The 144,179-nt window shown below is 38.2% G+C and overlaps 1 protein-coding gene across 1 annotated transcript; it reads left to right on the top strand.

The window, feature by feature from the left end:
• Window positions 1-5,958: 5,958 nt before the first annotated feature.
• MTNR1A (melatonin receptor 1A) lies at window positions 5,959-63,494 on the top strand (the record flags this gene model as incomplete). The annotated part of the gene is made up of 2 exons (XM_082482237.1): window positions 5,959-6,151; window positions 62,626-63,494. The coding sequence occupies 2 exons, from the start codon at window positions 5,959-5,961 to the stop codon at window positions 63,492-63,494; spliced, it is 1,062 nt and encodes a 353-aa protein (XP_082338363.1).
• Between the last annotated feature and the right edge of the window lie 80,685 nt (window positions 63,495-144,179).

The following is a 144,179-nucleotide window of genomic DNA, read 5'->3' on the forward strand; positions in this document are numbered from 1 at the left end:
CAGCTCGATCTGAAAGCAAAGAGTGTGCAGTAAGGCAGGGCTGAATGAAAAACTAAAGAGCTGGCACTTTTCCCATCAATCTCTTACATCATCTGCCCAACAATGGTACTCATAGACAGGATGCAATTTACACGGTTATTTTAGGACTTACAACATGTAGGTAGAAGATGCCGCAGATTGTAAGTGAGAAAAAAAACACTGAAATAAAAGACTTGTCACACAGATGCAGCAGGGAAAGAGAGCTGCTGATGACAAAATAAAATGTGGTGAAATTTCAGCACTCAGAATCATTCCTCTAAAAGCCAGAAGGAACTACAGTCAAGTTCATTTGTAGTGCAGCATCACAACCAATGGTCTGATGTAATGAAGAGCGGGTATCTGCTTCCTCATACAAATGTTAGATGTGCCAAAAAGGAATGAGGCACTGCTGGACCTGCTGCTCACAAACCAAGAAAACTTGTTTTGTAATAGCTCAGTTAGTGATGGCCTTAGCTGCAATGATCACAATGTTGTGGAATCTGGGATCCTGCTGAGCATGCTGAAGGTTAGTGCGAAGATAAAGGTTTTGGATTTTAGAAGAGCAAACTTCAGCTCACTCAAAACTCAGTTGGGAGGGATTCCGTGGGAAGCTTCCATGGAGGATAAAGGCATTAGTGAGTACCAGGAGTTTTTCAAGAACACTCTCCTGGAAGCACAAAACCAGTTCATCCCCTTTAAAGGTAAGGGAAGCAAATGGAGCAAGAGACCCCCTTGGCTTAACTGCGAGCTTCTGAGTCTGCTCAAAACCAAAAGAGAAACGTACCAGAGATGGAAAAACAGAGGAATACCCACTGAGAACTACAAGGGCATTGCCAGGGTGTGCAGAGATGCAGTTAGAAAAGCAAAAGCTCAGCTTGAATTGAAACTGCTCAGAGATGTCAAAAACTACAAGAAAGGGTTCTTCAGGTATGTAAGCAACAAGCAGAAACAGAAGGAAAGGGCCTCACCAGCAGAGATAAAGAAGTCATTATCCCACTCTACTCAGCATTGGTCAGGCCAAACCTGGAATCCTGTGTTCAGTTTTGGTCTCGTCTATACAAGAAAGATGTAGACAGGCTGAAGAGGGTCCAGAGAATGGCCACCAAGATGATCAAAGGACTGGGAAGTCTGATATATGAGGAAAGGCTGAGAGAACTGGGTTTGTTCAGCCTTGAGAAAAGAAGGCTTAGGGGCAAGACCTTATCACTACTTTCCAGTAATTAAAGGGTGGCTACCAAGAAGATGGAGACTCCCTTTTTACAAGGAGTCACATGGAAAAGATGAGGGGTGATGGGTACAAGTTACTCCTGGGGAGATTCCAACTGGACACATAAGGAAGATTTTTCGCAGTGAGAACGATCAGCCCTTGGAATAATCTCCCCAGGGGAGTGATGGATTCCCCACCATTGGACACTTTTAAGATTCAGCTGGACAGGGTGCTGGGCCATCTTGTCTAGACCAGGCTTTTGCCAAGAAAGGTTAGAGCAGATGAGACACTGGTCCAGGTTGCCCAGAGAAGATGTCACTGCCTCATCCCTGGAGGTGTTCAAGGCAAGATTGGATGGGGTTTTGAGCAACTTGGTCTAGTGGGAGATGTCCCTGCCTACGGCAGGGGGGTGGAACTCGATGATCTTCAAGGTCCCTTCCAACCTAAACCATTCTATGATCCTTGAGGTCTCTTCCAACCTGGTATTCTATGATCCTATGATTCCATGATATCTGCCACCACAGGATGAGATGCAACACACTTATTGACACACCAGTTTTACTGTTGAGGAAGTGGAATTGTCCCATGTGTTTACCCATAAGTGTATCAGCAAGAGCTGTGTACTGAACATCAGCTCTCAAGGCAAATTTGTGGGGGGAACTAAAGGACCATGTCAGCACTCAGAGAGAGCAGTCCAAGAGGCTCGCAAATGTAATGGTGAAAGTGGCTCAGAGCATCACAGTGAAGAGGAGCTATGAGTTTATTTTCTTCCTTGAGTGCCCAAGAACCATAAGCATCATAACTGTTCTTCAGGATAACGGGGAACTCTGAAGGTCCCCAAATAATATGCTTTACTATAAAGAACAGCAGCAGACAGAATCTGCACCCACGTAATGTAATGCTGAGCATTCAAATGAACAGCTGCTCCTACTCTCCACACTACTGCCTGCCACAGAAACACACTGCCACTTCATTTACCTCATCCTTTTCTCTCTCAATGCTAAGATACTTTCTACATATCACTCCTGAAATGCCTACTGGGATTGAGCGGAACAGTCTGCATTTATTTATTTCATGCAGCTCCTGGGCTTCTCTGCACAAGGAAAGGCACCAGAACATAAAGGATATCAGAAGCTGCTGCTTCACTGCCACAGGCATCACAGCTTACCTACTTTCTTGTCCCAGTACAGCCCCCCAGGGGCTTCCTCCAAGATTGTGTCCAAGTCAGCCCCTTCCCAGGTATGCTGTCATCAGCCTCCCCAGCTATTCCCTCTGATGGAGGAAAAACATGCAGTACCTTGGGGAAGACTTCTCCAGATGGAGTAAAATGTTCTGCCTTTTTCCCTCCCACTCCATTCTCTGCCAGGCACTTGTACCAGCACACTCTCAGTACTTGGTCCTGTTACTGACCATCATAGACTCCAGTCCCGCCTGCCAGGCAGCCTCCATTGTCTTACTCAGAGAACCGGCTGAATTGCTAAATTCTTCTCATGCTTTCTACATTTCCACCTATCTTTTCAGACGGTCAGTGTGGATCCATTACCTCCCCCAGCTCATCTGGTGTCCCATGCTGGGTAGCAGTAAGAGCTTCTCCACCAGGGAAGGCAAGCCAGGAGCCAAGGGAAACCACAGCACAGGCAGTACACTCATCAACCAGAGCACAGTCTCACAGGATATAAAGTAGCAAGCAGAGTCAGATGCTCATAACAGGCTCAATCAGCAGCCCCAGACCGGGAAAAGAGGTGAGTCAGGATCAGCACCCATCCAGAGAACCCAGGTAAGATCAACAAGAAACAGGACCAAAATCAACACTCCATCATCAGCCCAAGGTCAGCCAGGAAACAAGGGCAGAGACAGGACCGGCAACAGGCACACCCACAAGGTAACTCAAGCAAAAACAAATCAGCACTCTTCTAAGAAATCTTAAAGTTCTGTGGAAGCCAGACAAGTTCTGCGTTGTTCATGGAATAAAGTAAATTCACCAAAAGCTGATTTGGATCTCTGCTAACTTTGCTGATTACAATGAAGTCAATCCTGATTTAAATTATTACAATAGAGGGTGACTGGCCTCAGTGATTCCTTGTTCTCATGCCTTGATCACTTCTACCCTGCTTTTATGTAAAGTAGAATTTAACTTCACTTACTGAGGAAAGTGAGGAAAGAGAGCAGTCCTGGAGGATGTAACACACAGTACCAGACAAACTGCCGCTAAGACTGTCTGACTGACTCTGAATGCTGATCGGTGTGAATTAGCCTGATCTTGTCAGAGCTGCTCCTCTGCAGTTTTCACAGCCTGCCTATTTGGGTGGCATCTTAAAGTCTCTAACTCTCCAAAATGTGAGTAAACACCTGTAAAACATTAAAAGGCAGCATGTTTTCAAGGATGAAGTGTGTCTCTGTCAAGGGGAGAGAAGGACAGGCCAGGGGGGGAATGGGAAGGTAGTCCTCGCTGGAGCCTGACCTGTGTACTGATGCTCAGCTCCCACCCTTCAGGAAGCAAAGTTAGCATATGGAGCAATAGCATGAGGTTTCTCAGTGTATCGTGGCCCTTGGGTCACGCTTAGCTCTCAGGTATTTTGAGAGGACGTCTCCAGTTCCCCTTTTCAGGAATCATTCCATTCCCAAAGCGTTGCTCTCACCAGCACAAGAAGCCTTTGTGCCCAGCGTACACTCTTGTCACAAGACTAAAGTGGGACTGAGTGATGTCTCCCCTTTCCTGTGGGTCTAAATTGCAAACGTGTGGCAGAACATCCCAGCAATGAGACAAACCACAGCACTCTCCTCATGGACCAGACTCCCTTTCTTCGAAGCAAAATTCTGGGCTGATCATCATGGCCACTCTACCTTCTGGTTAAAAATATCTGACCTTGTGAAACTTCACAACTCTCTCTGGGCACCCCCTTCCTGTCCAATGAAACACCTGATGAGGTCTATTGAGGGCCAGGCAGTTCTGCTTGTCTCTGTGCGTGCCTGTCCTTGATCTGATGGCTCCCTGACACTGGCTCCCCTAATTTTAATCTTCTCCCACAGCTTGATAGCCTATTTGTTATGCACTTACGAGGACACACGCTCGTTTTTCACTCTCTGCAAGATCACCTGCAAGGGGGGGGCGGGGAGACGGACGAGGAGACGGGACAGGGTGTGCTCACCACCGCCACCTCCACCCTCTGCCCACGGCAAAAAAAAAAACCGCTCTCAAGCAGCCGCGGAAGGCTGCGCCGCTGCGCTCCGTGCTTCGCTGCCGGCGGTGGTGCAAGAAAACCCGCGGTGCATGGGGAGCTCGGGATTTCCCCGACACCCACCGCCTTCACAGCCCGGCCCAGGGGAGCCACCGGTGGTCATAACGGGTTTTAACCGCTCATAACGACGGCTTTGATTACTCATCACCACGGACTGCCATTACAAGTAGAACACTTGTAACCGGGCTGCGGTACTCGGCGGCGGCAGCAGGAGCCTCTCCCGCCCCGCGTAGAGCCGCGCAGAGCCTGCGCCGCCCCGGCAGGAGCCCCGCGCCCCCACTGTGCGCTCTTCCTCATCTCCTCCCCCCCCAAACCCCAGGTTTGGGGTGCCCCCAAGCCGCAGTACTCCGAGAGCTGTTTCGGACGGGATGGCGGTGTACGGGGGGGGGGGGGGGCACAGCCGGTCCCCGCCCTTTGCTTAGCGGAGCACAGCGGGAATTGCCATCTGCGCCGGCAGCCCCCAGCGCCCGGTTTGCCCAGATGTTTTAAACAGCTTTATACCACGCCAGGGAGAAGATTCGGTGCCGTTATTACAGCCGTTCGGGGGGTTGGGGGGGGCACCCCATGCACTCAGCCCGCTGCTCCTCACGGCTGGGCAATGGCTGTTCCCCCCGCGCTGCTGTTGGGGAACGGCGGAGCCGGACCCCGCCGGGCTCGTAGCTGCGGCTCGAAGGGAGGTGGGGGGGTTGGGAAGGAAGAGGGGGGTGCGGGGCGGTGTGCCCCCCTCCTCCCCCTCACCCCGTGCAGCGGCAGCACGTGGTGCTCCCGGGACACGGGTCCTCAGCCGCCCCCGCCCGCAGATAGGAGCTTTTTATAGCAGCACCGACCCGCTCCCCGATGTGGCGGGGGGGGTGGTGGTGGTGGGGGGGGATCTTCTGGCCTCGCTCACGTTACCAGGCGAGTGCGATGTTAAATAAAGACGGGGGAGGGAGTCCAGCGGGCGCCTAATTAAGAGACGGCGAGCTAAAAATAGCCCACATACCCGCAGACGGCAAAAACCCCACCGATCCCTCTCCCGCCTCCGCCTCCGCCGCTGAATGGAGCGGCCGGGCGCATGAATGGGGGGAAAGCGGGCGCATGAATGGGGGAGAGCGGGCGCATGAATGGGGGAGAGCGGGCGCATGAATGGGGGAAGGCGGGCGCGGGTGCGTAGGGGACCGCCGCGGGGGGGCGCTGTGGGGCCGCGCCGCCGGTGCCGCCGCCACCGGCGGGCGGCAGCTGGAAGCCCCGGCCGCGCACGTGCCGGCGCGGGGGCGGCCCGGTGTCACCTGGCGGCGGCGGCGGCGGCGGTGGCGGCGGGCGGAGCGGGGGAGGCTATAAAAGTGTCCCGCCGCGGCACATGCACACTTCGGGGAAACTTCTCAGCCGGAGCGGCGGAGGCCATGGGAGGAGCGCCCGTTCCCGCCAGCCCCGCTCCGCCCTAGGGCGGGCAGCTCCGCGGCGGAGGGCGGCTGGGACCCCCCCTCCCCCGCCCCGGCTCTGCCCACCGGCAGGATGAGAGTGAACGGGAGCGAGCTGAACGGCACCGTCCTCCCGCGGGACCCGCCGGCCGAGGACACCCCGCGCCGCCCGCCCTGGGTGACCTACACCTTGGCCTCCATCCTCATCTTCACCATCGTGGTGGACCTGCTGGGCAACCTCTTGGTCATCCTTTCCGTCTACCGCAACAAGAAGCTGCGGAACGCGGGTAAGGGGCGGCGGTGGGGGGGGGGGTGTCCGGAGGACGGGGGTTCCCGGGGCTGCGGGGCGAAGAGCCGTGGCCTCTTCGTCTGCCGGTAAAACTTTGCCCGGGCGCGCACCTCCCGGGCTGGGCGCGCTTTGCCACCATCCCCCGCCGGCGGTCACGGGCTGTGACAGATGCCAAGGGCTTCACCGTTCGTACCGAGTCGGTGATGGAGCGGGTAAGGGTATTTTTAGCGCCCGCCACCGAATCGCGGTGCTATTTTTAGCTCTCGACAGTTCCCACCTAGCAGAAAAGAACGGCAAGTAAGACTTAAGAGTGGAATTTCGGCATGGAAGTGGGGGATGCTGCTGTGGCAGCCAGTGTGTGCCTGTGCGTGCCGGGTGCTGTTCTTCTGATCGATTTTCTTTGAGTTACAGAGATGTCTCCAGTAACAAATACTACAGTTGGAGCTTCCAATCAAGCAAATATTGTTACAGGCATTGCAAGATTCAAAAAAAAAAAAAAAAACCAAAAAAAAACACCCCCACCCCACAACCCAAGACAGTAATTTCATTTTCTTTGTTCGCCTCCTACTTGCTATCTGGGTCTTTGGGGGAATGGGAAACAGCTGACAGAAAACAGATTTAGCCACATTCTTAAAAAATTAAGTCTAATTTTGACAGGATAGATTCTGTGATGGTCTATTGAGTAAATCCCTCTTAGTTCGTGGATTATTGGTCAGACAGGCAGGAACTTCTTCACATTCATTCTGCTTTATCATGTCAGACCAGCTGCTGCGCACGTGTACCAAATCTGTGCACTCAAACCCCTATGCATCTTTCATTGAAAAAAAAAATATGGGAGCATGTGAAGAGAGCTGCATTGTTAATGAAAGCAGAATTTCACTCCATGACGACTGAGATGCTGCTTTTATTTTTTCCACAACTGGCTGTCAGATTCTTTATTATTAAACTCCACCAAGTTCATTAGCTAGTTGTTTAAAATTCATCTGAGGGGGAACTGGAGCCTGGGCTTTGCTATAAGCTAGTCTAATAAAGGTGGCTAATATCAGACTCCAGCCAACAGTGGCATGCTTAACTTTTGAAGGTTAAATCGGGTAATTCAAATGGAGTGTATGTTTCGGATTTATTCAGCCATAGTGGAATGCCAACACAGAGAATCAAAACAAAGACTAACAGACTTCTTTTTTTATTTTTTCTCCCTGTGGTTGCCACTGATGTAAATTCTAAAAGCTATATTCTCTTTTTGGTTTCATTGACAGAAATTTCATTCAGTGGAGCTGGGGAGAATCAGACTCCAGAAGTCCAAGTCAGTGCATGACTACCCTTGTTCCCTGGGAGATAGTCTGGTGGAGGGAGAAAGGGTTGAGAGAGGCCTATTGCTGGGGTTACTCCAGGGGAAAGGGTGATATTCTGCTCCCTCTTAATTCCAAAATATCTACTTCAGCACTTCTGTGGGGAGTTTGCAATACAGACATGTCTGGTAATAAGTCTGAAATAAACGTGGTTCCCGTTTTCTGGAAAGATAGCTGAATCACTGAGCTCTATGCATGCGCATATTCTCTACTACAGATCTCACATAATCCTTCTTGAATCCTGACACGTGCTCACTTGCTCACTCTTACTGCATTTCTCCTTCTTGCCTTTTCTGTCATAGTGGCTGTTAAGAACTGCAGCAAACTGGCAACGGTTATCTCTTCCAGCTAGGAGAATAGAGCATTGCTCTGAACATAAATTATTTTAGACTGGACCATGAACTAGATCCTGGTTTACCCTCTGAAATTAAGGATTAATTGAAACAAGTAGATACTTGGTACAAGATGGGGAAATAGTTTATAGCCTGTTTTAGGAACAAATACGGTAACAGGTTTTTAGAGTTTTAAAGTTTTTTCTTCAAAGTAAAGAATTTTTTAATATATAGTTAAAAGAAAACTTTGGAAGGAACATAATAAAAGTCATAAAGCTATATAAAGTGTTTTCAACTAATCCTGCAAAAACCTATGCCTGGGCATAACTTTACTTATGTGAGCGCCACCATTAAACTTGGCATTGAATTAAGAAGGAGTTACACAGGCGAGTAAATCTATGACAAGGCATAAGTATTTAGAAAACCCTGGCCAAATATTTGTGAGTATGAAGAAGAAAGAGTTTCCCAAGTCTTGTTTACACTAATTCAGATTATTCAGGAAGATATTGCATTGAAAATAATCTGATTTATACATACAACTAATTTGTAACTTTTTAGTTATAAAGATGGTTACAACATTTTACATACCTGTAATAAGAAAGAAACTTCTGAATTTACAACAACCTATATTAATAAGTGTTTTGGTGGCACATTTATTGAGGAAAAAGGACACAGGATGAAAATTCCACCGGAAAAAGGTCAGGGAGGAACAGAAGATACCTCCTGAAGAAAATGTATCTCACTGAAGACTTTCTTCCTTCTTTGCAAGAGAGGACTAACAGAAATAAGGAGTATTTAACACTTTGCCAAAAAGGTGGATTTGGTGGGGGAAAACATCTTGCATCTCTGTCCCACTCTCTATTATATAAATATTATTGGAAGATAACTACCAATTGAAGCTGTGGACTTATGATTAAAAAAAGTGCATTGGGGAATAGTAGGAAAGCCTAGAAAAACCTTCTCAACAAATGGTGTAACCTTCCTGACAGTCAGAAGGTTAGTAAAAGACACACTGATCAAAGCAGAGAAGTCAGTATCTCAAAGAAGTTTGTCTCAGCAAGCGAGGAGTGTCTGATACTACAGACTCCTTCGTAGTCACAAGCATGGCTTCAGTAGATGCTCTTCTAGACACAGAAGCTGATGATGCAACTGGTAGGATCCTCTTTTATTTAATGTACTTGACTTGTAATAAGTTTCCTAGTTCTGGTCTGTTTTCTTTTTTTTTTTTTTTATGGTGACTTTGTAATCTAACAGGTGCCTGACACCAATTCAGTCCTGATGGGAACAGCTGCAATTTAATGCTGGCCTACACAAAGACTGAATTTGGTTTATGATGTCTGTGATCTTTTGACTTTGAAATAAAGTTCAAGGGAAACATTCAAGGCATAAGGATTTTAATGTCCATATCTTGATGGCACATTCATGCAGCTTGAACTTGACGTGCTTTCTTTAATAATTAATTTTAAAAAGAATGAGAATAGCTCACGTTAAAAAGAAGTTTAGTGTAAATCATCTTAATGTGTCTTGTTTTCCATCACTAATATTCATATATCAGAAGTGTCATTCAACAGTTCCACCCTGAAAGGATGAAATCACTAGCCTTAGGGAAGGTGGATCAAAGAACTACTAGTACTTGTTGCAACAAGTGAAGTTTTTACTTGAAACTGTCATCAGAAAACTGAAGAGATCATTTAAAGTGATTAATATTACACACAAATTCAGTGATTGCTAGTATCCTTATGCCTTTGCTGTTACCCACACCGAGAAAAACAATGCATCAAGAACAAGGTGAGGGAGCAGTTGTAAGTCTTTGACTATGGAGGTTAGTCTACTGCTGGTTACATTAAAAAGTCAGTTAACATGGACCTGTTATTTTGGTGACAGGGGGATTTGGGTACTTAGTGATTGCAGGACCGGGCCATTCTTCAGGTCAGTGAAGAAAGCTCTCGAGTGCTATTACACCTCTTGCTCTTCTTTCTCTTCTTTTTGAAACCGTTCTCTTGGCCTGGTGGGTTGCTTTTTCCTGGGTGCTTTATGTGCTGAGGTCCAAAGGTGCCCTGACTACCCCTCCAACAGAGCCCTGTGTTGCTCCCTCCAGCAGGCAAGAGGAGAGCCCCAGCAGTCTCGCCTTCACCCCTCTGTGCCTGTCCTGTCTGCTAGCATCTCACGCGACTTGGGATAACACAGGGACTGGTGCCAAGCTGGTAACTAGCTCCTGCCAGGTCAGGGCAGAAAGTTGCATTCACCCCCTTCTCACCCGTCTCCGTTCTGTGCTAGATGCATTTGGGTTTTTGTACTTTTTCCTAGTTTCCCATGTCCTTGGCTCAAATGTTTTGTGGCTAAAACTTTTTTTCTTACTAGTGAAGAAGGCAGAGAGGAAGTCTGACGTTGAGGCCCCAGGGCCCTAGAGAGCAGCAAGAGAGTTAACTTCACTAGGTCTGCACACATGCTTAAACTTAACTATGTGTGTTAACTCCTTTTATGAACGAGATGGCAATGAAAAAGGGAAAACCCAGTGTTCGTATGCTAAATCTGCCTCCAGCTGTATTAGGTCAAGACAGTTCTGCAAAGAGTTCTGCGGGTGCTCAAAAGAATAACAAATTCAAGAGTAATCCTTGGTCGAAATCTGTAAGATCAATCAAGTCACTTATGGAAGAATTAAGGAACACAGCTAATTATTTTTTTTTTTATACAATATTTGCAGAATAGTACAGACATTGCAGAATTGGGGGATGGAGTCTATCAGTAAGAATTTTATTTTGGTGTAAGAATCTAGTTGAAAAGTGTTCCTCTGCATTTTTCTAAAATACAAATTTTAAATATAAGAACAGAATTCTTTTGATAATCAGATTGGAGATCTCATCAGCCTTTTCAGAATATGATTGTTCTTGATGATGTTTTGTTTTTTAGTCTTAAAATGAAAATGTTAAATGCTCTATTAAAGACTGTTTTATCTAATAAATGAAACTCCTGTTGTGAATTCAGACTAATGGAATCATTGTTTTTGTCACAGGTGATCCGTGGACGACTTCTTGTGCCCCGAGAGAAAATGGGTAGCCTGACAAATATTTGACTCAAGGGAGATAACTTGTAGAAGATGAAGTTGTAGCACAAATTCAGGGTTCTGATGAAAACTGAGATGCTGATGGCAATGAACACTATTTCAGACATGAATAACTTCCAGTATTAAAAATGGTAAGCTGTTTGGGAGAAGGGAAAATGTCTAATGGAGATGTTGAACTTTGCCAATTGTTGAACAGAACTGATCATAAAAATAGTTTAAATAAAGCTCTTCTTCACACTGGTTTTGATTGAATAATTTACTGAATCAAAGGTTTACTTCAGAAGACTGTTTAAATGGCACTGTGCTGTCAGTGACCAAAGACAGAGATGAATATTTCAAATAATTAATACTCTATTCCTAAAAATATGTCTGTCAAACTCAGCTATTCATTCTTCCTGCAAGATTCTACATTCTGAAGTTTCTACAGGCACTGCTTTTTCTAGTTTACTGCTGCCAGTAGACAGTGGTTCTGAGACACTATGCTATTTGCTGTCTCTTTTTAAGTTATTTTTTGAGGGGTTCTCCCTTTTCTCATTAAGATTTTTCTTCATCTTTAATCTTTTCATTAGCAATTTCCAATCTGCTTCTACTTTTTTCTCTTCTTCTATTTCTTTTTACACTATCCACTTTTCTGTCATCTTATAACACAGATACTTCATGTCTTTCTAGCATAAGACATCATCAGCAAGTCTAGGTTAGTGACAGAAAATGCTACCAACAATAGACATCCAGTGCTGATGTGACAATGTCCGTTCTGGTTGTACAATGAGGTTTGCTTTCCTAGGGCAAGAAAAATGGTGCAGTGTCAATTCAATGCTATGCATCACAGTTTAATTTTGCAACCTCGATAAGGACCTTGTCACCCTTGCTGTTGGCAGTTTTTCTTCTACTCGCATCCATGAGCTGCCTCAAATTCCATGTTTACCACTCCTGAGAAACAATTACCAACCTCTCTTTCAGGAGGACAAGTGTTACTAAGAATTCTTCAGGATAACAGAACACAATTTGTTAACGGTTTAATGTTTTCTTATTTAATGAACAAATAAACATGTACTTAACACATGTAGTTAAGTAATGCTTAGGACAATAATACAAATATTGCTACTAAAGAAGTCGTCTTTCAAAATCTAGCCTTCCTGAAGTCACAAAGATGGGCAATATTACGGTTCAGTGGGATAATCAAGGTTCCTGCTTTACATGACAGAATAAAGGTTTGATTATCTTCTTACTTAGTTTTAAGAATGGATAAAATATATAAAAACCTTTAGCAATACACTTAAATTCAGATGATAAGCATGCTGTTAACTCCCTAATCTTTTCTTTTTCAAGTAGAGCAGAAACTAAGGTATAATCAGGAAGTCTGTTTACAGCTTTTAAATAGTGACTTCTGTAGTTTCTAAAGAGTTTCATGGTAATAACTGACAAGCAAGTGTCATGTCCTATAGTTTTGTTGTTGTTTGTTTTTTTTTAAATTAAGTTTGTTATAAAGAGAAGGCAAACTTATACCCCCTCCTTGAAGAGACACCTTGCACCAGAAGTAAAAGATTTTTCAGCTCATCCTTTTCGTTTTATAAATGATCTAATTTAGTACCAGGTCATATTGTTAGATATGCTTTTTGAAGAATAGTTATTGCCTTATTGATGGTCATACAAATGCAACTCTTTATTATCTCAGAGCCCTATGCTCAAGTTAGGGACTTGAATTAGGTTGTTAGGGGGGCGGGTTTGTGGGTTTTGTTTGTTTGTTTGTTTTTTTATTGTGTGGTACTCCTCATCTTTTCCATTGCTAGAGTTCTAAGGAAGTCCTTCAATGCTTCACTCAGACTCTGTAATCTCCACTAACTCCGAAGGTCCCCTGCTCTCTAAAACGAGAGAATACGAGAAGCTGATTTCAAACCTGGCTCTGTGTGACCGAGCACTGAAATACTCTATTCAAATACATACTAAGCAGCTGGAAGGTTTATGGATGGTTTCAGGTTAATTGTATTTTATTATTCTGTTCACACTCTTACAGAATATTTAGCTACCTTTTGGTGTGGAATTTGGGTAGCATATGTAATTTTTCCGTTTAGGCTTACAGAAACCCCATTCTTCATGATATGCATATGTGATTTTACACGTGATACTGAACTTATAAGGTCTATTTATGTCGTATCACCTTGACTTTGCTTTTGGGGTGCAGATGCAAGGTTAGCAAAACTAACTGGTCTTCAAGGAGAGATTACCAAGCAGAGGTGTTCTGTCCCTGTGCTGACAGAGGTCAGCTCCTGCCTTGGTGCTTGGTATTGTGTGAGGTCAGTCGGCAACTATTGCTAGTCTGCCATTTCAGCTGCACCTGAGTGTTAGCCCAGTGGGGTTGTAGCGCAACAGTCAGTACTATGTTATTCAGCCACACATGACAGCCAACTCTATAGCCATTGGCCAAAGTGATGAGTGGGCATGAGTACAGCGATCAGCCTTGAAAATTGGTATCCAGTCCCACCCTAGAGAAGCTTCAGCAGATACCTACTTTCATGCGTGTTTTGGGGAAGAAGCATGAATGTTCTTCTCCCCCCTGGTAGTAGCTATGGATTTCATTTGATTTGTTCCTGTTTGCCAGACTGAGTGATGAGCAGTTTTCTATTCCTTAGTCTTACTTGATCTTTAAGGACACTTTCCTCTCCCTGTCTGTGTTGGGCACAAAAGAAGTGACTTCATTTTCAGAGGTGAAAGAGTATTCTTAGCCCAATGCAGTTAGGGTATGGACATCTTTGTGTTAGAGACATTGAAAGGAAGGTACCTGTTCATGTGATTGTTCCTTATTAACAGCCACTATTTGCCACTTCAGTCAAACATCACAAAGTCACTCATAAAATTAAGAATTGCAATGCCTTTTTATCCTCCTTCAGCACTTTGGATATTTTTTTTCTTGAGTGACAGTATCCAGAGGCTTATTTTGAGATTGGATATTGTTGAAAAGGTGGAACTTACATATTGTGAAGAATTGAAGTCTGCATAAACATGAAGGAATCACTTCGGTTGCATTTTTGCTTCATTTTGGATGAAGAAATAATGGCCTATAAAAGAAAAAATACAGCTGTTTCTATTAACAGTTTATGTGTATTTTGCATTAATAAGTTCTGTCTTAATTACAGTAATTTCTTACATTGAAGGTATATCTCCAGATTATCTCTGGCTCTGTAATTCTGGGGTTTGCCTTCCCTTCTACCGGCGTGCTGTAATGCCCGCACCTAACATGCGGGTTCACATAATCGCAATTTGCTTTACAAAACCTAGGTTCTTCCCCACATTTCCATTATTCCATATTACATGTCCTCAGTTTCCCTAGATCTGTGTTACTGAATCAGTTCTCACTTAGAACAATGGATTGAAAGGGACCTTCTTGATAATCAAGTCTAATTTCCAGGTGTAGTAGGTGTTCATATAAATCTTTTCAGAATCACCCTTTACCTGAAGTTATAGGTTTTTTTCTCCTTATGTCAACTCAGGAAGGGTATTCTCACTCCCTAAATGTATTTGCTGACAGTTTTTATGCTTTTGCTATTGTACCAATGTTACTTAACATTACTTAACATCTCTCTAGTCTTGTAATGAGAGACGAGAATAAAAACATAATCTCTCGGCTGTCATTTTGCTAGTCCAAAAAAGATGGATATCAAATTCTAATAGTCTATTTACAAAATAACCTTTCCCCTTCTGTGAGAGAGAGCGCTCCCCCCAGGAGTATGCCTCATCTCTGGAAATAACTTCCCTAAAAGCAAAATCCTAGTTTTACTGAAATCAATAGCAAATTCTTGCCAAGGTCAGTGCCTGTCTCCTTTCACTTTTTCGACTGCCATGCTTGCCCGTCAGTAAGAAGGCTGCTATACTGCTAACAGCCTTAAACCCAAAGTGCGGTAAGCAGAGAAGTCTTTACCAAACTTTGGAGTCGGAGCAGGATTTTTGTTGGATCACTGGCATCCTTGCAATAAAGCTGATTACAGATCAGGGTCATTGCACTCTAAGTGCCTGATCTGTGTATCCTGCAGTGGGTGCATCATGGGAAACCGCATACAATTTTATATACAGTAGGTTTATAAACTATTAAGTTTGAGAATCGATGCTTCAAGAACACCCCTGGGAATAAAGAAAACACAGAAGACCATCTACTGCAATGCTGTTCTTTCTACGGTTTGGGGTTTTTATTGTTTAACAAATGGCTGTTATGGTGCTTGGGTCAAGGACGGTTTGCTTGTACTAGTTGTCTGGTCGGATCACGTCAGTTTATCCTTGATATTATCTTTGTCCTCTTCTGCTTTCTAGAAACCTGTAGTTCTTCAATATGTTCATTAAGCAGAATAAATTGCAGAATTAGGGTTTTGCTGCTATAGCCTCATTGTACAGATTGTCTGGTGGTTCTGTTGCCAAATACAACATCATCACATTTATGTATGATGTTCCTTTGGACATTTCTCTTATCAATCTGCCTATGTCCGACCACTGTCTTTTCAGCTCTCCTCTTGATTTTTTTTTTTTTGTCTAAAGATCTGTAGTGTTGAGAATCTCTGCAGTGCGTCATAAACCCATCTTATTCTTCCTTCCTGATGATGTAACACATTTCTAATACCTGTTGCTAGGGATTTTCATAGTATTGGCTATGTCTTGTTTTGAGGATATACAGAACCACATTTATATCAGAGCATAGGTAAATCCTACTGGTTTTTACTATGCTGTAGAAGGTACTCGTACCAAAAGTTGTTCCATTTTGTGGTATACGTTGGTTTATGAATTTACAGATATAGATGCATCTAGAAGCATTTCCTCTAACTATTAGGGTATTTTTGCAGAAAGTACCTTTCAATTTTCTTTTTTTTTTTTTTTATAATGCAGCATCCACTGGCACATTGTAAAATATTTTTGTATATTGCTTGTGAATATACACACTCTGTAAAATATTTTTGTATATTGCTTGTGAATATACACACTCTCTAAAAATGAGGATCTCTCATATATTCAGCATATCTGACAGGAAGAAAGGACAGTAATGTTTTATCTTTCCTCCACCTAGACATAGGTGGTGGGTTTAGTTCCTGGTACAAATTAGAACAGCTTCAATGTTTCTGTAATTCATGCTTATTGAAACAGCTTCCACAGGTATTTTTGCACCAGAGGGTCACATATACATAGCTTTCACTGGCCAAGCTCATTCTAACTATTCTGCTTGTAAGCGTCCAGGACTACAGACTTAACACAGTAATCCCAATCAGGCTGGATAAAACAGCTTTTGATCTCCTCTCTATACTGGTAAGTATGGAGAAGACAGCAGAACCAAGTTTGCATCTTAGCATATATTAAATACCTAATGTAGTGCTCAAAATGCAGTCAGATTTTCTTGCACTTTCTTTCAGCAAAGGTTTTTGAACATTGTTTTTAGCAAATAATTGGGCACTTCTTTTGCAGCTCTCTTAAAAATTTGTATAAATCCTACTCCTGGTTTTTGCAGCTCTTCCGATTCATTTTTTTCTTGCCCGTTCAGTGTGGCTCACTACTGGGAATCTCTGCAGTGCCTGATAAGATTGTCAAATCTGAACATTTTGTTTGCTGGAAACCTGCCTTGATTTTCATATTTTTTATGGCATAATACTTGTATTGTTCATAAATGCTCTCCTCCAGCAATATTTTGTATCTTCCTAACATACCCACTTCTGTTCAGTTATTTTTGGATGTTCCTAGGAATTTGTCCTGCTTCTGTTCATCATATTATTGGACTTGTTCTTTGGACAATCCATACCCACTGGGGATTATGCTGGAGATGGCATGAAGATGACCACTCCTGTATTGAAGAATAGCTTTGTACTATCCTTGTTAAATTGTTTGCTCCTGAAGTTGTTTTTTTTTCTTTTTTCCCCTGCATTTTTCTGTTGAGGGTAGATCTGTCAGGTTTTGTCTGAAAGGCTCTTGTTTTAGAGTTGTTATTGACTTGGGTCTCTCCCTTATGGGATCCATTGCATATTCTGTGAAAGCTGTTTTTTATGCACTCTGTAATAATAGAATACTGAGACGCTGCACTGTTCTTAGGGGCATTACTAATACTAGCATTTTAAAAGGAGGTTGAGTGCTGCTTTTGCAATTATTCCTGGTAAGAATATCTAATGCGTACTTAGTGACAACCTAGGGGGGATTATACAGTCGTACAAAGCTTGGACTTGCACCTTGTTAATACTGCTTGCAGCAATCATTATCTAAAACGTGCCCTAAAGATAAGGCTGAATCTGACAAGCATGTAAATGCGGAAGTATGAATGGAAAAAAGAAGCAGCGAATAAGCTAAGTTGAAGCAACCTAGCGGAAGTAGAACTTGCAATCTGCTTGTTGTCGGTGCTTGTTTTGTACTGGGGTATCCCATTTGTCACAGTAGTGATGCATCCGTTCGCTGTAAGCTTTTCTAGTGGGTCTTCTCTTACTTTTCTCAAGCTATTGCAGTGACAGGGCTTTGCTGCCAGAATGCTTACTGGAGTCTAGCTGCCTGACCACATCTTTCTTCTGCAGAGATAACTTCATAGACTACCACCAAAACAGTGAATTGATTTCTAAGATCTTTTGCTTATATTCAGGTATTCATATTATCTCCCGTCCCCATGTTTACTCAGAAAGCTTTCTTGATCAGATTCCAATTTGACAGAGGTTTCAGCTGTTTCTGTCTTCTGGATTGCTGACCGTTCCCTGTGATGACTGGACAGAATGTTTGCTTACTTTACTCAAAAACATGAAACTTGCTTGTCTTGCAAGTAAATCTTCAAATTGTGAATTTGCTTGTGTCGTTTTTTGGTCTACTCTCTTATACAGGTATTCCAATGAAGTAAATGGAATTTCCAGTAGTAACACTGGGTGGCAGCTCCAGTATATGTTTAATGTAAGCTAAAACCCATTCTGAAGTCTTATTTATTAACATTATTTTAAGAATTTATTTTGTAGGAGCATTTCTGCATATTCATGATAAGCACAAATGTAGTATGTGACCAAATACTTTTTCTAGATATAGTAAAAGGTGGACATTTTTAGTACATTGGAATGATACTGGAAATAAAAGATTGTCTAACGATCATCTGTAAATGAAAGTAGTATTATGCCTTCTGTATTGAGAAACTCTGAGCCTCTACTGAGGTAAGGGAAGAGTCGGATGAGCGGACAAGTTAGGAATGCAGTATCATTGGAAAAGTTAGATTAATGTCAGCTATAGTAGGGCACTAATTAGGCAGTAATCCTAAACCCAACCTTCCTCTCACAGGTGTAAGTGTGGAGTTAGTTATTAGAAGTAAGCTACTGCTTTCTTTGCATGTGTACCAACATGGTTACTCAGGGCTGGACTCTGTTGTACTGGACACTGTTCTCAGGATTAGAAGCCCCATCCCCCAACCCAGTGGCTACAGCTGCAGTAATTTCACTACTCATGGCGGACAGAAAGGGCCTCACTGAAAATTTTCCGTCATTCAAGGTGATTTTAGTCCACAGGGTGTCATTCCGCTAGCAACCTCAAAATGGTGCTGTTCTCTCTCGTGCTTTCTTGCTTTCTTTTATTTCTCTTACTCCTGGAAAAGAAATTGGACCTTCGAGAGTCCAGAACATTTTGGGTTGAGTTTTTTTTCAGTTCGTGTCATTTGATAAATACCCTGATTTTGATAAGTAGCCTGACTTATTTTCCCTGAAATTAATTTGCTGGTTATAATAATTATTCAACTTAGGGTTTAGCTCCAACTTGGAATTCTCCTCAGCTACCATGCAGAACAGTACAGCTACGTCAAGGATACCCTTGCACCACCTGTGAGAGATGGACGTGCATGGTACTAGACCCCATCGTAATCCTTGTCACAAGGAGGCTTTCCAGAAGGACCTGCTCTTGTGTTCAGAACATCTTAATTCCACCAGGCTTCTGACCATTTTGGATTGCAGTATTAAGGGGATCTATTTGATTCAGTTCTACCTGTTCATTAGCTGACAAGGGTAGTGAAACATTTTGCTGCTCAACACAAAAACTGCGTGTTATCCAGCATGCTCTAAAGTACTGAATAATAAATGCAAGTGGGCATTATTCATTTTGTCATTTTCTCTTGCCCTTTATTTCTCTGGAGTTTTCAAGCAGCTTTAGGTTGTTTTTCCAGGTCTTCAACAGCAAATGGCAGCAAACTCTCCAATGTTGTTATTTGTGCTCCTTCAGAGGATCAGACTTAAAAAAATCTTCTGTTGGAAGTTCTAACAAAAGGGCATCAATTGCCCTTTTCCTTATTGTCTTCCAGAACCGTCTTCCCAGTCCTCTGTAGACTTCATTGATTCTATATCCATACTCAAAGTTCAGAAGTGACCTTTCTCTTTCAGTCTGTGTCAATATATTGAATACGAAATTTCTGAGCACTTGTGTACATGTGACCTCTATTTCTTGTTCTCCCTGGGACTTTTGCTTTAATGACTACTCTCTTTTTTTTTTTTTTTTTGTCCTTCCATCTGTCATGTCTTTACTTCCATATTTATTCCTAGCCAAATCTTATAATTCATCACATTTCATTAGATCCCCTCATAGGTCTTGCTTTATGTCATGATTTTTAACCTGTCAGTGCAGAAAATAGCTAAATCCATTGGATTCTATTGCTTTTTGCAGTCCCTAGGCAGTTTTTTCTACATGCATTTTCTACATCAAACCCTACGTCATTTTATACTGTGACTACACTTAGGAAACAATTACTTTAAAGATTACACTTTAGCACTTCATATTTATTCTGCCTCTACATCAAATCCCAGTTTACAAATCATTCCGAAATACCAGGAATGTTCAGCTATGATGGTAAGTCTCTTCTGCACAGGTAGATAGGCTTGATGGCATTCCAGTTAATAACTACTACTAATAGTTCCTGAAAGAAAGTGCAGCAATAACATAACTTCAGTCAGAACAATTTCAAAAGATAAGAATTTTATAGTAAGTAGAGAAAAAATAAATTTGAACCATCTGAAATACAGTATTATTCTGCAAGTGCCTTACAAGGATTTATGGACGAGTGTTCTTCACTTCTTGCTGTTTCAATTTCTTGGTTGGATTATGGCCACTGAAAAAAAGTCTGCTTGGAGCTAAGCTGTTGAAACCAGTACCTAACGGTTTGTTAATTGTCCAGATAGATTACTTACTTTAATGACTCAGCATTGCCTCAAAATTTCATGATGTACTGGCACTGTTCTGAGAGGAGGGGCTGTGGAAAAAGGGATTAATATGAGTCTTGAAATTAGTCTCAGTTAAGTGGAGCAAACAGTAGAATAATTTTGAAGCTGAAACTCACAGGCACCTGAAATTCCCATTTGCTAGTTTGGTGAATCCAGAAAAAAAATCACTGCAAGTTTCGTTTGTCACCAATGAATTTTACTTATACAGCTAACTATTAATAGTTTGAGTCTAAACTATTTTCATTGATACACTGTAAAGCCCTTTGAGCAGTAATAGTGTAGACATTACGCAAACTATTGGCAGCAAAAAATAGGTGAAAGAAGTATGTAATGAAATAGAAGTAAGGCCTTTCTAAGTATGGAACAAAAACTTCCAACCATATGAGATTTTTCAAAATTCTAGTATTAGAAAAATCTGGACTCAGCTGTATTTAAAAGTAATGACTCTCTTTTAAGGACCTGTGTATTCCCTGGAGATGATTCTGTCCAAGCCTAATCAGGCACGAGGCCTTTGGCTTTGGAACTGAGGGTGCCACAGATGCCAAAGGATCTCACAGATATTCACTTTTCAGGGCTTTTGAATCATGGAATCACGGAATTTTCAGAGTTGGAAGGGACCTCTAGAGATCATCTAGCCCAACCCCCCTGCCAAAGCAGGATTGCCCAGAGCACATCACTCAGGACTGCATCCAGGCGGGTCTTGAAACTCTCCAGAGAAGGGGACTCCACCCCCTCCCTGGGCAGCCTGTGCCAGTGCTCTGTCACCTGAACCGTAAAGAAGTGTTTCCGTGTATTTGAACGGAACTTCCTGTGTTCTAACTTGTGCCCATTGCCCCTCGTCCTGTCACTGGGAACCATTGAAAAGAGCCTGGCTCCATCCTCCTTCAACCCACCCTTTAGATACTTGTACGCCATAATAAGGTCTCCCCTCAGCCTTCTCTTCTCCAGGCTAAAGAGTCCCAGCTCTCGCAGCCTTTCCTCATAAGGGAGATGCTCCAAGCCCTTAACCATCTTAGTTGCTCTTCACTGGACTTGCCCCAGCAGTTCCCTGTCCCTCTTGAACTGGGGAGCCCAAAACTGGACACAGTATTCCAGTTGTGGCCTCACGAGTGCAGAGTAGAGGGGGAGAATGACCTCCCTCCACCTACTGGCCACAAAACTGAAGTTTTGTTAGTCTGTAATATTTTGTAAATGAGACTTGGATTATGTAAAAAATTAGTCCAGAACAAGAAATATATTAGACCACATGCTGATTTAAGATACAGATGGAATAGGCAGTTAGGGATAGGAACGCTATAGGCAGAGTTAATTATATATTTGAAGAAGAAAAAGGACTAGGGTGACCTCTTTGATTCCCTTTCATACAAACTGAAATAGGAATGACTTTAAGATGAATTTTTTTTCAACTGAAGTAATGCTTCCAAGTAGTATTTTCCAAGAAAATTAAATATCGTCTGGAATTGACTGCAGTCTGTTTTATTTTGGCCCATATTGTTTAGATATTTGTTGATATTTCTTTGAGGCATATGCAATGGTAAGTAATTTCTCTTCAGCTGAGAATCTATTTCTTTCTTATGTTACTGCTGTTTGTCTCCTGTTACAGCAACGGTTCTAGTATTGTAAAAGCCCAGTTCCTAAGCCATTTTTGGACTTCAGTGTTTGAACAATACTTGCTTGTGTGTAGCATCCCAGTTCTATTGTTGAATTTATTTGTTCGAATGCTTTGTTATGTTCCCACGGACATTTCCTTGCTTCATTCTGGAACAGTCTTTTTTCTCAGCAGGGCAGTCAGTGATTCTTTATCTGAAAAATCTGTGCAGGGAATATAATCTTCCACAGCAACTCTGTGCCATATAGAGTCCTTGTACCAGACTATGAGCACAGCTTTTCTGTCTATTGGCTTGGTTCTCCATGGAGAGAACATATTTTTAATGTTTTTGATTTCTTTCACTATGTCCTCAATATTATTTGATCTAACTTGCTATTTTCTGTCACTGCTTTCTTCAGTGCCTCCTGATATTCTCTCTGAGTTTGTATCATGTCCTTAGCTATTGCATGGATACCTGTAATGTCTCTGAATTCTCTTAGTTCTTTTGTAAAAGTATTCCACTATTCCACAGCTGACTTTATCCCCAAAAGGTTATGAAAAAATGTGTAATACTGTGTATCTAGTGTGCCCAGTTTAGCTGATTCTTCTTTTTTTTTTGTTAATATCCACTTTCCTTATCCAGAATAGTTCATTTGTTTTCACCACCTATTTGATTATCTGATCTTAAATGTTTGTGGTTAAGTGCACAGACTTTTCATATTTCTTAATAGCTATGTTAGGATCTTCAAGATTAATAGAAATTGTAGCTGGGAGGGTGCCTTAGGGCAAATGTTAACATTTGTCGTAACAAATTCACACTACTTATGGTTCTTCCCTTTCTGGGTGTATTTCTGAGTCTATTGACCAAAATCCATTTTTCTGAAACTTGTGTATTTTAAAGGAGTATACGAATCATTACAAATGTGCAATGCTCAGGAATGCCCATAGCCCCTCAAAGAATTTCAGACACTGCACGATTAGATTTATTTCAGTGATGGATGCATTTGTTCAGAGCATGCCTAGTTTAGCATATTTAGGCTTAGCAAAAAGGAAGCTTTTCAGCTTCAGTGGCACTGTAGAACTTTTCAAGAAAAAGTATTAAGAACTGTCCTTATTCTGGACTGTTGCTTCCACTAAGGTCATCTCACCTGAGGCTTTTTGGATCCCTTCACATCTTACAAGCACAACGTCAGACTACCTTATCTGAGGGAAACCTATTACCTCTATTAAATGAGTATCCATAATAATGCAATACATTGGTTCAGTCCTTTTTCTAAAGCTTGAGAGATACATTCTGTAAATGCAGTGAAGGATACTAAGTTTCTCTGAATTCCAAGATTTATGTGCGATTTATTCTGTAGTACTTTAGAGCTGAGGCAGAAATTTGTGAATTTATCTTTGCGTAAGTCATCTATTCTGAATATGACAGATTGTGATTTTGTTTTCCACATTTGTGACCCATTACTTCAAAACTCGTGTCTGTATAGAGGCTCAGTTGTGTGGACTGTTTTGTGTATTCCGTATGTATAATGACATGTATTCATTTCTGACTTTCAAGTTTGGTAGTCTCCCTTCTCTTTTGGGAGTGGTCTATGAGTCTGTCAGTATGCAATTCAGTCTTGATCTTCCTGTACATTTTTAAAACCATTTTTGTGCAGTTTGTGAAATTCTGAAAACGTAGCTTGCATGTTACAAGAATGATAACTTCAAAAGAAAACACTTGAGATTTTCTCCAAATACCCTTCCTATAAATGTCATTCATTCACAAAAGTAAGTATTCAGAGAATATGTCCAATACACATTCAAAAAATTACCTTGAAATGAACTGTGTAATTAGATATTCTTTTATAATCCTGTACTGAGGCTATTTCCTACTTAAGTTTGCACAGCTGTCTTTGGATGAGATGATACAATTAAACATTAGAAGATGTTGGGTTTATTTTTTCTGGAATTGTTCCAAAACATACCATTTTGAGAGGTATCAGTTAGATGGCAAAGCTAGTGGAGTTCACAAGACTGTGATTCATCTGAGCTACTGGGTTCCACTACAGCATGGTCTTCTCAATATAACTGTAACTAAACTTTTGTTCCTGGATTAGAGGTATTGGATACTACCAGGTAGATTAAGTGGTCTCCCTTCAAAAAGTCTTTATTTCCAGCATTTCCATATAATGCCATTTAAAGCTCTTATCCCTATTTACCTCTCTTTTGATATAGGTACATCATGAAGATCATCGAATTAAACATACGAGTTAGTCACTAGCGATACAAAGTTCAAAAGCTCATGTGAATTCTTTTAGCTTTCTATCAGCTCCTTTAGCCATGCCATTTAGTTGACGTTTCTGCCTCATACTGCCTAGCTTCAGTGAAAATACAGCTTTTGGATATTTCCCCTCTTTGCGTCTCAAATGACAGTTCAAATAATGTCTAATATGCCCCAGAATGCATCTTCTCTCACTTCTTGCACCAGTGCCTAAACTTCACAATGTTTCTCACAGAGCTGGCCCTAAAATCTCTATTTTACCAGGTGAAACAAGTGTTGTTATCTCTTCCCCCACATCTCTATAGCTTTCCGTACTGTTGAAATCAGAATCTTCACAGAAGATACTGGACTCTGCTGAAAGCAGGAGATGGGCTCGAGTTGCGTTTTCCTCCTCGCTACGATTGCTCACATCAGAGAAGTTCGCATTGCTTTGAATTGTACATATGTGAAATCGGTGATCAGCCCCTCAGTTTGGCCAAAGAACACTTTGCTGTACTTGCTGTAGGCTTCCCGCCTACAGCGCTTCTTATTTACAGGCAGCTTTGTCTGTTTTCTCCTAAGACCAGCATGTCTGATGACCATGTTCAGAAGACTGCAGGTTATCTATAAACAGATTTATAGTAAGAAATTTAGGTCTCCTTTAGCTTGTGAATTTTTAAACTTCTAATAAAATTGTTTATGTCCTTGTAAGCAGGTTGAAAAACGAGTTGACAGTGACTATGTGTGTGTGAAAATTCTACTGACAGCTATAAAGCATAAAATGTAGGCACACCATAACTTTAAAGTCACGAAAAGAAAAGCTAGTAATCCTTGCTACTACAGTTATGGTCTTTGCCACATAAACTGCAGACATCAAAACTTTCTAGAAAGTTTCTGTTCTACTGACATTTATGTTTATCACATTGATGTTAATTTTAAGAGACAATGAGTGACTTTGACTTAAAAAAAAATCATCATAGAATTAACATGCTTTTAGTATTAAAAGTTTAGTCTGGGACTAGCAGCCAAATACTCTGTCTCATAAAAGCAACAGCAAAACAAACAGGCTCCTGAGAAATCTTGTCCCTGAAGAAACTAAATAGCAAAGCTGAGGTCACATAGAATAAACCAGAAATCAAGCTGCTAGGGTGACTCAGAGATTTAATACAGCTGAAAACTGTAAACAGATTTTCTAAAAAGTGTTGGAGTGGTCCCTCTGTTGATATGCAGTGGTTTAAATATTGAAACTATCATGACCATGAATTTGGAAGCAGTTTCTTTGTTTTCATTTCCGTAAGCCTTATCTACTAATTTGAAAAAGTATTTTCTAAAGCATAGGAAAAAGATGAAAGAGACTTATGTTTATGACAACAGAAATGAAATTGCATAGCAATAGGAATAATATTTACCAATTTCATGCTTATTTATACTGCCCCTGTCATGGATTGAGCTTCTATCTAGTAAACATTGCAAAGGCACCAAAAAAGAGATCCCTATTAAAAGGATTGCAATCAAGTAATTAGGAATCAGGTTTTTGCAGCAATTATTTATTATTTGAGGTCTGATCACAGCAGTATTCTGGAATTCTCTGCGGATCATTCATTCCAGATTTGTGTCACAGCTATAACTTGTATTAGAGTTGGGTAAGAGATGTGGAAGACTACAGGCCTGTTTAGTGTGCATATGTATGTATATAAACTGTGCGTATCATATACTATGGGAAATATATGTCCCTGTTACATGACATCTTTTATAATGCCCAGAGCAGCACCCTTTACAATAATAATTTCATTTTTAATTAGCACCTACATACCTTTGGCTGCAGATATTTAGATTTTCTGACCTCTCAGTATGTGAGAATACATTTACAGATATATTTGCCTTCGAACCTAATTTCAAATGGACTAAGTATCTCAAACTGTTGTTTTCACTTCAGTATCATATTTCACCTATTGGATGAAAATCTAGAGCCATCTGCCCCATTGAATTCAGCTATGCTGATTTTTTACCCCGAATTGAGAGTTTCACAGTAGATATTAGTAGCAGTGGCATTGCCCACATTTTGTTGTGTGAAAGTGGGGTGTCTGTGCCACTGCAGAATTTGGTAGTTTCTTCCTTAATCTGCTTTAAATCAAACAAACAGATTCTTAATTGATGTAAATGTTCTGAGGTCCTACAGCTGTGACAGTCAGTTGCAGATGATGTTACTTATACACAAACACACACACACAAAGCTATGGTATTTTCTTATTCAATACGACATCTGCCCACTCAAGTCAAAACAGAACTTGGTTAAAAACTATCAGGTAGATTAAGTGGCCTCCCTTCAAAAAGTCTTTATTTCCAGCATTTCCATATAATGCCATTTAAAAGTCCTTACACACTTTCAGTGTGCTTTACATCGTTTCAGAGGCTTCAGAGGGAACACTGGGATTGGCCAAGCAGTCCTCTAGACATCTTGGTTTAGAGCTGCGAGCTGTGTAGGGTGGATGAGAATTACCCATAGCCGGATACGCACATGCCAAAGTGCCAGAGGTAAAAGACAAAGTTGCGTAGCAGGAACTGGAGCTTTGCAATGTGAGTTATCCATGTGCATGCTCTGCATCCCCTATTACTCTCCCCACCCCCTTATCGAAGTCCCTGACACGCTAGGGCTCTGCTGCTCAGAAGAACTGAGAGGTATCTCCTCAACTGTGGAGTAGAGAGGGCAGCAGGACAGTTGAGGTCTACAGGAGTATTCTCGAGATAAACTTTCCAGCTGAGGGGTGTGCAGTGCCTGTACCTCCTGTACTGTTATGGGCCTGCATAGAGTTCTGAAGATCTGTAATTATTAGTCAGCATCTTCTTTTTCTGTCCCTGAGATGGAGGGATGTTTTGTGTTGTGGGAACTACTGACCGGGGAACAGTCCATTCTGTCCACTTCAGGAAAACCTGGGTGGGTGAGCAAGGCTTTACAGTTTGCTAAGGACCTTTTTAGATACTTGGTTCCTGCTGTCTTTCAAATATAGTCACCCTACAGGGGGCTCAGATGAAGTCTCTTTTTCTTTTTTCACATGACTTTTTTTTTTTTTTTTTTTGTACAAATGAAGAAGGTTCTCACTGCTGGAGTTCTTTTTTTGTTGCTGTTTGTTCAGACAGTGTTCTTTTTCAGTGCGGTTCCATTTCAACACAAACGTTTTAAGGATGTGAATGCCCCAGTCAAACAATGCTTATTCCTGAAGCTGACATGTTTAAATGCTTTGCAGATCTGGGGCTCAACTGCGCATGTCACCATTGGAATGCTTGGAAGTAAAAGCCGTTATAAAGATTTGTCTGGTTTTGTCTTGCTTCAACTGAATTTAGGATTCAAATGGTTTTGAGAGCAGAAAATATTCAGGATGCAAAAAATACTGCCACTGAATTTGCAACAAGTCCCAAGAATACTTCAGTTACGTCAGATAGTTCTGTCTTCATCTTATTGCAACACCTCCACAAAAGCAGAGCATGACTGATGTATTAAACATCTAGGGAAGGAAAAAAACTAGCTTCAGTGCCAGTTACACTTGAGAAGAAGAGACAAATGTATTTTATTTTCTATCCAGATGCTCAAGGCACTTTCTGCTCAGATGACTCGACTCTTCTTCTGGTAAACAAAGTATTCAAAACGAAGTTCCTAAGACACATTTTAAGCAATGGTAACTGGAAGATTTCTTATGTCACTGTATTTACGTGCCTAGTATGTCCATGTTCCAGTCACTCAAATCCACGGATTTATCTAAAATCAAAATCAGTTCCAACATACTGCATTCCCCTTTGGCTTATCCGCCGCTGCTTGAATTGTCACAAAAGTCCTATTAATAGAGGCAGCTGCTTTTCATCAAAATAAAGTTTGTGATGCTGTACTTTGAGCACTGCCAGGCCAAAGCCGTGCACATCAATTGCAACCCAAAGTTCAGAAGGAGCTTTCACTGCTAAATTTTCTGGGGTTTATATGTCTTTGTTGTTTTTGAGTTAATTTCCAGGTAATTTTATTTCATAATTGTAGCATCCACTTTACCCTATCTTTGAATGTTTTTGATTGTTGTTATTAATTGATTAATAACATCCTATTGATGTTATTAAGCAGCCAAGGTTTTTCTGGTTTCTAAAGGCAAATGGATGCCAAAGACAAATTTGACCATTTTCAGCAAGCAAATGATTTCACTGTTTTGTGCCAGTGATTCCTTTCACTGTCATGTCTTCTAAGGTAAATGGCACTGTTTGCCAATTTTTTCCTCCCAAAATTTCCAGGAGCATGACTGTCATAAAAGAACATCATCTCTTTTCAGAAAAGAGATGAGGTTACTACCTGGTGGACTGTCAAGCCAAATTTGCCTGACATGTATGCTTTGCCAATGGTATCATTAACACCCGTATGAAGCAGAAAGTGTTTTTAGACTCCATCTGTATTGCAGTTATCCAGAATGGAAAAATGTCTCAAATCAGTATTTTCAACAGTTTGGAAACTATATAGCCACAGTGGTTGCTGTCTGATTTCTCCCTGGCAGATTGTACTGGCTGAAAAGTGATCTATGACATTATAATGGCGCTTGGATTCTGAACGGGACATCTAAGCATGACCTTAAAACAAATAATTTAAGGTGCTTAGGAACTTGCAATATATATTGACATTTTTTTCTAGTTGGAAATTTTGATCTGTTCCACTCTGTCTTCCTTCAACCTCTTAGTCTTTTGTGCCCTCAGAATGAAATATTAGTAGCTCTCAACATAGTAGATCCGTCAGATTCTAGAGGGATGAGAGCAAATAGCTGTTGTAGGATTTTCAAGGGGTCATCCAGTCTGCCTCTTATCCTGCCTAACACAGGATCAGCTCTACCAAAGTGATCCTGAAAAAGTATCTCCTAGATCAATTCATTGTTGTATTTCAGAATCTGCTTGCTTATTTTTGCGCAGGAAGGTTATGGAGTAAAGACTGACTTTGCATCTCAGCATACAGTTAGCTACTTTCTCCTTTCCTTCAGGAAGTGTTGTTTCTCTTCCTACTTCTTATGGCATGTGCGATTGATGAAGAAAGCTTAAAAGTATTATCAACAGTCTCGGAGGGGCCTATCTTTGTCACATGTCTATGTCACATACAAAGATTAAACACACATAATCATTTTCCAATAACACATAATCATTTTTCCAAGAAAGTAATATGAGAAATATTCACTTGCTCTTTATCTTTGACCTAAGACTTTACAAGGAAAATTCTCAATAGGCTTCGACCAATTAGAAACCTACTTTGGATCACGTGAATCATCTTATTGAGGTTTATGACAAAAAATATCTGCGTATGTTGGAGTGTTTACAGTTTTGGAAGGCAAAATCTTTCATTTCAAACTGTATTGTATTCTTATGCTTCAAGATAGATTAGCATTTCGTAAAAGAAAAAAAGATTGTTTAATATTATTACATCTTTTTTGAGAATAATAAGGTTTTTATCTATAGTTTGGCTTAACCTTGAGTGTTAACAGTGAAGGTTCCATACTTGTCCATTGAAAACAGTTTTTGTCTTCTTGTTGAAGTTTTGGTGTTTATTTTCTTTCCCCTTAAAGTTGTTTCCAGCACCCTACTAATGTTAATGATCCATAACTATCAGAATTTTCAGAACCTCATCATGAAAGCTCAGTAAGTTTGATATCTTGCCAAATTCACCTTCAAATTCAGATTCTGTTTCTTTTTTTCTGTTTAGGTTTGTGGAACCTTTTTTAGTGTTTGTAATGATGACCAAGAAAAGCACTTTGGTCTGTTGATACTGGAGTAGTGATAACAGGATCCGGCCTTGGCTGGTTATACAAGTTACTGTCTAGAACAGTTCAGTCTGCTTTTTGCAGATGACATCTGAAAAATAACAAAAAAAAAGGAAGGAAAAATGTCTTTTGAATTGCTTTTCCTTCTGCTGATGATAGAAAGGGTAAATGTTTCTTCTGTTGCTGGTTTCTGAGAGATTTAATTAATCTGTTTTGTGCATAAACTAAACAAATTAATATCCCTAGAAGCAAAACTTAACTTTTCCACCTAACAAGCCCCATGTATTCATTACTGATTCTAGGACTGACAAAAGTCATCCAGCCTTTTCACATATGTCTTGCTGCCTTTCTTACATAAAGTCTTGGTTTCATCAGCCATGAATTTAAAGACACAAACTGACACTTCTTCTGGAAGAAAATCTGTATAGCAGTTCTTTGGTGGATAACTCTTACTATTATTTTGCTTCATCTCCTGAAATCTGATTTCAGGCACTCTGATTTGAAAAAGTTTTCCAACAAATTATGCAGTAATAACTCTTTATATCTAAGTGAACCTGAAATTATTTCAAAGACAGTATTATGATGATGAAGTCAATTATGTGTGACCCTTCATATTTGGGAAGGAGGAGTGAATGGTAATATTAGAACAATCAGGAATTACATAGCAAGTCACAATACCAGTGTAAAACTTGAAATGCTTGAATTGGACTAACGCATCAATCTTTAGTAAAAAACTCTGCAGTACAACCCCCAAATCAAATAAATCGTTCCTTTTGATACAGTTTTGTTGGGGTGTTTTCCTAAAGTCTTAACCTTAATCAGCTTCTGCTTTACAGTCAGTGGACAGCTCAGCCCATTATCTTTGCACCATTCAACCTGTCAGAATTCATTAGCTTGCCATCTACGGAGAACTCCCTCTGCAACCAATTGCTTGTTAATTCATCTACAGCAAACTCTGAGGGATTTTGTTAAAGAGCCATTTTAGGCAAAGTATTTGATTTATACTTCCTTTGGCACTATTTAGCCAAAGGTTCAACGAACGTCAGATTTTTACAGCTCAGCCAAGCTTGGTAAGATTTTTTGCTTCTCGAGATTTTGAAAGTAATCCATTAGCGGTGATTTTGGCAGTGGGTAAATGCCCCTGTAAAAATCTTGTGTGTTATTGCATTGAACTCTTTAGAACTTTTTTTCCCTGTAGGGCAATTATCTTCATTAAAGGATACTAAAAATAATAAGTTGCAGCATCTTTCAATTTGCAAGTTCTGTAAGAGACCTTAATTAAGTGATGTACATAAAGCTTTTTTTTTTTTTATGAGACGGGGCATTGAAAGTTTCTTCTCTTGGAATACAATTTCTTCATTTTTTGTTAAGCCTGATACACTTTGTAAGAACGTCTCTATTAGGATAACCAACATCCTCTTTAACTGAAAAATAGCTATTTGGTTTCATTCTTATAGCAGAATGGTAAATATTTTAAACAATAATGGGCTTCAATACTGTATTTAAATTTATTTATAAAATTTCCCTAAAAATTTTACACCTTTTCTTGTTGCCTTCATAGGCCATTCACAATAAAACAATCTGTCATATTCTTTCTCCTGAATGTATCCTCCTCCACAAATATTTTTTAGGCTAGAAAATATTTAGGCAATTGCCTGAACAGGGAAAATACAGTGTTGTGTCAAAGGACTAGTCACCAAGGAATCTACAGATTTGTGGCAGCTACAAGCTTTTGAAATTTAAGTTATATGTTTGGGAGATTAAAAAGCAGTGTAGAAATCTTATCTTACACTCTGTTCACTGTTTTTTTTCTTTGTTTGTTATTAATTCCAAACTCATATCTCTCAGGTAGAATTTGGCACACTTATTTTCTTGTATCTACTATTAATATCTTTATTGTTCTCTTTTTTGGAGTGTCATTCAAGTCGTCTGCTGTAGATTACCAAGCAAAGGACCTCAGTTACAAGTACAGTATCAGTGGCCTCTATAAAACTGATGTCAGCTGAGACAGGACCTTCCATCATGTTTTTCGCTATGTCTCAGAGGTTCATAAGAGTGCCATACAGATGGTTGATAATAATAAGCACTATTATGACTTTCCTGAGTGCCTTCTTTTTCTCATTAAACAAACATCTGGCTGCTATTTGCTCCATTCCACTAGTAACTATTTCTGGTTTTTAGTTCTGTTACTGGGATAACTACTCATTCTTATAAACATATGGCACGCCTGAATCACTTGAGAGGAAGAGGAAGGCCTCTTAATTATAACAGAGAAGGAGCAAAGTGAGAGGTTTCATTGAAAAGGTATGAAGTTTCATTTTTCCCCCCAGTGGAACCATTTTCCATTGTTAGACATACAAGTTGGAGAACAGGTACAGAGGGACAAAGGAGAGATACAACTTCTTGCTTCTCTTTACTTGTTATTTCTTTTCCTTTTTTCCTTGTAAAATTGATTAGAAAATAAAATAATTGAAGCTGGCACTTTTATTTTTCACCTCTGCAATCTTATGTGCAAACTTTAGAGACCAGGATAAAGAATTTTCAGAGCTTTTTCCTTTACAAAGAAACATTTCTGATTGCAAATATATATTTTTTAATATATCATTGGTTTTGACAATGTTCCTCTCAAATAATATGAAAATAATATTACTACTTCTTAAATAATATGAACATGTTATTTTTTTTTGCTCTTTACTGATGATCAGTTATATTTTATACTGATTTTTTCTTGTGCTTAAAAGCAGAACAGTAAAAGGAGAGGAGTAATAAGAGAAAAACATATTTCTTGATAATCTAGCTAGAAAAGCTGACAGGAGCCTCATGAAGTTTATCAAGGAGAAGTGCAAAGTCCTGCATGTAATTTTAGCTTACTACTGAATAGCCAAAAAAGATCCCTCTATTACCTTATGCCCTTCATCAGCCTGAGAACAGGGAGAGGGAAGGAACAGTGTATGTGTCCGTATGTTCTATGAACAAATGAACATGAATGTTTTTCCTTTTTGCCCTTCCTGAGAAGGGTCAGCTGGAGAGTTGGCTGGGTATGCAAAAGCAAGCTTGCTGTCTTTGATAGCACATCTTTAGGCAAAAAAAAAAAAAAAAAATCATTCAAAAAAAACCCCCAACCAAACTCCAAAAAAACCCAACAGGAGAAACAATGTTCAAAAGCTGCCATTAACACCAATTTGGAAAAGTTACAGAAATTTAGTTGTCATCTAAGGTAAGATTTGTGCCAAGGGATAATAAATTTGACTAAAATAATGGCTGGAGAAAACAGACTTCCAAGTGTAGACTCCTCTCATGAGATATGACAAGAAGCAGCAAAATCCAGGCTAAGTACCATTTACACACAAAGGCTTTTAGTTTAATGTAATTATACAATAGATTGTAAATTCTGTTAGAATGGATGCTCCATGCGGAAGATTAGAAACATTCCATTGTTTAGTCTGATTTCTCTTTAATAATATTTACCACTTACTGGGTGTATTCAGGGAACAGACTTTCAGGCCTATGAGAAAGTCTGGTCACTATAGTGACATTCGAAGCAGCAATTAATGGTTCTGACCATCTGTTCTCCAAAGCACCCTACACAGACAGGAGAATGCCATATGCAAAACATCTACTATAAGTTCCTAGATTACATGCCTGCTTTACTCTGTTGACTCTACAGGACTCAGATATGACAGATACAGATAGTAGTCCTTTGAATTGCTCTTCTCGATTTCTTGAATTTAGCTGCTCTAGCAAGTGGCAGTATCAATCCATGGCTCTACTGTATTACATTTATAGAACCTATAGAGGCAAGCTCTGATGGGGCAGTTCAGGCTCTGACTGCAGGTTAACAGATGTTGGCTATTCCCGGAAACCATTATTTCATAGTGCGGATGAGATTGATGCATGTGAAGGTGTAGAACTTTTCCAAAATTTAAATATCCACATTTTCAACATGAGTTCCAATCTTTATTTGCTATAATTGCTTCTAACTCAGTAGTATGATGTTACTTTAACTCATCTGAAACTTCTGAAGATATGTCTTTTCCCCAGTTTCTCATTTTAGTAAGGAGTTTAAAGCCCATTGATGTCAACAATAAAACTTTCCTTGATTTCAGTATAAGAATTGGGTCTGATATTAATTATTCCCTAGGAAATAATTTCAAAATAACCCATTAGGTCTAAATAAGACTTTAACATGCTCATAATTTAAATAAAAATCTTTATAAATTAACTAAAATATTGCAATTATTAAAAAATGCATTCAACTAGTTGTAATTTCCACTACCAGACACTAGAGGGGAAAAATGTTCCGTGTTTTTAGACCATTAACATGCAACCCAAACTGTAATGTATTCCATTTTATGCATCACTTCTCAGAATAAGAATGCAGCCGCTTATAATGAGATTTGTTAAAGAGTTTGTAGTTGTAGCAGGAAGTGATTAATTACACTGTAGTAATGTTGTTATTGAGTCAATGAATTAGCACTCAGGTCTGAGAGAACACGGGATTCATAACAGTATTCTTTACTAAGCAGTCAGCTGGTATTAAGATGTGATACAGTCTGATTTTTTAATCCTTACAGAAGCTGAAAAACCATTAAAATACAGTTCAAATTTTGTCCAGGTAATGATAGCTGGTTCATTTCATTCCTGTCTACAGATGAAATTCTCATGAACATTTTATTGGTGTATGTTCATTCACAGAAACTGCAGTTCATCTTTGCTAGGAAACATACCTTAATTTTCATGAGCACAAAGAATTCTTTTATATTTGTGATCGTCTTTCTCCAAGTGAGTCCCCTAGCTTTTTTCTTGAACCCCATACTCTCTATGTTCTGCTTTTCCACAAAAAAAAACCAAACCAAAACAAAAAAAACACCACAAGAAAAAGAGCATATTTGGCATACTTAGACCTTTTCAGAATCCAAATATTTTGGATATATATACCCAAATATATATCCAAATACATTTTATTTGAAATAATCTGGAGAATTTAGAAAATTCAGTGGTGTTTTCTCCCAGACAGGCACACAAACCAAAAATGTGTAACAGTCACGGGTAACAGGGAGCACAAAAGATGTGTGCAAGTGTACTCCTCAAACTAAGCCAAAAAACATCCTAACCCAGATGTTGGAATGTCTCCAGTACTAAAAAGCATATGGCATTATGGGACAGTGTTAAAAGCAGTGGGATATTATCTGCTCTCTTTCTCTATATACTGTAATTTAAAGTTGCATTATCTCAAGATTTCTGAGAACCATAAATTTTAGTCATTGTTGCTAGTCATTTCTTTGCTCGTTCCTTATAATTGCTGCAGTTTTATAAACTGTCCTTAGGCTTGTTTCTATTACAACTGCTTAATACAACCTGCTGTTCATACTGCTCAAAGACATGATTGAGATTCTGAAAGAAACTCCAAGAAACTAGATTTCTGCCTCCCACTGAACTTGAGTGAGACCTGGGCATCCACGTCCCTGAGACCCATTTTAGAACCTCAGTCCAAGGTTCTCCTGTGAAGACATTATTGCTTTGATTTCTTTGCTTAGATTGACCAAATCTCAGTGGTTGAGTTTCAGGAGAAGGTGTGGTAATACTCTATATAGGGCAGAGATGCATGTTAATCTGTTTTTCATATTGATAGATGCAAGCAACAGAGTGAAAGGGAGGAAAGATAAATAGAAGTGTCGGCCAGGAGAATTGCTCAACGTAATTGGTTGCCCGTTGTCTGCCTGCTACAGTACAGGGAGAGATGATGCTGTGCTATTTCTACTAAGTGACAAAAGATGAATTGACAAGTGAAGAATGATATGAACTTTCGTTCGATACTCATTTGGCAGGTGAGAAGACAAGGCTGCAACTACCTTCAGGGGCAGGGAGGGGAGAAAAAGATGATCATAACAAGCAAAAGACTGACACCTTTCCCCCAAATTATTTTGGTTTTGTTTTCTGTTTTTAAAAGAAATATAAACAGGAAAGAATGGCAACATTTTCAAAAGTCCCCAAATCCTTGATGAGTTTATATTATAAAGTATAAATGTATCTCTGAATACGAAGGAAAAGAGCATTGCAAACAGATCGGTTCGTTTAGTTATCTGGAAGAAAATAATTTTATATAGAGACAGCCAAATACACAGTTTAGACAGGATTCTATAGTTCATTTAAATAATTGGGAAGATTTATTATATTTATTTATGCTTTTACAAATGTGAGTTTATAGGGATTTTTCCGACAATTCTTTTAGCAACAAAATTCCAGTGCCTATCACAAAGTAAGGGCTTGATTATTAATCAAAATGTGTAACTAATTAGATAATCAAGGCACAACATATGTAGAAGTAATATATCTATAAAGGAATGATATATAAAAGGAAGCACTTCATATGTTTTGGACAGCTTCATACATAATGTATGGCAAACATGACTACTTAGCAAGGCTGAAATGTTCCAGACAATGATTTCCAGAAATGAGTAGTCAGATTACCTGAACACATATCCATGCAATAGCTGAAGCAGTTATTAAATGTCATCTTCAGTTTTAAACATGCATAAATCACTCCAGTTAATAATGAGACTGATGTATGCTCAACAAGGGGAAAATATATCCCTAATGAATAAGGCTTGTCACTGAGATTTCTGAATATGTTAAATAGCTTAATTTGGTCCTATTCTATCACATTGTTTTCTAACATTATTATTCAACAACTTTGGCTATACTATGAGTTATGATCAAATAAATACACCTAAAAAACCTAACAGAGTTCAGCTTGGTTTGTAATAGAGTCAGGCTTCTTCCATAAACTTGATATGGACTTGAACTCTGATATTCATAGAGGTTTCTATCACAGCTACCTGCATTTTATTTCTTGTGCTATATTTACACCAGAGACAATTTGGCATTATGTACCTGTATATAATACTATATACGTGTATGTAAGCATGATTATGTATATGTGTATAATTAAAGATTTAGATTTTTCTCGTGCAGTTGCATAATTACATATAGAAGTTGTAAAATCGTTAACCTAGAAGAGAACAAAGAGAGGTCCCTGTGGAAAAGATTGTATATATCTAGGAAAACCTTCATTTTGTTCTGTGACTTCTGATTTTTTGTGTCCTCCTATTTCCTAGAGAGTTTGTCAATTGCAAATACAGTGTTTTTCCAGTGTTGAAATCACAACCAATAAAGCTTTTGTTATTGTGCTCTAAACTATGTCAATTCTTAATCTCTACAAACATTTCTATGTAATCTAGAAGAAACAGGAAAATATATTTTGTTAATCTACTAACAAAGATTAAGTGCAATTCAAGCTGGATTAACCTGCATTCCACAAAATTGAACTCTGCTGTGCTCGGGGTTAGACCTCCTGTTTCATAGTACTGCAGATAATCCTTAATGGCACAAAATGTTACTGAGAGAATTAGTAGTACAGTAGCTGAGAATCTGTACAGAAACGTAAATGAAAGATCTGGGATAGTCTTAGTTTCTTCATGTTGCTATTGCAGTGTTCCTTTCTTTGCTGCTGCAGTAATGTGACATACATACTTTATATGGAAACACTGATTTCTCTGTCTATTTTAAATATTTTCTGCAAAGAAGTACTTCTACAAAGAAGGCTATTTCTGGATATTTTAGAAGAGTTTATTTTGAGTTTAGTCCATCTCATTTTTCCAAGAATGTCTCACTTTTGAGTAGATACGGCACAAACCCACTTGGTTGCCAAGATGCTAGAAGTTCATGCTTATCTTTTCAGTATTTTGGGGGCATGCTTCTTTAAGCCAACTCAGACAAGGTGCGACACTAATTTTCTAACAACTAAGAACATAAAAAAGAAAGATTCCATTCCTTTCTATAAATTATTTATTTTTCTTCTCCCTGTCTGTTCTGTAGCTTTTTTGAATATTCATCTTACTTTCTTAAGATACTTACAAATGACATACTTAAACGTAGGTGCCATCTGAGGTGCCGTATGGTATTTGAGACAGATGTCTGCACAGGGCTGGGACATACTAAACAGAACTTGCAGGGCAACCATCTCCTACAGCAACAGCAAGAGGCTAATTAGGGCACCCTAGGGTCTCACAAATGGCGTGAGGTCCCTGTGTTTAAGGAACTGAAGACCAACTCCTATCAGTTTTCTGAGTGTTCATTATCAAGGAGATAATGCTTTTTTGTTAAGTAACAGAAATTCACAGAATCATTTAAGTTGGAAGGGACCTCTTGAGGTCATCTAGTCTGACACTCTGCTCAAGCAGGGTCAGCTAAAGTAGGTTGCCTAGGACAGTGTCTAGTCAGGTTCTGAGTATCTCCACAACCTCTCTGCCAGTGATTGACCACCCTTACAGCAAGAAAGAGTTTTCTTATGTTCAGAGTGAATTTCATGTATTTAAATTTGTGCCTACTGCCTCTTGTCCTATCATGAGGCACCACTGAGAAGACACCAGCTCCCTCATCTTCATTCTGTCCCATCAGGTATTTATACACATTGATAAGTCCCCCCTTGAGCTTTCTCTTCTCCAGGCTGAGCAGTGCCTCTAGTCTGAGGGGGTCTGAGCTTCCTGAAGGCCAATTTTACTGGTAAAGACTGAGGTAAAGAAGGAACTGAGCACTTCATCCTTTGGCTTTTCATTTGCCACGAGTTCTCCTGCCCCATTTAGCAACAGTCTTCCTTTTGCTGTTTGTGTACTTGTAGAATCCTTTCCTGTTGCCTTTCACAGTCAACTTTTCTATCAGATTCAACTTTTTTTTTTTTTTAACCAGATTCAACTTTTCTATCTCTATCCCTGCATGACTGGACAGGAACTTTATACTCCTCCTAGGTGACCTGCCCCTGCTTCCACTTCTTGTACACTTCTTTTTTATGTCTGAGTTCAGTTAGTTTCTCTTTGCTTATCCATGCAGGTCTCTGCCACCACTGCTTGATTTCCTAATTGTTGGGACAGACCTTTCTTGAGCTTGGAGGAGATGATCCTTGAATATCAGCCACCTCTCCTGGACCACTCTTCTCTCCAGGCCATATCCTCTGAAAAGGTTGAAATCTAGGGCTGTGATCCTGCTTTTTGCCCAGTTCTTTCTCTTAGAATCCTGAATTCCACCATCTCACGGTCACTGCAGCCAAGGCTGCCTCCGAGTTTCAAGTTCCTCACAAGTTTTCTCTTGTTCATAAATATCAGGTCCAGTACAGCATCTTTCTTTTTTGAGTCCTCAATTGCCCGTGCCAGGAAGTTGTCTTCAGTGCACTCAAGGAACCTAGATTGCTTGAGCCCTGCTGTATTGTCCTTCTGGTAGATATCAGGGAGGTTGAAGGCTTCCATGAGGATCAGGGCCTGTGAATGTGAGGATTCTTCCAGTTGTTCAAAGGCCTCATCTAGTTTGAAGAAAACCTCATCTACTTCTTTCTGATCAGGAGGTCTGTAGCAGATACTGATTACAACAGCAGACCATGTTGTCTGCCCACTAATCTTCACCCATAAACTCTCAACTGACTCCTGGCATGTCCCAAGGCAGGTGTCCATGCATTCCAGCTGCTTTCTGTCACATAAAGGGCAGCTCCCTGCTCCTTGCCTTCAAAGCGTTTTTCTTGTGGCTTTATGATATCTAAAGATCTTACCTAAAAAAGGATTTCTTAACGTTTAGAACCCAAATTTGATCCTTCTGCTAGCAAGTGCATTTGTCAATAAATTTTACCTCATCTTGGTTTTCATTGTAGTCTGTACAGCAAAAGACTATCAATAGGTATAAAATATGAAAAAATTCCAGAAATTTTCTACCTTGCTTTCTTCATATAGATGGGAAAATATTTTTTCCTCTACTCTTTCTTGTACTGTCATTTTGGTTCAAACGCATCAACTTCGGGATAGTGTCTAATTTAACAGCTAGGACAGTTATACACAAGCTACTGGTAGAGTCAAATAATAATTGGTAGGTAATATTTGTAAAGCCACCTCAAGCTGCTAGATGGCCAATTCCAGTTAAAATTGATGGACAATGCAAGTCAAAACATTAAATGCAGCTTTCAAAATCTGAACTAAAGTTTTAAAAAACGGCTATGATTTAATTTTCTGCAACTTTGTATCACTGTTGCCTCTGCTGTCAAATCATTACTAAACCCACTCTATAAATTTTATATGTTGGTTGTGTAGCCAGCCTACACAATTGGTTCTGTATGTTCAAAATTAAAGCCTACATTATGCATATTGCTTGCACAGCTGGACAGTCCTTTCTGATGTCTATATCATATGTTAGGGCCATTTCAAATGCAGCCAAATTGCCTGCAGACTCTGTTTCAGCCAGTTCCCCACAGAGCAGTAAGAATCATAGTGAAGTCTGTGTCCTTACTAGCAAATATGTTGGAGAGTACTTCTTTTATAGAAGATGTCTTTCCACTGCATCTCACAGTGCAGGAAGCATGTTTGCTTACTCTTTGGAATAGCACACTAAGCACTGTCAAATATTACACACAACTTTCATAATACTCTAGTTTAAAATGTCATGGTAAAGATTCGGTGCTACCAAGGTTGCTGCTTGTACACATATTTCATCAGTTTTGGAATACTATTAAAGAGTTTGCCATAGTAATTTATTAAAAACCCAAGTACTTTGTAGATAAGTTCAATTATTACATTTTTGTGAGAGGGAAGACTAGTGACTCCTTGATCAACTAGTATTCAGCATATGATTTCTTATCAAAAATCAAAACCATCCAGTTATTTACTTCTGCACATTCACAAGTCATCCCTCCTGACTGCGATCATTTGAAGATGGAAAGCATTTAAACTAAAGGCGCAAGCATTATGAAGAGAGAGCACAGAGAGCTACACTGTGTTCAAGTCATGAAGTTACTACTTTATTAAAATATTTTTGTGGACCCATTCATGGATGCACATTTAAAATGCTAAATTACTGAATATTGGCTCAGAAGCAATTTATGCCTTCAACTTGGACACCCATCTGTTTTTCCAACAAAGTTTTTTTTTAGAGATGTCATCACTCCTTTATAGTTTACTTTCCTTTGAGCACTGAATTTTGAAAGCATGCTGGTGGTTATTAGTCTCACTTGAAATGAGTGGAGCTTGGAAGGTATGTAAATACTATGTGTAATTTATTGCATGAGAAAAGAAGTGCCTAGAAAAAGGTCTTCCCATATATTTTAATACACACTTGAAAGCTATCTAGGATTTTTTTTTTAATAATATTAAAAAATGTAAATTTAAACTTCATGAAGCAACAGAAATCTTCTTTATGGCAAAATTATTCACTGAATTAATGGCATCCTTGAATTAAACAAAACATTTCTAATGATGGGTCTGGCTGGCTCATTGCAGAGTTTTTCATAAGTAGTATGCTACTAGCTCTCAAAAAATTAGTGGGCAGAATTCTGCTGTCAAATATGCAAATTCAGACTGATTTTATCATTTTGTCTCACAAAAAACTTAAAACTAATTGAGGAGCCTGAAGAGTTAGTCTTCCTTGGATGTGATTAATTCCAGAGACATAGTTTGCATATAGATACACTCTGGACCTAAACCAAATCCTTTATCTGTACGCTTTCTAGCTTAATGGAGAAGGAAAGGGTTTAGAAGCTTAAGTAAAATTCCTCCAAACTCGATGCCTGGTTATATCAAATATTTAGGCATATTGCGGCTAATAGACATGTTTTGAGGACCCTGAACACCTTACCTCTACTGTGTATCTTTTCCCTCCATGCAGATCTTCTTACACCGAATCATTCTGATTTAGCTGACTACAAGGACTGTTTGTTATTTTCGGTGTATAACTCTTTGTTCCAGTTTGCAGTCATCTACCAAGAAAAGTATTATGGATTAGCAATAATGGCTAAGAAAATAAAGATTTTTTCCTAAATATTAATACAAGCTCGCTCTCTCTTTTTAAAAATTCTTTTAATTTAAATATACAGAGTAATATTTGAGCCAAAATAAAATGTTGCTAACAAACAGGATTCCAATTGTTGACATAATTACAATATCCTCTGAAATACTATAGTATTTTTATCTGCGTAGCAACTAAATAAAAATGATTATTTCACAGACCTGTAGCTCAAACAACTGGCCAGAAATTTCATATATGTTGAAGCTCCCAATAGCATGGGATTTGTGAGTACCAGAAATAAATAGACCTCTAAAAGCTCAATGTTTCATAAAATGAACATCTGTTGAGGTTATAGAACAGAAAGTTATTCCTATGATGAGACACTGTAACCTCTATGGTTGTATTTATTACACTAGGTAGCGTATGTCATTATGAATTGACAATTACACATGCTTCATTTTTGAGTTCTTTTCTGTTTGTGCATATTTTTCCTAAATGACCAAGGATGAAGAAATTTGGATATCTCATATCATGATGGATGAGGTTATTTAAAGAACATTCTCACCTAGTGTCTGCACACACAAAGAACAATACAGCTAAGAAACAGGCCATAGAACCAGTGGATTATTTACCTTCTTTTGACTTTCTGAAAATGCAAAATGCACGGATCTAAAAATTCTCCTGCTAACTGTTTGATATTTAAATGGATAAGTTAAACTTCCAAGGACGTGAACATAATTTTTAGTAAGAGTTTCTATTTTCGCCCAGGCATTATGCTGAAGGAATAGGATAGATTTCAATATAATAAAATTATATCACTTCTATTTTTTTGAAAGTCTATGGGAAAATAGTAATAATTGATTTCAGCCTTGGTAAAGACACATTGTCAGATGTACGTGGCTTTAAATTTGAGAAACTGCAAAATAGCTTTCTTCTTAGTGCCTGTAAACCTGCATGGTTTCCTCAAAGTTACTGTGATTATGTTGATTCACTCAAGCAGACCCCATTGGACCTGAAAGCTTTCCTCCAATGCAATTGTGAGAGAAGACACAGAAATGACATGTAACAGAATCACCTGTTTGTCTTGTATGTACCAGAAGGTGAACACATACCCAATAGCAGTACTCTTCCTGCAACGATCATCGCAGTTGCAATTCCCCTCTAACACGGACCCCTTTTTAGAGATGGTACCATGAATGCATATTAGCACAAACACTGGCGCTTTCACTTTTCATTTTCTTTTATGGCTGGTCTGTGCCATGAGAACACGGGTCTATAACTGGAAGATTCACTCAGGCTAGTGAATGTACTATATTAATTGTATTCATTCTTAAACACAACTGAGAGCAAATAAGTCAATTCTAGTCACAGGACAGTTAACTTTACAAGAGAAGATGTCAGGCTTGGCAGATTTGTTAACTTCAGTGACTGCACCAACATTACATAGTACCAACATACAAAGTACTTGCCAGTTAGAATAAAAAATGACCTGAAAGAGTGGAAGTAGGTTTAATGGTAAACTTCTGTTAGAGAACATACAGATTTTTTTACTCTTTCAAATATTTAATAATTGTAATAATTTTTATAGTAATTCTAGTACAACCTCCATAAGACATTGCCATATGTTTACAATGTTAAGATCACCAATATAGGATATTTATATTATAGTTTCTGAAGATTTCCAGCAACTACGTAAGAAATACTGTCACATTCACTTTAGCTTGACACGTGCCATTGGCAAAGGCACCCATTTTTTCTTTACTGCATGACATAAAAAATTCAGGACAAGAAGCTGTCCATCACTCAGTGGTGAGCACTGTGATATCCTTTCACATGTCTACTAGACTAGAGAATATGAAACATTTTTCTTCAGAGCCTGTCTTTCCCCATATACCATCCACCAGCAATTTATCAGTAAGAGAAAGAAAAGAAGCAAAGGAGGTCGTCCTAGTGTGATTAGGTTATCTCCAAATGCTTCAGTCCTTTTGTTTTTGGAGCAAAAATGTGCTCATCTTCTAGAGCTAACGTTTTCCACTACTTGTTTCTCAAACTAAGGGAAGAGGAAGGGGAGAAGAAATCAAAGAACAGAGAAGGAAGCAGAAGAATGAAAAAAGACAGCACCATTTTGGAAGCAATCCATTAATTTACTGTCTGTAGAAGTGATATATCTTCAATATCTTCTGCTGGCTCAGGTTAGGCTGGACACGACCATGCTGCAGCTCTCTAAAGATTACTGGAAGTCCAGAATTTGCTACAGCTCCATCTTATGAATGCCACCATTCTTTTGAAAAGACAAGTTTTACTTTTCTGACCTTTTAGCAAAATCTACAAGACACAAAGTTGACTCCACTAAATGTTAGGTTTTTTAAATTAACCTCTCAATCCAGCCTAGTAATCATGAGGTTTTTAAAAAATAATCCCTTTGCTCAGAAAATGAACTGTGAAAACTAGCAGAAGTTCTAAAGCAAGTGCTGACCTTACAGTATAGCAAGGCAAAGTACCATCCATCAGCAAACAGCATTAGTATCTAAAAGACACTTAAAATAAGCGCTTGATCAGCAATTTTTCTGGAACATGTCTTCCAGAGTGAGGGACAAATCCCCATCACCCATTTCTCTGGTATTCTGTGTGAGTTTTTTCCACATAGAATTTCAATTTATTTCTGCATACAAAGTTCAGCTTAGAAGGAAATATTTCTTTCTGTAAAAAGCACTATTTTATTTTCTTTAACCTTTGCCAGGAAAACCAAAGAGTTGAAAACCTTGAATTTGTTTCAAAGCTTTTTTTCAGCATTTTATGAGTGAATCTATTGCTGTGCTTTTATTCACTCTTAAACACATTTGAGTGAAAATAAATGAATTCCATTTGCAGAATATTTAACTCTACAAGGAAACAGGTTATGCCTGATTTGTTAGTTTTGGTGACTGCATCATAATGAATTAGTGTGTTGAAACTTAAAAAGATACTATGTTGAAATTTGAAAAATAGAGCTATTCAAGTCCCGTTGAAGTTTTTTGTAATCATGCTACTTTTTCTGAATTTGATTAAAAAAACTCTGAAGCTGTTGACTTTAGCAACATTTTAAATAGCCAACAGCTAATATTTTAATTCTATTGCTTTTCAGAATTTTCTTCCAGAAAAGCATTGCTTTGAAATCACTACAGTATATTATTTTTTCTTGGCATGAAGTGACTAAAATAAGAAAATGCAGCAATTACTGCTAATGGAAATTTGCAGGTGTCTTCCTTGAAGGGCTTGATTGTGTGCAATAAGAATGTGTGAGAAATATAAAATACAGGATGTATTCCTGGTGGTTTGAGAATTTCACTAGGCTTATGTCATTGGCTTTTTTGGGAATTTGGATTCCCACTCTTCATTTTTATGAAGCTTAAGAGTCTCAATGAGCAAAGTGCTATAGGGAACACTAAAAGATCACTATATAGTAACTCGTGTTCTCAGTGAGTCATTTTATGTATGAATGATAGGCTTATCACATTAAAAAATACTAATGTACTTATTTAATACTATAAACCATAGCCCAAATACTCTATATTTGTACAACTAACTGAAGTTACCGTGAGATTGATTTGTACTTTGAACTCATGGACAGCATGATTTTTAAATTTTAAATCTTGTACTAACTATAATCAAATTTACATTAAAATTTAAATTTTCATTATGAACTAGAGGCAACAGTGATTTCAAATAATCTTCCTTACTTAGGGAACCACAAATTCATGGCAGTCCCTGCTTCTTTTCCACAAGATTATTTCCAGCCTTGTATGGCCCATATTTATTTGTCATCGTTACATGTCTATATATGAATATAGATGTTCAGCTGTATCAATTATTGTTTGTAAACTCATTAGAAAGCACACTGATACAAGCAATACATACGATCAAAATATTACAAACTGTGTGTACACATTCACAGAAAACAATGTCAGCATGTTAAATGCATTAAACTACCATGCTGAGCTCTAGCTCCTGGATGCATTTAAGATAGGAAGATGCCCGTAGGGAACTGCATTTTAGAAAGCCTCTCCACAGGAGAAGAGGAAGAGCAGCCAGGTTCACTGTGAAAAGGCAGCCTCCAGTGCTTGGGTTCTAGCATTTCCCAACAGCAAAACAGATGTTGAACAAATGTTCATGCAATTAATTAGTATTACAATCCTGGTTGTTACCATAAACTGCAGAAATATAATTTCTATGTCGTTTAAGGATAACAGAATTTTACCATTCCTGGGTTATTAGAATCCTGTGCCTTTTAGCCTATTTTTGCTCACTCAGATATAGGTAGAACAGAGCTTCATTGTAAAAAAAAAAAAAGTTAATTTCTGTATGTTAAATGTTAATTATCTATATGAAGACAGCAATGGAAATAGTAATAAATCAAAAAGGTGTTTCTTCTTAACTGTATACTGTTAGATACAATAGCACATGTAACACTGGGAGTAGATTTTGTCCACAGAGTGATTGTAATAATATACAGATTTTGGAAAAGAGGAATACGGGAAAAAGTTGAGAAAAGAAGGAATACAAATGCTAGGCAAGAGTATAGTTTCATAGGACAAAGAGGAATTGCACAGTGAGGCAGGGGCAAAATCCTCCAATCCTGCCACTTCATGCTGGTCCCACTTGAGATTGCAAATAACTGATCAGCTACATTTCCTTCTAGAGATGTGGCAAGGGTAGATTCTCTAACCTGTATCAAAGAAAAATATATTTAGAGCAATTTGTGAATTTATGTGAAGGAAGTCAGATTTTTCTGTCTACGGCAAAGAGAACTAAGAGCTTGGTATGCAACATGGAGCTACAGCCTTAGTTCCATGAAACTTTATGCACAAGAACAGATGAAAGAAACCAAGCCAACCACTGCAAATTGGCACAAAATATAGAACTCTGGCGTATCCTTTGTCTGTGGAACACAATCAAATTTCCTCTTTGGTAGTATGAAGCTAACATCTGGTTTCCGTCTTCGCATTAGATGCTTGACTAATAAGAGCTGAACTTCAGTTATGCCTGCCTAAAGGTACTGAACAACTAGCATCCCAACAGCTTGCTTATTTCTTTTCCAAATAGGTCTTGGAGCAAAAGAATACCGCATCCCATAGGATAGGATGTACTCAAAGGGAACAGTAACTGAGGAACAGTGCCATATTATTTTCCCCTTTAACACCTGTTATTTAAATTTAATGTATTTACTCCAGAAGAACATGTTCCTCTGTGGCAGAATCTTTTCTCCCTTTACTAGGACTCTAATTCCCTTCCAGTGTTTTTTTCATTTGTCTCTGTATCCATTCATATGAAGGAGTTTTGCCATGTTGTCACATTTGCCATCTATTTTATCCCATATTCTTCCCACTTTAGGGACTTGTTCAGCAGCATGGAACAAGTTTTATTCTGAGCAATGCTTGCTTGTCAGTGCTGTTGTCTCCAAGTTGGCCTGATGTTCAGACAGTTAATCATGAGAGAAAAAGTTTGGTGACCAAGCTGAGGTGGATACTTTGTCAGCACTGCTGAACTTGCTCCTGCTTTGTACATCTACTGACTTTTATACATCTACTGAAAATCTCATATAACTTTCTTCTTATCCTGGAAGAAAGAGGTTGGATATGTTTGTTTATTTGTTTGACTTGGCAATTTGGCATAGGTTTTTAATTCTATGCCGACTTAAAAGAGACATTTTCAGGAACTGTCTCGAAGATGAAAAGTTTAACCACTGTTTTTCTTTTCCTTAAGTCTGGCTAAAGGTATGTGCTTGTGTTTCCTTTTTTTTTTTTTCACTCTGTGTGCTACAGCCTGTTAGTAAAGGTATATCTGGGTGAGGTTGATCCCCCAGAAGAAAGGGGAGATGACTCTCTCCCTCACAAGCAGGTGAGCAGGGTCAATAAAATCGAGCACTGGCCAAGAGGAAAACCAGGCGCAAGAAGGCATCAGGACGAAGAGAGCTTCCAACTACAGCAGGGATTGAGATAGCTGAGAAGAGAAAACTGCTCAGGCCTAAGAAATGGGGAGAAGAGGACCACAGGAGGCAATGAATGTCTTTGAACTGACTGAAATCAGTCCTTGAGGAAAGGACCTGCCTTGAAAGTACAAAAACGCCAGGAAGAAACTGGTTTATTTTTATTCTTCTGTCTTAAAAAGTTTTCTTCATCAAGTTCACTGTAAGAAGGTTAGTTGATCTATGAATTCAAGTCTATCAGGAAATTAATGTAATAACAGCAAATACTTCAATTACTGATCAGGGATTGCGACTGACACACACAAAGTTGAAGGAGTTTTTTTACATGTTACCAAACTAGTTCCTTCTGCATCATGGACTGACCAGTTTTACTCCATACAAATGAAGGCTGTTAGTCTGGGTTTACATATTTTTTGAAAGAGTGAAGCATTTTCGGATCTTTTGGGGAAGCTCTTCTGCTGTTACTTTACAAAATACATTAATCTGCTAAAGCAGACCTTTTTCTGCTCATACATGGAAACAGCTAAAGTGGCTCTCTGAGGAGCTCAAGCCATCTTTCACTTTCAAAACTAGTGAAGGAATCTTTTCACCTACAAAGCTAAACACAGATGTTTCTGAAACTAAAATAAGAAAATCTAGGAGGCTTTAGCTGAGATGTGGAAGACCCCTTTTCCCTCCTTTTTCTAGCATTCAGTCACCTGGAGACTATTTTACACGGATGATGTTTAACTCTTATTCCCTAATAGACCAAAATGAAGAAAACCAAAGGGACTATTCAGTGCTGCCTGAAGCTACGGCTGCCTTGCCACTTGCTTACCACTCATGTCCGGTTTTGCAAAACAGGATAAACGTGCTGTATCTTTGACATACACTGGTTGTACAGAACCTCTTCTTTCTGGCATCCTTTCAGCATAGAGGTTTTTTTATATATATTAATTGAGACAATTATCCCACATCTCTTTGAGAGCCTTCTTTATTTTTAGCTTCCTAAGTAGAAGTGTTGACTTGTGGTTTGTTAAGTTTTATTAAATAATTAAGTATGTTGGCACACTGAAAACCTGTACCTAAAAAAAGATAAAGAACTCAGGAGTAAGGTTCAGAGGGAGAACAGGCAAAGTTTTACTGAATATTTAAAAGGATACTATCTTTAGCTGTCTATATTTAGCTTTTCAGCTTGCTGAAAGCTTTTTTTGTAAGATTCTCTCTAACATTTAAACAAAGATAGAAAGGAGTATAAGAGAAAAAATAGGCATTAAAAAAAGTAAAGGAGCTGCAACAGCCAAGATATTATATACATAATATTATGAGATTAAGATTATATTGGTGGTATAGTTTTCCAAATCTATTTTATTTTCACACAGGGAAAGGGTTCACATTTTTTACACTGGAGGGATTCAACTTCATTTTACAAATTGTGTTTGGATTCTCAAGGTGAGCAGTTAGGATATTTCTGAGTCATAACAAAAATCAAGGGGTACAAATACTTCAGATGAGATATCATACCACAACTTTTAAATGAAATTAACATTTCATTTAAATATTAATTCATACTGAAATTACCATAATACAAAATCCAATACTTTTGACAGCAAGTATTGGTTTCAGCAATTTATTTCAGAGTAGTGAACAGATTTTCCTGGTGCTACAGGTTAAGTAAGAACCCTGAGTGAAAAGTTCTGAAGACATATATAGGTACTGATAGTCAACAGCATTTATATATTTCTTTCCTATTAGCTAGTGCCATAGCCTCATTGTCCTTTGAATAGATTTGTTGATAAACAGAGAGTTTACACTTAAACAACAGAAAAATGAATGCTTTCTGAGACATTCCACACCACTCTTCATTAAAGAAAAACCCAGAGAACAGCAAGTAACTAAAACAAGATAGAGAGGAATAATAATTCAATAATAAAATTATGAGATATATTCAATACACAGAGCCATTTATTTCCTGACTTACACTACTTCAACTTGTCTGAAGTCAGTGGTGTTAGCTAAATCATTGTTTTAGCCAATTGCTTCTAGTCAAAAGCCTGGTTCTAAGGATGCAGTAGTTTGGCAAATTCATCAGCATGCTAAATTATAAGTCTCCATGTAAGTGTGCTCTTAGTAAAGAACTTCATTTAATACTTTTAAGATAAAATTCACAAATCCAAATCTTATTTCATTTCTGGTAAACATTAAATATAAAAGTCACGTATTTGCTAATTAGCTAAGAGGATATTGAAAAAATTTGGAGTTGTATGTCAGTATTTACTAAAAAGAAGGAAAGTCCTTTAAGAGGTTGACCTCACTTATGTAAGCTCATCAGCGTACATTGTGGAAATACCTGGAGTCTTCTGTGATATCAACAGGCAATCACTCCTGACTATTTCTCTTACTCATTTATCTCAAATAATCATTGCTTGGAAATTTTATTCTGTGCTGTGTGAAAAATCCCATCATGCAGGGGGGGAAAAAAAGCAACAAGCAATAATCAAATTCCCCTCATTGTAGCTTCTAGAGCTTAGTCAAACTAGAGCCAATATCTGTGGAAGTTCTATCATTCGGTCTGATGGCAAAAAATAGATTATTCAGTTAAGGTTTAAATTGAGATATATTCATAAACTACAAGTATAACAGTATATCCAAGCCAAGAGTCCTGTTTCCATATTCCATCATAAAAAGGAACAATCAGTTGACCCGTAGGTCACGATGCCTAAACAGAGGACATTTGAAACACTTTGCACTATGAAAAGCTTAGGTAGGATTACAATTCTTGTTTTAAATATTATATTTAAAATTATTTAAACAATTTTAATGTTTTTAAACACCACCATGAATCCTCTTGCAGAATAACTAGCTGATGCACATGTGCATCAGTACTTCTCATATCATTATATACAGTAAAGCTATTGGTATGAATCTAGGCTAACTTTATTATTTGCCTCCAGTGAAGTGACAGTGGTTATTTTAGGCTGTCCAGAAAAAAAAAAAATGGTGAAAAAACCCTCATGTCTTTATTTGTCTGAAGAATAAAGGACTAATAACTTAAAAAATATTTTAAAAGCTCTATAAATTCTTTATAGTCAATTTGTCCCTGTTACTTTATCTTTACTGCCAGTTGCTTTTGTACTGAAGAAACTAAATTGCACAAAGATAAGCATCCTGAGAAGCCTTAAAATAGAAAATATTTTTGTGGTCATTCAAATGTCATAAATGTTAAAGTTTATCTTAAGATCTCTATAGACTATTGCTACTAGCAACAGGGACAGCATTTAAGAACTGAGAAATTGTTTTCTCCAAATCCATTTTAGTTCTGTTAAAGCACTAGAAATTACATCTTTAGGGGGAAAAAAAAATTAGGTACAGAGAAATTATATATTTCCCCCAACTATTTCATACAAATTAAAATATAAATTTTACTTCAGGTAGTGCAATCTCTTCATTCCTTCTCCTTTAATATAAAATCAACTGTAGCCTGAGGTTCTATCAGCAAGCTATTTTAAAATGCACATCCAGTATAAGCAAACAAACATTGTTTCTGAGTCAATTATACTATACAGGTGCTAAAATATGATAATTGATTACCTGTATGAATCAGGGCAATAATGAATAAACTGCCTACTTCTTTAATTTCTTATAAATCTATCCTGTATCATATATCAAAGTCCATGTTATTTTAAATAATACAAAGGAGGAAAATATACTAATGCTTCTAAGCTTTTGACACACTTCAGTTGTCAGGGCTATCATTTTAATTGCTTGCTGCAGCAACCCTGACATGCTCTAAGAAAGTTGTCTGAAACCTAAATTGTTGCTTTGTCATATTTTGAATTTCCTTGACACTCAGTGTAACCAGTTTAGGTTCAATTTGTGTTTCTTACCATATTTTCACCCCAGTGTGGCAGGTGCAGAACACTGCAGTTGGTGTGGGTGCTCACCAAATTACAAAGGTACACGCTAAGAAAGGATTTTGCTGGCAGCCTGCGGATATACACAGACACAGGAGGATAGTGTAGGTGTTACAATGTTGGACTAGAACAGTCTAATCTGGTCCAATAGCTGGAGTAAAGGGTTTATAAAACTGTTTGCAGAGGAAAGGAACTACACATGATGGAGTGTTCACTCTCTCTTAATCAAGAGTTGTTCTCCCATTTCCTTTTCATGAAGAGGAATAGGCAAACATTAAAGACGACAGATACTGAGATCCTTAGCCTTGCTGCCATGCATCTACAAGTTTCACTTCTTTGGCCTTCTTTTAGTTTCCAGTGCTAAATGCATTTCTGATGGTATAGAAGAGCAAGAGTTCTTGATACTATCAGTTACCTTCATCAACAAACCTCACTAATATTGCAATTAAAATAGCAGTTATTCTAGTGAATTCCCCATGTTACTTTATACCAATTTGTTTGCCCCCCCTGTGGTCTGGGACCATTCAACTTCTGCATTTTTGCTGTAGCACAACAGAGAAAATAAAGAAATGAAAGGGAGGCAGGGAGAACTGGAGACAGCTGGGTCCTTGGTAATGACACAATCGAATACCCCCTAAAAACCATCAAACTGCTAAGATGGGAGTGCAATATGAAAATCTTCTGCATCTTCTCACCTTTTTTAAGGAACTTAGGATAAACAAAGAGAGGAAAGGAGGGGAAAGAAGGGAGGAAAAATGCTTCTGTCAGAAACATAAAAGATTTTTGGTTGTTAGGTGGTAAGAAGAGAAAAGACCTGTGGTGATGGACTAAATAAGAGAAAGAAGAAAAGGAATAGACAAATAGAGAATGGATACAGGAAGGGAGGGTAAACACACACCTATTTAAATATATATAAGCGATATTTTTTATAGTGTTATTTTCCAGTTTCCTGGCAGATGTCCTACAATTGCTGCTTTGAAGAGAAAGAACTGGGAAGACTGTTTTAAGAACTCATTTCATTAACTTTGCTGTCTACTGTGGACTGTAGTTAAATGTGTAGTTAAATAGGGATGACCACCTATACTGTTATTAGTCATAATAGAAAGAAAATGGATTATTTTGTACCCTTGAGAGTTTTTTAACTTCTTTTTCTTCCCATGAATATTTCTATGGACAAATTCAGTCACAAAATCCTGTTACATAAAACTGTGACTTTCAAACAGATTCAGGAAAAGGATTTCATATTTGCAATATTATATACAGTATAGAAGTCATGTCAGTTTTGTGGTTGTAACTTCATTCTTCTGTTTTCTTCTATTTGTTTTCTCAAAATACATATTAGAACTTGGGAGGGAATAGGCTGTATCTTCCCATTTTCTAGCACCAATCCTGACTGATCTGTGAGACTTTGTACAAATATGAAACATAATTATATTTCACAAGCATCCATCTCTCTTTTCCTGCTTTGCCCCTTCATTTGTTTTAGTCTCTAAACTGTATTATTAGTTTTATTTATCTGAGCTGTGATATTACTGTGAGAGTACCATTTTTGTCCTTCCATTTATTTTCAGTCTCTAATGCAAATACAGTTGAAGGGGAAAAAATACTCTGATTGTGCTGCGATGTAGTTCAGTAGCATGATCCTCTGACATCAGCAGTATTGTTATTCTAATCAGTTTCGTACAGCTTGCTGAACTGTGATGACAACCCCAGTGTTCTGTAACATCTAGGCAACACCTTGTTGGAAAACAGGCTGTTCCAGAGGATTTTTTTTGCTCCCAAATGAATCATAGAAATTAGAGATAGAAAAGATCAAATCAGAAGTGGTAATATAATTCCCTTCTGTAAAAGTGGATAAGTTACTCAGGCAAACCTATTTGGTCTCTGAAATGTTGTCATCATGGTAAAAGGGGCTGATGTTCAAAGCAAATAGATGTCCTGACCTTGAAAACACACCAGCCCAGTAAACTGTAGAAAGAACAGTCCAGGTAGATACCAGAGACAAAACCAGAGTCGCGGAACTCAAGACATCCACCACTACGTCTGCCTGCCCTGGTTTCTAACTTCCACCTGCAAGACAGCAGGGTTTGTTGATTCACTCCAATGCCATTACAGGCCTTCTTGCTATTTTATGTCATGTCTTACTTCGCCCTTGGCTGGGTGGACAAACAAAACTTAAGAACGCTTTAAAGAGAATTACATCTGACTGGATTAGTTGTCATGACTTCGTATTTTGGTGAAAAACACCCATAGAACTGAAAAAGCACTTATTTACACTCTGAATGGGGCACATAACTACAGCAACATCCATTCTGAGTGTCATGAAATAAGCATACGGCACTTCAAACTTTTGTCAAACAGCAATTGAAGTGTTTATTTTATCAACATCTACTGGAGATTTGTCAATAAAGTGTTTAAAAAACCCGAATTTTTCACTTCAATTTCAGGACTACTTATTTAACAAGTCTCGCTTTCATATATTATTTCTATATTATAAAACTACAAAACTGTATGACAATGCCAGTTTAATACAATCTTTTTACCAAAGTAAATACTTATTAGGTAGATATTACTCTGATAAAATTTTGGAGGTTTTCATATAAGAACAGAAGTCTTGTTCAATTTTCTGCTGCTTCTAAAGCAAAGTATTTTGGATATGAACCTACTATGTAGAGTCTCAAAGCAAAACATTTCATGGCACTGCATAATGTAACATAAATATAAGTGTATCCTGAGGTTCACTAGTAGCTCCAACTGCCATTATTTAAAGTCCTTCTTAAAAATGCACTTAAAAAAGACCCAAACCCTGACCACCTCTAGATGTTTAGGTTGACTAAAGGTCTTCAGTCAGCTCCTGTCTACTCCAACATTAGATGCCTAAATGTGCAACAGTAGTTTAGACCTTTTCTTTACTGCTGCTTTGCTCAGGTGCTTTATATTTCATGTCACAGAAATTCATCCAGTGGATAGCACTACCCTTCTTGGCATATTCAGAAATACCTCAGTCTTGCCAGGACTGAGATATTCAATATCCCATGCCCCTACTAAATCTATTGCCTAGTACAAACGAAGTAGTCCTATCATGTGACAGGTCCAATACAAGGGACATTTTCGAAGCAGCCCTGACATGTCATACAAAAGTGCCAGAGGCAACATACATCCCCAAGTCTGTAGCACTCATCCAGCATATGGATTCAATTCCTTTCTCTGCCTGACAGTAAAACTAACATCACTTTCCTCTCATGACCGAACCACCAAGAATAGCACTGATAAATATTTTTAGACTGTAAGAAGAAGAGCAGTAGCTGTCTCACTCGCATGTGTACCACGGGACTGCAGAAAAAGATGGTAGGTGATAAAGTCACAGAAAACTGTGCGCCATTTGGAATATCTGCAAAACACCTTACTCACATCTACATACTGTTTGGCTAAAGTCAACTTGGACCCGACACCAAAATCCTCCATCCCTTTATTCCAAGTATTATATAATTCCTCACTGTCATTTTCTGCCAATTACTCTTTCATGCATCTAATTTTCTTGGCCAGAAGATGGCATAGGCATTTCAAATGAAATTGTAGCTGCAGCTTCACTGGAAGTTTCTGTATGGTAATTATTATAATCTAAATAGAGTATAACGTTTTCTTTTCAGAGTGCATCAGTATGATCTTTCATTTATGGTGTGCTGATTATGTCAAATTTTCTTCAACTTGCAGCATATTGGAATAAAGTATTACAATATGGATTATTCTGACAACATGGTCTTTAACAAATCTATTCTTCTATATCTCTCAAATACACTGTTATGTAGTTCTCCAGCTGTCCAGACTTATAACATTCAGTACCCTGAATTGCTATCAACTGCAGTTAAAAGTTGAGGTTACTTAAGTCATTGTGGTATCTGAACTTGTCTATGACACTCAGAATCTCTACCTTAGTAAGATTATAAATTAGTTCAAACTGTAAATATTTAATACTCTCTCCTTAGTGCTAACAAGCCACCTGCCTGACATCATTACAGCTGTAGGCAATTGCCATGTCTGTAATTACACAGCTGGTTTCATTACTGTCCCAACTAGATGATAGAGGGCCTGAAAATCCCTTCTATTCTGTGACAGAGGTGTACATTTGAATGAGGTTTTCAGAAAATCGCTGAATGATACAAGGTCTTTTTTCAGCTTAAAAGGAAACAGTAAGGTTTTTCTGTGGGTGCTTAAAGCTAAAAGGTTTATTGTGGGCTTTAAGCCATCCAAATTTCCCTGCATCACCACCTGCAGCATCAGGGTTAATTTGCTAATGAGAAGCAAAACCCACAGGCCCATCACGCTATTCAAATTTAATGTGCACGTGGACTTCTTGATTCAGGCCAGGTTTATAAATAGCGCCTTTAGTTTAAAAATAGGTTTTTCAGATCTAAGGGAGTTGATATTATGATCTGTAAAGTGAATGAAGCTCCCAGGAGAAACCGGAGCTTATGTAATATTTATTCCTACATTTCTATTCAGCTGTTTTGTGCCGTTTTGATGCTGAGCTGCCAGTACTGTTAAATTTCTTAAACCTTTCAAATCTTTCTTCAGTGAAGCTGGGACTGTCTGCGTGCTCGCTTGTCTAGTTAACCTTACTTGGCTTTGCTATTTTGCCTAAGAAACAGTGGCCCATTGAGCCCACCTACAAGGATTTTTATTTAATAATTTCTATTGCACTTGACCTTTGTGGAATCCCAAACTGTGCTGCCAGGTAGAACAACTTTCCAATATTAAATTGATCCTAGAAAGATTATGAACAGATCTTCCTTTTCTTGAAATGTTATTGCTGGTTAAGGTCCCAGGGAGAAGAATTACTGAGCCTGTAGAGCTAAGCTCTGTCTCCAGGTATGTGAACAAGGCTATTTTATTAAATTTGCATTAGGCACTCACAAAAACAGCTTTTATTCCTTGATTTTGTAGATGTTTGTGATGTTTTAAAAGTGAAATACCGGTGCTAATGGAACAACATTCAGGGCAAAAATGTTCTGGGAATATGAAACAAATCTAGTGTTAACATGTTATTGAGACACCATTTTGTGCACGGAAACAGCCATGAGAGAAGCAGAGGCATGACCAATAGGTAAGTCTAACAAAACGCCTTTCTAAGGAAGAAGTTCAGCTCTTAGTGGCAAAATGAAGCATAGCGTATTGAATATTATGCTTAGCCTTCTAATTTTACTGTCTTCATAAAATAACCCATTGCCTTATTTCATGTGATGACTTATATTCTACAATCAGAGACTTATTTGCTCCTACCATTCAGTTGTGAAGAGTTACTAGTTTTCTAAACCAGGTGTTTTGCCAGATATCTATCAATGTTGTTGCTTTTGCTAGATGTAAAAGTGTTACTATGATCACTCTCATGAGACCCCACCTGGAGTACTGCATCCAGCTCTGGAGTCCCCAACAGAAGAAGGACATGGACCTGCTGGAGCATGTCCAGAGGAGAGCCACGAAGATGATCTGAGGGCTGGAGCACCTCTCCTATGAGGAGAGGCTGAAAGAGTTGGGGCTGTTCAGCCTGGAGAATAGAAGGCTCCGGGGAGATCTTATTGCGGCCTTCCAGTACCTAAAGGGGCCGTACAGGAGAGCTGGGGAAGGACTTTTTACTAGGGCATGTAGCAATAGGATGAGGGGGAATGGCTTTAAGCTGGAAGAGGGCAGGTTCAGATTAAACATTAGGAAGATTTTCACTGTGTGGTAAGGGTGGTGCGGCACTGGCCCAGGTTGCCCAGAGAGGTTGTTGAGGCCCCATCCCTGGAGGTGTTCGAGGCCAGGCTGGAGGTGGCCTTGGGCAACCTGGTCTAGTGGGAGGTGTCCCTGCCTATGGCAGGGGTTTGGAACTCAGTGATCTTCGAGGTCCTTTCCAACCTAAACCATTCTATGATCCTTGAGGTCTCTTCCAACCTGGTATTCTATGATCCTATGATTCCATGATATCTGCCACCACAGGATGAGATGCAACACACTTATTGACACACCAGTTTTACTGTTGAGGAAGTGGAATTGTCCCATGTGTTTACCCATAAGTGTATCAGCAAGAGCTGTGTACTGAACATCAGCTCTCAAGGCAAATTTGTGGGGGGAACTAAAGGACCATGTCAGCACTCAGAGAGAGCAGTCCAAGAGGCTCGCAAATGTAATGGTGAAAGTGGCTCAGAGCATCACAGTGAAGAGGAGCTATGAGTTTCTTTTCTTCCTTGAGTGCCCAAGAACCATAAGCATCATAACTGTTCTTCAGGATAACGGGGGAACTCTGAAGGTCCCCAAATAATATGCTTTACTATAAAGAACAGCAGCAGACAGAATCTGCACCCACGTAATGTAATGCTGAGCATTCAAATGAACAGCTGCTCCTACTCTCCACACTACTGCCTGCCACAGAAACACACTGCCACTTCATTTACCTCATCCTTTTCTCTCTCAATGCTAAGATACTTTCTACATATCACCACATTTAAATTTCTTATTCCTGCTGCAGGCATCCATTGGCATGCACCTAACCTTAGTCTTGTTTCCAGATAGCAGCAAAAGGCCCCAGATTCACATTCTGAGCAAGGGTTGGATTAATAAGAAACATTTCAAAATGCGAGAAAAATCTGTAAGCTCTCCTTGAAGAAAATCAGCAGAAGTATTTGAGTGAACAGAAATTAGTGCTTTAAAATGTAAAGAAAAACTGTGGCACCATTAAATATATAAAAAAATATGGACATAACAATCTTAGCAATATTATATTTGAATACATTACAACTTCTAGAAAACCTGTTCTAAATTTGCAGCAAAGCATCCTGTTATTTAAGCCTAGTTAGGAAACAGTCAGAAATGACTTTCAGCATATCTGAAAATATCTGACAGACAAAAAAAAAAAAGACAGTAGATAAGAATGGCATGGACCTAGTAGTTAGAAATTAAGTTTGGTGTTCTAACTAGTCCAACATTGCAAATGTTTACACTATCCTTTTTTCTTAAAGATATACTTAACAAGTAAACATTAGAGGTCTGAGTTGATGGCCACTGAAACAAAAGCCTTGTATGTGACTTCAATGATAGCTGCAGGTACTGCTTAGTCCTACCTAAAAGCAAAAGCATCTCCAGTTAGCATAAAGACTATCCCTAATGATTTAAAGCATTGTTATTTTGTTCCACAGATAAGTCATTTCCCTTTTTAACAATATATGTTTTTGCCCAAGCTAAAAGTTTTGGAAGAGTTAAAATACTTCATAGTCTCAGCACTTGAGGAAAAAGCTCTGCAGACCACACATCCCTCAGTTCTCCTAATATTGCAGAAAGAATTTGTCCTTTTTGATCTGCTGGCAATGTGCTCAGCCCTCGAGTCTGAGTCTGTGGGAGGCATTCAGCACCACTTAAGACTAAGCAGCTGTAATTTTTTTCTATTAATATTCTGCACTTATTTAACTTGCTAGAAATTTCTGGAAACCTTCTAATTCCCATTAACTTCAGGACATTCTTAGCACTAAATCTAGAGGTATAATAACCCACATAGTAATTTGTCTATGTTATAGAGATAGAAGTTGCTACTAGTATTTGCATAACATAGACAAACACATCATGTAGTTATTATTTGGTGTTCTTATATTCATTTTGATATCATGACAATCCCATAAGCATTTTTTTATAGTTTCTCAAAGTTTTTACACTCAGTTTATGTTGTATTTTGCTCTTGGAAAAGTCAAATTGTCTGGGAGAGCACTTGTTTGTTTTCTGCTGCTTTAAAGCAGTTTTTTATTCAGCAGGTAGGTCTGATGTTGCTATGTGTTTGCTGAGCAAAAAGGCACCTTTTTCAGTAAGAGCAGTGAAAATATTTAATGAAATGTTGGTTTAGACTGCATCTAAAAGTGTAGCCTGCTAAAGGTGGTTACCTGTAGATTATCTTTCTTCTCATGTACATTTGTAGTACAACATCTGCTTAAGTTTATTAGAGTTTGACTTATGTCAAAGTCAAGAAATTCAACCTTTACCTTCTCAGTTCGGCCAACCGGTGTTAATGCACAGTAATGCATTCTGTAGTTACATAAATCATACATTTTTTTCACAGTAACATGATCTCACTCTCTAAAGAGAATGAATACTTTTTGTTCAAAAAAGAGTTATTCAAGATTTTGGTTTTATGGCTTTTTAAAGGGTTCGGTATGGAACTTCAGGCTTCATTTATAGCAATCTGTTCAAACCCAAGTATGAAGATGAAAATTAATTTTTCCCTATATTTTTTTTTATGGCATTCACCTCTACAACACCAAGTGTTCCACAAATTATGAGAGTTTGATTTCACAATATGCCATAAATATATGGGAATTTCACAGAATAACTAATAGTGGGTGGCTAAATCTAGGATCATATTTTCAAAGTGTGTATTTTATAACATGTGAATGTGCAACATCATTTCAGATCTGACTTCAGAATCTGAAACAATGAACCTCAAAATATGTAACAAACTAATCCCAAATGAATTTTTACTTTAATTTTCTATTCTGTCTTAAAGACAAAGTTTCTGTGTTCACAAGGAAAATGTGTCTGAACTCAAGTTTGAAGATAACCGTTCCTGAAAGGGAGGTTAAAAGTTCTCTCTGCAAGCAGGTATCTGTTTTCCAGGCAGTTTCTAGCCCAATGCTTTGGTCATCCAGCTGACATGCTAACCGTGAGCTGGCAGCCTGGAACTTGGTTTCCAAGCTCATGATTTTTTTAAAAAAAGACAGGCTCCCAGGATATCCTGCTAGCTTCCAACTTCCATATGAAGCAGCTTGTATTTCCAAGACTTTCACAGTTTGTCTCTCTCCTGCAGCCGAGAGGATAAGGTGATACAACCATGGAGCACCAGTTTGTGGAAGCCTGAAATTTGGCTGATTCAGAGACAGAGTGCTTATTCTTCCTAGACTCAGTTGTTCTCAAAGCACAGGGTTGCTAAAACTATTCAGAGAAAAGTGTATCACCTGTCTTCATTCAACAAAGGGAAAATCCCTACACGCTTTTAGCTTTGTTCTTATAGCCGAACATTTTGGCTCAAGTGTAAATCATGATAATATTAGCAATGTTAATGGAGAGCGTGTGGATGGAAGAGAGAGAAGTTTGGGATGGGCAGCCTCCAGCTAAGCAGAAAATTTATAAGCAAATGTAAATAGGATTCTTTTAAGTATTACATTTAAATAAGTGTCCCAGTTCTTCATCCTATCTGAAGTTTATATGGTGCCATTTCATCAAACCTTTCCCTTCTGGGCAGGGAAAAAAACACATCCAACGGCAACTTTTCATTCACTTTCCACGTCTCGATTCATAAGATAAATGCAGAGTTCTGTGTTTCATATAGTCTCTTTATCCATTCTTGTATTGCTTGCCACTATGTCAGGGGTAAATCCTGAAAGCAATGTTTTTTCCCTCCTTGTCTTCTGCTTAAATGAGCTCTTCTACTTGTGCTGAAGTGATCTGGAATTCTGCCAAAGCCTTCAGGATAAGCATATTTCAGCCTGGCAGTGAATTCCCGGGCAAAAGAAGAAACAAATACAGCCACCATGAAGAGAAAGTTATTTTTAAAACCAGATACAAAATCCATGAAAACTAGTGTAGCGATCTTTTAACTGAGGCCAGTTTGTCCCAGCTGCCATTATTACAAATATCAAATGTGGTACTTTGTGCATGTATCAAAATCTAAACAAAAGAGAATAAGTAGCATCCTGAGCCAGATAATTTCTATGCTTTTCTCTGTAGGTGTTTGCAGATTTAGTATTTCTACCTGGCCATTTAAAGCATAAGATTAGTGAGAGAATATGTATTTTAAGGTGTTTGAGAGAATATATTAAAAAAATATTGTTTTGAGAAATATAGTAGCTAAAATGCCCTATTGGTCCATAGATACTGTCACCTTTTCTTTTAACCTGTTTTTATGTATTTGTATTTTGTCTGCTCAAAATAAATGCATAAAACAGTTCATCAAGCCCACTTTGGATTAATAATGAAATTCTACATCATCTAAAACTAGCAATATATTTTCTTACAGGTTGCAATAGGAGCTTTGTATTGCATCTTCAGTGAATAATCTTATTCCAAAATATAATCTCGAACACACACACACACACACATTCCTATGTATACATACATATGTATGCATTTATATACCTACACACATGTCTGTAGAGATACATATTTATAGCTTTCTGTAGATATGGAAATGAATAACTAGAGCAATGCATGCAGTAGTTATTTTTTAAAAATGAATAAAAGCTATATCAATGTATCTTGTGACCTTCTCTGTCGAAACTAGAATGGCTGGAAGGCACTCAGATGAGTTATCATTTAAGCAACTAAAAAAAGAATATATAATCTCTGCTCAAAAGATTAATTCAAACATGTAGTTATTATGGGTGCCATTGTCTTTGAAGAAAAGAGAGGGGTTCTATCAACAATTAACACCATCTAAAATAAGCTCCCTTTTGTTTAAATTAAAAAATTAACCAAGAGAATGGATTATTGCTTAATTTTCCACTTGGGAGGCAGAGAAAAATGTAGCATCACTTGTCTCTGTGAACTGTCTTGATCACTGCCCAGCATCACTCTCTTTACTGAAAAGTATGTCTCTCAATTTAGGAAAGAAAACTAAGCTTATGTTCAGCTAGACTCTTAGAAATTTTTACTTAAAATTCCAAAGATACTAATTCCCAAAATATGAATTGCAATGGTTTAATGAAGTGCTAGCCAAGAGATTAATAAGAGTCACTTTAAAAGTCACGATAGTGAGCTTGAAATACAAAAGGAAAAAAAGGTTTTCATTTTGGGACTGGAAAAGTTAAGGGGTCGTGTAAAGAAATGGAATTAAGATAAATATGAAAGGTAAATGTTTTGAAATTTACTAGTAATCATATTATTTCTGCTAATTTTTCAAGACTATTAAAAATCAAGACAAGGCTTAAAGTTATGAATATTTTAATGTGATATAAATTCTGAGTCTGTATGATTAAAAGCATCCAAATAGGTGATAAAAATATTAGGTCATGGTGATTAAACTCAAAGACAGTTTTCTTTTAAAGGGGCATCTTTAAGTTAAGCTACTTCCTTTTAGATTAAAAATAAGTGTCTTATTTCTGATATGTGACAGTGAATTTTGATTTAGAAAGTTGAAACTAATTACATTTAAAGTGTTCCACTAAGGCTGGTCATTAATATATTGAGAGTGGAAGTGACAGAAAAGAGAAAAATTAAAACTAATACTTGCCTTTTTGTATTTATTTTACAGGAAATGTGTTTGTTGTAAGCCTGGCAGTTGCAGACTTGGTTGTAGCAATCTACCCATATCCACTGGTCCTCACATCTGTATTTCACAATGGATGGAATCTGGGATACCTTCACTGCCAGATTAGTGGCTTCTTGATGGGCCTAAGTGTCATCGGATCAATCTTCAATATTACAGGCATCGCTATCAATCGGTACTGCTATATCTGCCACAGTCTCAAATACGACAAGCTGTACAGCGACAAGAATTCATTGTGCTATGTTGCTCTTATCTGGGTCCTAACATTTGTTGCTATCGTGCCCAACCTGTTTGTGGGATCACTACAATATGACCCCAGAATTTACTCATGTACATTTGCACAATCCGTGAGCTCAGCATATACAATAGCAGTTGTGTTTTTCCATTTCCTGCTTCCCATAGCCATAGTTACTTTCTGTTACTTGAGAATATGGATCCTCGTTATTCAGGTAAGGCGAAGGGTTAAACCAGATAACAATCCCAGACTGAAACCACATGACTTCAGAAACTTTGTGACCATGTTTGTGGTATTTGTACTCTTTGCAGTCTGCTGGGCTCCTTTGAACTTTATAGGCCTTGCTGTGGCTGTCAACCCCGAAACTATAATCCCTAGGATTCCAGAGTGGTTGTTTGTATCAAGTTATTACATGGCATATTTCAACAGCTGCCTTAATGCTATCATATACGGACTCCTGAACCAGAACTTCAGAAGAGAATACAAGAGAATTATTGTCGCTTTTTGTACAGCAAAAGTTTTTTTCCAGGATAGTTCTAATGATGCGGGAGACAGGATGAAAAGTAAACCTTCTCCTTTGATCACGAACAACAATCAAGTGAAGGTGGACTCTGTCTGAAAATGGGCATCTTCTTATTGTCACTCAACAGCATCCAAATAAAGTATCTGTTTTGTGAGACTTACTATTAAATATTAGTGAAATATCTCTTCTACACTGAAAGCACTTTGATCAAATTCTTGCATGGTATTTGGCAACTCAAGTTACAGAGCCTTGACATACAGATCCTATTATACAACGGTATATCTCTCATATAACAGCACAATGATATCCTTGAGGGAATTACAAAATATATGCATGGATAATTTTTTTTTTCCTTAAATGGAGATAAACGACTAGAAAGAGATTGAAACAGAAGTATCCACATTGCCTGGCTCAATAAAAGAAATCTCAAAACTATTCCTACCACTTTCTGCCTGCTTCTTCTGGCCAGGTTATGGCCTCTGAGAACTCCTTTTAAAAGATTAAATCAGACTATTATGATATATATTAGGAAATGTGAAGTGAGAAATAAAGGCAATTGAAAATTCATTAGGTTTTTTGATAAGTACCTCTAACCTATATTGCTTTGCTCCTAACATGGACATGATTATTCATTTTTGGGAGATTAAACCTCATCAGCCCTCCTAGGAATGGCATTCCCAATTGACTTCTCAATTTTAAAATAGCTTTTAGAAGGAGAAATATACCTGACTGTTTATCTTCAAAGGTACAAGGGTAGGAGGACAAACAGCAAGGAAAGAAAAGAGCCATGATTCATCAGCTGAAGCCATTTGGTCATGAAAAAAGGTGTAGGAGGGGTGGGAAAAGAAATATAAACCACCATTCTTTCTGAAGAGATGGTAATTCACAAAATTGGGAAGTGCCCCAGAGGAGTTTCTGGGGAAACACCTCCTGGAAACATAAGTGAGGAAGGATCGTTCTCACTTCTGTATAGCACAGAAGTTCTAAACCTCTGTGAGAAGCAGATAAATGCATTTAAGAGGAGTGGTGGGTGAGGATGACAGGTTTGTCTGGTTAGCGGAGTCTTATCCTCATGAAACCTTGGGAAATGAGAAATATTTACAGGATGAGCATGTAACACCTTTCTCAACTTGATCTCCTGAGAATAGCCTGAGACTATAGGTTATTTTGCAATCGGCCACAGACAGGCTTTTCAAAATAATAATTAGGTGTTTACCACAATGATGAACATCATGTAATAAACCAGAACAATTAGACACCTTTAAATAACAGAAAAGAGAAGATGCTACTTATGACCCTGGTACAAGGAGAACACCTGGCTCTCAGGACAGGACCTGCTGTGTGGACTTTCCACAGACAGCAGGCACATCTTCAGTGAGAGGAAGCATGCTGTGAAGTGAGGAAGAATAGTTAGACTGGCTGTCTCCTACAACAATGAATCTCTGTTTATAATGAAGTCCTCTGGTGGAGAAAAGCAGTTCACAACAATAGGATTCACCTTCAAGTAGACCTTAAAAAGAAGGAGCATTTAGTTCTGGAAACGCGCTCCAACTGTCATACCTTTTAATGCTCAAATGTTCATACCTACACTGATGTTTAAGTACACTTGAGCTTTTCCAAGACAATTCCAATCATTTCAACTGGACTAAAAGTTTCCGGATAGCCATCAGACTTCTGTTAATCTATATTAAAATGTGGACCTACCTAAACAGTTCATTTAAATTATTACTTGCTGTACTGGAGATTTTCTTGAGCTTATATGTCTTAAAAACAGTCACTCTCTGTCATTTAATTCCTTAAGCTGCATACAAATCTAACAGCATTTCATCTTTGTTTATTAATTTACCCTTGACTTAATAATGAACTAAAAGGGAAGAGATTCATATTTACTTGAAAACCCCACTGTCACTTCGTCAACTTAAATCTCTTACCTTAAAAATAGGTGCCTCATGTCAAGTTGACAATGGAACTAACGAATACTATTGTAAAACACTGGAGGTGAACTAGCAAGTCAATGCATTGCTGAGGTGCTTGACTCATCTTTGTTTACATTTGCCAGTCAGAACCACTGTGTAAATAACCAGCTCTCTTCTATTGTGGTATCATCATATGATGCGATATGATAGAACATGATTAACAGCATAAAGTATATCACAGCTTTCTTCACTGTGATTTCATCCTTGGAGGATGCTTAGCTCTGTAATTTTATTGCTTTGTGTGTAGTGATTTCAGAATAGCAAGGGAGGCATGACCACCTTATAAGAAAAGAAGTTTTCATGTAAGAAAAAACACTATTTAAATTCTTACAAAACTTGCCTTATTTAAAGCATATTTTCGATGAAAATAATGTCTTATAATGCATCTAATAAAGTAGCATAAAGATAGCATAATCATTAGTAAATTTAGAATTCTCAAAGATCTTTCACTTGCCATATCCAACAAAAAATGTACATGTTTATCATGTCTACATATTTATGAGCCGATTCAAGATACTGTATCCAATATTGTGGGTTATCTGAGGAATTAAAGTCCCCTGTAATTCACAAGTGCTAAAATATATTTTTGATGATAGTGAAAATGGTTTGCTATATGCAATAAAATGTATTATACCAAAGGTATATATTTTATTGAATAGGCCTGTAATACAACTGGAGAGCATTTTTCAGATCTGATATTTTGAAATATTTGTATTAAATCTTAATCACAGAAATGTGCATGTTGGTGATGTTATGAGCTGCTAAATATAGCAATAATTTTAAGAAATTAATCTCTTGTTCTTCTTTGGGGGGAGGGAAGAGTGTTAGTCTTTAGAATTTAGTTTAAATTTATATGGATGAAAAATTTGAGAAATATCTGCTGCCCTCTTCCAATTAATTTTGCATTTACCCCCATTTTGAAGTACATTTTAGTTAAGTTTTGCTAAACAAATCATTGCAAAAGTGAAAGAGTAATGATGTTTAACCCTGCAGCAATGATTTCTTTTAACCATTTTATGTTGCTTCAAAGGAGTCAAAGCGATTCATGTTAGACAATGAACAGTCTCGTCAGCTGCTTATTGATAATGAGCACGACAATGTAAGTCAACACCTCACAAGATCAGACTTTATGGTCAATATAAAAATGACTGATGAAAATAATAGTGATTTCTGTCCAAGTTAAGGAGATGGAGTTAGAAACTTAGCCAATTTTTGTTGCTTCTGTGCAAGTAGATGAGCAATGACGTGGTTTTTACATTCCAAGTCACTAAATTTTTCCCTGTATGAAAGGCTACCGTAGTACAAATGCATTATTTAGAGTTCTATCTGGAAGTTTTAGATAGTGCACTTGGCCCATAGCAGTCATCAGCCCTGGATGGATTTAATTCAAAAACATGAGTCTTGGCAGTCTACCACACCTGCAGGGACCCATGCCTTTCCTACGTCCTCTCCATATCTGGTCTGAGCCCCAGTGAAGCCAGAGAACCTCTGTAAAGGAGCAGTGAACCCCCTGTATGCAACACGCTGAAGACTTACAACCTAATTGACCCTGACATTATCCTACAAGAATTTCTTTCTTATGTCACAATCTTGATTATGTTGACAATCTGAATATTATCTTACACATCTTGAACCCTTACAGATTTTACTGGTGGTCATCTTCATTGCGAACTTCATGTTAACAAGGAAGTCTGGCATTATTTCATATTTACCAGCAAAGACAATATTAATGAATATATTTATATCAATTAACAGGGTATTTATTGTAGTTAAACTGCAACTGTATGCAACAATGTAATTTCATTTTGAATAGCTCACTTAAGACTGCTTTGCACATTTTCTTCTTCCACTGGGCTAGTGGAAGCGCATAGATATGAAGCAAATATATGTTATTTCAGTAGGTATAATATATAGCAATGATTTTACTATTTTTCTTTTTCTTCTTATTTGTTTTAGAAGGTAAGTCTTTGAATCATCCATAATAAACATACTATTGTAATCAATCTGTATTGCAGTGTATAGTGCATCCTTCTATAATTAGTTAATATCACACTTTTTTTTTTCTTTTGGACCACTTTTGAAATGGTATCATGTCAAATCTGATTAATTATAAATTATTATATATGGATTTTTGCAAGGCTTTTGACACCGTTTCCCATAGCATTCTCCTGGAGAAACTGGCTGCTCATGGCCTGGACAGGTATACTCTTCGTTGGGTAAAAAACTGGCTGGATGGCCGTGTCCAGAGAGTGGTGGTAAATGGAGTTAAATCCAGTTGGTGTCCAGTGACGAGTGGTGTCCCCCAGGGATCGGTGCTGGGGCCCGTTCTGTTTAATATCTTTATCAACGATCTGGATGAGGGGATCGAGTGCTCCCTCAGTAAGTTCGCAGACGACACTAAACTGGGGGGGCGTGTTGATCTGCTTGAGGGTAGATTGGCTCTGCAGAGGGATCTGGACAGGCTGGACAGATGGGCTGAGGCCAATGGTATGAGGTTCAACAAGGCCAAGTGTCGGGTCCTGCACTTGGGTCACAACAACCCCATGCAGCGCTACAGACTGGGGGCGGAGTGGCTCGAAAGCTGCCTGGCAGAAAAGGACCTGGGGGTGTTGGTGGACAACCGGCTGAGCATGAGCCAGCAGTGTGCCCAGGCAGCCAAGAAGGCCAACACCATCCTGGCCTGCATCAGGAATAGTGTGGTGAGCCGGACTAGGGAAGTAATCATCCCCCTGTACTCGGCACTGGTGAGGCCTCACCTCGAGTACTGTGTTCAGTTTTGGGCCCCTCACTACAAGAAGGACATTGAGGTGTTGGAGCGTGTCCAGAGAAGGGCTACAAAGCTGGTGAAGGGTCTGGAGGATAAACCTTATGAGGAACGACTGAGGGATCTGGGGTTGTTTAGCCTGGAGAAGAGGAGGCTGAGGGGAGACCTTATCACCCTCTACAACTACCTGAAAGGAGGTTTTAGAGAGATGGGAGCTGACCTCTTCTCCCTGGCGACAAGTGATAGGACAAGAGGAAATGGGTTCAAGTTATGTCAGGGCAGGTTTAGATTAGATGTTAGGAAGCATTTTTTCACTGCAAGGGTTATTAAACATTGGAATAAGCTGCCCAGAGAGGTGGTGGATTCACCATCCCTGGAGGTGTTTAAGAAAAGGGTAGATGAGGTGCTTAGGGACATGGTTTAGGAGTGGTGGTGTTTTTATCAGGGTAGGTTAATGGTTGGACTTGATGATCTTAAAGTTCCCTTCCAACCTCACTGATTCTATGATTCTATGATTCTATAATTATGACACACTGAAGGGAACTGTAATTTCCCTTTAACTGCAATGATAAAACAATCATAAAATCATCTTGAAATATAATATACAAGTACATAAATATATGTGGTCACCAAATTTAAAATGGAATCTCAGAAACTCTTCTATTTGAACTTCTTGTTCAGAAACTGAAGTAATACAGATGGACTGTTATTCTCTAATTCTCTTCTAATAGCTGCACTTTCTAAGTATCATTAATATGGTTTACAAATAATTAAGAACTACAAATGTCTGTCATCATGTCACTGAAGCTTGGGAAATCACACGTGCTAAAGCCAAATTTCTTGGAAAAAAAAATATTCAAGTAGTGGCCTGGCTTATAGCCCATGTACTGTATGTCCAATTTTTGCCTGTGTTAAGTCAGAATTCCATTATGTGGTTCTATGAATTTACTCATTAAAAATATTATTCCTACCTCAAATATGTGTCTGAGAGATTGCAATAAAGAACAGAGTGGAAAAGACTCCCAGTATAGCCTTTAGAATTTTTAACAGAAAAAAAAGTAAATTCAGCAAAGAAGTACCTATATTAATAACAACCACAGAAAATATTTTCCCAATTCAATAAAATACTCATCACCCCAACCATCCCTATGACCAAACACTGACCAAAGTATGCATATTTTGAGAAACATGTTATTCATAAATATATATACCAATTATTCTGAAAGTTACAACCAAACAGTATTTAAGACACAATGTCTCATTTTTGGCTCACATAAACCAGCACAGCTTCACTGATTCATGCCATCTGAGGATTTTGGCATATTAGATTTCATAAATCTAAAAATTAGCTCTTTTACACTATTACACAAGCAATATATGTTTCATTTCTACGGAACTCATCGTCAGCTGTCCAGGTTGTGGGAGAATGTGAATTTGACTGCTAAATATCTGCAAAATTAACCTCATCCAGTGGAACTCTCTCTGTGATTTGTCATTTTTTCTAAGTAAATATATAGAGTCAGCAGCCTTTTATTTGGTTTCATTCTTAACTGTATAATGCATGCATTCTGCAGAAATTTGTACCGACACAAGAGATGTGGGCAATTCAGACAGGAAGTCTACCTACTGTTATTCTTTCTGCTTATATTCCATATGTGCACAAGGGTTTCATTTACTTGTGTCATGGTTTGGGCTGGACTGGCCACTTAACTTTGCAACAAGAATTTTACTTTGCATGTTTGTTTCCAGATTCTAAAAGTGCTTATAGTCAAATACATACTCTTCACTCTTCTTCCCTATGTACAAATATTTGGGGTTTCATAATGTATATAAAGTCAGGGCAATACAGTAAGATTACCAGGTGTATGGTTCAGACCAAAATATTTTTCCACGCAACTTAAGCTGGAGGTTTTTTTGTCACAGAGCACTGCCTATGCATACCCTAAACAGGAACACAAAAAAACCCAATTGCAGTGATTCACAGCAAGAATACTCCCTAGGGATAGCAAGCACAAAAATACAATTTCATCATCAGGAAATCCTTAAACCAAGGATTATTGGAATGATACCTGGAGGAAGTATCACTATATTCTTGCCCTGTTCTTATCCTCTTCCTCAGTATAGATATCAGCCGAAGGATCCTGGAGTAGATGGACCTTTGATGTGACTAACTATGTATCATCTAGAAATGTAAAACTGGACTAATCCAATGCAGTGCACTTTGAAAAACAAAGAGCCTGATCATAATTCATTTGCTTTATGAAACTGTCAATGTCCTTTTTTCCCCTCCTAACCAGTAAATCCTAATTCAGGGAAAACTGTTTTAAAAACATAGCACAGCCAAATCCTAGGAAAGTAAGGTAGGTAAGGATAGGACAGAGCAGAGCAGCCACTCAAATTACAAATTACTAAGTAGGCTTAGTAACAACAGAAAAACAGATGTGGGCAAGAATGACATCAAAGTCATAATTAACCTCTACTAAGGGTAAATTAATAAGATATTTTTGTTAACTTTTTAATGACACAATATCAGATGCTTAAAAATTCACATGGGAAAACTTCATTAAACATTTTGTGATTATTTTTAAAGTTACATAAAAATATTATGTAGATCTGTGGATTATATATGCATGCTTTACAACCCTAAAGTGATGTAAAAAGACATATCCCACAAAAACTGTATTCAAGTAGATGTTTACATCCAACATAAGGAAATATAGCTACTACAGTCACATTAAACCAACTATAAAGCCCTTAGATCCCCAGACTTCTGTTTCACGCTGGCTGAAAGGCTAATATGCCAATAATTTTTTCACTGTTTTCCAGTCTTTCCTGATAATTTAATAAAATACGTGTCTCTCACCATAAATTTTGCCTAGCTTGAAAGCAGAAATATTAACTGCTTCATTAATATTTATTTTCACATAGATCACATCTCCCAACCAATTTTGATGTTAATGCAATTTCCCAGGACAACTCCTAGAAATACATCTCCTTCCCAAATTAATCCTTTCTCCTTTTCAATCCCAGATGACGTGCTTTCATTCCTCAATTCTGACCATGCAATCAGCTTGGTTGTCCCTATTCCATGTGTCTATACATATGCCATAATGTTCTTGACTCTGAAATGTCCCTGTCCTACTGTGAACTATTATGACCACTTATGTTTTTTTAAGAGTAGTTTGGTATCAGTTAAAGACCATCTTATAGAGAAATTAAATACAATAGTTTCAGTACTAGTCACCCTCAGGGGTCTATGATTTCATACAAGCATAACAACTTATAACATGAATAAAACTCCACTGGGTTCTATTCTTTAAATATAAACCTTGCTTTACAATCTTCAAAATAATTTGATTTCTTTTAAGTGCTCGTGAATTCCATTATTGCCCCCATCTTTTCATTTACATGTGAAGAACCTAGCTTCTGTACTGAGGGAAGAATTAAATAATCACTAGAATAACGGTTGCACTTGAAGTCTCCTATGAGCTGTGACAGGAAGGGAAATCAAGTTCAGGGTAGGTACCACTAAGTATCGAAGCATTTGACAAAAAAATAAGTGTCCGTTACCTAAGATTTTAAAGAAAGAAATTAGACCTTGTTTCAGGAAAAGTTCAGCAATAAGGAATAGTTAGTAAGGAATCATCCCTGATGTTACCATCAAAAGGCTCTTATGGGAAAAAGGGAGTCCATCTTATATGTGAAACTAAGATTTTATTGCTAGTCTAATTAATGTTTTAATAGTCTAACAAAAAAATGCAAGTTATTCTTAGTCCAGTTACAATTAAACTAAGACTCCAAATCCAAATCATCTATTAAAGAAAATTCTTATTGATATGATTCAAGTCATGTATATGACTACGCACTAAGTATAGTTTTATACATAAAACTTCCTATCCTCTACCCTGTTTTCCTGTTTTTGTGCTCACCCTTCTATGGTACCTCTGGGTCATTTTTATACTCCTATCTGTTGAGATGATGAGGCTATAAAGTTTTTTGCAACTCATAAAGCCACTGAAACCTCAGAGCCTGAAGGAAAGGACCAGCATGGGTGCAGTTTCTGTGTGTGTATATTTGTTTATAACACTGTTTTGTTTTGATTCTTAACAGCATGTCTGATAGGAGTAGTGGAACAGTTACTCCCTCATCCTACAGGAAACAGCATTTGAAACACAACAGTGACAGCCCATAGTGAAAAGTCCTGTGTTTATTGGGATATTTTTTGTCATGGTAGGCCCAGAAAACATGAAGATACAGCACAGGCATTTTGTCATCCCAAATAGACTTAAAGGTTTATTTCACAGATGCCTGTTATTAGTTGGGAATCTAAGGGCCAGGCAGTGAGTCTGGTCCTAAATAGGACTCTCTTATCTCTTTTATTGTTTCTGGTTTATTCCTTCAAGACAGATCTTGCATTTGATTTGCATATTGCTAGAAAACTCTTGACTGGGAAAACAGCAATCAAAAGACAGAATCCATCTTATGCAATTATTTCACTCCTGTTAGAAATTAAATGTTTTCAGAGCAATTAGGACTGAATCCTGAAAGAATTAGCTAATTAGTAAGTTTCCTTACTAATACAGAAAAGCAATTTCTATTTTTTTTTCAGTTAATTTATGGTCTCAGAATATTTCCTTGATGTCTGAGAACTGTTTTCATAATACAGACACTACTACTTAATGAATTATTTCTCATCAAGAAGAATTCAAAATAAAAAATCCAACTGGTTGTCAAAGAAACAGTCGAGTAACATTTGTATGGAAACTTGAAATAAAATATGATCATATCTCCAGAAAAACTTTCAAATAATGAGAATAATTTTTCATACTCTTCTTATTTCAGACATAGGTTGCATATAAACACCAACACACTCATCAGAAAAATAACTGTTACTGTTTCTCACAGATGAGTACGCATGTTCAGGAAGGCAAGCCAAAAGACTGTTGAACATTCTCATAAATAGATCTTCAGATTGTCATTGGGTCATATCTAAAGATGAATATTAGTTATTATAAACTAACCATGTAATCATAGTTAAGGGCAGAACAATGATAGTGTGGGCAGATGGAATGAAAAAAGTTCCATTCATCGTAGAAATACACAAATAAGGAAATTCAGAGCAGTGTCTGTAGCCACGGGAAAGCATTCTTAAATAGGAGTTCAGTTTCAGCCTCATCAGATACTTTATTTTTTAGTTTTCTGCTTCAGCATCACAACCTTTGGGCAGTGTTCCACAATACTGAGAACAGCAGTTTAGCATCTGTCTGTGACATTCTTGGTTTCAGTTCTTCCTTCAATTTCAGAACAAGAAAATATTCAAGGAGAACACTGATAATGCATTCAAAGTTTTTTTGGATACAGCTGGGTGTACATAATTGTAGGCAGCTATGAAAATTAAGTTTGCATTCAGTAATGGGTAAGTAACAGCCATAGGGAGTGACTAAGGCATTTGAAAATCATATATATTACATTTGTTTTGTCAACACCAAATAATAAACTGAGCTACACTGAACTATTGGACTTGCATTTCCCCAGTTATCCTACTTTCCATTTCATTCAACCCTAATGCTTTGTAGCTGGTGGAGACATTAACATAAAATTTTGGAGTGGACTTTGCATGTATGCTTTGTGTGTGTGTGTACATGCGTGCTCTATGGAGGTGGGAGAGAAAAATATCTTATAAACTAAAACAGTAAGCTTACTCGTTGTTACCAATAACACAAGAATTGCTAGCTGCTATACGTAGAAAAAACACAAAAGAACAGCTGCTACCTTGTAAATCACCCTGCAGGGCGGGCTCCCTTCTCTCTCAGCCTGATTTCCCACATGCTTGTCTGCCAGCTTGAGCAGAGGCAAAGTGATACCACTGTGGCTGCTCTGCAGGCACAACAGACTTCCCGCTCCAGGGTATGCCTCCTGATCTGATGTGTTGCAGTGCTGGGCTCGGTGCTAGCAGAAGCGCCATGCATGCTTAGCACAAGAGGGAAATGACTCTGGTGTTTATGAAGTGCTGGTGCGCAAGGACCACACTAACCCCCTAGTAAAAGCCATCCCTGTTTCATTTTACTGTCTATGAGTCCTAATTCTTTCCTTTCCCAGGCAACAGAGAGCACAATTGCTAATACCAGGGATCAAGGTATTAATGGATTTCAACTGAGTTGTGACAGCAGATCCTGTGAAGTTTTTTTCTTATTTTCAAGGCTTGCAGCAAGAGAAAATGAATCTAACTGGCAGAATTTCATTACTTTTCAGACATGGAAATTTAGAACTTTCTAAGTTTGCTGCTTCTAAAAGCAAGTATTTCTACTCTGGAGATGAACTGAAATAGAATGTAAGTAATTTGTACTAAAATAACACCATTCCTTTTGTTGAAATGTGCCGTCTCACATTTGTATCGGCATATCTTACGGGTAAAGCACATATCATAGAATCATAGAATCACTGAGGTTGGAAGGGACCTTTAAGATCATTAAGTCCAACCAAGTACTACTCCGACTAAACCACTTCTAAACCATGTCCCCAGGTACCACATCTACCCTTTTTTAAAACACCTCCAGGGATGGCAAATCCATCACCTCCCTGGGCAGCCTATTCCAATGTTTAATAACCCTTTCACTGAAAAATTTTTTTCTAATATCCTATCTAAACCTCGCCTGGCATAACTTGAAACCATTTCCTCTCATCCTATCACTTGTCACCAGGGAGAAGAGGTCAGGCCCCACCTCTCTACAACCTCCTTTCAGGTAGTTGTAGAGAGCAGTAATTTCTCCCCTCAGCCTCCTCTTCTCCAGGCTAAACAACCCCAGTTCCTTCAGTCATTCCTCATAAGATTTGTCCTCCAGACCTCTCACCAGCTTTGTAGGCCTTCTCTGGATACACTCCAACACCTCAATGTCCTTCTTGTAGTGAGGGGCCCAAAACTAAACACAGTACTCGAGGTGGGGCCTCACCAGTGCCGAGTACAAGGGGACAATCACTGCCCTAGTCCTGCTCACCACACTATTCCTCATACAGGCCAGGATGCCGTTGGCCTTTTTGGCCACCTGGGCACACTGCTGGCTCATATTCAGCCAGCTGCCCACCAATACCCCCAACTGTCCTTTTCTGCCAGGTAGCTTTCGAGCCATTCCGCCCCAAGCCTGTAGTGCTGCGTGGGGTTGTTGTGACCCAAGTGCAAGACCCGGCACTTGGCCTTGTTGAATCACTGGCCTCAGCCCATCGGTCTAGCATGTCCAGATCCCTCTGCAGAGCCATCCTACCCTCAAGCAGATCAACATGCCTGCCTAGCTTAGTGTCATCTGCAAACTTACTGAGGGGGCATTCGATCCCTTCATCCAGATCATTGATAAAGATATTAAACAGAACTGGCCCCCACACCGAGCCCTGGGGGACACCACTTGTGACCGGAAACCAACTGGATTTAACTCCATTCACCACCACTCTCTGGGCATGGCCATCCAGCCAGTTTTTTACCCAGCAAAGAGTTTGAATTGGTTGGCATTTGAACAAGACATCCGAATGAAAAATTTTGAAGTGTTATCAGTGAATTTTATGCAGTCATGAGAGTCAATACTAGTCCAATTTTATTATGGAAGCATGGAGGACATTGTGGTCTCCTTCAAACAAAATGTGTCATCAGAGCACCACTATTTTTCTTTTTTTTTAAAGGACACGCCATGAAAGAATAGGTAAGTTATGTCCAAATTTAAGCCTGAGTTATTATATTCTCCCTGCCTAAAGGTCCATCCACTGTTTTAGAGCTAACTTAGTATATTTTTTTTTTGTGCAGTAAAAATTTGTTTAACACTGATATGCATTACTACTCTGTTGCAACAGGAATTACAGTCCCGGGATGGCTATCCTTCAGCAATAAATGACAGAGGCAGCACAAATCATTCCTTTAACCAGCCATCAAATACGTATATGCTTTTACTTGCAAATAGTGTAGGATAAATTCTCTCTACTCAAATCCACACCGTGAATATGATTTCTTTCTGCAAAAAAAGAGTGAGACTTAATCAGAATGAAAAGGAATAGAATGCAATTGGTCCCCTTGGTCACTTTGAAAGTTGTAATTGGCAACCCTAATTCTTCCCAAACACAAGCACACAAAAACCTGAGAACAGCATTAAACAAAAATGTGATTTCAAATAATAATAAAAATAGAGTACTTTCATTTGCCTTCCATTTCCAGGTCTTTAAGATGCAATCATATTCATATTTTCAATCCTTTCTTAAAACATAAATGACTAGATATTTACTTTTTCTTTTCCAGTGAAGAGTGTGTATTGGGTTTGTGTGGCAAGGTTTTGAGGGGGGGGGGGGGGGGGCTACAGGGGTGGCTTCTGCAAGAAGCTGCTAGAAGGTTTCCCCACGTACACTAGAGCCAACGTCAGCCGGCTCCAAGACGGACCCACTGCTGGCCAAGGCCGAGCCTATCAGTGATGGTGGTAGCACCTCTGGGATAACATAGCTAAGATGGGGAACAACAGCAACCAGAGGAGAGGAGTGAGAATATGTGAGGGCAAGAACTCTGCAGACACCAAGGTCAGTGAAGAAGGAGGGGAGGAGGTACTCCAAGTGCCAGAGCAAAGATTCGCCTGCAGCCTGTGGTGAACACCATGGTGTAGTAGGCTGTCCCCCTGCAGCCCATGGACCATGGAGCAGATATCCACCTGCAGCACATGGAGGTTAATGGTGGAGCAGATATCAACCTGCAGCCTGTGGAGGATCCCACACTGGAGCAGGTGGATGTGCCCTGAACAAAGTCATGATCCCGTGGGAAGCCTGCACTGGAGCAGGTTCCTGGCAGCACCTGTGGACACATGGAGAGAAGAGCCCACGCTGGAGCAGGTTTGCTGGCAGGACTTGTGACCCCATGGGGGTCCCACAGTGGAGCAGTCCGATCCTGAAGGACCGCACCCCATGGAAGATACCCACGCTGGAGCAGTTCATGAAGAACTTCAGCCCATGAGGACTCACATTGGAGAAGTTCATGGTAGACTGTCTCCCGTGGGAGGGACCCCACGCTGGAGCAAGGGAAGAGTGTGAGGAGTACTCCCTCTGTGGAGGAAGGGGCACCGGAGTCAACATGTAATAGACTGACCGCAACCTCCGTTCCCCATCCTCTGCGCCACTCAGGGGGAGGAGGCAGAGAAATTGGGAGTGAAGTTGACCCTGGGAAGAAGGGATGGGTGGGGGGAATGTGTTTTAAGATTTGTTTTTTATTTCTCATTACCCTGCTCTGACTTCTAATTGGCAATAAATTAAATTAATTTTCCCCAAGTCAAGTCTGTTTTGCCCATGATGGTAATTGCTGAGTGATCTCCCTCTCCTTATCTTGACCCATGAGCCTTTCATTGTATTTCCTTTCCCCTGTCCATCTGAGAAGGGGAGTGATGGAGCAGCTTTGGTGGACACCTGGCATCTAGCCAGGGTCAACACACCACAGAGTGATATTCTCTTCTCTTCTTTTCCCATCTACGAAGGGGTTACAGCTGCAGTGGATAAGGGAAGGTCAACTGATGTCATCTACCTGGACTTGTGCAAAGCGTTTGACACTGTCCCACACGATATCCTGATCTCTAAATTGAAGAGACATGGATTCGACAAATGAACCACTCGGTGGATAAAGAACTGGCTGGACATTAGCACTCAAAGAGTTGCGGTCAACAGCTCGATGTCCAAGTTGAAACCAGTGGTAAGGCACTGGAACAGGTTGCCCAGAGAGGTTCTTGAGCCCCCATCCCTGGAGGTGTTCAAGACCAGGCTGGACAAGGCCTTGGGCAACCTGGTCTAGCGGGAGGTGTCCCTGCCTATGGCAGGGGGGTTGGAACTTGGTGATCTTCAAGGTCCCTTCCAACCCAACCCAAACCATTCTATGATTCTATGATTCTCCTTTAACTGTTTGTAGGTGAAAGAACACCAAATATCATAATCATGCTGAAATTAGAAGATCTATACTAAGATACATATTTGAAAAATAGGGAAAGCACTCTCCATGTACTTCTCCCATGCTCAACAACACAAGAAGCTTCAATAAACTTCAGTGTTCCTTTATCATTTGAATGCAAAATAGCTTGTGAATAGTTGGGTGGATAAATCATCCATCTATCTCTCTCCACTCTGTCATTCTTTTAATCTACTAGTTGCAAATAATCCTAGGGGGGATGAGGCAGTGTGAGGAAACCACAGTGAATGAACTGTATGTATATCATTTTTACTGAGAATTTTCTCGCTATTCAGTACTAAGGGATTTTTTTATATTAAATTACAATTAAAATAATAATAGTCACCTAAGAATTAGGTATATTAAAAATATTTTTCCATAAAAAATAAACCCAGGTGTTATTCTTCCAACTATTTCTGGCTTTTTTCCCCTTAGATAATTTCTAATCCTGTTTTTTTCTACCCTGAATATTTGTAATGCTAAAATAGATAGAGATGATTGTACAAAAAAATTCACTCATTTGGATTATGGATACTATAGATCCTATAAGGCCTGCAGGGCATCCTGAGCACATGCCAGTTGGAAGACCTCAAAGAAAGGCTCATACATTGCTTCCAGTACATACATAGACCCGATGAGCAAAATACTGATAAAACTCTCCTTTTGTACAGGTCTGTACAACCTTTTGTACAAAGCAAGAGCAGCAGTGAGTGAAATTCCCTTTCAGGAATTATTTATTGCAATTCAGACCCAGAGATTTGACTGTGGAAGCATGAGGGTACTTCAAGACTCCATATAGGGACAGTCCTTAGTAGCAACCAGCAGAGAAGACATATGTGCCAGTACAATAAGGGAATCTTGTGTATTTGGTTTAATAAGATCATTCAGGATATTACAGCAGCATACAACTCTCAACAAATTTAATCTGTACTCTCCTTACATAACAGTCCCAGGTTTATGAATTATTTCTAAAAGTTTCAGTGTTTTAGAGCTATCAATACTGATTTGTATTAACTTATCACTGCCTTTACATTGTCTCCCAATTAGTGCTTTGAAAATTAAAACCAAAAAACCCTGAAAATATACAGTAATTTCAAATATGCATAACAAATGTTGGCTAAACTTTTGCAGTCCTAAATAGTACACATTTTCATACACATATAAAAGAAAGAAGGCTTGAAAAATATAGGAGCATATTAGAACTGAAGCAAGAATTAAAAACAAAATAAACCAAAAACACACTCATAATGCCTTCTTGAATAAAAACTATAATTTTACTCATTCTGTTTTTGACAAAGCTTAATTCTGCTGGAGGGACAGTCTAACAAGTTTAAGATGTGCAATTTTTGGTTGATTCTTGAGAACTGAGAGGCAACTACCTGTATTTATAATGCCAGTATGATTTTTTTCTAGCCCTAAGCAAACTCTCAGATAATTTCCCTAGCCTTGTTTTCCTTTATGAGAAGCACTAGCCACTTTTTTTATCCACTCAGAATCCCATGGATAATTGTGTCCTGTACATATTGTAGATGAGAAGCCTCCCAGTTCTTGCGTAGTACCTTTCCAGAAATAACAAGGGAGCAAGCCACATGCTAAGTAAATTGTTCTGGCATGAGGCCCATAAATGCAGTCCCCCCAGTATAGAACTGCACATGAAATTCTTGTATGACTCACGTGCAGTCATTCTTTCATCTGGGAAATGCATATCTACTCATACTATGCAGTAAGCATTGAACTCAATAATATTCTTGCACTGTAAATCAACTTAATCAAGACTGGAGATATCCAAAGTGTAGGATTGGAATAATTAATCTGATGTTTATTTGGAAGTTCAAACTCTTCTAAACTATCCCAATAACTAGAAGTGGTTCTTAGACCTACCAATATTAAACTAAAGACCCCTTATTCTTTTGTTTTCTCTTTTTGTTAATATGCCCACGCATTCCCCAACATACTTAAATCAAGCTGCTTGCACATCATTCCCCTTCTCTTTTTTTAATAAAACATCAGTCTAAAAATATCCATTTAACTGTAACTATCCGCAAGATGTTACCACATAAACTATCCAACATTAACTTAAAACTTTACAAAAGTAATGAATATTTAAAACTTCCTCATTATTAACCTAATATTGTAATTGTTGCAATTTTAGTTTTCCCTTACACATTATTAACAATCTCTCTTCATGTCACACTGCAATATGTCATAAAATCACTTATGATTTTTTTTAATTTTTGGAATTATTACGAAACTTCAATAATATGCAGGATTCTAAGCTGATTTATGTGAAAACTGAGGCATGGGTTTGCCAAGTGTTTGTGTTTAAGTAGTGTTACTGCAAACTTTTGGCTTAGTGAAACACCACTGTGGTTACATGAAAGCACATGAATTTTTAAAAGCTTTCTGGAATTTATAGAGCCTGCATAAATTGAATATTCCTAAAGTAGAAAGGGTGGAGACACCTCTGTGAGAGAAATTTTACTATCTGGACCTGAGAAATTTTTTTGTAAATGTACATTAAAGATTCAATTCCAATAAAATAATTGTTTAATTTGCTTTCTAATTCCTGTTTTAATTCAAGTATTTTTTTTACTTTTAATGTGTTTGGCCAGTGTGTAATCATAAAACTTGACATCCGTATTTCCATCACAGTATGGCATATAAACTAGAGTGCAGAGGACAATAAAATGTATATGCAGTTTGGATTAGGATTTCATATTTTTTTTTAATGTAACAAAAGATATGCTGTCATTTAAGACTATTTAAGTTATAGTAAAAAGCTTTGTGACAAATTACCTGTTTAGTTTAAAGTACAAGGTTAAAAATTCACTGGTTTACAGTGCGTAAGAAAACCAGCTAAATTCAAATAATGAACATATGAATGACTTTATTTTTGAAGACTTATTGAACAAAAAAATAAAATTCTTCAAAAAGTGTAAATAGCTCATCCCACAAATGCATAGCTACCATAAAAATGAAAAGCGCTCTACTCAGAATTAATAATACAACTCTATTTCTAGTTATTTGGATTCCAGAAAGCACTTTTATCTAATGGATAGCAATTATATTGTGTATTATTTTTTCATTCCAGCCGGCAAATTTCAAAAGAGCACTGGAAAGTTCTCAGACATCTAAATTGTTAAAGAGCTGTTTTCAGAGGCCGCAGAAAATGTTGCCAATTGTCAGTCCGCCTGCAACTGCGTACATTTGCTTCAGGATCTGAGATACATATGATGATAGTAAGGTTTGATGAGCTTGCCCCTCTGAAGGAAACCAGACTTTGATAAAATCTCATGGAAACATTTATTGCTGTATTTTCAGTCATAAGGTAAAGCACATGAAGAAACCTCAGGAAGCACCGTAATAAAACACAGTAGGAAGGAATACTCTCCAATTGTCATATCTTGAACCATCCCAGGCTTTTACACCAAAACAATGCTGAGGTAGCAGAACAGTGAATCAGACCCAGGGGCCAAATTCAGTCACTATGTGGGTGATAACAGTTCTTTCTACCCCAGCAAAGAATGAAACTTTGGCCTTTAACTACTCTTCCCCACTGCTGGCTGAGGCTATCTTCTCTTTTGCTCAGTGAACAACAAGATATACACCACTATATATCCTGTTGATATAAGTACATATCCCACCACAACTGCAGAGCATGGCTGTTGACAAATGTGTTTAGGATTTTAAAGGCTGTGCTGGAGGTTCTTTGAATGCCCAGGGGGTAGCTGGCCCTGGGGGTGTGCTAATCCTGTGTGCCTCGAGCCAGCAGACAGGGTGCAGACCTCCACCCCTGGAAGTCTGTCACCACCTCTCCGGACGGTAATTGGTGCCTTAGCTATCTGGCTCCAACTCCTACTGATACCGTAGCGTTAACAAAATCCTTGTCTAACTAGGATCACTAAAGAAATTGCCTTTTTGAAGCTAACAATAGAATCTGTAACTAAGACATGACAGTAGGGAACATAGGGTTAAAGATTAAGGAAGTAAATTGAACATAACACTGTCTTGTGTTGAGTAACTGAAGGGGCTGATCTGGCATAACTGGGAGTTGAACAATGTAGCCAAGTTTGGAATTCTTCGCAAGCAGATGGATTTAGAATTTGCTATATGTGAGACTCTGTATCCTTCAGTAGGATAAGGGAATCATGCTAGAATAAGCTAGTTTTTGTATAAGCAATGAAGCCAAAAATGAACTGCGCAAATGCAAGAACTAAGTTCAACCAGCAGATACGGTGAGGAAGACTATAGACGACCACTAGAGGACCTTGGAGGACCACCAATGGACATGAATGAGCATGCGTCAAGGATGTTTACATATATTAATGGGTTCTAGGAAATAGTATCAATGTTAATAATTTCTCAGAAATCTAATTAATATGTATATTCTGACTGTACATAACCTCTGAAGTTGAGTAACTCGGCACGCATGCTAGACAGAGTGATCCTGTGTGTCAGGTGCTGCAATAAAGAATACTTGCTTTCTAAAACTCCAAATTGAGTCTTAGAGAGTTTTGCCAATTTACGGTAACACTACCACAACCTGAGCCAAAAGCACACGGTGACCGCTGGCCCTGTGAGCGGCTTCACACCCTCAGAGAGCAGTGGGCAGATGCGAGCAGGCACTCACAGCCTTGCCCTGGTATAGGTCCAACAAAGGCCTCAGACTACTAATGAATAACTGCCTTCCTGCACTCAGCTCCGCTTACACTCTCTCAGATTACTTGGGAAGTCCCTAAAAGCTTGAGGATATTCAGGAGCACCAGATTACCTGAGCTGGATGCAATGGCTCACCCTGCGCCGCCATGTCAGGCCTCCCGCTGCCAGGAGCCCCTGTTGCTATGGCAACCAGAGGCCCAACAAAATGGCTGCCCTCAGGGGGCATGGGGCCTGGACTTCCTTGACGGCCAGCTGCTAGGTGACTGTCCTTTACCAGCAATTTACTGCCCCTTGTCCAGATGCCTGGTTCCTCTATCCACCCAAACACCGGGGCTTCAGCTAGCAATGCCATGGCTCTGCACCAGGCTTTTGCCTTTTACCCTGGCCAAGATGGCTGCAAAATGTTCCTGTGTAATGCCTGGTACACCCACTGTTTGCATGGAGCAGAAGAATATCAGGATGTTAAAAATGAAGACCAAGGTTGTTTTACAGAGTGCTGGAGCAGGTGTATACTACCCAAAAGCCAAAGTATGGTGTGCATCCCCGAGCAATTGCTGAAGAGAAGCAGTAAGTAAGGAGCGCAGCCCATGGAGAAGTGGATTTGAGTTTCATCAAGCCACAAACCAGGCAGTGGCTTATTTATAGCAATTTCCTGTGGGGCTTGGGGGTCGGGAGGTGCTTGACAAGAATGTGGATCACAGAGAAGTGGGTAAGGTTATGGGAAAACAAACAAGAACACAAATTTCAATTAAAGTCCAGCATATTCTTTCAGGCAAAACATGGCAGGCCAGGCAGAGCACCTGCTCCTGCTGCAGCCCAGAGGCATTCTGATGAGCCAGCTGTGACCGACAGCACCTCAGCGAAAGCAGGAGCTGAGGCTAGATTAGAAACAGAAATGTCACTGCCGGGAACCAGGCACAGATCTCTCAGCGCCGGCGAGTGACACCGCAGATGGCCCTCGTGTCCCCGGTGTACGTCTGCTAACGTCAGCACCAAGGTGAGGGTGTAAGTATTTTGTGCGGTTTAGGAGAGCTTCCCTGCCAGATCGGAAGCTCTGCTTCCAGTCTGCCGGGTGAAATTTAGCCGGAGAGTGATGACATGCAAAAGGTGACTGGACACGGACTAGAGAGCTTTATTGGCAGAGTCCTCGACCTGCATGAGACAGGCAGTTTAGACGGCAAGGGAGCTGTAAGCCTTTAAATTTGATCACCTCAATTTAGCTATTAAGTTAGTGTGAAGGGAAAGTGGTCGGTAGGAACTGCAGTGTGGGACTTAGTTGCTCAAACATAAAGCAGATGGTTAATTTACCTGTGGTTAATCTGGATTATTTCTGCAGAAAAACATGCACTCAGCAGTCTTGTATATAGCCTTATACCAACACTTAGAAATCTGGAGTGAAAAAATTTTGAGGAAAAAAACCCCTAATTTATAAACAGATTACATATTTTAAATATAATTTATAAACTAGGAAGATAGATTGAGATGCTATCCAACAACTAGGAGAGCCTACTGTGTCATAGAATTTGTACACATGCCTTGCAGTGGGAATGGGTCTGGGAGAATATCCGTAGTTGCTCCCACAAATCCTAGTCCTTGCTTCATGGTGTGTGTCAGCACCATTACTATTTGCATAAAGCTGTCATTGTATTTTTTGCAACCTCAGAACTATCATTATAGTAAAATGAACCATCTGTAGAAATCACATAAGGATGTGTCTCTGCATTTAAGATGATGCCTAGGAGGTTCATGTTCACAGGCATTTGCAAAAACTTATGCATTCTCTTTTCCTTTAAAAAAAGTAATTACCATTATATCAGGGAAGACTATTGCTGTTCAAAATGTATAGCAGTGCATTACTGTAACAAGGTTATTTATAACGTGCTGTGTAATGCAGTATAGCTGGGGGACAAATAATTCAAAAATAATATCACAACTAGTTTAAAGCAAACAGGTTTATTCTACAACAGGTACCTCCAGATTTGGGGCTGCATGCCAACTAAAATGTAATTTTAGATTTCTTAGTTTTTCTGTCGTACTTATGAAGGGGACATCTGGAAATAAGTGTCACAGTGCAATTACTGATATCCTAATCTACAAAAATATTTTTAGAGGCCACAGAGTCCTTTACTGCATTTGATGTGATTACATGGTCATGCATTCCGATTTTGAATGAGTTGGATGACAAGATGGCTTCAATACCTCGCAGATATGTCTGTAATTTCTGTAACGCTTTCCATATCATGTTGTTCTTGATATTTATTTTATTTGGATTTCTGAAACAGCATGAGGAGTATTAAAATGAAGTGACAGCTACATTTAATTACATGGCTGATATATCTGCAAAGAATCTTAACTGAGAATTTTGTTTTTCTTTTGGAACACTTGCAGAGAGAACACGATTTCCTCTGACTTTTTTGTTTAGCATTCTTCTACTGATTTTTCAAATGCTTAAGGAAACATAGTATTGCATCTCAAATCAAATAGTTAATATCAAGTGCTACCGAATAGTTGCTTCTGGTTGACACATGAAATTGATCTGATTAGTCACATCTTGGTGTTGCTGGTCGTGGATTGTGAATGCAGGCAATCCTAACAAAAATATTCTCCATGTACATTAAAAAATGTTATTTTCAGGAGCTTCAGCCCTGCATTTTTTCTATGAGCTTCTTGTAAACATTCCCACTAATAGAGACTGGTCAGAGGGTACTTGAAGAAAATAAACAGAAATAGAATATGGCCACAGCTGAACAGAATTCACTTAAATATTCAGGAAACCATTAATAGAAAGTGCTGGTAAAAATCTGTCCAACACTAACATCTGGAAGACTTGGGTAAAAAAAAGAAATTAAATCCTACTTTGAAATAAAATTTATTAAAGTTACCACAGAATTCTAGGACCTCGTGTCAGTTATTCCAGAAATCCAATTTATTGCATATATATTGGAGGTTCACAGAAGAGGTAAACAGTTGCTGTGGTGAAAAACACTATGGGAGTAACTATGCAGAGGATAGAAAAGTTATTTTTTCATATTATCTGCTTTAGGATATTAATTTCATGCCCAAATTAAAACCGAGCAGTGGTATTTGCATTAGCTGTGCTTTAGTGCAAAAACAAATCATTTTGTTATTATGAGTTAGCAGTTTTTTTTCTTAGAGGAAATAATGAAAAGCCCTATTTCTTGGACATATAAGCAGATGAGCTATCACCATAGCAACTGAAGGACGTATCCATTGCGTCATTCTGTCAAACGGCCCCTGCATGTGACTCCAAGCTCACGCTCACATTCCTTACTTCCATCTGAAAGTAGGTTTTAGTCCTGCCATCCAATAAAATCAATACTCAGTAGGATGTTTTCTGCCTGCCATAGTTTAGAAATAGGAAGCTACTTAAAGTAGCTTTTTTTATCTTAAAGGAACAGCAAACATTGTTTATCTGTCAATACACTGAAAGTTAATGAAAAACCAGAATTAATAGAAAACAGATCATTTGTTTCCAGGAATGCTAAGGTTCCTCTTGCTCTTTATTGTGTTTCGTGATTCAGTCATGTCTTTGTTACAAAGCATTATCACAGGTTCTTTGGACAGCTTCCAGCAGTGAGTCTGGCTTATTTAAACACCGTGTTTCTATCCTAGAGTTATGAAAGAGGCTTTGATTTCTCCACCAAAAGGAGAAGAATTGCACTGCAAACATGTTTTATAAATCAGACAGCAGGAACGAAATACAAATTGCATAGTGCTAAATGATCATCCATTTCTCTTGCAAACTCTAAAGCAGGATTTTATTTTCCTGTTCTCCCCATCTTCAAAAGTGTTACAGTCAAGCTTCCCTCTCAGACCCTAAAAGGTCATTCTCACCTTGCCTCTCCTTTCCTCTTCATTACCCTCAGATTCTAACCTTCTCTACACCTGCCCTGTAACAAGAACCGAGACATTTAGCCTCTGCTTTCCTGGTCTGGTTCCCAAAACAGCCAGGCTGAGCTTTCCCAAATGTTACAAAAACAGCGGCTGCTGATCCTTGTGTGGATTCTGCATTTTACCTCAACAAAGCCAGCTCAGGTTCAGTTTCTGTAAGTCAAATGACTACTGCAACACACTCTGGGAGAAAGAAATAAACCGTTGCCTCATTAGGTAGATCTGGAGGTAACTTTGTCACTTATGCTTTGAGCAAATGTTCTTTGTTTGCTGAGTGGTTTGTGATAAGTACCAGTGGTGCCTAAGAATACCACATAAATCTTCACTGAAATTCAGAGTCTAACTACAGAGTGATCAGACTCCAAGATCACTTGTGTCCATGGACAGGATGACAGTTATCAAAGATATGGAGCACAAGAGATGGAAAAAAAATGTGATTGAGAGAAGGCACCATCTCTATGTATCACTACATTAAAGTCATGGAATGGTATACCTTTCATTACAACACGTCGCTCCAGAATCAGAACTGTTTTTTTCCCCAATAATGCTTTCTTCAGTCTTTCCTGAGTAAGACCGAAGGAAGTATATCGAAACTGTGCTCTGTCTGTCTGTCTCTCTCTCTGAAATACTCTGTACATTTTAGGTTTATAAAACTGTAAAATGTATTGAAATGTACCTAAAATGTAGAAAGATTCTATACTCAAGTGAATTAACAGCTGTATGCAAAAGTGATTTGCAAAATGTCAATTTGCCGTAGCAGAATAATGTTCTTGAAACCCTGTCTAAACAACTTCTGACTGTCAGTTTCAGTTAAGATAGATGGACTGGTAGTTTTCCAAAGCAGATTACGCAGAATCACACCAGTGAAACTGTTTCCTATAAATATGGCAAATAAGTTTGGCAACCTTCTGTAAAAAGAAGTCAGGCAAACCATGATGTATACCCTTTCTTTGTTAGGTATCATCAGCAAAAAAAAAGAATCAAGTCAAGTACAATGTCTAACAGTTCATTTTTTTCAAACAAAACTAAATATTTGTTTAATCCTAAGTCAGAAACTTTCAGGTGTTAGGAACTTTGACTCTAAATCCAGGTAACAACTGTTTTCTGCTAACTTTCAATCCAGTTAGTAGTTCCCAGGAAGATGAACACATCATTGAGGAGCGGGAGGTAAACAACTGTTCTCATAAAAGGAAATCAGTGAGGCTCAAAGGAAAAAAAAGGATGACAGCCTGTACAGTTTGTGCTGCCTCAGTTACTTCACAGTAGTGCTCATAGTGTTCTCTCATACAGGACTCCCTTACAAATTTAGTTAGGCTGCTTCTACCACCAAATCCGATTCCCCTTAGCTGCCATCAGGCCAGGTCTGTCTGGTTCAAGGTTTGTGTGAACAGATACACCATATTTATTGCCAGTCTTTAAAAGATTCAATTCCCTTAGTTTTGCTTTTACCTGAAACTAAGGGGACACTAGTCCTTCATCAGAGACATCAGCCGTATCAGTTGTCCCATTTTACAAACGCTGCCGCTACATGCTGACCTAATGAAGTTTGTTCCACTTGACTTCTCTGCTGGTAAGCCCGGTTCAGCAGAGCCATCTTTCCTCGTTTTATGAGTTCCTGGTTCACTTGAGTTAAGTCTGTCAAAGTCCAGATGCAAGTGAAAGACTGGGATGTCACTACGTCTCAATTGTGCCTGATCATTTACTTGGCCCTTCTCAATCTGAGTTTATCCATATGAACAGAGTACCAGTTTTCCAAGGTTCCTATTAATCACCTTATCTATAGTTTCAAAACTGTTATCTTGACTAAGATAGATAGGAAAAAAATTTATATATATTAATACCATCCCTTGAAGAATGAACTGCCAAGTCATCTTTTTAATCCATACTCTTTGTGTTTAGGGGGAAAAAAAAATCAGTGGAAAAATTATTAGCATTTTGAAGGCCACACAGTATTTTTCTGAAATGTTTTCTGTAAGATGTGTTCAATACGGAGAGCATCAAATATTAACTTTAAATGCAAGTGTCATGTCTTCAGCTGATGTAATACTAAGAAAATAGATCTGTGGCTGTGTTCAGAAAAATCAATATCGCAATTTGATTCAGATATGCTGTTGCTTCCCTTTTTCTCATAGATCTGTGGACATTAAATCATGTCAGTTTCCATTTGTGAGAAGATTGCAGATGTGTATACCCAGATTTAGTCTGTAATTTGTTATTGTTTTATATTTAAAATTTGGTATCTTCCGGTGCTTCTGCTCAAAGCTGTGGCCTTGTAGTGGGAAGAGCAGAATCTCAAAAGGTAAATGTAGCCCATATGTCAGTGATTCCCAAAGTGTGTGCTGTGGTATATAGTGTCCCATAAGAATATTAGAAATATGGCAGCACCCAGTGTGGTCTGTCATTTGCTTTTAGCATTTAATCTAAAGAGCCTGACAGAAGTGAGCAGTGGTAGGGATGCCGTGTGAGCAGCCCATGCTGACCAGGCTGGGGCAGTTTGGGAAGATCTCCTTTGTACTCCCAATTTTAATCCAAATTAAAGTGCACTCCAAGTAGCAAAAACTTGGGATATGTTACCATGTGTCAATGAATCTGCATAGGGATTCACAATCTTTCTATTTTCGAAGACAATCTAATTCTTTTAGTAATATTTCACTGCCCTGACATTTTCAGGCAGCAAACAATGTATTTTTGGCCACCCAGCAGCCCAGGTAACAAGAGATTTTGAAACTGCAGACAAATGGCTTATGTACTTATCTACATAAATAGCTTATACATAAAACTTAGGCTCTACCCAAGATGTTGATGTTGGTGGATCTGGTCACTAAAGCCATAGTACATGTCTCTATACAGTTCCTGGTTTGCTTTTTGCTAAGTTTTTATTTGTTTTGTACACTGAAAACATTAATCAGGATGGACAATTAAAACGTTATGTGAATTAGCTATTTCAATAGAAACCATGAGTCACAATGCTCAATCTGTTAAGACATCACTGTTTTTTTATAGAAATGGTTTACTAAGAAGAATGATTAAAAAAATAAAAAAATCCCAACTCCTATGACTGGATCTTTTAAGGCTAGCAAAAATTAAGGCTCTGGTATTCATTATCACTATTTGGCCAGTTCTACTTGGTTAGAGCACCGTGATAAGCCTGCCTGTGTATCCCCTTCTATTATGCTATTAGCTTCCTTTCAGATGTTGACAATTAGAAAACACTTGGAAAATTGTGCATATATATTTAAACTATAATTACAACAAAACCAGGAATTATTATTGTATAAGGTGATTTGTGTTTAGAATTTGCCTGCTGGTAGTTACTTGAAATGCCTAGCATACTTTCCAGACATTATCACTGTAACGAATGCTTTTCCTTAGGACTTGTTTTCTAGATTTGCTTTCTAGAATTAACACCTTCCATTTTAGACCCTGTTTTCAAGGGTGTGTAAAATTGACCATTAATTGTTATTTATTTATATCAGTGCATTCAGAATGAACATGTCTTCCTCAAACTTGCCTATCTGGTTTCGATGTGGAGGCTAAACTGGAATTCTGAAGATGGGCTTGCGTCGTAATTCTACAACTGGAGTATCTTAGATGTGTTTAAGTATTTGAGTGTAATCTGGCACAAAGTAGTCAACAGTGTAAAGCTCCTGCATATCAGTGGTATATGCCATGACAGTTTTAAAAATAAACCCAACATTTACTACTTTCAGAGAAGTTTTAGTTTACATTTAACTATTCTTATATTGTTAGCCATTGTGAAGAAATCAAAGGGCCCCCAGAATAGTTATTCATACCTTACAGGTTTCTCCTGTGACACAGGAATGAAGTGGCAGGTAGATTATCTGAGTTAAGACTTTCATCCATCACAGGCAGTTCAAAAGCTTATCTTTGTGGTTGAGGATCTCAGATCTTTTGATATGGTTCCCTTGTTCTACAAATTTTGGCTCTGCTGACACTGACAGTGGGACTGAGAATTCTGATGGAGAATTATCACGTGCACTGGCTGTGTGACTTAAATAAATTGCATGCACATCAAAGATTGTATAAGATGATGTTCTGAAACTTTACAGAAGTTGTTGTGCTGGAACCATGATACTTACTTACTCACTGAGTGACTTACTGCCATCCAGGATCTCTTCAACTCATCTTCCCAAGACTCAGTCCCAGCCCTATGATCCCAGCTTCCTCCAGTGCCAGTAAAAGCTGCAGCCTGCAAACTGCCATAATTTAATTTTATTTGTCAACTTTCATCATTATTCATACTGGGAGATGGAAATCTCTGCAATGTGGTGCAGATGGAAACAGCTTAAGTGCAGCAAATAAACCCTACAGTGATAGTTTGTATGCCATCTTTTCTCTTTTGCTTTGAAAATGTAAACTACAGCTCAAATGAACAAGCACTGGCTAATCATACTGCCAGTTTTTAGCAATCAGGTAGTCTCCAAAGCCGCCATTAATAGAAAAAAAACTATATAGCTTGCCTATTACCAAAGATGTTGGAAAGAACAGTTCAACATAACAAATGTTCAGATGTGTAACCAGACATGAAACATAGGTGAACTAATTCCTCACATTCAGTTCCTCCAACTAAATAACTCTTCCTAAATACAGTTCATCCAGAACTTTAGAGGAAGAGGAAAATTACACATCTGCATAAGAAACCAGAAAGCCAAGTAGGTCTGGAACATTTAGTATTAAAACTTTAATCACAATTAAATAGTATTTTTTCAGCCTTTGAAAAAAGAAAACTTAATCACAAAAACTAAAGAACAAAAATTATGCATATTGCTAGTACTGCATAAAGAGCATCTGCTCTCACTAAGATCGTATATTTTTCTTCACAATATACCACTTTAATGGATCCAGCAGGAAAACAGCAACAAAAACTGAGCAACTAGAATGACAGTTTGACCTCTGTGGAAATATCAGCACTTATTTGTCATCATCTTCAGTGCTATAAGATGTCACCTAGGGAAATTTTTCTGAGATTTTTCTTTTTCTAACAAGGATTTAGCTTAATTTATAGGCTTTACATGTAAAATGCAGCTGTATTGATTTGAATTACATGACTCCTGTACCTCTCTGCATAAAACCCCTTTTTAAGAGAAACAAAGTGTTTCCTTCCCTTGATCACAGGTCTTTGGCCTAAAAGAAAAAAAAACTCTTTATAGTTTCTCCAACTTGTCCCGCATGTCAGACAATAATGGCATTGTTAGTGCTTTTCTCTCCTTCCCTGGGTTCCTGGAGTTCTCTCTATATGCAAGAACTTCAATGTTTCATTTAAGCAGATTTAGCATTCAATCTTCTATAAACCCAAAGAGAACATTGGAACTGCCAGTGCTTTTATGTGATATATTTCATGTAATTTTCACCTATTTTTGAGCTTTGTTGGTTATCTGATCTGATAACTTTTTTTTTTTTTTCTCAGATTATTATACAGTCTGGCTAAAATAAGAAATCATTGCCTAATAATAGCAAACCATAGACTTGCAATAGTGCCCAGAGGACAAGGCTGGCCTAAAGATGGTCAGCTAGAATACACAGGATTTCAGGAGATTTGGCAGTGACTACTAAAGCTAAATTGCTGATATTCTGGATCATAGAGAAGCAAAGATTTGCTGTGGTCTAAGGACAGTTATACAATTAATTTTTCTTTATAATTAGCCATAGCATGATATGAATGAAGAGCAAAACATGCTGTCCTTGTGCATAGATGGGGCCAAACAGAGCCACAGTCATACTTTTACTTTCTGCCTTACCTATAAGATCACAAGTTGTGAAGTGCTGTCAATTGCACTATAGGCAGACTCAAAAAACAGTGGTAAATATTCTGAGTTGGCACAGACTTCTTGCAAAGAAGCCTCCTACTTTGAACTGTGTATGTGTCACCTATAAAGTGCTAAATACGTATTCATTCACCTAAAAAATTACCTGATAGAAGAATATCAGAAATAGTTTTAGAAAATCTTATCATCTCCGTAACAGCTATGTGCTGTGGTGTGCGTCGCCCTCTTGGGCTTCTACAGCTGTAGCAGCAGGTGCCAGTAAAAGGACCTTAGCAACACTGTGTGGGATACAAGTTACGTATGCTCATTAGAAGTGTGGTATATTGGGTGGTCATCGAGAAACGACTGAAATAAATTATTTTTATTTCACATCTGTAAGTAGAATTGGGAGTACAACTTTCTTTTTAATCAAGTTTCTAACATTTCTTGCATTTAAATGCATTGTGTGATTAGTTGAAAGAAATGGATATTTTACCAGATAGGGAACTCAATGGCATTTCAGGTTCAATTGCTTTGTCTGTGGACTCCGTATATCTTGGTTGTCAATCTCAGTTGTCCCCAGTCTGATATTCTGCCACCTGCACCTCCGCTCCCCCCCTCAAATTGCATCACATGTACTTTAGGAATGTACAATATATTGTAGCAGAAGACGGCATACAGAAACATAATGGAAAAGGGAATAGTGACAATTAAAGTACATGCTGTGGAAATAAACCTCTTAAAGAAGAATGAATTTGCTCTTCCAGTCTGTGTATTATTTACAAGGTAAGGCACGCAGGTTGCAACATCTTTGTTATGACTGGAGATTGTTTCCTGTATTGAATCTTCGTTGTATATGATCAAAATGAATCTCTTTGTATGGGATTTGCAAAAGCAAAGGGATTTCAGTATTTGTAGAAAGGAAGTTATCAGACAATGCAGAGTATATTCCCTAACATACATTTAGATAAGGTTGTTTTCTTTTCTGCATATGGGACATTGCTACTTCATCACTTTTGTCTGTACTGAAGCTGGGCCATAAGCCTGTTGCTCCATTCCAGCACAAGAATACTCTACAGGCTTTCAACCTTTAAAAGCTTTTAGACTGAAATAGACTTCAAATTTTCCATGTTCTTCATACACCCTTTGAAAAGATAATTTGCTCCCAGTAGTGTGGACTACGTAACATAGATTATTGTGGGTTTGCTCTGTTTGTTGAGGATGGGAAACTAGCCTGGCTGAAAGAAGTTGATTTTTCCTCTCCTCACAGCTTCTCTCAGAAATTTTAATGTTTATTTGTCATAATTTAAGCTTCAGGTGAAACTTCAGGTTCCCCCTTTTGTAAAAGAATCCAAAGACACTGCAATGCTACCTACATGTCTGCCCAGTTTTCAGGACTGTCTCTCACAGGACTGAGGAAGCAACTTCACAAGTACTGTAATTTCAAATCTATTTTTCCAGCATGCGTGTGTTACGTATTGCAGCTGTAAAGGTTTTATGTCATCTTTTATGTACTGGTAGCTAATTTTCTGTTTGATTTTTATCAGTATTTTCAACATCAGAGCTTACGTGATTTACTAATCTGCTTTTGAGCCTTCTAGTGAACAGCATTTCAAACATGTTTTCCCCATGCTTGTGGTGAAATATAATGAACTACAGTTCCTTCCTTACTCTTTTTTTTTCTTGTCACAACCTGGACATATACTATCAGAGTCCTTTCCAGTTTTTAAAGAGACCTAGAGATGTGAAACAGCTGGAAATGTGAACAGCTGCCAAATTACAGTCTTCCTGAGGACTTTGGAAGCAGGCCATCTGGGGCAAATATCTCTGCCTTGGGATTCAAAGCAGTAGGCACCTAAATGCATATTTACTTCTATACACACGCTCCAAAATGAGCTTGTCCTGCAGCAAGGCATGGTATCTGGATGGAATTTCTCAAAGAGTTTCTCAAAGGGCTTGCACCAGCATATACTGCAACCACATTTTCATGGCTCCACATTTTTTGAGAAATAATTAATTTTATTTACAACACAAAACATCCCTTTTCTACCAGCAACAGTACCAGCTTCCAGAGGCTTTCCATTTCCAGGCATCATGCTCCATTGATACTTCAGAACACATTTGCGTTACAAAGCCAAGGCTCGCGTAGCCATGTTGGCATAGCTCCTGCTGGAGATGCAGCATGGGCTGACAGGAGAACCTTTTCAGCTGCCATAGCGACGCTACCTACCCTGCATAGCATAACCTAAAATGGCAAAAGCGCTTTTGTATTGGCATGGCTGTGACAGACACCAAGGGGTGTTGATATGCTGTATTTGCTAAATACTCTGATATAATGCACAATATCCTAGTTTCAAATATAACAAAAGGTGCTTCTTACACTGACATTTTTCTGTGTGGTGGTGTTTTGAAACTATCATACAGAATATTCTCAATTAGTGCTGCAAAGCATAGTCCTTGTCACAGAATCACAGAACGGTTGAAGTTGGAAGGGACGTCCAAAGGTTATCTTGTCACTCATGCCAAGCATCAGTCTTAGTCAGAAAAGGGCCAGGTTCCAGTCTGGATCACAGGCCTGCAACCAGACCTTTGAAGCTCAAAGAAAGAATAGTATTAAGATGGAAATGTCAACTAAAGGAGTGAACTAAACAGATGTTGTCAAGATATAGGATCCCCTGTATAGAAAGCAGATAAAACCAGAACTTGTCGTGATGCTCTTTGTACACAGAGCTGGCTTTTAGGAGCACAAGTTTGGTGTCATGAGAAAAAGGTAGGCTGCACTCTGCCCTGCATACCCTCGCTACCAGAAAGAAATTGGGACATGCTCAGATTTTGCACAGACTTGAGAGATGGAAAAATTTCCACACTGTCTCTATATTCAGAAGGATATGGTTTGCTTTCTGAGGCTTTCAGGAGGTTGCAAACAACAAGCAAACACAGAAAAAGGTAGTGTGATGAGTCTCAAAGCATGAAGTCTAGAGAAACAAGTGCAAATACCTTTTAAATGAAACAAAACTTTCATCTGTCCTATCCACAATAGATTGACTTGGTAGATGTGGAGTAGTTCTCCATATATAACACTGGGTTTAAGTATATCCCTGTAATAATGTAAATTGTAGCCAAATTTGCCTAAGCCTTGCATATAAAAGACAAAATAGGGGAATAATTTTCCTGAATCTTTACAAGTACTTTTTCTTGAAGGAAAAGTAATTCAAACAATGCCAAACTAACTTGGATAATTTTTTTGAATCAGTCGCTAAGCCCCTTGTTAAATAACATGGTTTTCACAGTTCTGAAATTAATGCTGAAGAAAAAACTGCTGCTGTAAAGTATCAGTTTCTAAAATCTAGAAATATTTTGCAACCACACTATTTGATATGTTGCTTGCATTTACAAAGACATGTAATCATAGCCCTCACAAGTTTGTCTTCTTACTAGCCTTGGGATTGTGTAAACCTGAAAATTTCTGAAGGTGTAGGAAGTTGCTTATGCGGTCTATTTTAAATAAAAAAAAAAAAGTTCTTTCACAAAAAGAGACTACGTGAATGTGTCTTCCTCACAATGGAGGAAGCTATTAGCCATGCACAGAGAACCTTCGACTAGGCAAAAGACTGTGGGGGAAAGGAGATCACAGACTAAAATTACCCTGAAGAGTTAAAGAAGGTCAGTGCCAATCAGGATGGGCATTAATTAATTAATGTAGCTATTAAAAAAGGAGAAAACGGAACAGTACTAACAAAACACCGCCATGGACATTGAATTACTCCGGTTAGGTAGGAGCTTCTTACATCTGTGATATTTAGACAAGCTCTTGTTGGGAGAATAAAATGACTGATGTGTTCTTTTAGATATTTGAAGTGGTTTTTTGTTTGTTTCTTTGATTGTTTTATATAATAGTCTGCTCAGCAGTGTCTGTGCTAGCAGCTGGGATTTGAAGAGAATGAGAAGGTTCTCTTCCAGAGAAGAAAAAGAGGTATTTTAAATGTGAGTTTTGATCAGTGTAGTTCTGAAGAGTGTGTCAGGCCTAAAGTAGACAAACCAGCAGTAAAGAGAAACCTGTCCATAAAGGTCATTATTTCTCAATCATTGCAGAAGTCAGTCCACTTAATTATTTTAGTGATGGGAATTGCACACATAATACAGATTTACACCATATGTTGATGTGCCTTTGTTTCGAATTGTAAAAGAAGATTGAACTGATCTTGCTAACAGGGCAGCAATAGTTCTAGCAAATTATCCAACCTCCTGAGGAATATTTTGGCAGCAGTCTTAATTGGAGCTGTCGTCTCAGAGCTGTCATTGTATAGCTGTGTTTTAACAGTTATTTCTTATTTTTGCCGCACCACATTCAGTTCTCTGGCAGTCAGAGTCCACATTGAGATCAGCCAGAAACTTTCAATACTGGGAATCATTTGATGTAGCCCTTATTACAGCTTAGATGCTGAACCAGGGAGGGCTTTGTTAGAGCCTGTAGGTGAGATGTCACTTTCTGAAACTTCAGTCTCAGTTTTGTCTTCCAGTTGGATGCTGATCCAAGGTAATTTAATTCTACATTGTAATCTAAATGCACCTCTGTTCTATGGAGAATAATTAGTGGCATATGGTACTTTTGCATTGCAGAAACATCCTTAGATATTTATGTTACATGAAATTTAAAGAACTACTATTTTACAGAACAAATATATGGTTCATTTCTCTATTGTCACTGTTTCTGTTGGATATGATTGAGGGATTAAATCTACAAAACATGTTTTTTTGGTCTCTTCTATTGTGTATAAAATCATTACAGCACAGTAGAAAAACATAATATCTATTGCGTTCATGACTATGCATCAAAATAACATTAAAAATTGTTTGTAGTCTTATTTTAGGGTCTATTGTAATTGTTGTTACGAAGTTAACACAGACAATATCTCTTAAATCCAGTATAATTCAAAAGTGAATGTTTTATTTCTGCTAGTTATATCTACCAGGTCTCATGCTTTCATTTGGTACTGCATCATGTATAAATTGATTTTCTAGACTTAGGAAGACATATTTAGTTCCTGCAGCATTCAAAAGCATAACGCTTTACCAAGTTGTCTTGTTCCTATAGCTGCCAGGACACTGAACACCTACCTCTGTAAGTAACAATTTAAAAAAAAAAGGAAGGGAAGGACAAACTGGAAGAGACAGGCCACCTTTAAAAAGCCATGACTTATAAGTACAGAAACATTCATTCACTCATTTGCATCTTGGAATTGTTTTGAGTCTTTTGGGACTGTATTTCAGGAAAATGTATTCCCCTGTTCAAAAACAGTGAAGTAATCCTATGTCAAATTCACATACAAAGGTAGAATCTTTAGTGAGATCAGTGTAAGATTACTGCTGATGAAATTGCAAGTGGCCTACTTTATACTTACATGATTTCTAGGACTTTCCATTGAACTAAACCAGTTTTCCAGGATATGTCTCTGATCCTGCATACATATTTATATAGATCTAACATTGCTTACAGTCATATTCATGACAACTTAATGAAATTACTTAGACATAATTGCAGGGCTTCCAACTGAATTACCCAATGTATGCTGCAGTCATGCGTACTGCAATATAGTTAACATATATTCTCTTCTCTTGAGTATTGTGTGACAATGGTACATCCCAATTTAGAATGGAGTCTAACTTTCCAACAGAGAGAAAAAGTCTGAGAGACTAGTTACAAAATGCTGATATATATACTGAGCAGTTCTCAGGGACTATTGAACAAATCTTCGTCTATATTCCCACAAAATATTAGTCTCTATTCTGCCTGTGGACTCTTGCCATCTCACGATAATACATAAGTAAGGCAGTATGCTTGGGAATGAGTTAGAAAATCACAGCCAGATTGTTGAGCATGCCAGTGGGGCTGATGAGAGTAGGGCTACCCACACCAAGTCACCGTCCATGCTTCAAGCCCAGCCAGTTCCCTCCCCGTCACATCTCCTCTCTAGTTGTCCCCAGAGAATATGACTGAGACACAGGCATGCAGGTCATCAGTGAGGGCTGCCTCTGGTCTATCCATTGCGAACAAACTATGTTTAAAAGAGCAGAAACTGTAATGATCAAATTCAGGTGGTCAGTCTTTTTTGGGGATGTAATTTTGGTCAAAGCAACTTTCTCTGACACAATTTTCTTATTTTTCATCAGTGATGTCTAATTATTTAGGCATCCATTTCCACGCAGTTACTGTATTATTTTTAGAAGTATGTCCAACGCAGACACCATTAAGACTGTTGTCAAATATAAAACCTTGCCCAACATTCATATTGGTGCAAACCCCACAATTGTAAAATTACCCCCCAAAAAGGAAACCAAATGTTTTTTCCACAAAAAATAAGCCAAGGTAATTTGAATTCATGAGAAATGGTGGATATTTATGACAATTTTTTAGCAAACAACTACTCACTCAAAAATTAATTAAGAAAAATTATTCTGAATAAGAAAAAAATGTGTGAAAATGGCAATCTGTTCCTGGACTAATCTCAGGCACAAAGAAGCAAGCAAGTTAGCTAATTAAATCACTCATTATAAATTATTCATTCAGCTCAAGAATATATTTATAAATGATTTTTTTGGTAGTAGATATTAGTTTGTCTTCTATGGCTGTTTTAAATAATATGGTTACTTATAATACCTATTGTTTCAGTGGACCCTCAATCCATTTACAACCAGGGCTAGTTAGGTAGGCAATAATGATTTTGTTTCCCTGTCTTGGACACATTCACATTTATTGTTATGTTTTTATAGGATGACAGTTTTCAGTTTGATCATGTTGACCTGGGAATAGATATTATCCGTGGAACACATATTCTTTCCCCCAAGTTCTAAAAACCGGATTTATTTTTTGCACTAAAAAAAAAGGCTTTATTATCTAGTGGGTAAAGAAATTAGATTGATCTTGTCAGATCTGTCAGACTGTGAAATTGGAGTGAAATGGAAAATGTTTACCCCTTTAATTGTGCACTTGTACTAAAATACTGGAAAGATTTAAAACAGCTTATAAAACAGATAAAAACCTACTAAAACTGTAAAATAGCAGTATTTTTTCTCTTTATTCCCACATTTGTTTTCCCCTTACTTTTTTTGTTTGAGTGAAGAAGAAGAGGGGAAGAAAGAAAACAAAATAGGAAATATGAGGAGTTGAAAGATGCAAAATTTGTCATGGTCATAAAAATAAATTTTTGAAACCAGTAAGGTATTTCATTGCTTTATGGAAAAGAAACACTTTAATGGCTCTCACTTCTCAAAAACAGCAAAAGTCTTGCCAGGTCTCCAGCATCTTTCCAGAATTTGGATCCTGCTCTGTCTCTGTGTTATCATTTAGGGAACCTGTAGCTCTGTGGCCTTCTGGGTTGATTATTACAGTGTATGTTGAAATTAAACCTCTGCCTATAGAGAGCAAAATGTTTATTTTGATTAGAAAATAAAACTCATTCAAAAAGGTCTTTGAAATTTTATCTACTGTTCCTGCACTGGCTTTCAGTTAAATACCAGTTCAGAATCAAGGTCTCATTCCTCTTCAAAATTCTCTGATTTAGTAATTCAAATTACTTTCCTGCCTACCTGTCACCTGAGCGACCTGCAAGTCCTGCAATAGTTGCTTTCAGCCACAGTAATGGGACTGTCAACTTCCAAGGACCATACCTCGCTCAGGATGTAATTCTTCCAGCAACCATTCCACAAACTAAAGAGCACTAAAGAGATCAGACTGGCCATGAGCCCTAGTTGCTGCAAAATACAACCTTAGAACCACTTGAGTAGAAAACATTCCCTAAATAAGCCTACAGACTGTGTTTACAAGAATCACTGTAGATTGGGGATAGGAAGGGAATCAAAGGATTCTTCTACAATAAGCAGTCACTTCAGATAAGGATTAAACATTTGAGACTAATGTAACTTCTTCAAACATCTGAATTTACTGATTTCTCATTTATTTTGTTACTTACCACTGTGTTTTTCTCCAGTCTTCTCAGTGTCTTATTCAAATGGTCAGAAGTTATTCTTTTTCTGCATATGTTTTGGCATACAGCAGCATTTCTATTTGCTGTAGTTCCATTGTTTTTTCACTTTTGAAGTTTTGACTAATTTTATTGGATATATATTTTATCTTTTTGCATTAACACCATTATCTTATCCACAAGGAAACTGGTAGATAAAGTTGCTAAGCCACAATCCATCATATTTGAAAAGTCGTGGCAGTCAAGTGAAGTTCCCACTGACTGGAAAAGGGGAAACATAACCCCCATTTTTAAAAAGGGTAAAAACGAAGACCCAGGGAACTACAGGCTGGTCAGTCTCACCTGTGTGCCTGGCGAGATCATGGAGCAGATCCTCCTGGAAACTCTGGGAAGGCACATGGAAAATAAGGAGGTGAACAATGACAGCCAACATGGCTTCATTAAGGGCAAATCATGCCTGACAAATTTGGTGGCCTTCTACGATGGCATGACAGCATCGGTGGATAAAGGAAAAGCAACAGGCATCATCTACCTGGATTTGTGCAAAGCATTTGACGTTGTCCCACATGACATCCTGGTCTCTAAATTGGAGAGAAATGGATTTAGCGGATGGACAACTTGGTGGATAAGGACTTGGCTGGAAGGTTGCACTCAAAGAGTTGCAGTCAACAGCTTGATGTGCAAGTGGAAACCAGTGACAAGTGGACAGGGGTCAGTATTGGGACTAGCACTGTTTAACACCTTTGTTGACAACATGGACAGTGGAATTAAGTGCTCCCTCAGCAAGTTTGCAGATTGCACCAAGCTGTGTGGAGCAGTCGACACACTGGAGGGGACGGATGCCAACCAGAGGGACCTGGACAGGCTGGAGAGGTGGATCAGTGTGGACCTCATGAAGGTCAACAAGGCCAAGTGCAAGGTCCTGCACATGGGTCAGGGCAATCCCAAGCATGAATACAGGCTGGGTGGAGAATGGATTGAGAGCAGCCCTGAGGAGAAGGCTTGGGGGGGTTGGCAGATGAGAAGCTCAACATGAGCTGGCAATGTGTGCTCACAGCCCAGAAGGTGAACCGTATCCTGGGCTGCATCAAAAGAAGCATGTCCAGCAGTTGAGGGAGGTGATTCTGCCCCTCTTCTCCACTCTCGTGAGACCCCACCTGGAGTACTGCATCCAGCTCTGGAGTCCTCAACATAAAAAGGACATGGACCTGCTGGAGCATGTCCAGAGGAGAGCCACGAGGATGATCCAAGGGCTGGAGCACCTCTCCTATGAGGAGAGGCTGAAAGAGTTGGGTCTGTTCAGCCTGGAGAAGAGAAGGCTCCGGGGAGATCTTATTGCGGCCTTCCAGTACCAAAAGTGGGCCTACAGGAAAGACAGGGAGAGACTCTTTATCAGGGAGTGTAGTGATAGGAAGAGGCGTAACGGTTATAAATTAAAAGAGGGTAGATTTGCATTAGATATTAGGAAGAAATTCTTTGCTGTGAGGGTGGTGAGACACTGGAACAGGTTGCCCAAGGAAGCTGTGGATGCTCCATCCCTAGAGGTGTTGAAGGCCAGGCTGGATAGGGCTTTGAGTAACTTGGTTTAGCAGAAGGCGCCCCTGCCCATGGCAAGAGGATTGGAACTAGATGATCTTTAAGGTCCCTTCCAACATTCTATGATTCTGTGATTCTGTGATTCGATGATTCTGTGATCTTGTCTTGGCTTGCACTTCTTGCTATACATTTCCACCTTGTGTTAAATTTTATGCTAAAATTTTCATCTAGTTTCCTTTGGCTCTCTTTCTCGTACCTTTCCATGGTGTAGAAATTCAAATCTTTTTTCTTTTTATTATTGTGACTTGCAATAGTTCGTTCTTCTTGCCTATGCATCTGTTCAGATTTGCCCACCTCAGTTTTCATTTTACAGACTGCTTCTCAGCTGGCTGAGAAACATCTATTCAATTTTGCAATCATTTTGATATATAAATTCTAAGAATAATCTAATATACAAATACTTAATACTGAACAACATGCTAGGTATGTACAAGATTTAATAGGGGGTTGTTCATATAATATAGATTTGTTCAAACTTCTGAAAATGTAGATATGTAGAACAGTTGTGGCTTAATATGCAAAACAAACACATGCACAGTATGTTGAGGTCTCGTATTGCAATTTGGTGTGGAAAGTTAGGAAATGTTTCAGAAACAGGAGGGAATATGGACAGGAGGCAACAAGATTTGGTACTAAGTGAACTAAAGTTTTATTTACAGTTCTCTTTTTAAAATCCTTATCTTTGTGGGCCTGTTCTGAGTTACATGGAACCTGTACAGAAACTGCTAAAATGCAAGGTCTTTATGAAAACCATTTTGAATGGATATTTTTCTTCTCTGTTTACTGCTACTGCACTGAAAAAATGGCTGCAGGGCTTATGGAATACATAATGGCTGGAGACAGATATACAATTTTGTATCATTATTCTCCAAATTCAAAATGGAATTGTTTTGATGAACATGTTTCATTTTGGATGATCATAACTATATTTTTACCATTTTTACTATGAAATACTGATGTCAAATATTATGCTAAAATGATTGCTGAAGCTGTAAAGTTTATTCTGTATTGAGTGTGTGTTATGTTACAATGCTTTTTTACGGCATATGTAACAGGTAGTTCTCATAGGATTGTTTTTTAATAAGTGGCAATTTGGGTGTAATATGTGGTAGTAGTATGTAAATTATCTGAATACCTAACACAAAACATAATTCTTGGCTGCAAGCAAGTCTGATAAGAGTTTACCTATGGATTATAATGGGACCTTTATGATACACTGCAAATAGAAGATGATAAAATATACAATTAAGGGCCAGGGAATTCCAGATCACTGTTGGTTCTGGATAATTGTACTTGGCTAGGATTACTTCTTTCCCCCTAATCAATGTAAAAATTCTACAGCTCATCTCAATATCTCGCATATATTGGAAATTATGAAAATCTGGAGGTGTAATAAATGGAGTAGGTTACTTATTTTAGTAAAGTACATTGATTGCTAGCAATAAAAAAGGAAGGCTTTGTGTTTTTCTTTTTACTCTAAATGATTGGGAGTGTTTTCTAGCACTGAGGATCCATATTTATTACAGATATCTTTTCTCCAAATATTTCTTCTTATATCTTGTTACTGAAGCTTTGGCAGACTATCTGAGATCAATGGAGCTGAAACTCAAAGAACAGACTACTGCAATATCTTACTGTGTGTCTGACTTGCTATTTCTTTTCTTCCCAGGGTTTATATTTAAATTCAGATGCAGCCATTACTCAAATGCGTTACGGAGTGCTAGGATCCTGTTTGCCCTCACAGACTTTTCTAGAGACATCCGTGCTCACCCTGCCTATGCTGAAAATTAATTAAACCCTGTAGCTTTGGCCTCAGTAAGGTTTACTGGAATATAGCACAATGTCTTCAGAAAGGATGTGTTGGCATCCGGTAACCTTGGAGCACAGGTAGGATGAGGAAAACATCAAGCATCCCATATTGCAAATGAGTACATGCAGACTTTCCACAGGGATTTTGGTAGTGTCTGCTTGCTGGTCAGATTCAGAGGTGCGATTGCTCTTCAAGCTCAACATTAATTGACAAGCTATGTTAAGTGTCCAAAAAATAAGCTCATATTGGTGATGGAGGCTGCAACTTATGTGGCGGTTAAATGACTTTCAAAATCTTATGATAACAAGATATGATCTTTTGACAACTAAGAAACCCCATGCAGTGCTACAGGCTTGGGGAAGAGTGGCTGGAAAGCTGCCCAGCAGAAAGGGACCTGGGGGTGTTAGTCGACAGCCAGCTGAAGATGAGCCAACAGTGTGCCCAGGTGGCCAAGAAGGCCAACAGCATCCTGGCCTGTATGAGGAATAGTGTGGCCAGCAGGACTAGGGCAGTGATCGTCCCCCTGTACTCAGCACTGGTGAGGCCCCACCTCAAATACTGTGTTTAGTTTTGGGCCCCTCACTGCAAGAAAGGCATTGAGGTGTTGGAGCATGTCCAGAGAAGGACAATGAAGCTGGTGAGGGGTTAGAGAAAAAGTCTTCTGAGGAGTGGCTGAGGGAACTGGGGTTGTTTAACTTGGAGAAAAGGAGGCTGAGGGGAGACCGTATCGCTCTCTACAGCTACCTGGAAGGAGGGTGTAGTAAGGTGGGGTCAGCCTCTTCTCCCAAGTAACAGGTGATAGGACAAGAGGAAATGGCTTCAAGTAACCCCATGGGAGCTTCATAGAAAGGGTTTTTAAGGATTGGAACAGGCTGCCCAGGGAAGTGGTTGAGTCACCATCCCTGGAGGTATCGAAAAGACATTTGTAGATGTGGTGCTGAAGGATGTGGGTTAATGGTAACTTGGCAGTGCTAGTTTAGTGGTTGGACTTGATGATCTTAAAGGTCTTTGTCAAGCAAAACAATTCTACAATTCTATGAAACACTTATACTTGTAAAATCTCTGGAAAGAAAGAGATAACAGTAGTCGTGGAAATGTTTGGAATTACAGAGATGCAAAAGTCATGTGGACAGTGTCTTACATGGCTTTCTTCATTCACATGTAGTGTGATTGTGGTGTGCAGAGCTGAAACAGCTCTAGAGCCGAAGTGAGGGTCTTTGTGAGAAACGTTTGGCCTTGCTGCTGCTCCTTTTTAGCTTTTGAGGCAATGCAAAAGAGTAGCTCCAAACACAGATATTACAGATGCAGTGCAGGGGTGGAGAAAAAGACTCATCCCCGTATCTTTCTGTAATTCCTTTGAGACAAAACTTAGTTGTTATACAAGTGGATTTATCAGCCTGTGAAGATTGTTTTTGTCTCCTGATATGTGTATCTCTGCAGTGACATTTTCTTCTGATGATAGCATCTGATGTAATCTAAAAATGAAATGTAGTAGGAAGTGAAAAGTCCTTTAGGATAATAATTCTTCTAGTTCCTTTCCTACTCTACTTCATAATGGTGTACACAAGAGAATTTACCAATTCATGAATTTATAAAACTTAAAATGTAAGGGCTTCCTCAGTTTACCTAAAAGATGGAATTTCCTTACCAAAGAGATACAAAACCTTGAGAAATCCCAGTCTGCCAAATACTTTTTAAAGCAGAATTGAGAGTTACATAGTGATCCTGGTGACCAGTAAAAACAGCATGAATGTCCCCAACCTCTTGTTTATTTATCTATTTCAAATATTTAAAAAAAAAAAAAAGAATACAGAATGACGCACACCAGAACAGAATAACACTTATTATACCTTGGAAAAGAAGAACAAACCTCAACAATATCTTCTTTCACATGAAAAAACAAGGTGGAAGGTCTACACTGAGTGCTCAGGACAAGTCTGGTGTTCTTTTTCTTGTATTAGCAGAAGACTGCATTTTTAATTGTATTAGTGTGCAATATTGCTTTTTGTGGATCAGATTACCTCCAAAGAATGCAGTGGCAAATAACAGACATATTAATGTGACTTTTGAAGCTTAACTGATTGTATAAATAATATATACAGGCTTTCTGACTTGGTAATAGTAATTCTGATATGAAAGAAACCTATCTATCCCCCTCCTTCAAGCTCCACATTTTGACACTATTGCCTTAGGTCTTACTCCAGACTAATGCTTTCAACAGGAATAGAAATGAGTCCTTAAAGATTAACACTGTTATTAGAGTGACAAACAAATCATGAGATCTTCTGTTTCTAAAGTCTCGCAGATTTATTTCTCTACTGTTTACTTTCTGCAAGCAAGGAAATGTATTTGGCTGGAGCTTTTTTTCTCTTTTTTTCTGTGTCAGTTTTGCAATCTCAACTTGAAATTTTGCAGTTAACTGTAAGCTTTCCTGTTCCTTATCATTGCCACCACCGCAGGTCTGTCAGAGCAGTATCTATCTCCAGGATTCAAAAGCCAAGGCACCTGAACTGTCTTTAAATTCTCTCTTCAATTACTGCCTTCACAACTATGTTGACTCTAAATTTCTGTAGGGGTAAAAAGCAGGCAAAGCTTATTTTAGTTAGCAAGTTAAGCAGTCTTAACTACAAAAATATCTGAAGAAGTGATATTTTTCTTTTTTTATCTGCTCTCCTAAGTTTTCTTGAAGAGACTGAAAAGCAGGCTGCTAGCCAAATGCTCCTGCAAAGTAATTAAGTTTTTGACATAACTTTGACATAAGATTCAACAGAAGGATACTTATTATTTTAGTTCTTTACAAAAGTAGTTCTTGCAGATATTAAGAAGTTATATTCCACAGACTAAAGCTTAACTTTCTCAGCAGTTCATTACACATTTTCCAGCCATACAAAATGTATTTTAAGAAAATGTCTGTTGAATTTATATAACATATTTTTTATCTAGTGTTATGTTTAAAACTTTGTCAAAAGATCCCAGTCCTTTCCATAAAAATGTCACAGGAAGATGTGTGCTTGGTGCGTTAAAGACAGATACACGAAATGCAGAAGAATGCAACTAACTGCACTACTCTTTTACAAATAAGAATTCCTTAATTATGAATATAACACTTTAGATCATGCATTTTTCTGTTTAATGTAGACAGAATAACAACAAAAGAGCTTTGCAAAAATGCTGGAGTTCCAAGGGGGAGCTCAGATGTTTTGAAATCACAGAACTGTTTCCCTTGCTCATTGCAAAAACTGTCGTGAGTGTCTGCTTTAAGTACTTTTCTTATTCTGACCATAATCTCTGTATGTAATAGTTTCACTGCTTCCTGTGAAGAGTCATTCCTGTGCTACCTAAATCCCTGTCCTCTTTCAGGTACTGTTTTTGTGAGGTTGCTTTCCTTTCATGATACAAATTTCTGTGGTATTTACTTTGTGCCTCTTTGTGTCTCGAATTAACTTTCTTTAATACAGGATATTGAAGTTCCTGTAGACTGCAGCAGAACATCTTTAATATAACCCCCAAAATTTTTGATTGGCTGAACTTCTGTACAGATTTCACCTGCTGTTGTTGAGGGATGACCACAATAAAGTTTGTAACAAGTTCTGTATGGCTTTATAACTGATTTTGCGCCTGACCGCTCATTCAGATCTGTGCTTTAAGCTGTGCTGTAGTATGAAACCAAATGGTCAGAAATCAGAAAGGTTATTAATTATAAAATAATTGTCATTGCCATTGCTTATAAGCAATTTCTTGAATTAAGAAGGATGCAGAAAGATAAAGTTTTTGTGTATGTTTACAAGTTCTTAAAAATTTACTGCCAAAAGTTAGGAAATAGCACTGTGAACAGCCTGAAATGAAAATCAAATCAACTTTATGAGGGTTATAAGATATCTTAAAAATAAATGCTTCAAAAAACGTAGAATGGCAGAAGAAATTGCTTAATAAAATAGAAGCCACTTCAGTATCTGAAAATTATATTGGTCACATTTTATATGTTTATAAATATTCAAGTCTACTTTGAAAAGTCTATAACAGGGTTCATTTTTGTTTGATAAAAATACGAAAAATGCTTCTTTTCTTTTTTCTAAGACCCTTTTACACAAAACTCTATTCAAAGTTTACATAAAACTATACTGAAGTTTTAAAATCATTTGAAAGAAGGCATGTCTTGTCTCTGGAAAAATCTATTTTGCTGGAGTGTTTTTTAATTAACTGAGGTACAATTTTCTTATCTTTTATTTATCTGCTTGTTTTTATGTTTCCTGTTGTTGATAACTGCTTTGGGGAAGAAAATTATTCACCAAAAGTATGTTCTTTTACTGGAAATTCTAGTTGAAAATACTGAGTCCATGTGGGAAATATTTATGACTATATTTCAACTGTCTTAACATATTATGCTTATACTTTTCCAGAATTTAAACTCATTTATTTCTTCCCCTTTTTCTTGAAGTGCAAGTAAAGCACCCGCTCTGAAATAAGCACAGCTCTCGGACACAGTGTATGTGTATATATATAAAAATATATATATATGTCTATCACAGAGTATAGATTGATATGAACACATTGCTGTCCTGAAGAGCTTACAATCTGAACAGAGATGACAGGATGGGAGAATAAAAGAACACTTATTATCTTGCATTTATAGTTACCAAACTGATGCAAAGAGAATTGCCACAAGAAATTGCCACTGCGAAGCCTTTAGAAAAGCTAGATCTCCTGGATACCATTGTGCTTAACTACCTTCCTTTCAACTGGTACATTAATTCAGCCACTGTAGCCACAGAATTTTTTCAAAATACACAGTAATGTCTGCTGATCTGCACGAGTATGTAAATTCATCGCTATTACCAGATTATTCTGCCTGAAAGGCATAGCCCAGTTAGGAATGATTTCTTACAAATGAGAAGTGTCGCCTATGGATTTTTGTTGTTTTAAATGAATGAAAAAAAATACCATTTTTAGCTTTGAATAGTACCCATAAAATCTACATTTGCTGGACAAGACAGCATTTCTCCCCAGTAGTTAAGAAGTCTTCTAACTGGAACATGAGAATGATAATCTTACCTACCATAAAGTTGATCATGTGCGTGCGCAAAATACACACCAAATTCACTAGTGAAGTTCACATGAACTGCTGTGTATTCATTATTACGCACTGCAGTACTGTGGTTGCATTGATGGATTAGAAGTGAACACTTTTCACTAATAAATTTCAGTAAATCTTCGGTTTGATGCAGCTTGTTTTGAAAGGCAGTGCTTTTGGCACTGGGAGGGGCGGGGGCGAGGGAAATAGGTCACAGCTCCTCTGAATTCCAAAATGCAGTTAACTGCTCTTTCACAGCCTGTAGCAACAACTTCAGAGATGAAACATTAAAAGGACAGGATGTTTAACATTATGTAAGTATGAGAAGACAGGCACAAACAATTAGATTGAAAATATATTTAATTCTGGTAGTAGTTAAAAGTTTTTACCTCAATTATATCTCACTTTTCCTTTCAATGTTGCTGCAGACATGTGAAAACAGAGTCTAAAGCACAATTAGAAGAGAGAAAAATTCAATTTTTGTGCAGTCTGAGATGGGAAATACTAATTTAAATTTCTGTCAGATGCACTGGTGTGGATTTAGCTGAAGCAGTTCCCTGCTCTTTTGCCAGAGATCACCACCATCTCAGTAGCTACAGCGGAACAGGTGCTTGTCAGCTGCTGCACTTTGAGATATCAATAAAAAGTTCCCTTTATTAGGAGCTGGAGACTCACAGCCAGACTGAAAACCAAAGGAACTGTAAGAACATGCAGCCTGTTCTCTGCTGTCTCTACAGGGCAACAACCTTTGGCAGAAAGATGGTTCAGATGGGTTAGGGAAGCAATGTCTGAAAACACTTTACAGAAGATAAATCTATCAGACACTGTCAAGTTATAAAATTTCCTTTCTCATTTGTGGACTCCGCTGCAGCTTTCCCAGACTCAAGTTTATCTAAATTGCCATCTAATCTTTGCCTATATCAAAAAAGTGTATGCTTTGCTGTGTAAAAATTCACTTGATCTTCCTAAATCTTGTGATGTGATTCAGTAACTTGAATTCATTTGATTACAGTATATATTCCCTTTCCCCCACCCCATTTTCCTTTCCAAGAAATAATTAAAAGTACAAAATTAACTTGGATTTGGAGGCATGCATCTTTGACTATGCTGATCCAACTTTGGTTCCCAAACTCTGCCCCCAAAATGTTCTTCATATGACTAAGTGCAATTTTAACAACGCTTTGTGACATTTAGAGAAAAGATTTGGGGGCACATCTGAAGCTTATACACATCCACTGGATATATAAGAATATTTTCAGCTGCCTTTCACATCCTTGCCATTTTCAAGACCAGTGCTGCAAATTTAGGTGATGCTTCTGCATTTCACATTGATAGCCTGCCCCTTTTTCTACCTTCTATACAGCATATTTTTATTGTTTAGTTCAGTCAGCAATTACTCATTCAACCAGTTTGGCCATCTGCCATTTCTATTCAGCTTGTTGCACATTGGGATGGACCATGAGAGAGCGCTTTGTGAGGGTCGTCCTCCTAGAAGATCGACTAGCTATCCTGGACCCCTTTCTCCTGCCCAGCAGCATCCCGTGGCTTCCTGCCTATCAGCTCCCTGATGATGCCAAAGTCTGCTGTGCTGAAGCCTCCTGCCTCCCTTCCCCAAGGACATTAAATCTCTGCTATCCCAGGGTCACTTCAGCAAAGGCTTTCATCAACTATTACACATCTGACAAGTTCATCCTTGATTGTGAGTAGCAGATCCAGCAAAGCACCTTCAACATTGTAGCGTCTAGCCTGCATCAAAAATTGTCCCTAGAAATTTGCTGGATATGATGCACCCGTTATGTAACATATAAAAAAAGTATTAGAGCAGTTAAAGTCAGGAGGCAACTTCTTGTGCTGCCTGGTTCCTGGCTGCAGCTGGCTCACACCATTCACCCTGGACACTGGGTCCACTGCCCTTTCTTTCATCCCATCCTGTGCTCCCCACATACTCTAGCTTTATCGACGATTTTTCTAAAAACATGTGGATAGTTCTTGGAAATTTACTTAGCACCTGTCTGCTTCATCTTTCATCAAATAATAGAGAAGTTTTAATCCGAGATTTTAGACAAAAGAATTATTACTAACAATATTCCAAGGAGTTCTCTTTTATTACTAACAATTTTAATAATCCCTTCTTGAACTGTCGAGTGATATTTTCACTTGCAGCCTCAGCTTCTAGTATTCTCTTTGGATGTGCAATCCATTGTCTTGCTCTATTTTTAAAAAAAGCTACTTGAACCCATCAAACATAAGTCTGACTTCAAAAAAAGAATTTAATGATCTACAAGAAGGGGAATTTCCTTAACTCATCACTGATATATAGTGCTCAGGAAAAAAAAAAAAATCTATATTTTTTCCAGAGTTCATAAATGTAAATCTTTCTCTGCAAATATTTTAAAACATTCAGGTTTCATTTCTGGAAAGCTTTCTACTAAGCTGTTACTAGAAATATCTGGGCATTTCTATAGAGATTTCAAATTGCTATACTGGGAAACCCATTATGATTGTTACATTGTTTATGTTACAGATAGGGAAACTGAGGCACAGAAAGAAATTCTGCTTTTGAGTGTAGAAGACCTTGCTATATTAACTTTTCAAAGCATAGTGCTTATTCTCATTTTGAAAATTTTCTAGCTGTGATTTAATTTTTTTGGAAGCCAATTCTGAAACATGTTGTGTTATGTAAGGTGATGCCAGGAACTCTACAGAGTTGCAAAAGCTATAGTTTAAGTTCTGACCTAATAACTCTTTCCTGCTCACCAGGACAGTATCTGTCACAGAACTTTCTGTCCTCTCAGCCTTTTCTGATCCATCATCCACAAGGCTGTATCCATTTTATTCCATTTTATCACTTCTTTATTCTTATTATCTATTCTAATTCAATGTATGTTTTAGATTTCTTTTCAATTCTAATTAAGTAGTTAAAAAATGTCTGAGGTTACACAGGGACTGTTTATTTTGGTTAGGCTTGCCTTGAAGGCTCTTTTCACTTTGTCTTTTCAACATACAGATTAAGTGATTGAAGGGACATTACCAGAATGTAGGGACCTTTGAGACATTTGTTCATTGTGTCTTAAGCATGCTCATTAATTAACAGTCCTTACGTATCAAAAAATCACAAACTGGAGAACACAATCAGAGTACTTTGTGGTCACAGTAACCTAACTGTGATTTTGATGAGCCTAGATTTAGAATACTTTAAATAATCTTAACTGACTTTGCAGTATTTAAAGGTAAAAACTTTTGTGATCTTCAGTTTCTCATACTGAACGTGGACAACTGAAGTCATTATTTAGTATATTAAGATCAACAAAACCATGTAAACAAAGCCAAATTATCTCTTTTGAGAATGCAAGTGATCTTGGACTTGTACAATTGCCAGTTCTTATAAACTCAAGTTCAATGATGGTAAATACCCCAAAGATCTACTGAATGCTATATTAATATTTTATGTTATAATAATATTTTATGTTATCACTCATTATAATGTTTATTAAAATTCACCAATCCACTGCGTTATAATCCCATTTGTCCTATATACTAAAATTGCATGTGGCTTAAAACAGCTGACAATGAAGTCATATTAGTGATTTAAGGCAAGTAACTGGCAGAGATAGCTTGGGCTTATCTCATTTAGGGAGTGTCTATCCAGAGTTTAAGGTATTGGTTTTATGTTGCAAAGTTCTAAAACATCTATGATAGTACTTCTAGTTGTGATCATTAAAATCAGATGGTAAGGGATTACTAGTGGGATACTTTCCAGAATGAAGAACTTGCAATGGTTCTATGAATCAAAAAGAGCCTGTATGTTTTATTGTCCTCCTGCACTGAATAGAATTTTGGGGTTTGTTTTTGTAAGCTTTGAAAGAGACCAGTGGCTTTCTATGTTGGATAAACTGGGACTGAAGAGCAGTTTATATGACTCTGCTTTGGCAGAATAAATGTATTTGTATCTGATTTTACTATTTTTGCACTTGGAAAAATTATTAATTAAGGTACTGTACTGGAAAATCATGAGATGTCTTCATTGTTATTTCTAAATGTTATGATACGCCTAAGAACCTGGAGAGAGGCCAGAGACTACAATTTTATTTAAGTTGTACAGCATATACTGTAAAAAACCCCCAGCAATCTCAAAAAAAATTATAAGTTCATGAAGTCTTTGCTGTATTTGCTTTTTTAAAGGGAATTTCATATTACAGATATTTTGGAAAAATGAATAAAACCAGTGACTTAGATTGGTTAATACATCAACTGCTTGCCTTTCCCTCAATTCACTAAAGAAAAAGGCAATACTGTGATTTCTTGATAGCTGACTTTGATAACATGTGATTATTTCATCAGCTTGAAGCACTGGTACATTACGAACCACTTGAATCATAAGTGACACTTCGTGTTTATCATTTCATTGCTGAAAAGTGACTAGACAATGTGTGGTCTGCCAAGCTTGCATATGTCACACAGCTCCATGCATAATGCAATTAGGTGGAGAATCAGGAAAATCTATAAATTGCTACTTCATTGTTCTATTTAAATTTGCAGAATGATTTCACCCTAGTATCTCAGGTTTGGAGCTTTTCTTTAAGCAAGTCTACGCAAGTGGTACTGAAGAAAAGTTGTAAAAGACTGAACCAGAGGTAAATCAAAAAGTGATGTATTCCCTTTCGTCAAAGCAGCTATGAGCAAAGCCATGAATTATATGAATCTCTTCTTCTATTCTTGTCATAGGATTTCAAAGAATCAAAGAATGGTCAGGCTTGGAAGGGACCTCTAGAGATCATCTGGCCCAACTTCCCCGCCAGAGCAGGGTCACCTACAGCAATTGCACAGGAACGCATCCAGGCAGGTTTTGAATGTCTCCAGTCAGAGACTCCACCACCTCTCTGGGCAGCCTGTGCCAGTGCTCTGCCACCCTCGGAGAAGTTCCTCCTCATGTTTAGATGGAACTTCCTATGTTTGGGCCCATTAATCTTGTCCTATCACTGGGCACCACTGAAAAAAGACTGTTCCCATCGTCTTGACAACCTCCCTTTAAGTATTTATAAGCATTGATAAGATCCCCCCTCAGTCTTCTCTTCTCCAGACTGAAAAGACCCAACTCCCTCAGCCTTTCCTCATAAGAAAGATGTTCCAGTCCCCTAATCATCTTTGTAGCCCTTTGCTGGACCCTCTCCAGCAGTTCCCTGTCCTTCTTGAACCGGGAAGCCCAGAACTGGACACAATACTCCAGATGTGGCCTCACGATGGCAGAGTACAGGGGGAGGATGACCTCCATCCACTTGCTGGCCACACTCACTGTAATGCACCCCAGGAGACCATTGGCCTTCTTGGCTACCAAAGGCACATTGCTGGCTCATGGTCATCCTGTTGTCCACCAGGACTCCCAGGTCCCTTTCCACAGAGCTGCCTTCCAGTAGCTTTCCCTAAAAAAACCTTAGCTACTAACATACTTAACATGTCACCATGTAGTCCAGTAAAGAGCATCACCAGGAGAAGGTGCCAGGCTTTACACTGGCCTGGCAGTGCAGAGCCTCAGCACTTGCCTTCCCTTGCCTTGTCCTGAGCTGGTTGGGGCTTGTTTTAACATTGCGCAGTGGTCAACGACGCCTACCTGATCTCTTTAGCCTGAGCCCTGGGAATACCTAGAGTAAGGCATCTCACTCATTCAAAAGATGTGAAAGGTGAATTCCCTCTCTGTGCTAAAAGATTAGGTGTCTTCTGACAGCTTCTGACTTAAACATTTCCACATACTTTAATTGGTGCTGATTATTTATTTTGAAGTACATTAGCTGTTATCTCTAAATTGGTCTCTTGAAGGAATGCATAAAGGGTGTCAGTATTTACATTCATGTATGGCTAATCTGTATTTGACATTTGCTAATGCTTTATCAAATCCTTATCTCTGAAGTCTGAGTAAGTTGTAATTACTCTAAAAATGCAAAACATAATATTTAAAATCTACAGATAAATCCAGAGGGTTTTTAGGGTTTTTTACATAAATTATGATTGGTCTTATTTGGAAATGTACTGCAGTTTCCACAGCATCCAAATCAGGAAGGTAATTATGTACATTAGCTGTGTCTAGGTTATTTCTGAATCTACAACAAACAAGTGCTTAGGTCAAGTCTGGATTGAGACCTTATTATGTCAAGTTTGATATGACTTTGCTCTCAAACCATGTAAATCATCATACCTCCACAGATTACAAGTGTTCTGGATTACCGTCTATGTGCATATCTTGCTTTGCTTGTCAGATAATGACATAGGTTTGCTGATACTAGTACGTTATCGTTGTGTAGGAATGCCTGAGAAATTCAAATGGAGTATGTGTTTTGTCCTGTTACTGAGGCCATATCCTAGCACTGCATCATATATTGTCCTTTGTGACTGTAAGGTCCAATTGCTTGTCTAAAAATTTGGGGAGTTATCTGCCATGAGAGAGTGATTTTTTGTAGGAAATGCAGTCGTCTTGCCTTACTAGAACTTTCACAATTCACTTGGATAAAATGAGCGAAGAATGAGACCTTTCCCCTCAGTTTTTTTATTTCAAGCAGTTGACTGGAAAGATTGATGTGACCTTGTTATCTGAGAATCAGTGGAAGAGAAAAAGGCTTCTGAAAAGCAATACAAAACTCTGCCATAGGATGTCATCAGTGAGAAACAGAGATTACAATGCTCTTTGGTCTTCTCTGCTGTGGTATACATTGTTCAAACACACATAATCTCTATCTTTATGAAGTAAACATAAGAATACCAGTAGCCTGATTCCCCTGATTCCCTTCGTCCAATTATTGCAATTTGTTCAGTATAATTCTTGCTGAGTGAGGTCACAGAAAATCAACTGATTTTTAAATAATTATTCTGGCTTTCCTAGTAGGTTTGGTAATTTTATTTGCATCTTCATTCCTTTTGTCATTTTTCTCTTGTCTGAAATGCTTATTTGATGGTCTACGGCCTTGATAGTTGTTATTTGGTGTAATTTACAAGAGAGAAAGTAGGGAAGTGTGCGAGAGACAAATTAGCAAGGCACAATAGTGGAGAGCAACAGACCAGTGATGCTGAGCAGGTTTAAAATGTAACAATGTACCAGTAGGAAAGAAAATCAATTAATCTAAATTAAAAAAAAAAAGATGGAGAGACAGGTTTGACTAACTTCAAAATCGATGGATCCAAAAAAGCTCTGAAGTATTCTGTGATATGCAAGAGGCAGTTATGTCTGAAAAGCCAAGTTTAACAGAAGTTATACAGTAACTTTTTCAATTTCAGGTACACACACGGCAGGTTAACAGACTGATGCCTTTTCTTTAAAAGTCTGTAGGTGTTTTTATTTTAGACTTGGGTTTCTTTTGGAATCAAGTATTATATATTTTCCTCATAATGAAGATGAAAATTACATTAAGCAATTACACAATTTTCTCTTTATTTTCTCTCCAACAATGCATCAAATATTACCCTGGTATCTGTCTGATAACTGCAAGAGCTTTGTTTCTCCCTTTTTGAAACTGTAGTCAACTTTTGTGGGATGCTTATTCATATGCATCCTTATCATTACCATACAGCATCCTTTTTGAATTAGATTTATACCTTGCAACTTAGTATCCGGCCAGACAGTCTGGCCACCAATATCTATCCATTGTTCTGCCTTAACCAAAGAACAGTTACACAGGAATAGGTATCTTTAATTTTTACAAATGTTCTTACAAAGCAGTCTATGTGTTACTGTCCTTCTGAAAGACAATTTGATCCATCCTCTTCCTTGTTTCTTGTGATACAAATCCACAAACAAAAACTACTATCAAATAGCAGTTTGGAATATTTAAGCAACTGTCTTTTCTTCGCCTTCCTCAGTTTCTCATATGTCATATCTTGCTTGAGTGATTGCTTGAAAAAGAATACATCTTTTTTATAGTACTATATATTTTTTCCACATACCCATAAACCCACCATTGCTCTTGGGCCCATATAAAATATTCACTATCTTAGTTCTGTATTTTACTTTAACTTATTTGAAAGACAAATCTGACATTTTTCTTCTATTTTCATTTCATGGATTCCACCAAGTTCTGATTTCACAAAATCTTTTGTTTATTTTATTCTATTCTATCTGAATTTACTTCAACACAATTTCTTTTAATTTACTACCTGTGTTGAAGAATACGACTAATTTTCTACCAACCGTATCTTTTACTTATCACTGTGCTTAGAACTCTAGAATTTATTTTCCTGACTCATTTTATCATTTTATCATTTCAGATGCATTTTGTTCCCTAGTGTTCCATTACTCTCGTCATGTGTATGTATTTGTTTACAACATTTTTGCTGTAACTTCTCTAGTTATATTAAAAAACTCTTGGTTTCATGGTTGATTACAACAACAGTGTAGCAAAACCAGTGAAAACCAATGATTACACCTACTTCAAGATCATGCAGTAAACATTCTTTGCCCTGTAATTTTTGAGAGAAAGATGTCTTATGTTTTTAAGGGTGTTTTATATGTCCTAATGTTTTCACTGACTAAAGGCTGGGAAAATGGATAGAGCTATCCTACATGAAGAACATAACTTCACTAAATAATTCTGTGGGAATAATATTAAGTTCTTAAGGTGCGTGAGGACTGGAGGAAAGCCAATATCACTCCAGTCTTCAAAAAGGGCAAGAAGGAGGATCCAGGAAACTACAGGCCAGCCAGCTTCACCTCCATCCCTGGAGGGGATCATTCTGGTTGTCATCTCTAAGCATGTGGAGGAAAAGAAGGTTGTCAGGAGTGGTCAACATGGATTCACCAAAGGGAATGCCTTCTATGATGGCATGACTGGCTGGGTAGATGGAGGGGAGAGCAGTGGATGTTGTCTACCTTGACTTCAGCAAGGCTTTTGACACTGCCTCCCACAACATCCTTCTAAGTAAGCTTAGGGAGTGTGGGTTAGATGAGTGGACAGAGAGATGGATTGAGAACAGGCTGACTGGCAGAGCTCAGAGGGCTGTGAAAAGCAGTGCAGAGTCTCGCTGGAGGCCTGTAGCTATTGATGTTCCCCAGGGGTCAGTGCTGGGTCCAGTACAAGACTTGTGCAACATATTCATCAATGACCTGGATGAGGGGACAGAGTGTACCCTCAGCAAGTTTGCTGATGATACAAAACTGGGAGGAGTGGCTGACACCCCAGAAGGCTGTGCCACCATTCAGTGTGACCTGGACAGGCTAGAGAGTTGGGCAGAGAGGAACCTAATGAAATTCAACAAGGGCAAATGTAGGGTCCTGCACCTAGGGAGGAATAACCCCATGCACCGGTACAGGTTAGGGGTTGACCTGCTGGAAAGCAGCTCTGCAGAGAGGGACCTGGGAGTCCTGGTGGACAACAGGATGACCTCGAGCCAGCAATATGCCCTTGTAGCCAAGAAGGCCATGGTACCCTGGGGTGCATTAAAAAGAGTGTGGCCAGCAGGTTGAGGGAGGTCATCCTCCCCCTCTACCCTGCCCAGGTGAGCTCGCATCTGGAGTACTGTGTCTGGTTCTGGGCTCCCCAGTTCAAGAAGGACAAGGAACTACTGGAGAGACTCCAGTGGAGGTCTACAAAGATGATCAAGGGACTGGAGCATCTCTCTGATGAAGAAAGGCTGAGAGACCTGTGTTTGTTTAGCCTGGAGAAGAGAAGACTGAGAGGGGATCTCACCAATGCCTATCAATATCTAAAGGGCGAGTGTCAAGAGGGTGGGGCCTGACTCTTTTCAGTGGTGCCCAGTGACAGGACAAGAGGCAACGGGCACAAACTGGAACATGGGAAATTCTGTCTGAACATGCAGGAAAACTTCTTTCCTTTGAGGGTGGCAGAGCACTGGCACAGGCTGCCCAGAGAGGTGGTGGAGTCTCCTTCTCTGGAGATATTCAAAAGGCACCTGGATGTGATCCTGTGCAACCTGCTGTAGGTGAATCTACTCATTGCAGGGTGGTTGGACTAGATGATCTCTAGATCTTCCTTCCAACCCCGAATGTTCCATGATTCTGTGATTCTTAACAAATATAGACCAATTACTTTTTAAGATACATTTTAAAAACAAATCATTCAGAAAGGGACTAAACAGTGGTTTTGATTGATAACAACCTGTAGCACTGTGTAGGTTCTCAGCATGCCTAGTTTCCAACATTGGCAGTGCTGGAAAGAAGGTTAAACTATATTAAAAGTATAAGTGCAACCTTTTCCTGGATACTGGGTTTCAATTTTGCCTTTAAAAGAATAGGATCTAAATATATGGAGAGAAAAAGATTCTTTAAACTCCTACATGTGAGCACTGTGTCCAAGCTCCCTTTGAGAAAACTCTGGGAGATGTTGGTCTGAATGCTGAGGGGACTTTAGAGATTTCTGTTGGTAATGCAGTTGCAGTTTACCAGCTCCTTTCACTTCAGTTTACGTGGTGTCACCATACGGCACCTGCTATCAGCAGCTTAGTGCGATCGCTTTCTGTCGTGTTTGTTTCTATCCATAGTTTGAGATTACAGAAATTTGCCGAATGTCTTCGTATTATGTACTAATGACTTAAAATTGTTCTCACACTTGTCAGCGCGTGTTTCCAAAAGCTTTTTAACCTTAACTCATGAGAATTCATTGCTGAAGATTTTATAAATTATGATAAAGTGACCTCAGATATAAAAATATATAGGGATGTATATGAAAAAATATAAAAGGAAAAATTAATCTTTTATGGATTAATAACACTAGTCATTAATAAACTTATTACATGCTCTTTCTGTACTGCAATTAGATATATATATTTAAACTATATGTGACTAAGCTACACACCCTCAAGGTTTATTAGAATTATTAATGCAACCATTGTGAGAAGTGACACCTTTTTATTCAGCAGACATTCTCCCTCTAGGGGAATTTCTTCACCCTGTCTCTGGGTGAGTGAACTCTGTGATAGACAGATTCACTGGGTTTGAGAGGAAGTATCTCTCTCAGGCTATTAATAAGAAAAAAATACCACAGTAATTGTTACCATAAGGGAATGCCATGACCCCAGCAGTCAGATCTGCTTATCCATACTGAATAACTACTAAGGAAGATCTACAGAGAGATTCACAGCTAATGTTTTTCTTTTTATTTTTTTTTTTCCTCCTGTGATGTTCACACACCATTCCTATATACTTTACAGAGTAGAAAACAAAATCACACGTGCCTCTGTCTTCTGGTCTGCAGAGCTTGTGAACCATTGTATGTAACAAATCAATGAATTGTTGCAGCAAAGACTAAAAAATTTCTAAGTCACAAGAAACAGTTGGCAGAGTTTTTAATGAATCATCACAACTGCTCCATTTTGGGATTTTTTTTCTTAATATAAAACTAGATCCAGCTTTTCCATATTCTGCCAAAGATCAGTGAACTTGTATGTTTGTTGTGAAAACAGTTTAAATCAGTGAGTGATTTGCTCTCATGGGATCAAAGTTCAGTCCACAACACTATGCATTTTCTGTCTGAAAAGACAAATATTTGTGAGTATTTGATACAGTTTTTTCTTACTTTTAATAATATGAGTCAGTTCTTCTGTGAAGAGAACTGAAGATTCTGGGCAGCACCTTTAAACATTGCGATGAGCAGCCCAACTGAAGCAAAACCTGTTCAGTGGGTGGGATAGGGTCCTACATTCTTGGAATAATTTTGCATCCGTGTTTTCCAGCAGCGGTTTAGATGAAAAACAGTCCAACTGTTCGGGTGCATAACTGTGATGGGAAAAATGCTTACTGTGTCTTTGGCCAATTCATTCGTTCCATACTCTTAGATGAAGAATGTAAAATTATGCCATTATCAATTATGAAAAATTATTATTGATATTATTGTCACAAGAATAATAAAGGCACTAAGCTATTCAGATGATAAAGGGGCCTAAGTATCTCAATTAGATGTAGCATAAAACCTTCCTGTAGGATTATTCCAACAACATGAGTGTGGTTCCACTACTTTATCATGCTCTCAAACGTTTTGGCATTTTAATTGATCCCTTTTGCTTTCAAAGATTGGTATATGCACCTATAACTCTTCTCAGTTATTGATGTACCCACTGAAATGGGAACCTTCAGTCCCAAACTGTCACTGTAACATTAAAAATGTTTTTTTTTGTCTCATAAATGAAGCCTCTGGAACCAATTTACCTCAGGAACTCATCACTGATGAGGGCATTGTGTTGCTGTGGTAGTGAGTGTTTAAAATATCACTGTGTGGGTGGTATGTTGGCATGTTACTTTTTACAACCAAGCCCTTCTGATTAAACAAAACATAGCGTAAAAGTAAATCAGAAGTAATTTTTGTTTAAAAGTTCAGATTTCACTTAAGAAAAATCAAATATTTGAAATCAATATAAACTGTATTAAACTACTCTCACACAATTTTGTTTATATACTTTGTGTCGTGATTAATCTACAGTTGATTTAAAGATTGTTTGCTGAGCAGAACAAAGTCAGGATATGAGATGCTGCAGCAAAACTGAATTAATTGTTCTCAGTTTTATATCTTTGGGCGTGTAGACTCCAAGTACTGCCTAGGGCAAAGCTCCTAACAGGTTGTAAAAAGATTATATGGCTCTTGCAAAACATGGGTTTAGATATTTATATCTATATTTTTCTGTGTGTCCGTGCCCGTTTAAGTATAAACATATTTCAAGCACTGTATTCCTCTACGTGCCTCTCCCCTCCAAATGGAATAATCTGTTGCTATGACCACTGTTGCAGTGAGTCAATATCTATTTAAATCTAGTAGGTTAGCAACATGCAGTCAATCACTGCATTTCATTGGCTGAATATTCCCAAGGGTTTTCTAATTAGTAGAGTATTCCTCTCCACTTAAAATGCCACATAATTTTTCCAGGCATATCCTGCTAATTTAGAACAGTCTCTCTCATTCTTTCTCTTTTTTAACAGAATAATTTCCTCCTCTAATGTCAGGGATGTTGTTAAATAAAGAGCCTGTATAAATATATGAACATGTAGAATACAGGTACAGAATTTTATTTTTAAGACACGCATGCTACCATTGAAACAAAGTGCAGATAAGCTACAAAAACTTTATTCCGTGCTCAGAGAAATGAGCTTGGAAGAGACATGATGCAATTAAAATAACGAAACTCACTTCCAGGCAGTTCTGTCAATTAACATGTAAGGATACTTGAGATTGTTTAACTGACACTCTAGCAATATATCAGAGGAAATTTAATGTTCTTTTCTTTAAATAAGGTGCTGCCAAGTATTATAGACGAGGAAATCATGTTTTTGTTCTTACAGAGGCCAAAGGATCTTTTCTCTCAGTCACCACAGTTCTCTTTTATCAACCTGTTGCACACTTAAACACTCACCTTGCATAGATAGATGAAGAAAGGAATGCCTGCCAACATCTGCCAGGCTTAATTGAAGGAGAGAAGGTCCCCACAGAATGTCTGCTGAATTCAGATGTGGAATGAGGCACCATCAAACAGATGGAAGTGCAGAGTGGTGAAGTGGCTCCTTTTGGGACATATGAGCTATACTTAGAGTACACGATCCAGGACACATGTCTAGGCCCACGTAAGTGATCCAGGCATATTTTAATCCCATATCAGAATGAGATCAGAGGCACAAAAACCCCTATCAGTATATTCCTTTCCCTGGCAAGAAGAGCACTCCATGTTCACTCTAAGAGAACCACAGTATGCTGCAGCCAAATCTTGAAGACCAGGACATGCCTTGTCCTTTTTTGCATGGCCAGAGAATCTCTTGAAGAGATCTTCTCATAAAGTTTCCTAACCTCTTTGTCCTAATAATCAGCAGGTAAACCTTCATTTATAAAAGTGATTCTAGGTTTTAGATTGCTCATTTATGTCCAGCTTTGGAAATGCAGTAATCCAGTTCCCAGAAAATCAAATCCCTTTAATGTGTCTTAAATTGCTACTGCAACATCAATAAAATGAGAATAGGGTATCATTTAAAAATGTAGACCTTGCCTCTCTCTTTTTAAATCATTCCTGAATCTTTCTTTTTATTATACCAAACATTTATTTTCCATTTTGCTAATTTGTGTTTTCTGTTTAAATCTCCCACTATAATTGTGAAAGAAAAAAAAGAAAAAGACAGACTACTGAATTTTTTGTTAGAAATACTAGGCTAATTTTGGAAAAGACAATGTAAATTTTGCCATACTTCACATATTATTGTAGGGAATATTAATAACAGTTTTCTATGCCATCCAAACATGTAACAATAAGCATTATTAATAAAAAAAATCATGGTAATTTGTACATCATAAGCCTGGACTGTGATTTTCAGACCAAGTAGAAAGGAACCTGCCCAAAGGCATAGGTTTTTGCAGCCACATCACCATTACAGTTAGTTTTTATAAAACACACTCTATGAAAATCATGTCATAAATCTGTTTTGTAACAAAATATAATCAAATCAGGAAATATGTATTTCATATTCATACCTTATTAATAGGACACCCACATAAGGAACCAAATTTAATCCAAAAGACAAGAAATCAACCAAACTACATTCCATAAGACAGAAATTAATTTTGATGACACTAACAGCATTAACAATTAAATATAAAAGGGCAACTGCAGTAATCAAACCAAATAAAACTGTCCAGGTACACAGGGGAATAACACACCTCTGGTAAATGAAAGCAAGTAAACATGACTTGGACTTTCAAACCGATAGAAATGGAGGTTTGCATAGTTGTGAACAAGCAAAGGTTTACTCCAGCTGATTTCAATGTTTAAGCAATTTATTCACAAAGGTTTTCTGTACACAGAAAATTTTTGGCACTACTTTTCACTTCTCCTAAGACACTGGCCTTCCTTGACAAAGAAGGAAGAACCCAAGGGAATGACAAAGCATCCCATCTTCCAGTTGAGAAAAAAGGTAGTCTTTGGAGTTGGAGAAAATAAAGGAGAAAACATTTTAGTGGAAGGGTGATCCCCCAGGTCCAGCAAAGTGATAGTCATATAAATGTAGCTGTTACATAAAGGGTGGAAAAGAGCAGATTAAATAGCCTAAAAACTCTATTCCACAGTGGTAATATATAAGGTCATGACTTTATCTATCTCTACATGGAGCTGACTGATGTATCAGTATTTTTTTGCTTCACCTACTTAATCGCCCAGGTGCACTGACATATGGAGTCTCCGTATTCCCTCTTTTTCTGTTTCGCCTCTGCATTTCTCCGGAATTCCACACTTGGATGCATGGTTTTGCTCTTCTAAGGTTTCACAACTGTTTAACTGCTTTGAAAGTATGTATTCTAACATCTTGGTTAAAGAAAAGATTTACAGTCTTCTAGCACTTCTAGCATAAATATTTTGGTTAATAATATCAGTTATGTAGTTTGGGTTAGGGTTTTTAAATATATTCGAAACAAATAAGTATTATTCTCTTTGGCAAGTAGACTTTAAGAATATAAACTGGAAAAACACTAAACTTTATCATGAGCTTCTTAAGAGCTGAATTTCCCAAAGTATTTTCTTATATGGTTTTGCTTATCTTACGGACAGAATTATTTATTCCATGATTTAAAACAAAGTAACTCCTTTAGCCAAGAAAGATGAGATTTGAAGGCTTTTTCCAAATGCATCTTGTACCCAAGGATGTGTGCACGTTCAAATAACATAGTATGTAGCTGCAAATCAGAAACTTTCTCTCAGATCTGCTTATTTCTTCTGTAACTGAGATAGCCACGGGCTAATTATTTACATGTAAAAAAGGGGGAGAAATGGCTATTGCACTAGTAATTTACAGCTGGCTGCAAACTGCACCCTAGGCTACCGTAGCTACATAATTACTATAACATAAACTGAATTAACATTAAAAGATGCCCAAAAAACCCAACCCCCTAGATTCCAAAAAAGTAACAAATACAGAAGATTATATTTTCTACTGAAACTAGGGGTTGGAAAATGCTAGTTTAATTCTCAGCTCTGCCACAGGCTAAGCAAGCCATTTACTCACTTAGTGCCCCAGTTTCTCTCACTATAAAAATCTGGATAATCTTATTTATAAACTCTCATACTGTATTTTCAGATCCCAAACAAGAAAGATATGGTGGAGAAGTGTGAAGTATACTTTTTCGAAGAACATAATAATTGCCCAAACAGACAGAATCTGAATTTCCAGTCCATTACGATGGCCCCGAAGTGCTACAGTCATGAACTCCATCATCTGTTAATACCCACCCCAGTATCCTGTTTCTAAAAAGTGACTAGTACTGGATGCTATCAAAAAAGATTTTAAAAAATAGACATAATCAAGTCTACGAGTAAAATTTCTTTCTAATTTGCAGCCTGCCCTGTTCTATTTCCTAGAGGATTTGTTTTGTATAGAAAAAAAAGCAGGAAGTTTGGGTTCTGTTCTATTTAGGTCTCTTTGTATAATCTTGTGGTCATTTTCATGTTAATACACGAGCATTTCACATAAAAGAAAAGAAAAATAAAGAATTTCATCTCCATATTTTTCTTCCTCTGTTACCTTTCTCCAGAGGGACATTCTTCAAGTTCGTTCTTCTTATATTAGATGAAAATAACGTATTTGAAAGATGTTTCTTAACATTTTGTGAGATGTCAAATCTTAAAAACGCATCGGCCACAAATAGCTCTCTATAAAACATAGGGGTTTCCCATGCTACAATAATTTGTGTATCGCATCCTTAAATCTGTGTTGCAGATTTTTTAGTCTAGTCTTCTTGATGTTATATCCAAATAATTACTAACAAAAGAACTTGACACTCTCTTGCCGCAAACATGACTCTGTATTAAGGTATTCAATAATATTTGATGATGATGGTCTTTTGTCAAGGCTTGATATCAGTAAAGGGGATAAAAATTGTGCAACTACCATCATCTTTCTCTCACAGCTGTTTCTAATTACTCACAGTTTGAAGACTTAATGGAAAATGCTTAAGGTTGAATAAGCATAAACTGAAATGAAAAATTAATCAAACTTTCCCTTTGATTTTTAGCAATCTTACTTATTCTTTTGTATTTTTGTGTTTTTGAAAACAACCAACAATTCAAAATTTTTACAGTTGATACACTGCATCTCATAGCCCTTTGGTATTTCTACCTTGAAGTGTTCAGAAATACGGAAATAATTTTCCAAAATTAAGGAAATTTGCTGCAATGTTATGAAGTATTCATGAAAAAATAAACTGTGAGTTATTTTCTTTCACTTTTTGGTTTTGGAGCACATACAATACATCAGATAATGTTTTCCACTCTTTCCCCCCCCCAAAAAAAATGGATTCATTTTCCACCTTTTTCCCTCATTCAAGAGGCTAGAAACATTTTTTAACATGAAAACATTTTCCCATATTTAACAATCCTAAAGACAAAGTGAAAAGTAGCAGAAAACCACAAAGTATTGTAAGAAAGACCTTCATTACACATTATTTTTCCAGAACTCCAATACTCTATGGTATGAAAGGAGAAAGACATAGATTCTTGTATGACAATAAAAGAGATCTGGTAAGAAATATTTGCACAAACCATCACAACTCAGAAGTCTACTGAAAACTCCTCAAAGCCCCTCAGAATCCTCTTTAGTATTCTACTTTAAGTGATTACAATGTCCTCACAGAGAATTTTCAAAAGAATAATCATGGAGGATGTTAGTAGCTTCTAGGATCTATATTTTTGTTATATCTTAAAATGACAGCCATCTGGAAAAGTGTTATTGGCACTTACCCTTATGTCAGTGATTAGTATAAACATTAAGATATATGTGGGAAGGATGTGGGGGAGTCACTTTCCTTTCCTCAGGCAAAAGAAGGGTTTATATGTAAGTATTTTAACTAATCTTAAACTTAGGAAAATTTTAAATCCTAAAGATTTCAAACTTGTAATTGTATTTCCATTGGAAACATCAAAATATGGAAAATAAACCATATTAATTATAAAAATCTTCCCTTTCATACCAGAACGCATCCCCCCTACCTCTGGCTCTATGTAAAAGAAGAGTTCTTCTACCAAAAAACAAACAAAAACCAACCCAAAAAACCCAACCAAAACTCCCCAAACAAACTAAAACAAGACACGGACCCTCTCTCTGCCTCTTCAGCACGTGATACACTTGAATGCTAATGAGTATACATTGCTACATGAGGCTGTCATATTCCCCTATTAATTTTCCTAGGTTACAAGATATTTAGAATAAGTTCCTGAGTTGAGCAGTCTTTCTGTATGGCAACAGTATTATTAGTTATTTGTAGGAACTTACACTAAAGTGTAACTTGTTATAGTTAAATAAGAATGTTACTGTATGTATGGCTTTAATAACCCTTGAGAAAATGATGGGAAGTTTATTGTTCCCAGTTTTTAGCTATAATGCTAGCGGTTTTAGCTAATTCTGCAATTATGACTTCTAAAACCTGCAGCTGGAATTTGAGAAATTCCAAACTGATCACTCTAACACATAACTTATGCTTTTCTTTACACACTCCTCTTTATAAAAAATGAATCCACTAGTGTCTCAGATGAGAACATTCTGTACATAATAAAAGATCAAAAGGCTCCAGTCTGTAAAAAAGGTTGTGTACCATAATGCAGAGACTTTAAACATGTAATTTTGAAGTTCCTGCTTCTTGGAGCAGAATCCAGACAAGCTAGGTATTGAGCATCGAGAGGTGGAAAAGCTGAAATGAGCTCATATATCTTTTCTGTGTGCAACTAGGGTGCATTTTTTCAACAAGGTGACTACTTCCTTGCAGGACTGTCTGCAGAAACTTCTCCCTAAGGCAAAAGTCTGCGATTTTTCTTTGAAAAATGAAATGTGCTGTTCTTTCCTTTCAGGGTGTGGTTGAGAGGAAGAAAAGAGATATAGAAGATCTTATAACTGATGCTAGAGCAGGTGTGGTTTGAGCTCCCTTCTTTGGTTTACAGACTTAAAATATCACAGGCCAGGAGATTGCCATAATTACTACATGACACAGAACAGTTCTCCTTCTGGCCCAGCTGGCCTTTCTTCACAATTACATAGCTTCAACAGGAGGAATCTACTTCCATCAGGGAGGCAGGTGATTTGAATTCAAATCTCCCCAGGGAAAGAGGAAAACTGAACCCAGGTCTTATGGTCCTGAGTGAGAGCTGTGGTCCCTGAGATGCCAGTAGTTTAAAATAAATCCTTTATATTCCATGCGAACTATATTCCATCCTACAGCTACTAGGTCTACTCTCCTTTGGTAAATAAGCATTGCCCTGTTCAGTTTGTAGATGTGGATTAGGTTTAGGCACCGTATAGACAATGAACTGTGCCATACAGTCAGGCTGCAAATATTACGGTTATTTATACAAATGTAACATTAGATGTGAATGGAAAGGGAGGCATTATTTGAGTTTATGGACCTCAAGGATTAGTTGAGAATTAAGCAGAGAATTCAGAATCACAGTTTAGACATCTGCCTAAGTCCAAGGCTACCTATGATGATCTCTAACAAGCCTTTTATTTGCACCACCTGTACTAAAATTTGGGAGGAGACAACGCACTCAGACAGAATATATATGACTGAGGAAGTATTCAGTCTTTCTCTTTTTGTTTCTCTGTGCGGCCCACCGTGTTTGCAGCCTGTGTGTGCCGTTGGCAATACACGCTCAGCCTTGCCACTGGCTGCGCCTGGGGCCACGGGGCTACAGCAGCCTCACATCTACGGGGCTGGGACTGGAGGGGGCCACCTGGATCCTGAAGTCCACCGGACAAATCACAGAAAAACAAAAGACATTAGAAAAAGAAAATGCTCTGTTAATGCTAGGGTATCCTTTTCTCAGAAAGAGAAACTCAGCGGAGCGTGCTGCTCGGTTGCAGGCAAGTCTCTGCATCTCTCAGTGTTTCAGGGGAACCGAATTGTTTCACAGATTACAGACTGCAGACATTTCAGCTAAGATCTGAAGACAGTGCATCTCCTCCTGGCCACACTTTGCATTCTTTCCTAGGGCAAAAGCCCTTTGAAGCTGTCTTAAACGCTTAGTGGAGAGTTCACTGTGTGTGTGGCTTTCCTACCTGTGTTGTACCCTGGAAATATGCATAAATTAGACTGAAACCTGCATTATTTATAACAGAAGTTGGCAGGATAGATTACCATAACTCCATCTTGGTGATCTTCAATAGCTACAGCCAAGAAAAGAAAATGCTCTCCTTGAAGTCTCTCCCATGAAAGAAAACGTCTGCCCACAGACATAACAGCTCACATATACATCACTTTCCTCCCTAAGGAAACAATTAGTGTAATTTCTGGAAGAGGAGACAAGCCATTCTTAATCTGTGGATGCATCGGGGAACTAGATTTTCTTGTGAATAGAGTCTTACTTCACTTAGGATCTTCAGATTGTGCCCAAGGCATGGACCCAACATATTTAATATGATTTTGTTTCCTCCTTAGTATTATCTCCTAGCTTGTTGCTTTTACTTCTGTCCTCCTCTCTTTCCAGCTTGTCAAGCACCAAAAACTCTAGAAGCAGTAACCTAGACTTACTGAAAGCTTCTGAAAAATGAGCAGACTAATACGATCGCATGAAATTACAGATTAATACGGATTTTTTTGTAAAAAATTAGCGGGCTACGAATAGGAGTCCTTCAGAAAGAAAAAAACAATTTGGAAAAGATTTATGAAGGCTATCTTAGAGGCCAGAGGCTCTTCTAAAAACATGGCAGAGCAGGATAGCTCTGCATTATACACAAACACAATATAATGGTAATGGGAGAAAAACATTAAGACAAGCCAAAGTACCTAACATACAACTGATATCCACTACAGCAGGCTGGAAATGTTTTTTATTTTTTATTTTTAGAAAAAAATCATGATAGTTTTTCTCTGATTTCCTGGAAAAGAAAACCAATTCATTGTGTCCGGAAACAGTTGGATGTGAACCGAAATACTTCCATTTAGTGAACTGATTATAAATTTTTGGTTTCAAACCATTTTATAAGAAACAGTACTCTCTTCTTATGGCAAAGTGTCTCTTGAAAATTCTAGCTGTAACCATTTTTTCTCATGAGCTTTCTGAGATGAATATTTATTCTAAATTACATTGTATCTTTTTTTTTTATGATAAATCAGCAGAGTGAGTCTTGAAAAGTATAATTCAACTGAGGACTGAAGACATTAAAGAACAAAATACCAGTTCCCTAAATGATGATTCTCAGGACATCATAGGGAAGTGTGGTTTAATCTTGAATTAACTGAAAGTGGAAGATTTTTTTTTTTTTTGCATATACTCATTTATTGTCATGATTTCTGAATTTCCCAGTGCTTTTCAGTCATGTAAATGTTTCCATCTTTTATTTTAGGTTCCATTTAGCCCACGAACAAGTTCTAGTAAAATGCTTTCTCACAGCATGGAAATTTCAGTATTTGTTATATTTATTATTAACTTTTGTAGGCTTATAATTGGTTTAAAAATAACGTGTTTTAATTATACTCTTGGAGGTGCAAGTGTGAACGTAATTTAAAAACTAGTTTTAGGGTGAAAGATCAGCAATTAGTGATGCCACTACCATCTAGTGGGGAACCTTGCTGCTGCACTGTGTCTGCAGTGGTGCTCTGGAGTAGCAAAGGGAGGTGTCTGCTGGTAGATACTTGAAAGACTTCAAGAATTTCTGGTTGTGGAGGAGTAAAGACATGAATGTTGATATCAGTTTCTCTTTTAAAATGTTTTGTAACATCTCTCTTTTATTATATTTAATAATTTCTAATGGCATGTCTTTTCTGTCCTCCAAAACATTTTTTTTTAATACATAAGTGAATGTCTCCCTCTCTTTAAATTCATTTTTTCTTCTCTATATTCATTCTGACTCAACCTGTTGAAGTCAATAGAGAGTTTGAGTTTGTTTTCTTTAAGAGTCTGTTGTTTTGTAATTTTTTTCTGAACCGGCAAAAAAGAAAAAACTGTAAAATGTATGACTTTCGATCATACAGGCTAAATTTTACTTGATGTCCTTTATAAATAGCCCAAACAGTGTCTTTTATAAATAGCTCAATTTTTTTTTTCTTGATATATGGAATAAAAGGTATGAGAAAAGTAGTTCAATAATCCTTTTGAACAGAGCATATAACCTTCCTGGCACTTTTTCAATAAGACTTTGGTGCAGCGTAGAAAAGCAACCTTTGCCAATCACCTGTCACAAAGTATGAACAGAAATATGTGTATCTTCCAGCTCCACTGCCGGATGGGAACCACAAAGAGCTGGCTTTGTTTGTTCCTGACATAAAAAATAGCTTCAGATGAAAATCAGACTCAGCATAGGAACAGCACAACCTCATGAGGTTCACTCACTGTATAGCATATTTAATTCTCACCTTTAGAACAGTAATGCACCCAGAGACTGCAATAGCTCTTTTTAAAAGAATCCCAGAGGGGTCAGTTACTGTTTAATAATGTCTTGTATCATTGTTCTGAACTTGTTTTGCTGGTAGATAGGTGCTACCTTCTGCCTAAAAGCACTTATTGAACCTCTGGGCTTACAATAAAATAGAACATATTGGAACAAAATAAAGAAAAAGTCAATTTTTTCATTTTAATTGGGCATTAAGAAAATGTATTTTTATAGACTCTTCAAAGACAAAAGGCAAACCTGTAAACACAGAATATTTGACGTATAATCTAGACAGTATTTAGAGAAATTAAAAATGTTTAAATAGATTTCAGTAGTTTTCCTTTTAAAAGGAAAGATTTTCCCATGATCTACTATAAATTACACTTCCTCCTTCTACCAGAGTTTATTATCCGGCCTCCTAAATACATTCCTTTCTGTTTTCCTTTTTTAAAGGGAAAACGGGATAGGGAATCACCAACATAACTGAGCCTATAAAAACTTTTAGAGTGAAGTTACAATTGTGTTTAAAAAGTTAAAATTGTAATTCCTGACATAAGAATGTCATTCATCATCCTAAAAAGTCCCATATTTCTCATATTATACATTTATTTCTTGAGGCGTATGTTTTTGCTTGCAAATCTTTCCAGTTATTAATATGATAAGAGTAAGTTCAGGTTAAGATAAAACTGAGGATCCTGTTCTATAAGTTGACAAATTCCCCATTTATTTTCAATGTTGTGATTCAGAGCTCTATTCAAATTTCTGTCATGGTAATATCTTTGATTCCTGTACGGGACTTCGAACAGTGACAGTAAGGAAGTTAACAGTGGTGTGACTGCTATCTCTGACAGTTGTCAGATAGGATGATCAGTGTCCATGAATAAATGAGTAAACTTTCCACTTCCAACTTCAGATAAAGTATGTCTCTTCAGAGGCTTAGGAGAATAGAAAGGGAAAATACTTAAGACAAAGAAGAAATGGATAAAGGGCTAGTGAAGACCTCTAAAAACAAAGGTTAATTCAATGAAGGAACAAAGGCCTTTTTCCTGGCTGAGAGGAAATCTTTAGTTGCCACATCAGCTGAAGCTGAGAGGAACTTGCCGTACAGGTCGGAGAAGAGACTAGTGTCTGCAAGAGTTACCCAAATAAGAAAATAAAATAAGGTTCAGGACGGGAGACTGTAGAAGGACGGTGCTCCATTTCTAGAATACACAAGAGCACTGAGGCCACCAAGGTAGTTGTACACAAAGTACTTGTACGGCTAGGTTTTCAGAAATTCAGTAGCGTCCCCTGGTATGGCCATCTCAATTATGAGCAGGGACCTTATATTTTTAGAGGATGCTGCATCTGGTGGGCTTCAGGATGCAGGTTGCTCTCCCTGGTTCCAGTCCCATGGATGTGAGGCTGCTGTGGCCCCGCGTCCCCAGGTGCAGCCAGTGGCAAGGCTGAGTGTGTATTGCCAACGGCACACACACACTGCTAACACAGCTGGCCACACAGACCAACATAGAGAGAAAGCAGTGCCATTGAGGGCACCCACACCACCAGACACCACACTCACGCAAATATGAGCAGGAAGGACACCTTGATCCTGTTCCTCTGGCTGCTCAGGACTGAAGGCCGCTGGTGGGTGAGAAAAAGAGAAAAACTTATCCCTGTGCAAGCACCATTCAGCACTAGCCAAAACACCAGTGTGTTATCAATGCTGTTTTAGTCACAAATCCCAAACACCGCACTATATGGACTGCTATGGAGAGTCATAGAATCATAGAATGGTTTAGGTTGAAAGGGACCTTGAAGACCATCGAGTTCCAACCCCCCTGCCATGGGCAGGGACACCTCCCACTAGACCAGGTTGCTCAAAGCCCCATCCAGCCTGGCCTTGAACACCTCCAGGGACAGGGCAGCCACAGCTTCTCTGAGCAACCTGGGCCAGTGCCAAGTTAACTTCAGTCCAGCCAGCCCTGATACAGCATCCCATAATGAGTCTTGCTTCTTCCGACAATCCCTTTAAGCCATATCAGAAGCTTTACACAGTTCTAAAATGCTCTTCCTCCTGCATCCATAGGAAGTCCTATACCCACTCAGGCAACCACCCCTGGTAGCCTGGATGGCATTATGGAGAGAGGGGATTTGGCTGACTTACCCTGGTGGGTTTCCCACTGGGGTCAATGGTCTAGTTAGTCTCCTCTGAAGATCTTTGGAGAAGCTGGTTCTGCAATACCATTTCACTTATCAAGTCACCAAGGGCTCCTCTGCCTGTGTTGTTCTATGATCCTTGCTAGGCAGCTGTGTTCCCTGTGATTAGCTTTTAATCTCACAAGCCAGCACATTCAAAATTAAATATTATAAATACAGTAGAAAAATATAATTTAAATTAAACAATAATCATAATAATTGGTGTTTTGATTAGTTGTAATTGTCTTCAGCTTGTTTCAACCAGCATTTTGACAAGTTAATCTTAATGATATATAATATGGTATATCCTCATGATTTGAAAATAGCATAAAGAAATTATGCAGAATGAAATATTTCAAGACCTCTGAATCAAAATGTGTCTATAGTTTTTACTGGGACATTCTGAACATTTATTTTTTTCTTTTTCCAATTCAAAACATTAGAATGGTTTTAGTGGCTCTGAGAGGGTTTTCATTGTTTAAGTTTTGCAAAGGCTGATAAAGAAGTATACTCTATTTTTTGACGTAATTGTAAGGTAACCCTGCTGAATTCTCCCTTAAATCTTGAAAGTGAGAAAACTGTAATACTATTTGCACATATTTACTATTGTTCCTTTTCTTTACATACACAAGTCTCTTAAAAATTATAGTTCATATTTTTTCTACATGACTTGTGACATTGCCTTACCCTTCTACAATATCACACTGCTTCGGGGGGGTTGAGTATTTGTCGTACAGGAAATGAACATGGCACAAAGTCAAATTTTATTAAAGCTTTGGCTTTGGCTCTCCTCCTGCTACCAGAAGCTTTAAAAGCACTTCTGAATTGATGATGCAGCTTTTCTGTTTCTCCTTAGATTTCCCAGATCTACTTCATGCTACATACACTGAGAATTTGAGCAACATACTGAACTTCATTTTTACCTCCTACTTTCAAATAAATCAGATGAGGTTAATGCTGTAATAGGGTCATATTAGCATAGGTGCTGTGCCTACAAGGCTCGGGACGCATTTGGTTGTAGTGATGTAGTATTTCATCACTGAAGTTATTTGTTTGCTTATTCAGTTATCAAACAGGTCAATGAAAGTAAGGTATTCATAGGGTCTGATATTTCATGTTTAGCTCTCTGTACATGAACAAATCCTGCTTTTTTTCAAACATTTCCTGCAAATTGTAATTAAATGCACAATGTGTGTAAATGTAAGATAATGAATACAGGCTGAGTGGAGAATGGATTGAGAGCAGGCCTGTGGAGAAGGACTTGGGGTGTTGGTTGGTGAGAAGCTCAACATGAGCTGAAAATGTGCGCTTGCAGCTCAGAAAGCCAACCGTATCCTGGGCTGCATCAAAAGCAGTGTGGCCAGCAGGGCGAGGTAGAGGGGATTCTGCCCCTCTGCTCCACTCTGGGGAGAGCCCACCTGGAGTATTGCATCCAGCTCTGGAGCCCTCAGCACAGGAAAGACATGGGCCTGTTGGAGCAGGTCCAGAGCAGGGCCACAAAGATGATCAAAGGGCTGGAGCACCTCTCCTATGCAGACAGGCTGAGAGGGTTGTGGTTGTTCAGCCTGAAGAAGAGAAGGCTCCAGGGACACCCTATAGCAGCTTTCCAGTATCTGAAGGGGGCCTACAGAAAGCTGGAGAGGGACTTTTTACAAGGGCAGGTAGTGATAGGACAAGGGGTAATGGCTTCAAACTGGAAGTGGGTAGATTTAGAATAGATATTAGGAAGAAACTTTTCACTGTGAGGGTGGTGAGACACTGGAACAAATTTCCCAGAGAAGCTGTGGTTGCCCCATCCCTGGAGGTGTCCAAGGCGAGGTTTGATGGTTTTTTGAGCAACCTGGTCTAGTGACCATGGCAGGGGGGTTGGAACAAGATGATCTTTAAGGTCCCTTCCAACCTAATCCGTTCTATGATTCTATGAATTGATAATAATATACTTGTCTCTCTCACAGACTTTCGTTATTCTCTTTTTTCTATTTACTGTGGCAAATTTATCAGCTAACATTGCATTGTTTCTGCTCCCTAATTAAATGAACAGGGGACAAATAAATAGTTTAGAAAATGATGCACTTAATTAAGTGTTCTGACAAGCTCTCATTTATGCTAGAATTAGACAGATGAGTGAGATTTTGGCAATGTGCAAACATTTTCAGGTACAAATCAATGACCATATCGATATTAATAAATAATAATAAATAGCATAGCGCTCTGAAAAACACAGAAAAATCTGGAAAATCTCTGCAAATTAGTTTTTGTACTATTCAGACAAATCTGTTGTGTGTAGCAGTTCCAACATTGTACTGTTCATCATGTCACAGATGTGCAGTTGCTTTGTTGTGTGTTTAATTACATTTACAACAGTGTGAGCTGCCTCTGTCCATTGGACACCATTGTTATAGTGGCTAGTATATAGTATAGTAGTATTTTTTTTTGACAGATGAAACAATAATTTCATGAGCTATAAATTCACATTCATGAGAAGTTATTCCACATATCCACAATAACTTCGGAACTTAGTTATTTCCTGTGAAAGCTATGATATTTATTTTATAACAGCATTAAAATCCTGATCCCTCCAGGACTTTATAGTTATCATTAATTTATAATATTCCACAGTTTCTGATAATAATCCACACCTTAAATACAGCCAGAACAGCCATAACTATGGAAAAGTTTGTATACCTATAATCATATAAGCCCACAGAACCAGAACAGTGCAGATCAAATGCTAATCAGACTCCCAACAACATAATTTTCCCATTACAAAAAATAGAAGCACAAATTACATCTCAGACTCTTTCTTCCCTTTTTTAACTAAACCAACCACCATTATGCAGTTTGTTCAGGTGCACTTCCACTCTAGCCATATCTGTTGCATGGAAGTATTCAGTGCCAATTTCTATTCTGGCCATGCTGATAAACCAAGGACAATCTCAAAATTCTGGTCATATTGTCTCCAGAGATGTCAATGTCAAGAAGAGAGAGACCCCAGCCGGAGTACTGCATCCAGCTCTGGAGTCCCCAGCATAAGAAGGACATGGACCTGCTGGAGCGTGTCTAGAGAGGAGCCACGAGAATGATCCGAGGGCTGGAGCACCTCTCCTATGAGGAGAGGCTGAAAGAGTTGGGACTGTTCAGCCTGGAGAAGAGAAGGCTCCAGGGAGATCTTATTGCGACCTTCCAGTCCCTAAAGGGGGCCTACAGGAGAGCTGGGGAAGGACTTTTTACTCGGGCATGTAGCAATAGGACGAGGGGGAATGGCTTTAAACTGGAAGAGGGCAGGTTCAGATTGAACATTAGGAAGAATTTTTTCACTGTGAGGGTGGTGTGGCACTGGAACAGGATGCCATCTTGTTCCCATGTTTGCTGGATTATCACAGGGTTTGGCCCTGGAGTCTCCACCCCACTCCACTCCCCATGTTGCTTTGCAAGCAATATTGTACAGGGAATCACAGATGTAGTGAATTCTTGACATACCAGCTGCAGCTGTATTTTACCCTAGGAGCCTTTTGATTTTATACTTTTCCTTAATGTGTGACCAATGCTGTATTATTGATCATTTTTAGTAATCATTCCACAGTATGCCTCACTGCTTTTTGATAGATGTGCTTAAATTTAATCTAGGTAGTAATTATGCTTAATTCCTCACACTTTAAAATACAATAATGGAATGAGAATACTCAACATGTCATGGGTCAAATTGCAAAATGTTTCATTTGCTTTCATAAAATTCATAGGATTCTTTGCTTGTTGATTCCCTTGATTTAGATGTATGACAATGCCTTGTGGCAGGTTTTTTTCCACCACCTTTGTATGTACCGCACTCATATTCATGGTATTTTGTTCATATTCTGATCAGAATATACAGAAAAAAAAGAAATCATATATGATACGTATTTTTAGATTCACATATCTCCATCTGACAGCAGAGGTGTTATGATCTCTATCTAAACCACACACACACACACAGTCTCTGTATGAAATGAACTTTGCTAATCAGTCAGGCAGTTGCCACTGAAGGCATGGGGCTTCCAACGTCTTCCAGTTGGCTGTCTAATATCTATTCCAATAACTTGCAATGCCTTTCACAGCCGTTATTACGTTTCATATTCTTTTCAGAAGTTTTATCCATCAGTGGCAATTTCTGTAGAAGCTTTTTTTCTTCCTCTACTCTATGTATATTCAGTAGTTTTCCTATACCAGACTTGTTTTCCAGTCTTTTTTTCCCCTGTAGTTTGCCCCTCCAGGCTAAACATAGTCACTGTTCTGTCTGATGTATATTTTCTAAATCTTGCCTAATAATTGCCACTGCATACTGTTTTTTTGTTATGCAAGCGCTCATTTATAGATCTATTAGCGCCTTTGTAGATTTGCCTGTTTCATAGGAGATCATCCATATCTCTTCAATGATATTATTAGTTTTTACAGACATATACAGAAAGACATATAGATTCATTTAAAGATATTGGATACATCAGTACTGATTCATCAACTTGGGTATCTTGCATCAAGTAGTGACTGAAATCTGAATACCTTTACGTATTTTGGAAAAAATAACCATGATTTCTGTGTGTTTGCTCAGCGTTGAACACAACTAAATTTAATTGTGATTAAAACATCACATAATTTACTTTAACGTTACCAGTAGTTATGCCTACAGATACTTAATTTGTTAAATAGATGACTTTTTAATATGGATGGGTTTATAGTGCTTCAGGGAATGAGACATTTATCCTTGATTAAAGCTTTTGTACATGACCATAACAGAGATAATAGAAACTGGCATACTGCTGATTTTGTAACAAAAGGATATTTTCTGGATCACATTTATGCTTAACTTTATATTGATTTGCAAAAGATTGTTGAAATAGTTTCTTCTGTTCTTTATTCCCTGGGCAGTTGTATGCAGTTTCGATGCTGAAAATACTGCTTCACTGGTATGTTTGTGACTAGCAATAGGAAGCATTTACAAAGCTTCTGTTGTATTCAATTTTACTTTTTCCCATTTCTGTCAGGCAGAATATGTCTTTCAAGTTTTTTGGAAAGTCACAGAAATACTCCTTCATTTGGGGCAGGTTCTTGGTGCTGTGCTTTCTTCAATTAATAATGGAGCAATTTTAATTTACTTACACTGCTGAAATCCACGCCACTCTTCCAGTTTTCTAGGTTTGTTTCAAAACATCAACTTCACGAAGTATTGTGGGTGAACTGTGTGGTTTTTCCATGGAAGATCTCGTCTGTGGTAAAAACACCACATATTCAAAAGACATGCTTTTTAACCCACCACCACAGAGCTCCACCCTGTTGCTGAACCACAAAGACAAATTATTTCTTCAGCTATTTTTATTTATGTGTGCTTTTTCAGAGATCATGCCCGTCCTACTTTCCGTGATATATGGGCTTCATTGACATGAAACCTAGGTACCTGAATATTCATAGGTGAATATGCTAGCAATGGATTTTGGGGGACCTACAGAAGATTACCAACTAATTACCTACATTTCTAACTCTATTTTGACAAGATTTTGCTTTAATTTGGAGAAGATCTAGCTTGAGCGGAAGAGAGGAGAAAATGCTGTGACACGCACACTGGAAGAAATAGTAAGGGCATTTGGTGGAAGAAGTGACTCACTAAGAAGGAAGAAGGAGAAACGACTCACAAAGAACATAGAAGGAGCATGGAAGAGGCCTGAGATTAGTTGGAAATGGGAAAGGGGAATCTTATTACTACAGCAGGGAATGAAGAGATAGTAATGGTGAAAGGGTAAAAGATGTCAGAGTAATGTCATAATAGATTCCCAGGAAAATGTGACGGGATGAGACAGCTCTGGAAGCTTAGTATCATTCAGTGAAACAAACATAAGACAAGGAAATATAGGGCAGAGAGGACTGTTGTACTCAAGAAAAGCAAGTTGGTATCCACAAATGGACTCTGAAGAGGTAGTTACTAGTAATTGTGGCATTTCAACCTGCAGCTATCACAGCTGATCCAGTTGTGCCTCTAAGAATGTGACCTACTTGTCATATAGTCAAGGTGACAATGTCTATCCCTTTCCTTTACCACTTACATGTAATATAGACTGTAGGGACCCACCTCACATGTCTGTAATAAGTGAAGAACAACAGGTTCCTTTGGATGCTGATCCCAGCTCAGTTACTTATTTAGGTAAGCAAAAGCTCTGAAACTCTTTCAGTGACTAAAGAAGGAATCTTGAGATGCTGCTTTTAAAATTTAGGAATCTAGGTTGAAATTGGAAATGCACACTAGTCCATAGCCTTTCCTCAGGGCTTTGCAAGTGAAAGTTGTGACCAAACAATTGTACTAACGCTCTGACTTTTTTGAGGATAAAAAGCAAACAGTTTATATTTTTATTGTTAAGTATTCCTCTGTAGTGTGGACAGTGATATTTATTTTAAACACAAAAGGCTATATTTTGGGGAGAACTCTAGGATTCAATAGCTGATATGAAGTTGTTCTGTTCTGTTTATACTTTAGTACATGCAGTCTTAGAGTTTGTGTCTTATCTACTATCACTTTACTGGTTTTACAGTACATTAAAAAGAAATAGTGACTTTCTGGAATTATGCTTGTCAGCTGAAGCAAGTTAAGACCATCTTTGATTAGGGTAAGAAAGAGATTCCTATCTGCCTATTCTTAATTATGGTATTAAATTATTGCAGTTGGAATGAGTTCTTTTAGGAGTCCATATGCTTTTACATCAAAAAGTAGGAAAAATTCAGGCCAAATAAGAATGAGGTTTTAATTTTTTATCTCTGATACTCAGATGAAACAAGGCAGCACCAAGTGTTCAGCTACCATGGAAATCTTTTGAATAAGTACCTTTTAAATTACAGCGTACAGATTTGGTCTGTTCAAAAGGTCTATGGAATTAGAGGCAGAAATCTCATTTGATTGTTGGTAACTTTATGTCAAAAGAAGACAACCATATATAGGAGAAAATCACACCTTGCATGTACCACTGACATTTGTGCTTTATTCTAACTGCAGACTATACCTGAAAATAGAATGAATTTAAACTCAGTCCTTAATAAGTAGTCTGATGCAACAGCAGAAATTATGAGATGTAGCTTGACACAACCATCATTGTGTATTCAGAGTACGATCAGCAAACAGACTCAGCATGGAGAAAGAAATGCAGGCAATTATCTAGTCTGTAGATAATTTCTTACCCATAAGCGTATAATTGAGATACTGTGGGGGTGGGAATCACATAACTGTAAGGAAAACACATTTTATACACTAATGAAAGAAGAAGTAGGCAGCTTTTAAAAGGTTACCATTCTGCAAGATTGTAAAGATGATCCCCCTTTGTACTACTGCTGTTAAAACAAATGACAAATTGTGATAAAAAGACCTTCACGCTGTCATTTATTTTAGCAAGTAATAATTTTATAAAATATTTGTAAAACTTGATATAATTTGTTGGTTTTATTTAAAACTAAATTGCATCTACCACAGTGGTAGGATGCCAGGTATGTTTAAATTTAGGATTTTAATATTCAGACACTGACCCTATTAGTAGGCTTTGACATAAATAGATTTAGAAAAGCCAGTAGTTCTCTCTTTGCAGGCAATTCCTGTACACTTTCAAAGTAAATACTTAAAAATTCTTAAAGATATTTTAAAAGATTTTACTGTTTCTAAAAGATGTGAAATACTTAACCTCTAGGACAAGAGGTAACGGGCACAAACTTGTACATAGGAAGTTCCATCTAAACATGAGGAGGAACTTCTCTGAGGGTGGCAGAGCACTGGCACAGGCTGCCCAGAGAGGTGGTAGAGTCTCTGACTCTGGAGACATCAAAACCCACCTGGACGCCTTCCTGTGCAACTGCTGTAGGTGACCCTGCTCTGGCAGAGGGTTGGACTGGGTGAGCTCCAGAGGTCCCTTCCAACCCCCTGTCATTCTGTGATTCTTTTGATTTAGTCCTAATGGTTCACACAAGTTGTATGTGCAAGTGAATTACTCGCATGATAGTGAGCCTTCTTTATCATGTACAGCTTTATAGTTTAATTAGAGGGCATTATAGGATTTCCAAGCCTAAATCTTGCTCCTGTCATGTAATTTCTAAATAATAATTTTCATTTTAGAAGTGATACTTATGCCAGGGTAGGTTTAGGATGGATATTAGGAAAAAATTCTTCACATAAAGGGTTGTTAAGCATTGGAACAGGCTGCCCAGGGAAGTGGCGGAGTCACCGTCCCTGGAGGTATTTAAAAGATGGGTAGACGTGGTGCTGAGGGACACGGTTTAGTGATGGTTTTGGCAGTGTTAGGTTGATGGTTGGACTCGATGATCTTCAAGGTCCCTTTCAACCTAGACAATTCTGTGATTACATTTTATTCCTTTTTCTTACTTGCCAAATTTTGCTCCTACTCTTCATGGGCAATGTCTTCTAAAATGAAATGCATTTTATTAGCTCCCTTCTACTTTTGTCCCAACAATCTTTTCAGAAGAGAGTTTCCTTCTTCCAGGAGAGGTTGTCTTCACTTTTTGAGGCCCTATTTACCATTTATCACCATCATCTTGGTTGCGTTTATTTTTTGATAAATTTTGCTCTAAATGTTTTTCCCTTAGCCTAATACTCAGAAACTTCTAGGCATTACATCTTAGAATATTTTTCAAAAATCTTAAGCTGGAACCATCCAATGAAAATTACAGATTTCTCATTTGAAAGATCTGAAGTAAGGAATAGCCATTGGCAGTTGAAAACTGACCATTTGATAGAAGCTGTAAACCTGCCTTAACATTTGCATCTGTTATTAGCTTTAATTATAAATTAGGGCTAAATTACTTTCCCTGGTTAATATGCTAGTAAACTATTTGAATGACTCAGAAATGGTTCTATTCTCAAAAAAGTGTATACTGTGTATCTCCTTCCTATATTTAGAAAAAAAAACAAACAAACTAGTAAAATATTATTAATATTTGAAGGCATACAGCAACATTTTTGAATCTTTAAAATTGTTCGTTTGTGATCAGAAGAGAAAAAAAACCTAAAGGCTTTAAGAAAGAGTCTAACAAAACTGTTTTATTGGTGATCACTTTGAGAATAAATATTTCCATTTGCAACATTGTTGAGTGTTACATCTGATTTTACATATTCCCATCTGCAAGTATCCTGAAAGAACATGAAGCTTGAGAGGCATGTTTGTGTGACAGGTATATTCCATTCATTAATTATGCAACGTAAATATGTGTCTGTCTATTAAGTGTAAAACCAAGCATCATAAGAAAGAGCTCTCCTAATTTTAATATTATAAAGAAGATTCTAAATTACAGAAAATGACCTGAAAAAAAAACCTCTATTTTTAAATAATGATATCATTTATCTCTGAGAAATCAACTTGGTACAAACTATTTTTCTTGGTACTATTTCTCATTTGGGCCACATCTGTTATAGTATTATTAGTTTTGGCATTTTCCACCCTCCTAGTGGTTGATTTCATCACCTTAAGTCTTTTTCTGGAGAATGTGTATGAAATGTTAAATACTTTCAGCACATACCCTTTCATTTATCCCTTTTTTGAGGTAAACAAATCTAGTAGTTTCAGTCTGTCTTCCCAGGGGATTGCTCAGTGCCCTTGCTCTTTCTCACTAACACTCTCTGAATCTCTAATCCAAAACCAAATTGTCCTTTGAGGGAGGAGGGAGAGGAGACCCCCATCGCCTCCAGTATTCTGAAGGCATAATAACATCCGACATCATGCATTCGTGTAACCTGATTGTTTGTTTGACTGAAACTGCTTGCTGAGCTGTAGTTTTCACTGGGCTGCCTGCAGTGATACCCAGGCCCTTTACTGAGGTAATACCAAAATTTTATAATCCTATAAAGTGAAAGAATGATTCCATTTATTCACACTTCAGTATGCCTTTATCAAAATATTCTGTCTTCATCCCCACCCATCTGCCTCAAGGGGTCCTCTAAGTTTCTCAGAAGCTCTTCTGGACTTGACTAATGAAAAATGTCTGCAAACATTATTTTCATCCCTTTTCTTGGCATTGTAAAGAGTTTATAACTTTGATCACTGAAAGCATTATGGGAAGCTCATTAAGAAGGTAAGTATCAACACAATGATATTATTCTTTTATTGTTAAACTTGAATAGGTTTCAGTACAAAATTACATAATCTTGCTCTGCTCTGCAGCTGTTTGGGGATAGAGACAATGTAGTTCTTTACTTGCTAATGATGGAATCAGTCTCAATGAGCCTAATTCAGTGATGACCAATTTCAGTGGTTAATACTATTGAAGAACTTGTTTAGAAAATCTGCCGACCTTACTATTCTTTTTCATATTTAAGCAGAATACAAATAATTTCCTCCATTGGAAAACTATTGAGATTTAGCAGATCATTATTCTGAAGTGGGATGAAAAGTCAAAGTCTCAAGATCTTCAGTAGCTAATATTCCTCTTCTCCAGTCACAAGTGTATTTTGACTTGAAAAAATTATGCTTCAACAACTTCAGAACAATTTTTACAATTTGAAACTTTTCATTTGTATGGGCATTACTACAATTAACATTTTGAAAAGACAAAATAGGTATGAAGTGTTGAGCCAGACCTTGTACATTTTTCCTGAAATGAGAAATTTTCCAAAATAAGGCCTTTCCTATGGGAAAAATGTTTTTCTAAAAAGTTGTCTGTTGACTATTTGCTGTAGCTGTAGGCATTATCTGCTGATAACGTGTGTTAGAGTTGTAACCCTGGATATGTCAGTGCCAGAGTAGCTGTAGTCTGGAAACACCAGTGCTAATTTTGCCTCATAAAGAATGAA

This window comes from Vanellus vanellus (genome assembly GCF_965231255.1).
Source record: "Vanellus vanellus genome assembly, chromosome: 4".
Taxonomy (NCBI): Eukaryota; Metazoa; Chordata; class Aves; order Charadriiformes; family Charadriidae; genus Vanellus; species Vanellus vanellus.